Genomic DNA, 144,179 nt, shown 5'->3' on the forward strand with positions numbered 1-144,179 from the left:
TAAAAGAACTTGTAATGTAATCAATCAACCCAAAAGAATTTATTAAGCTGAGAAGAGCTATAGACAAAAAAAAATCCCTGCCTTCAAGGAGCTTGTATTCTATGGGAAAAATAATATATACATATATAGACACATGTGTATATTCGTATGTATATATTTCATATATACATGGTATATATATAGTAATTGGGAGAAGGAGATACTAGCATCTGGAGGTAGTAGGGAAAGAGTTAGAAAAGATTTCACATTAGAAAGACACATAAACAGAATTCAGAACATAAACAATAATCATAGAAAGAAATCAACAGCTAGGTATCCATTTCATCATAAGCCAAATGTTGAGAGAGAATTTCAAAGGTAGGAGATAAGAATGAGGGTATAATTTGAGTAGAGATTAGCTTGGATTGGGTAAACAGAAAGTCATTTCTGTAGTCAATATAACCATTTCACGGAAGCAGTAAATCTAGCCCGAAAGTATTATACTATTTTATACTATTGCAGTCAAATTTGGGGAACCAAAGGCCACTGTGAAGCCCTTTTCTCTTGAACCATTTGTTGCCAAATTCCAGCAATGACATCTCTTGCCAGGAGACAAGGTACATCTGTCTCCCCAATGTATGGAGGATTTGAACAGACTTTAGGGAGACATAATTCTGGAAAATATAGAGGTTAATTATTGAATCCAGGGAAAGTAGATTATAGGAACCAGACCGGCAGACAGGACAGCATTTAGGAGAATGCCTACTTATTTCCCCAGGTTCATTCAGATCCTTCCTCTCCTCATCTCCTTTCAGGACTACTATACACTATTATTGCCACAGGCCAGGATATCATTGCCCCTTGTTGACCCATGAGGTTGATGAGATCCCTGGCCAGCCAAGGAGAATGTGGGTTCCTCTTCCTGGCAGGGATCATGCTATCCAATGCAAGAAATCCCTTCTGCTTCTAGTTGACTCCAACAAGGGAGGTTGACTCAAACTAACAAGGTTGTCCTCAGCATTAAACATGTTCAAGTTCAAAACGCTCAGCTGTGCTCAGGGGGAGACACCAAGAAAAGCAAGAACATCAGCAACAAAAGGATACAAAGCCGAAGACTCCTCTAAGCCAGGATACATGCTCTCTCTGCCATATGTAAATAATCACTATTTCTGACTTGAGATCCATAGGTGACTGTCATCGAATCCCTACTGGAAATCTGAGAGAAACAGACAAAGTTAGAGTTCCTAGATCCACAGCAAGACAGGAAGCTGTTTCTCCCCCTAAACCCTTTAAACCTATGCAGTGCTACACCCTCCTAACTGAGGGCATTCATCTATATGCCCAGCTAATTGTTTTATTTAGCGGAATCCTTCAGACTATCCCAAAATAATAGTGAGAGAGAATGAAGGCCCTGGCCTATCAACTATAATTACCACTATCACTCCCCTAATTAAAAAAAAAAGGCATGCAAATTTAACAAATCTCAGTTTACTGCAGTTATCTTCAAAGTACAATTCTTTAAAACACAAAGAATATTAACCCGTATCTCTAGTTACTGTATGGCCACAGACAGTTTATATTCTAATCTCCAATAAGCAGCCATCCTTACTGGAGGCCTCACCAGAAGCATGCCCAGAAACATCAAAGGGGCTTTCCTTCCTCTGTACTGCCCATTTCTGATTTTGGCAAGATCGTGCTGACCCAATCCTGGATGACTATGCCAAGTAATGAAGGAAAGCCCTCCTCAGGCCAGTCCCCTCGCCTGAGTTTCCATATTGAAGTGAAATGGAACATTCATAGGAGTTGTGATGGTTAGCAAAAGATTTACTTAACCATGGCAGGGGAAGGATAATAAAGTTGCTTCTCAAAGACTGCACATTGATACAACTGAGCACACTGATACAACAAGCTATCTTGCCTCTGTGTTGTTGGTCATAGCAATGTCAGTCAGTTTCCGGCAGGAGCTGTAGATCTTTATGGATTGTGGTGCTCACATGAGCAAGAAACAACATCAATGGCCCAAACCTTTAGTCCTCTGAACAGATTGAGTCTTGAGGATCATTTCTATGCCTTTTAAGGAAAAGAACTACTAATTCAGCCCACTTAGGGGGAGATTCTGATACATAAGCTACTACACTAAGTACCTGGCCTCATCATAGGCTCAAGACTGGTTCATACCTGCCAAGTAACAGATAGAGGATTGGCTCTGCAGGAAAAGGGTACAGGGACAATGTTTTATCTGAACTTTCAGCTCACTCCAGATGCTTAAATCAATGCTCTACAGATATTATATGCTTAATAAATGCATATTGGAAAGGAACATGGTATTGTGGAAAGAGTTTGAGACTTGAATTCAAATCCTACCACAAAAGTTTACTAAGAGTGCGATTATGGGCCCATCACTTAAACTCAGAGCTTCATTAATAATACTTGCACAACACACCTCAATGTTCTTGTAAGGAAAATGATTTTCACACTTTGAAGTACCATGTAAATGCAAGTTGTTATATTTGTTGCTGTTGAATTGAAGGAGGCACTGTCTCCTGTGGAAAAGTTCCTAAGTTCTCTGATCCCTCTATCTAGGGTGCTGCCAGCTCAAGACCTCTGAGTACAAGAAATTAGAGGTCAGTGAGTTCCCCAAGAAAAATCCAATTGTCTACTTAGGGAAGAAAGCTGGCACCACAGTTTCATAAAGGGGAATTCCACTTTGGCTGTCCAAAGACCAGCTCTTCCGCTGTGGTTTGCAATGTCCTCTTGGACTGCTTAAGTCCACAGATGGACACACAGTCCAATTTTCCCAACCCTTGCTGTTTTGTCAAAAAGACCACTCTAGCTTAGCTTTATGATTCCTGAGAATGTGTTTCACTTTTAACCTGAGATATACCAAAGGAGGAAGGAAGACAGTCAAGAGCAAGCAATTAAGTGCCAGAGATTTCCTCACTCTCTCTACCCTCCTCCCCCACCCTTCCTTTCCAGGGTCTTGCCTTTCACTAAATCCTATTGCAGAACAATTACTGAGAAATTCTGAGCTTTATCAAGGTCAAGGAAGGTTGTATAAGTGAACAATGAGACATCAAGCAAAGATCACTGTCAAAGTGAATGTCCTAGACAAGGAGAAATGAAACTCTATCATCAGCCAAAAAGCATCAACCTAAGAAACAAGTTGACTCTAACACAGAAAGCATCAAAGCTAAAGGAATGTCCTTCAATCCAGGACAGAAACTATCCTGAAGACTTGAGTTTCAAGAAATCTGCTAGTCCGGGGTAAGAACACTACTGGATAGCTCCAAGGGAATGAGACTTATTCGTCTTCCAACACCTTGCTGAGAAATAATTCCATTAGCTCCCTATTTAGAGCACAAATGAATGAGATCAATTCCTTATGAAAAACAACAGAACATTTTGAAAGGGTATCCAAGGGAGAAGGGGGATTCCCTCTCCTTTCAGCTTCCTCCTCTTTCCTTAATGAGTCACTTCAAGGTCTGCGTCTTAGAAATGGTATTTACGTTTCCTTAAAAGAGTACCTAGATAGACGGTGTTCTGTGACTCACACTTGACTTTAGCCCTTTTACTCCTGGCCTGAGTCCTACTGTTCCAGCAATTGTAACCCAACCTCAAAGTTCCTGAAAAGTGGATGATCTGCATCATTCACTCTCATACAAACTGAGAACAGGGGACTTTCAGGACTAAATAACTATTTTTAAAGGAACAGAAGGATTATTTTTGCTGATGGTATTTTTTCACAATCTGAATAAATAGAAATTATTGTTTGTTGTCATCATTAACGTCATCATCATTATTACCAATATTCTTACTATACCTTCCTATGTGACATTCAATCTGCCATTATAGAAGCATCAAGATGGCACAGTAGATAAAGAGCTGGACCTGGAGTCAGGAAGACCTGTGTTCAAATCTGGTCTCAAACATTTAGTAGCTATGTGACTCTGGGCAAGTCACAACCTGCCTCAGTTTCATCATATGTAAAACAGAGCTAATAATAGCATCTTCCTCCCAAAGTTGTTGTGAGGACCCAATGAGATAATGTTTGTAAAGTTCTTTGTAAACTTTAAATCATTTTATAAATGCAAGCTATTAATTATTGTTGTAACCTCTATCTTTGTACTGACTATCCATGTGCTCCCTCTTCACCACCATTTCTTGGAATTCCTATTTTCCCTCAAACCTATATCTAAGCAGCACTTTTTATATAAAACCTTTCTTGTTCCTGCCAGACCTTAGTGACTTCCCTGACAAAATGTGTATGTATGTGTCTGTGCGTGAGTGTGTATATGTGTGTGTGTGTGTGTGTGTGTGTGTACTTGCTTGGTTTCTCCTGGTAGAATGTGAACTCCTTGAAATCAGGGATTGTTCAATTTTTATATCTCTATCCCCAGCACTTAGCTCAGTGCCTGGTATTCAATAGGTACTTAATAAATGCTTGTTGATTGATTAAATATTAAGAATAACTTACATTTTGCATGCCACTCCTACCTTCCTGAAATCCTTTCTAGCCAGTCTCTCCTTTCATCCTTATGCCAACCCTGGGAAGGAGAGAAATAGAATTTCTTGAGCTCCATTTGACAGGGGACCAACCTGGGACCCACAGGGATTAGTTCTTTTACTGAAAAGTTCCCCATTTATCTTGGGTTATCTAATTGCACAGTTCATTCGGAACAAGAAGGTGATCATGTTAAATGCCTTGGACTCACTGTGGGCATCTATTTCCATCTCTGAAAACTTTTGAGCATTTCTTGGAACTTTTTGTTTGGCTTGGATCTGGGATTTCAAAGAAACTCTTCACTTTCTATATCAGCACTCTTCTGTAATTTAGAATCTTATAAAGGGTTGCCTAGGGCATGAAAGGAATATCAGAGCTAGGTGATATCATAGTGAAGGAACTCACAAACCATCGAATCCACTTCCTTCATTTTATAGGTGAAGAAACATGATTCAGCCATGATCATACAGTTAGTATCTGTCAGAAACGGGGTTGACCTCAGGTCTTTCTGATAAGACTGACCTCTTATCTTGAGCTACACTTCTCCCACCTGGGTCTAATCCCCTGTAACAGAACAATGATGACAATTTGGCACAAAGCTGGCCGGATTGTCTCCATCTCCACCAAGATCAGAGCAAGATGAATGAGTCAGTTTAATCAACAAAAGAGAGGTGAAATCTGGAACGTGCCCAAGGAAGAATTGAGGGAGTGGAGAGGTAATTCAGATTTAGGATGAATCAAAAAGGGCCAAAATGAGTAACTTTCTCCAGAAATCCATAACAATAAAGGGAGAGAGTCATTGGTTGGGAATGATTAGGTATGGTTTTGCTGAGAGACAAGGGTGTGTGAGACAGTATCCCACCTACCTCTTTAGTCAGACATCTTTCTATGATAGTCATATTTCTAGGATATTCATTCTCTTACTACTGCGGAATATGGAGCAAGTTCCCTTTCTTCTTTGACTAGAGTTAATTACTAATCTTATTAACTCTCAGATGGGACAGTTCTCACTAAGGCACCCACACCCTCTAACTATTAGGCAATCCCAGCCTTACTCAGGGTATCCTAGGTTGTAGGGGAGGGGACTGGAGAAAAGTGTGGGTTATGTAACTTGTTGATTCTCAGAAAAATTATACCATATTCTGAGTTCTACCCTAGTTAAAATTTCAGAGAGCATTCTTTTATCCATTGTAAAGTAAGAAGCAAATGCCAATCCCCCAACTTCATGCTGCCCTTTCTGTTCAAAATCTGGGAGGATACACAAATAACATAGGTCTAGAGCAATAAAGGACCTCAAAGATTTTGTAGTCCAAACCCCTCATTTTACAAATGAGGGAAGTGAGACCCAGGGATGTGAGGTGATGTCTATGATTGTGCAGGTTCTGAATGTCAGAGGTGGGATTTGAATTCAGGTCCTCTGACACTATGGTTAGTACCCTTTCCAATATATCAGAGTGCTCTCTTAACAGACTGGCTTTGTGAGCAGGCATCCTGCTTAGCCTTCCAAATAGGTAATATGTGTGATGTAAGTACCTCTTTGTCCCCTAAAATAACTCCCTCAATTACTTGGTTCTTTACATGCCACTATAATGGGATTGAGAACTAGAAGAACTTTAGAGACCTTCTAGCACAACCCACTGAATTTTAAAGATAAGGCAAATGGCTTGGAGGAGGAAGGCAACTTCCCTAGGGTCACACAACTAGTTAGTGGCAGCTGGGGCTTAATCTAGGTTTTCTGTCTTCACTCCTAGTTCAGCGCCAAGATTGTCCACTGCATCCCAAGCCATCGCCAGTCATCCTACTTTTGTCTTGCCACTGGACTTCCATGACTTGGAGGAGAGAGAGGATGACAATTTGTGCAACTCTGCCTCACCTGAAGCCTACACATTACACACTCATGATGTCATCAATCTTTTTCCTAAATGAAGGATGAACAAGTGTTTTTTCCATGAATGTCTTGATCAAGATTATATAGGGAATAAATGATTAAATGTAGCTCTTCTAACTCTAATTTTTGGGCTCTATATCCAGCACTCCTCTAAAGTCTTTTGAGTTCAACCTGGCACTTTCTCTGTGGACCTCTTTTAAACTGCAAGTATCCCTAGGAGAGCTAGGGACAACACTTTAGTGACTAAGCTCATCCAATTTATTCCCTTAGGAGAATGTGATTGGACAGCAGAGGAACAATGCATGGCCTCCTAGAAGGAATGATAGTGCTGGAAACGAAAGGAGAGGAGTCTACCACATGTCACAATGTGGCTAAGGTCTGATCTTAGTGGGCATAACTTCTTTAGAAACTCCATTTGTCCCACAGAGGGGCATCTGTCCCATGATATAAACCGTAGATTCCCAAGAGCTGTACAAACAGTGGACCCAAGTTGAAAAGAGAAGAGTAACTAGCGGAGGAAGTCCAGGTTTCTTACCCCTCCCTGCTGGCATAACTAAGTCCTCTTTCACATTCCACATCAGCATCCAAAATCTGGCTCAGGGAGAGGCCTCTAGATCCGTCCCACCCCACTTCTTAGAGGCATTTGGGTGTCTGACTCTTTCTAGGTTCCCAGAACTCTGAGGGTAATGATGGAAGTCCGCTGGTCCCAAGTCTGGTTTTGTAGCATTTTAACTAAGTTCATAGAGTTGAGAGGTAGAAGTGCCCTATGTCTCTCGTTCTTCCCTGATGCCCATGCCTCAACTCAGCTGCTATTTTGCTTTAGCAAAACGATACGTCCTTAATCATCCTTAGAACTCTGTTCCCTCCACATAGGTCCAACAAGTGTACATTGTATTAAGAACAAACGTAATGGCTTAGAGTTAAATATAGAGATCTGGGAGGAAACTTAGAGGACATTTAGTCCAATCTTCTCATTTTCCAGATAAGGAAACAGACCGGGGGAAGTGATGTGACTTGTCAAGGTCATTCAGCTGGTGTGAGAGAATGGCATAGTGAAAAAACTTTGAACTTGAAATGAGGAGGAACCACATTTGCCACACTACCGCAGTCTGGGTATGGTCTGGGTATGCTAGGGTCTTTCTTTGCTGACTATCTTCAATTTTATCCTACTTATGTCTTGTTGTACAACATATCCCTAATCCTAACCCTGTACATAGATTTTTGCATGTTGCTCCATGAATCAGTCAACATCTCACCATTCTGAAACTTACTAATTGTGTGATCTTGGGCAAGAGGCACTAAGCCAGAGTTTCAGTTTCCTCATTTGTAAAATGGATATAGTAATGCATGTGCCACATGTATCACAGGTTTGTGGTGAAGAAAGTACTTGGTAAATCTTAAAACCCTAAGAAAATGAAGTTATAATCTTTTCCCTTCATATATTTGTAGAATACTTCCATATGCATTATTCTAACTGATCTTTAACATGACACTATGAAATAGCTGTTTGTTGTTCAGTTGTTTCTATCATGTCCGACTCCTTGTGACCCCATTTGGAGTTTTCTTGGAAGAGATACTGGAGCAGATTGCCATTTCCTTCTTCAGCTCATTTTAAAGATGAGGAAACTGAGACAAACAGGGTTAAGTGATCTGCCCAGGGTCACACTGCTAGTGTCTAAGGCCAGATTCAAACACAAGTCTTCCTGACTCCATGCCTGCCACTCTATCCACTGTACCAATTAGCTTCCTTAAGAAATTGTTTAGAGCAGGCTTTATAATCCCAATTTGGTAGTTGGGGAATTTGAAGCATATGAGCAAGGTGACTTCCCAAGGGTACAGAGCTATTTGTCACAGAGCCAGGAACTGAAACCAATTCATTATTTCTCCCAGTATATCACACTTCTTTCTACAAGAGACCCTGACTGAGAGCCAGAGAAGGATCACTGGAATAAAGAGAAGATACCCCTCCAGGAAAGAAGAGGGAAGGGAAATTATTGAGATCCAAATGTTCTTATTGACTTCAAATCCTAATAATCCTAGGGAGGTCCAAGACATTTTCTGTCCTCCCTGATTTGAAATGTCCATTTTACCTGCCTCTAGTCAACAAGCATTTATGAAGCATTTACTGTATGCCTGGACTTGTGCTAAATGCTGGGGATGTAAAAGCAAGACACAAAACAAATGAAAGTCTCTATTCTCAAGGTGCTCACAGTCTCCTGATATTTTCTCTGACTATCCCCCATTCCTGGAATGCTCTCACTCCCCTTTCAATCCCAACTAAAATTTCATCTTCTACAGGAAACTTTTCAATCTCTCTTAATTCTAGTCCCTTCCCTCTCTTATTTCCTTTTTAATCTGTATATGGCTTGTTGGTAAATATTTGTTTGCTTATTGTCTCCCCCATTAGATGAGGAGCTCCCTGAGGGCAGAGGCAATCTTTTGTCTTTTTGTATCCTGAGTGCTCAGCACTCTGAGAAGGGTAAGCTGGTTGTCAAAGAGGACGTGGGTTCCTTAAGAGAGAAACTGAAGGCATTGAGATTGAGGCTTAACCCTTGTGTGAGTAGGAGAGGATAGATGGTACAGCCTACTTGGCACCACACACACACACACACACACACACACACACACACACATAGAAATACATATACACATGCAGTATTCACACATAGTACTCATAGAGGAGTTGACATGCAAACAGTTATGTACAAACAAGATATGGGCTGGATAAATTGAAGATAATCAAAGAGAAAAGGCGTTAGCTCACCCAGACTAAGGCTAGGACTGGGGTGCAGTGACAAGGGGAGGGGTAAGGATGCCATATGACCACGAGTCATAGACTTCTCCATTTGCATCATCCATGTCACTATTATCCTCTTTCCTTTTTCTCTCCCCAAATCTTCCTATTACGACTCTGCTTCTCTGTCCTAAAATAGTTCTCCTATGTAACTCCTATCCAGCATGGAATTCCCTCTGAAGTCGAGGGAAATTTAGGTGCAAAGGTGAAGGTTGAGTCAGGGAGACAAAACTCCCCAGAATAAATGGAAAAGATAATTTCTGTTCCTAGAATCAGAGGGGCACTTCTACCTAAGTAATTCCCATTCAACTCCTTTCTATAATCATCTCTAGTTAGTATTTATTCTAATAATAATAACAGTTAGCAATTAAATAGTGCTTTAAGATGTGCAAAACAATTTGTTTATGTTATGTTATTTGATGATCACAAGCCTATAGGTAGGTGATATTCTTCCCTTTTTCATCATCCTAGATGAGAAAAGTGAGGCACAGGGAAATTAAGTGACTTGCCTGGGGTTATATAGCTAATGTCTAAGGCAGGATTTGAACTCAGGTCTAGCCCTTTACCTACTGTGCCAAATCACCTAATTTCTATAGTCATACAACCTTTTTTGAGTTAAACCTTCCAAAGAGAAAGCCAAGTCCAATGTCCATGTCCCAGCAAACTTTAGTAGATGTGAATCTCTCAACTGAAAATCCAGGGGGGCTCTTTATTTTTCAATGCTTAATTAGTGTGGTGCCTCACATATATCAGGTGTTCAGTAAATGTTTTGTTGATTGTTGGCCTGATTTCACTGAGACTTAAAAAAGAGAAGAGGAGTCCATGTCACTCAAGCTAAGTTGCGTGTGGTCTTGCAGAAGGTGGGAGGACAACTAGCCTAGGTCTGTACAATTCTGTAAGTGATATATACTACCCAAAACTCCTCCAAGCTGGAGACACTCAGTGAAGCAGACATAGAATGGGCAGAGAATCCACTGAGATTCCAGCTTTGTGTCAGAGCAGATCTCAGCACAGAGTTCACAGACCCTGGAGGCATCTCTAGATAGATTTCAGAGGATCCAAAAACTTGGATGGGAAAAAATGACTTCTTTACTTTATATATTTAGAAGTATTCTTCTGAAAAGAGATCCATAAGTTTCAAAAGATAATGAACCTTTTGTCTGAGGCATGACTAATACACATGTTTGGATGCCTATACTTGCCCTACTGGGAAACTTGCCTTCTCTTGATAGAGATAAGGAGTAGAGATTTCTGCTCTTTAAACTAAGCAGATTTAAAGCTTTGACTATCCAAATGATATGCAACAAAGAATTTCTCAATAGGCAGCATCCTGAAATGGGTTCACATTCACGTCACAGTAGGCAAGGAACATTCTCTCTATGACAGTCTCAGGCCTACAATGTTCAAGTAAAAAATGCATATTATGTAAGCAAGTGTCAAAAAAAAAAAAAAGAGAGAGAGCTTATCTCCCCCCTCCCCAACCCAAACCCTAAAAATAACCCTGATGGAGAAGTGTACAGATCGACCACATGCTTGCAATGCAGAAATTAAAAAAAAAAAATACATACTCACATAAACTCAAAGCATCAGAACTTTTACTCCAATTCAGTGGAGGGGGTGGGGGGTGGTTGGGGGGTGGGGCTGTACTTAGAAAATCTCCACCCGGAAATGAGCTCTGTGGCTTTTATGAATGAGGGGTAGTCCCCATTGAGTATAAAGGAAGACCAGTAAAGTGAAGGACCACACCAGTAGCGCTTGCTCTTGCCGAACAGAGCTAGCAGTCAGCCCTAGAAGACAAAGCCAAGCCCTACCATGCCTACCTTGATGCTGCTGCTCTGCTTGCTCTCCCTGACTGGCTCCAGCTTCAGTTCTGCCTCAGAGGACAACTGCAAGACCTTCTCCATCACATTGCCCAACATGCTCCGAGAACTTCGGACAGCCTTCAGCAGTGTGAAGATATACTTTGTAAGTACACCCACCTGCCTGTCCTTTCCCTTTTTTGAGTCCTTACCCTGAATGAGATCCCTGTTGGAGCTAACCCTTCTGCCTATGCTTCCTCATCAGTTCAGTGAGTTGGACAAAGCCCTGCAAATAGACAGATACATGCGTACACACTAATACATACATAGATGAATGGATAGACAGATAATTTCTAAGACATTTCCAAGCTTTGCAGCATACCCACTGCTTTATCTATTGAGATCTACCCAAAAGACAACCTTACAAATTTATAGAATCGTAAAATATTAAACCTGAGAAGAGATGTTATGGCTCACTAGTACACTCCCTGTATTTTACAGAGAAGAAAACTGAGTCCTAGAGAGGTCAAGGACACAGCTGGAGTGATGGCTAAGCTGGGATTCCAAGCCAGTTCTAGATTTCTAGTGCAATGTTTTTTGTTGTTGTTACTGCTTTTGGTGGAGTTTTCCCCCCTGGTTTCCCCATGTCTGATCTGAAGTACCTGGGTTTCTCTCAACACAATCTGCTGCAAAGTTCTCCTTTAAGAGCTCCCATTATCCTAAAGATTGATGGATGGGTTCTGAGGGATATCTAACAATAGATAACTTTCAAGCACAGGTTGGACTAGATGACCTCCGTCTTCCAACTCTCAAATTCTGTGATAGGGCACTTGCTCAGAAAACCTATGCCAACTGATATCTTCCCTTCCTCATAATCTTTAAGAACTTGGGTCTTTAGTAGAGGAAGAAAGAAAGCACTGAAGATTGAAGGCAAAAGAACAAAACCACTGAGACCAGTATGGCCCTTTTAACCAGAGTGGCTTATGGTTTTGTTGAAGTCAGGAAAGAGCCATTGGACAGAGTCAAACCTGGGAAGCCCTTTCCTGGTGCTGAGTCAGGACTTTGTCTTGACTTGGAAATCGATAGGATGTGGTGTGGGGAAAGGGCCAGCAAGAGAAGGGGGCTTAGCTTAATTTGTGGATCCAGTCATGCTGGGTCAATCAATCAATTTCATAAGTGCCTACTGTGTGTATGCCAGGCTCTGGGAATAAATGCACAAAGAATGAACTGATTCCTACTGCCAAGTAGCTAACATTCTAAGGGAATATACCACTAAGCCCAGTTGTTTAGAGTTCCTATTTAGTGTAGCCAGGGCCCTCCAAGGCAGCAACCTCTGAAGTGCATCTTCACCCTCTAGACATAAAAAGGGGCACCCAAGAGACAGCAGCATCAAGGGGGCATGGTTCCTTCAGGTACATTCTAACTCTCCTCTTCTTACAGCAAATGAGAGACAAGCTGGAAACCAAACTGATAGACAAATCTTTGCTGAAAGAATTAAAGGTGAGAACTTTTCCATGTTCTGGGTAAAACATCTCAGGGCTCAGAAATTTGAATTTACATCTTGGCTGTAGGGATGTCTATCTGCTTCCTTGGTACCAAAAAGGGGAAGCTTCAAAGGAGACCTTCACCCCCACAGCCTAGCCACCAAGGGAGGCCACAGTCCCTTCTAAAGGCTACAAGAGTGGCTGGGAGTAGGGCTTTCAGCATCTCCACAAGAGACTTTAGAGGGACCAGAGTCCATCTAGCATCCCCTTTCCCTTTTTTCTTCCCTCCCAATCACTCCAATTTTGCGTCTTCACAGAGTTACCTTGGCTGCCAGGCCTTGTCAGAAATGATTCAGTTTTACCTGGAGGAAGTGATGCCTTGGGCGGAGAAGAATGAGCTGGATGTCAAAAAGGACGTGGGCTCCTTGGGAGAAAAACTGAAGTCATTGAGACTGGGGCTCAAGCGTTGTGTGAGTAGGAGAGGATAGATGGTGCAGCCCACCTGGCACCACACACACACACACACACACACACACACACACACACACATGCAAAAACATATACAACCACATGCATGTAGAAAGACACACACATAATCACACAAAAAGACAAATACAGAGATACACAGAGAAACTCACAAGTACATACACACAAAGACCTATGCATGGAGATGTATATCCAACCATATACATAGACATACAACCATATAACCACAACTACACATATAGAGACACACATAGAGAAATACACACGTACACAGAGATACAATGTCACAGAGAGACATGCAAGCACACACAGAGAGACAGACACAAAGAGACTGACAACCACGTAGCCACCAAAAAACACAGAAAAACATTCAGTCCCACAGAGACTTACCCACACAACCACACATAGAGAGAGACAGGCACAAAGAGACTCACAACAGTATACGCATGTAGATGTCATCACACAAACACATCAATCCAGAGAGACAGATCAGCTATTTGTTTCTCACTGCAGGTGGTAGAAGGGAAGGGAGGCAGTTAAGTATTTACAGAGCATTAGCAATTTGCAAAAAGCTTTCCTGTCATTTGTGAGTCATTAGTGAGTTTATTAACAGCTCCCCCTCCCCCTTCTCCTTCCACCTCCCCTAGTCTCTTCCCCTGGGATTCCCCCACTGCCATACACAATTAGGAATCACTGAGCTCCACTGGGAGACTGTCTTCTTAACATTCTGGATAAAAGGCCCTGGGCAAGAAGGAGGAGGAGGCTGAGGGGAGACTGAGGGGAGTTCCTAGGAAAGCAACCCAGACAAGGACCAATAGAATCCTAATTGTTCCTTTTAACTGTGGGGATATTAGTCACTTCTCATTTCTAAGTTATTCTGGAGCAGAACTCCAAGTGTAAGTGTATGGGGTGAGAAGTCAATCCACTTCACTTCATGAAAGCCCAAGGCGGGGCCTTTTGATGAGTTTCTGTGCCCATAGATAAATATTGAACTTCCTTATTTCTCTGGCTGAAATTATAAAGGCATCCCCTCCCCCACTCCCCTCCAACCACATACACACTTCCTTTGCTTGTTATTTCCATGTATTCATCCAGAGAAATCACAACACGGAGCTAGGCAGATTGTGTTCAGTATGGCTACCAGCTAAATTTGAAGGTCTGGTTCTACTATCTCACAAGGTGTTTAGTGGTGGTTAGAGGATCCCACCCTCAGCTCTGTTGCAAGGATAAAACCCAGGGTGGAGAGCCGATAGATCTGAGGTGTAATCCCAGTTTTGCCAAGGATTCCCTGTATGTGACTTGAGACTCTCCATGTAACCACTTCACCTTTCTGGGCCTAAATTATCTCCCTCTACTAAATAAAAAGTGAATATCCCTTACCCCCTTCTAAACAAGGATGAGGTGATGGGTGTGTAGGGCTCAGAGATCCACAGGACATGAAGAAATCAGAGTGATGCTGCCTGAGTGCCCCACTCTGAAGCAGGAAGAGAGGGGCCCCCTTCCTTTATCTAGCTTGCCTGACCCCCCAGCCTTTGAGATGACAAAACACCCTAGAAGGCCTCACTCACCCGACTTTGCTTCTCCCTTTACAGCACAGATTCCTCCCTTGTGAAGAAAAGAGCAGAGTGGTCAAGCAAGTCAAGAGCACCTATAAGGAGGTGAGTCCTGCTGAGTGGAAGGTGCTACAGGTGAAGGGGAAGTTGTATGGGGCATTTGTTTCTGCTTTTCCCAAGCTGTTTCCATTTTCCCGCTTGGCCCAACAGTTCTCTCTGTCCCCTTGCCACCCTAGGCAAGTGTGGGAACTCAGCAAATAGTGTTAGATAGGAGCTGCTGTCTTGGTTACATTTTGTTTTCTGTGAAGTGTCTTTGAGGGTTTCTAAATGACTCCTCAAGGCATTTACAAGCCTGTATGGTTGGTTGATAGGCCAGCTGGTGAACACTTCATGCTGAGCAGTGGGGGCAGTGCAAGATAACGCCTCTCCTCCAGAAGCATTCGCAGCCTAGCTGTGAACAGAGAGTCATCACGTGTGTAGGGAATAGACGTGAAAAGCAGCACAGGCTCCCTGTGCTTAGTCAGGCACACACGCATCATTCATTGCCTCAGCCCTGAGTTCATTCTGTCGGCCACCTACACTTACCTTAGCCATTACTGGAACAGTTTGAGAGGTGAGAGGAGCCTGATACCTCCTTCCCTCTGACAAAGAAAGCCCCAGCTCATAATTAATTCATCTGACTGCCAGAAATTCTGTGATTTAAAATTGATAGAAGGAGATACAGCCTAATGCACTGGAAAGGACAGATAGAGATTCAGAAGACTCAGATGTCCTCTCTGATACACTGCTTGTGTGACCCTGGAAAAGTCTGTGGTCCTCCAATTTCTTCTCTGTAAAATAAAGGTTTTAGATTGGATGAGCCATGATGTCCCTTTCAGCTCTGTATCTACGAACTAAGATGATTCTTTCATCTTACAGAGGAGGAAACTGAACCCTAGAGAGATGAATCTTTTCCTCACAAACTAGTTTCATGAGGGATGAGATGAAGGGGGCACCAAAACTTCCCTCAGAGAAAGCCAGACAAGTGCCCACGATTTGCAAGAACTAGGACTGCATCTATGCTCTCCCCTCTTAGGGAAATTATAAAAGAGCACCAAATAGCCATGCCACCATGCTTTGAGAACCCCTCTTATTGCTCTCAATGAGGTTTTGGTTGTGCTTTTGGGAGATTATAATAGTAATAATAGTATTTATATGGTGCTTTAAGGCTTACAAAGTGCTCATGTTACATCTTATTTGATCCTCACCACAACCCTGGGAAGTAGGTGTTCTTATAATCCCCATTTTACAAATGAGGAAACTGAAGCAGACAGCTGTTAAGCGACCTACCCAGGGAAGTGTCTGAGTTCTAGATCTGAACTCAGGTCTTGATGACTTAGGTTCACTGCTTCAAGCCCTGCGTGACTTCTCTAGCCCAGCTACAAGGTGAGAGGTCTAGATTCTGACCAAATGTTTTTTTCCTTCTTGGACAGCTCCGAGAACAAGGAGTCTACAAAGCAATGGGGGATTTTGACATATTCATCAACTACATGGAGGAATATTTGACAATGCATATCAATAACTGAGAGACCTCTCAGACCAGGAAAACCAAGATGGTGCCTCTGTTAGAACCTGTGGAACAGAATGAGGCACCTCCTCTTTTACATGCCAGGGTTCCATGGGACCTGAGCCAGAATTCAAAAACCTCTTCCCCTCACCCCCTGGGCTATTTATTACCTTCATTCAATACCTCATCTAGTATCTCTATTTATTTATCAAACATCTCTATGAACTATTTAGAAAGAAGACATCTTTTATTTTTAAGCTATTTATTGCTTGTATCTGCTAAATTGTATATCCATGGGATGGCATCCTGTGTATTTTTAAAAACAGATTATAGGTTGTATGGATGTATGTATATGTATATGTGTGTATATATAGATACATACATACATGTATTTAACTTCTTTTTTCAAGACTAATAGATTCCACTTCCTCACCAGTCAAATTTTTGTCCTTTTTCTGGGTCCCCTCACCTAGGATTTCAGGATCCTAGAAGCAGAGCTAGAATGGAGTTTAGGGGTTATGTATTCTACCTCCTTCATTTTATGGAGGAGGAAACTGTGATCCAAGAGACTTTAGTGATTTACCCAAGATCACAGACTTAGTAAATGGCAGAGGAAGAATTTCAACCCTGAGCTTCTGACACCAAGCCCAGCATGAGCTCCATAACACCATTTATCAACCTCGTGGACCTGTGGTCATCATGACTCCTTTTTCCTCCTTCAGAAAGGGGAACTGACAAATGCCTTGGGCAACCATACCAATGATCTGATTCATGCTCAAGAGGGACTTCAGGTTTTTTTTTCCCTCATTGTCTTGAAATCCCATCACACCACAGCTCCCCTTTATCATACCCCATTCACGTCTGCTATATGCTTCATTGTTGGAGGCCACAGACTGTATTTTATTTTAAATTACCTGATTTTGGTTCTAATAGAACTCAATTTTATTTCTAAGAGTTATAAAATTCCTCTGGGAATTGCAGGATATAATTTTGTATCAGAATTTTATTTCGTAATAAAAAAGAAAGAACACTCGTGAAATGTACGTTGTTGATACAAACTGGGGGAAACGTGGGTAAATATCAGCTGGTCTGAAAAGGATCTTAACATAGAGCAATTAAAAAGCCTATTATGATGTTAGACCATTTGAATAAAGAAGAAACAGTCCAGTCACACTCTTTTCTGGTCAAACCACATCTAGAGTTAATTATATTCAGTTCTGAATGTTACAGTTTAAGTAAAATTGATAAGGTTGTTATAGGAAAAAAACCAGATTGATGAAGGACCTTCAGAGTTCATGCCATCTAAGAACTATTTGAAAGATCTGGGAATGTGAAGCCTGAAGAAGTCAAAACACAAGACAAGCATGGTGGTTGTGCTCAAAAATCTGGAAGGCCACCATATAGAAGAAGGACTTGTCTTGTTTGAACACATAGGACAGTACCAGCAACTATGTATGGGAGTTTTAAAGAGGAAAAACTCATAAATAGAATTCTTCAAACGTAGAAAGGGTTGTCTTGGGTGGTACTGAGTTGTCAGTCATTGGAGGTCTTCAAGAAGAAGCTGAATGACTACTTTTCTGGATAAACTGGATCAGCTTTTTTTTTAGGTATGGGCTGGATTGAATGGCTATTGAGGGCCCTTCCAATTCCAAAATTATGATTCTGTAACTTTTGCCTTATTGATATTGCCATGGTAGCAGTCCCTGCTGTGGGAGAGATGTATTTGCCCTGTTCTGGTCTGTCTCACATCTCTCCATTATGGATTTACTACATCACTCCCATTTCTGGAAGAAGTTCTGGACCAGGAGATCATGTGGGCAGAGTTAAAGCTTCTGAATTTCAATCCATATTAAAACTGCTTTACTAAGTCTCTCATGATATACTTGTTGGCCAAATGAAGAGATATGGGCTAGATAACAAAATATTATAAGAATTTATAGCTAGTTAAATGATTGTTGTTCAGTTATGTCTGACTCTTTGTGACCCCAAAGATACTAGAATGGCTTGTCATTTCCTTCTCCAGTTCATTTTATAGATGAGGAAACTGAGGCAAATGGAGTTAAGTGACTTGCCTAGGGTCACACAGCTAGTAAGTGGCTAAGATCATATATGAACTCAGGAAGAGGAGTCTTTCTGACTTTAGGCCCAGCACTCTATCCACTGAGCCACCTAGCTGCGCAGTTGATTGATTAGACCCAAAGTATTCATTGATGGATAAATGTCACCTAGGAGGAAGATCTCTGCTGGAGTGACCCAAAGTTATTCTTGGCTCTAATCTGGTTAGCATTTTTACCAGTGACCTAAATGATGACACGGATGGCATACATATTTATCAAATTATCAGATGACACATTGGCCATCCCTTGGAGGGAGTCAAGATTAAAAATCAACTCAACTGGCCAGAAGGATGGGCTAAAGCCAATAAGATTAAATTTAATATGTTTATATTTTATATGTTAATATGCTTACATATAAAATCCTTAGCTTAAAAAAGAAAATTGCACAATTACAGAATGAGAGAGACATAGCTAGGGAGTAACTTGCTATTACTTGAAAAAAACAAAAAGCAAGAAATTTTAATTTTTTGCTAGTTCAACCTGAGATAGATCTGGCTGATCAAAATGTTAATTACAGACTAAAGTTAGAAGAAACTTCAGAGGCTTCTACCCCTTACCCAAGCTATTGTTCCCATGGCAGATTTATTCCTTTTCTAGATGGTGTTATTTGCTGGAGATTTTTTTCTTAATATCAAATCGAAATATAGAGATTTAATTCACATCCATTACTCCCAGTTCCACCCTCTGAGGCTAAGAAGAAAAAAGCTAATCTTTATCTTATGCAACTTTTAAAATAATTGAAAACAGCTGTCGTGTCCCATTTTTATTCTCCAAGCTAGACATTCTCAGTTCCTCATGTCATAGTGTGCAGTCTTCTCACAATCCTAGTCACTGTCTTCAGGATATGTTCTCTTATTAATGTCTCTTCTTAAAGGTGACACCCAGAGCTAAACATGAATTTCCATATGTTGTCAGATCAGGCTAGAATTCAGTGGGATGGCCCCCTCCCTCATTGTGTGTGATCCCCTCTTATGAATGTGCAATGCAGGTGACTCTCCAAAGTTCCAGGGCTTAATGAAATCAGCACGATGCCATCTGCAAACATCCGGAGGACGTCTGGATGTTGGAGAACATCTGGAGGAACTCATTCTTTGAAGGGAATCCTTTTTTTTGTTACAGACCCTGCACAGAATCTCCTCCATTAAAGCAGCGAACACATTCTATGGGCATACATTTCCCCGGTTTATTGCTTGCTTGATACTAATGATCAGAAGGTGGATGAACAAAGTAAACACGTTGTTAGATCTTTTAGTGAGTCTTTCAACGTTTCCCCCATCACAGGTTCGCATATGGTAGAATGTGGACAAAATTCACACAACGTAGGCAGGTATGAACAGATGGTGACCTATAGCATTGAAAGGAATAGCTATATGTAGCAATGTTATCATAGAAACATTAAGTTTTAAACTGTTACATCAGCATTAACTTGGAGTTTTCAGTCCAAAAGAACCCACCGTAGTATTTTTCAAGTAAACTGCTTTCTAACTAACCCCCCACCCCTCCTGTACTCATGTAGCTGTAGTTATTGTTGGAGTTTTTGTTGCCTCTGTCACTCACTACCTGTGTGACCTTAGGCAAATTGTGACCTTGGGCAAATAACCGTATCCTCTCTGGGCTTAATTTTCCTCTGTGAAATCAAAAGGTGAGGATAGATGACCTTCAAGGTGGCTTCCACTCTTAAAATCTATGATCTTATGAATCTAAGTGAAGGAATTTTATTTATTCCAATTCAATTTCATCTTGTTTAGTTTAGCCAACCACTAGAGTGGGGGTTTATGAAGTAAGTAAAGGGTCAGATTACAGGTCTTTGAGCTTTCAGGTTCTAAGAGGGACAGATAAAAATTTCAAGTGAATATTCAATAACTTATGATCCCTCTTTTAAGCATCAGCCATAAATGTGCTGGCAAAGAGTGCCAGACCAGGAAGATTCATCTCCCTAAGTTCATATCTGATTTCAGACACCTACTTACTAGCTGTGTGACCCTAGGCAAGTCACTTAAACCCATTTGCCTCAGTTTCCTCATCTATAAAATGAACTGGAGAAGAAAATGGAAAACCAGTCCAGTATCTTTGTCAAGACAACTCCAAATGGGATCATGGAGAGTTGGACACAACAGCAAAAACAACAAAATAAATATGTAGGAAGGGCTTCCCCTTGGGTGGCTTCATTAGAGTTAGATTCTTAGACATATATTCCCATGAAATGCAAAGACTCTTGTAATAAACACATAGTCAACATAAGTCTAGAGGAAAAAACTTAGTTTCTCCTAATGCTGTGGGTCCAGGGCAGGAATATGGTGGTAAATGTTTAATAACTGGCTCTCTAGGGGATAAAATGTACTCTCAACACACTCGCAAATTTAATCTGCACTATCAACATTTTCCTGATCACTTTCTTAACAATCAACAAAGCAACAAATCAAGCCTTGACCTTTTCTGAGGTATACTGTAAATGCCTTGGAACGAGTAGTGTAAATGTTCATACTAAAAATGGAACAATAGGCTCTCATGAACCTGACTCCCCAGCACACCCCTGGTCCAGATATATATGAAATGAGGAGGAAATAAGGGATTGTTGGGATGGAGGTGGCCAGCAGTCAATAAGTATTTATTAAGCATTTACATTGTACCAGGAACTGTGCTGAGTTCTGCGAATACAAAGAAAAGTGAAAGCGCTATTATTGCCTTCAAGAAGCTCACATTCTAATGGGGAAGCAAACATGCAAAAAAAAAAATTGCATATACAAGACAGTGACAGGGTAAACAGGAAAAGAGAAAAATCACTAGCAGTAGGGAAAACCAGGAAATGTCTCCTGCAGAAAATGGGCTTTAGGCTGAATCTTGAAGGAAGTCAGGGAAGCCAGCAGGCAGAAATGAGTATAGAGAACATGGGGCATGCTAGTGACAAGGAACAGAGGTCAAAGATGGAGAAGAGTTTATGAGAATCAAGAAGTGTGACTAGACCATCAAGTAGCAAGGGAGGGAGTCAAGTAGAAGAAGACTAGAAAAGTAGGGAGGAGGCAGGTTGTGAGGGGTTTTAAATACCAAATGACAGTGACCTGGTGGTGTCAGTTAGAAACACCTAATCCCCAGGGCAGGACAAACAGGCTCATGACTGAGGAACAATGGACTCCCAAGCCTAGCAGAAGGTATGTGGTGGTGCCATGAACAGTGTTGTGGGACCTAGAGCCAAAACAGGCATAAATCAGGTTTGTGAATACCTAAACCAGGGGTGGACAACCTGCTGCCTCAAGGCCACAGTTGACCCTCTTGGTCCTCAAGTGCAGCCCTTTGACTGATTTGGATTTGGTGAAAGGGCCTCACTTGAGGACCCAGAGGGCCACATGTGGACTTGAGGCCACAGGTTCCCCACTCCTGGAAACCAAGACTCTAAGGGAAGTGGGTGTTGCCACAAGATAGCGCATAAACATTGCCATCAGCAGAGTTTCTAATCCATGCATGCTACTTCCCCCTTAGTGTTGTGAAGCTTGTTTCTATAGAGATGAAGTCTTGGCCCTCCACAGAAAGAAGGAGAAGAGTCCTATTCCATGGCTGTTAGATTCAAAAGCAAGTCTTACATCTGCTGGAAATAAATATGCCAAGGGATCAATCAACCAACCTTTAGTAAGCATTTATGACACACCAGGTACCACACTGGGTTCTGGGGATACAAATGCAAAGAATGAAACAATTCCTGCTCTCAAGGAAGTTACATGTATATGTATATATATATATATGTATATGTATATATATATATATATATACACATATATATGTATATATATACATACACATGTATGTATGTATGTATATGTATGTATGTGTATTTGCATGTCTATATACATATAAGTATAATGGGAGACAATATGTACATGGGTAAATATAAAGTGTATACAAAGTAAAATTGGACAGAGGACATTAGAAGTTGGTGGATGAATCAGGCAAGGTTTCATACAGAAGGTAGAGTATGGGTTGCTTCTTAAAGAAAGAGATCTTATGAAGCAAAGATGAAGATGTGCGTTCCAAGTTTGGCCAGTGTAAAAACATGGTGACAAAAGATAGGGTGCTAAGAAAGAAGTCCAGCTCATCTGAAAATCATAGAACAGAGGAAGAGGAATAATGTCTAATGACTCTAGAAAGAGAAGTTAGGTCCAGGTTATAAGGGACTTTAAAAACCAGAAGCATTTTTATTTTGTCCTATAGGTGATGGGTAGCCACTGACCATTACCAAGTCAATGAGCAACATGGCAAGAATTATGCATGAAGAAAACCACATTGGCAGTGGTGTGGAGGACAGATTGGAGTGGGGAGAGACTGGGCAACAAAGAGATCATTTGTAACTTTAGAAAAAAGTTTCAGGTGAGTGATGAGATCAGAAGCCATATTTCAAAGGTCTGATCAGTGAATAAGAGGGGAGTAAGTGAAGATAGAGTAGAAATAGTTTTCTTCAAGGAGTTGAACTGAGAAAGGGAAGATAAAGAACTCCAGCTTGATGATATACATGGCTCTCATGAAGATTTTTCAAAGATGAGGAGGCTTGGGTATGCTTGAAGTCAGTGCAGAGGGAACTAGGAGAGAGGGAAAGGTCGGAGGTTGGAGAGAAGAGGGGTATTTGAGGGATCAGTCTACTGGAGGGGTTAAGAAAGAGCACGTGTTGAGGAACTGACCTCAGCAAAGAGAGGGGGCCACCTCATCATCAGAAACTGGGAGAATTGACAAAAAAGTTGGAGAGTGGGAGGTGATATCAAGAGGTTTTGAGATAAAGTAAAGAGAGCTAAAGCTCAAGGTCTCAATTGCCTTAATAAAAGAGGCAAAGTCTTTAGCAGAAAAAGTGAGAGAAAGGAGGAGATGTAGGAGGCTTGAGAAGAGAAGAAAAAATTTTGAACTGCTTAAGAACTTTGTGCTTTCAGGGAAACTACTGAACAATCTCAAGGGATAGTTAGAAACAAGCCAAATCAAGATATTTCCAGAGAGGCTTCTGGATAAAGGCAAACATGAACCATGCTATTTATTCAAGTGAAATTAAAATAAATTATTAAATTTTAATGTTTTTTTAATTTATCAAGCTTAAACTTTAAATGATTAAAGAGAAATCCCCCAAGATTAAACTCAATTTGTTTATCCTTAATTGGTACATGGAAGACAAATAGATTTGACAAAATGTCTGGCCCAGAGGCATGTGGGTAGGCATTAATTTGCATAAATACTCCTCTTTTGACACTGTGAGACTTCATCTATCCTCTCAAAATCTCCCAACACCAACCTCTACGCAACAGTGATGACATTATTATTGTTCCTGGCCAGAATTCCCATCAAAGCCATTCTAAGCCTGGAGCAAGAGGCAGGAGTTACCAACCTTTCAAAGCAGGTTGAGCATATAGCCATAATGTCAAGCCAGTGGCTAGAATATCCTGAGGACTCAAGCCATTCCTTGGCTTCTGAAGGAGCCAGAGGACTGACCAGAAGGAGAGGAAATAAGGACAAACTGAGCCTTTTAGAGTAAACCCAGCCTAGTAGTGACTGTGGGGTCAGTTTTTTCAATAAGACCTGACTCATTTTGCTTAAAGTAACCCTCAGAAGGAAGTGGAAATCATCAAAGGGATCATTCTGACATCAAAGTTCAGAGTTTGACTAGGGCCTTGGGTAGGAACTGGGGGTTAATGGAGGAATTGTAAAGAGAATAAGGAACTGACTCTTCTGGTTCTCGGTTAGTCCAGGGAAAGGCAGAATACACCAGTGGTCTAAGGCCATTGACTTCCTTGGTCTTGTATTGCTCATGCCAGTCATCCTGAAGTCACCTCCCCTTCCTCACTGCAAGTAATGTATGTCCTGATTGATAAACTAGACAGACATATGATATACACAATGCTTAGCACATTGCTTTTGTTGCCATTTTACTCATTACAATCAAATATTACCAGTGGAGAAATCCCACACAAGAATACCCTCCATTCCCCACCCTTACTATCGCCACTAACCTGAATTGATCTAGCCTATCACTATGAATTCACTAAGCTACTTGACTAGTCTGGTCCTAATAAGGACATGGCAGCATGAAGAGGTGAAAAGAACATTGGCTTTGTAGCCAGAGGACATGAGTTCAAATCCCCGCTTTTCCATTTATTACCTGACTGGTAATTAAATGACTAGAAAGTCATTTAACCCACTGGGCTCAGTTTCCTCATCTATAAAGTGAAAGGGATGCCCTAGATATCTTCCAGGGTCCCTTCTAGCTCTGAATCGATGATCTCATGGACTGTGTCAACAAACGCGTGAATGGCAATATCTGAAAGGACTAATTGAGCACTATCAGTGGCCTCCAGGAAAACTGTATTGTCCCAGGGACCACAATAGCTCTGGGAAGCAATTCAGCTAATGATCCCTGGCCTCTGCGACAATTCAAATGATCCAAAATCTACTTTGGTTTCAGAAACAAGTTAGCTGACCAGAATCTAAGGACAGCTGTTCAAGAATCCCAGCTAAGGCCCATCAAGAAATGATCCACCTTACAATGACACATCATAAGCAGAATCCTTTTAACAGGATGGCTTCAGGTACTTTCTCTGGTTGACTCCCATGCCTGGAATTCTCTCCCTCTTCATCACCTCTAGACTTCCCTGGTTTCCTTCAAGTCCCAGATTAAAATCCCACCTACTATAGGAAACCTTTCCCAAACCCCCTTAATTCTAGGGTCTTCCCTCTGTTGATTATTTCCTATTTATCCTGTGCCAGTTGTCATGATCTATACCTGGCCACTGGACCCAGATGGCTACAGAGGACAGATTGAGGCTGGTGACTTTGCATAACCTTCTCTCACTTAAATCCAATTCACTTGCATGTCATGGCATCACCTCCTTAATGTCATGGTCCTCTTTGAAAACAAGGGACAAACAGCAGCATTTATCCTATACACACATATATATACATATATACACATACATGTACATATGCATGTCCCTATGTGTGTGTATGTAGCTTCTTTGTACATCTCTGTTTGCTTCTTGTCTCCCCCATTATATTGTAAGTTCCTGAAGGGCAGGGACTTTCTTTTGCCATTTTTTGTATATCCTCTGCTCTTAGCATGGTTCCTGGCACATAATATGTGCTTATTGCCCGATTAGCTGACAATCAGCGCTGCATAAAAGGTCTAAGGCTTTTCAGCAATAGCTGGGTGGCATTCTTGTTACATCTCTGTGCTCTGTTCTTATTGTATAAATAACTTTTAAAAACCCTATGGGCAGCACCAACTGAGAACAATGTGTGTGTATGCACATATACATATGCGTATGTATGTGTGTCTGTATGTATGTATAATTGCATGCTTGTACGTGCACTCTTTTCAAGTCACACTTTTAATATCTGTGTTAATTAATAATAAGAGTTAACTAGCCAAGGCAATGAACACCCATCGACAATTGGGGTTGGCACTGGGTAAAGAGGTTAGCCTAAGACACAAAAATTCACCACAAATAACCCACAAAGTTTGTACAGTAAGTCACATGTACGTAAGAGAGTTGACTTTATAGGTATACCCCATATAAGGCTGCCCTGTGACAATGTGGTAAACTGGAAAGAATGCTGATCTTTTTTATCCTGATTCAAATCTGTTCTGATATTTATTAGTTGAATAATTATGGGCAAGCGATTCTGATTATCTGAACCTCAGTTTCCTCATTAGTAAAATAGGCATGATAATACTTACACTCCCTATCTCTCAGGGTTGTTCACAGAAAAATGATCTGAAAACCTTAAAATGTTATAGAAATATGAGTGATCATTATCATCATTTTGTGGAAATGCTTCGAATACAATTCTCAGTAATTTTGCCTGGCCCACCATCCAGTCATAATTTTATTGATAGGGAAACAACATACTCCTGTTGTAATAGTGTTTCACCTGTGGGTGGATATGCTGTATTCAACCTGAAGGGGAACAAGTGGGAACAAGCTTTTATTAATCACCCACTATGTGCAAGGCACTTTACAAATATTATCTCATTTTGTCCTCACATGAAACCTGGGAGGTAAGTGTTAAACCAATGACTATTTCCATAGGTTGTCTAAGAAGTACCCAGAAAAGGCCCAACCACCTCCCAAAAGTGGAGAAGGGTGATTAGATTGATTAATAATGAAAATAGTAGTCACACCTTCAATTAGCTGGTCTTAATAATAATCAATGATTGATTAGTAATGAAAATAAAGTAGTGTTTTCCAGCACATTCTCCATTCACAGCCCAGTCTCTTTCAGGCTCAACCTGGCCCTAGGCACCACAGACTATTCTTTGTTGCAAAATACAAAAGATTATAGTGGTCCCAATCACCTGGGCAGCTAGATCATGCAACATATAGAGCACTGAGCCTGAAATCAGGAAGACCTGAGTTCAAACCCAGCCTCAGACACTTAACTGTATAACCCTGGGCAAATCACTTTATCTCTCTCTCATTTTGCTTGTCTATAAAATGGAAATAATAATTGATCAAATGAGACACTCTTCATACAGTGTCAATAATTACTCTTAAGAAGGTCTCAGAAGGAAGGACGCTCAAGTGAGAACCAAGGAGACCAGTTGGTTGTCTCAAGGAGAATGGGGCCCTGGTAAGAAGAAATTCTCCTGAGATCACTGATCACTCCCTGGTGGGGTTCCTTCTCTTCCATTCCCATTTTACCATTCAGGTATGAAAAAACGGAAGGGCTGGAGAAATACAGGTTCTATAGTCCCCTGAGAGTTGGGGCGGGGACGCTGGAACCCACCAGCGGAAGCTGCTGTGGTTACCCCCGTCTGACAACTGGTAGAAGAGGAAAAAGTAAAAGACTTCCTCAAAGGTAGATGCTTCCTCCAGAGCCTCCCCTAAAACAGAAGCCAGGAAGAGGTTTTACTCATGACTCCTTCTGACTCACCTTTCATCCAGTCAGTCTTTTCCCACCTCAGTCTCCTTGAAGCATGTGCTTCCTACCTCATCCTGATCACCATGGAGAGTTCCCCTGAGTAAGATCCAGGGGTAGCTACAACCAGTAAAATACCACCCCTCCCACCCATCCATAACACATACACTTCTGTTTACTGTGTACAGCTGATCTCCAAGTTTCTAGGTATTTCATTCTAGTGTTAGCTTACTGTAAAGAGGACAGTTCCTGGCACATAGTAGGCATTTAATCAATGCTTGCCTCTCCCACTCCATAGTTACCTCCCCTATATTCTACCACCTCACCATTCCAGGCAGAGTGAGGTAAGGGGATAGAAAGATGGGGGGGTATGGAGAGTCATAGACCCTGTCAAGGGTGACATGATAGTTGCATTAGGCCCTGGGGTAGAATGGGAAAGAGGGAAAGAAAGAATGAGGAGAAACATATCTAAGATCAGAGACTGATTTCAAAGTAGGCAAAGTTTGCCTCTGGGATCCTGCTAGGCCTCTTTTTGGGTCCCTGACCTTCTCCTCCTTTCCAGAAATCCAATGCCTTCATGCTACCCAAAGTCCTCCAAACAACTGCTGACACGGAAAGTTTTTCCATTTCATATGATGCTCAAAACAATCTTCTGGGGGAGAGAGTATATTCTTCATTTTACAGATGAAGAAACTGAGGCCTAAAGAGGTCAAGCACCTTATTTAAGGCCCCATACCTAGTGAGTGGCAAAGCCAGGATTGGACCTGGTTATCCTTCATGCACCTTTCTCCCTAGCCCAGGTTTGAGGTGCTCTGGGTTCTATCTGCCTACCTCCTCTTCTCCTCTGCTCCATTGGTTCACCCCAGCCAGGAAGGCAGTCTGATTAAACTAATCCTTAAACAATCCCACTCAGCTCATTCAATTCAACAGAGCATTGTTCAAAATCAACTCTATTTCAATGGTATTTTGAAGTTTTACTTGTTAATATGAGGCACCACACCTCCAAATAATATTAAATTTAGTAGTTCTTTTTTATTTTTAAAGCATTTTTATTCAAAGTTTTGAGTTTGATATTCTATTCCTCCCTCTCTTCCCTTCCTTTTTCCCTCTTTAAGATGGTAAGCAATTAGATATAGTCATACATGTGCAATTATGTAAAGCATTTCCATCTTAGTCATTTTGTCCAAGAAGACTTGATTTAAAAAAAGAAAATGAAAAATAACATGCTTCAGTCAGTATTCAAACAATATTAGTTCTTTCTCTGGAGAAAGATAGTATGCTTCATCATTAGTCCTTTGGTATTGTTTTAGATCATTATATTTATGGGAATGGCTAAGTCATTCACAGCTCTTTATAGAACACTATTGCTGTTACTGTGTACAATGTTCTCCTGGGTCTGTTCACTTCACTATGCTCCAGTTCATGTAAGTCTTTCCAGGTTTTTCTGAAGTCCACCTGCTTGTCATTTCTTACAGCACAGTAATATTCCATTACAATCATATACCACAGCTTGTTTAGCCATTCCCCACTGATGAACATGCCTTTGATTTTCAATTCTTAGCCACCACAAAAAGAGCTGCTATAAATATTTTAGTACGGGGGGGGGGGGGAATATAGACAAAGCAGTGGTATTACTAGATCAAAGGGTATGCACAGTTTTACTGCCCTTTGGGCATAGTTTCAAATTGCTCTCCAAAATGGTTGGATGAGTTCACAACTCCAGTAAAAGTGCGTTAGCGTTCCAGCTTTTCTACATTCCTTCCAACATTCAACATTTTCCATTTTTTTATGTTAGCCATCCTGATAGGTGTGAGGTAGCACCTCAGAGATGTTTTAATTTGCATTTCTCTAGTCTATAGTGATGCAGAGCACTTTTTCATATGACTACAGATAGTTTTTGATTTATTTATCTGAAAAGTGCCTGTTCATATTCTTTGACCATTTATCAATTGGGTAATGACTTATATTTTTATAAATTTGAATCAGTTCTCTATATATCTGAGAAATGAGGTCTTTGATCAGTTACTTGTTGCAAAGAAGTTTTCCCCCCAGTTTTCTGCTTTCCTTGTAATTTTGGTTACAAAATTGTTTTGTGCAAATTGTTTGTGCAAAAACTTGAAATTTTGTAAAATCAAAATTACCTATTTTACATTTTGTAATGCTCTATATAACATCTTTGAAGCTAAATTCTTCCTTTATCCATAAATATGACAAATAAACTATTCCATGTTCTCTTAATTTACTTATGGTATCACCCTTTATGTGTAAATCTTATGTCCTTTTTGTCCTTATCTTAATATATGGTGTCAAATGTTGATCTATACCTACTTTCTGCCATACTGTTTTCCAGTTTTCTCAGCAATTTTTGTCAAATAATGTGTTTTTGTTTCAAAAGCTTGGATCTTTGGGTTTAACGTATACTAGAGGACTATGGTCATTTACTATAACGTAATTTGTATCTAATCCATTCCACTGATCTACGACTCTATTTCTTATCTAAAGCAGATTATTGTGATAATTATCACTTTAAAATATATTTTGAAATTTGGTACAGGTAGATCACCTTCTTCCACATTTTTTTCATCGATTCCCTTGATATCCTTGAGCTTTTGTTTTTCCAGGTGAATTTTGTTATTTTTTTTCTCACTCTGTGAAATAACTCTTTGACAGTTTGATTGGTATGGCACTGAATAGATTAATTTAGGTAGAATTGTCATTTTTATTATATTGTCCTGGCCTACCCATGAGCAATTAACATTTTCCCAATTGTTTAAATCTGATTGTATTTATGTGAAAAGTGTTTTATACTTGTCTTTATATCATTCCTGTGTTTGTCTTGGCAGGTAGACTCCCAAGTACCTTATATTGTGTACAGTTATTTTAAATGGAATTTCTATATCTCTTGCTGCTGGACTTTGTTGGTAATATGTAAAAATGCTGATGACTTATGTGGGTTTATTTTGTAGCCTCCAACATTTCTTAAATTGTTATTATTTCAAGTAGTTTTTTAGTTGATTTTCTAGGATTTTCTAAGTATAACATCATATAATCTGCAAAGAGTGATAGTTTTGTTTCCTCATTGTCTAATTCCTTTAATTTTTTTTTTCTTACTGCTACAGCTAACATTTCTAGCACTATATTAAACAATTAAGCCGATAATGGCCATCCTTGTTTCATCCATGATTCTACTGGGAAGGCTTCTAACTTATCCCCCATTTACAAACAATGTTTGCTGATGGTTGTAGATAAATAGTACTTATTTTAAGATAAGCTCCAGTTATTCCTATGCTCTCTATTGTTTTTAATAGGAAGGGGTGCCGTATTTCATCAAAAACTTTTTCTCCATTAATGATTTCTTGGTTTTGTTGGTTTTGTTACTGATATGATCAATTATGCTGATAGTTTTCCTAATATTGAACCAGTCCTACATTCCTGGTATAAATCCCATCTGGTCATAGTGTATGATCCTTGTGATATCTTACTGCAGTCTTTTAACTGGTTGGTATTTTATTTAAAATATTTGCATCAATAATCACTAGGGAAATTCATCTATAATTTTATTTCTCTGTTTTGCCTCTTACTGATTTAGATATTAGCACCATATTTGTGTAATAAAAGGAATTTGGTAGAACTCCACCTATTTTCCCAAATAGTTTAATAGTTTTGGGATTAATTGTTCTCTAAATGTTTGGTAGAATTTCCTTGTGAATCTATTTGGTCCTGAGGATATTTTCTTAGGAAGTTCATTGATGGCTTCAAATTTTTTTTAAGATTGTGTTAAGTATTTTATTTCTTCTTCTGTTAATATGTGTAATATATATTTTCATTTAGGTTGTCAAATTTATTGGCAAATAATTGGGCAAAATAGCTCTTAACAATTGTCTTGATTTCCTCTTCACTGGTGGCAAATTTATCCCTTTCATTTTTGACAGTTGTAATTTGGTTTTCTTCTTTTTTTTTGTAAAAATCAAATCAATCAATAGTTTTATGTATTTTATTGTTTTTTCATAAAACCAGGTTCTATTTTTATTTATTAGTGTAATAGTTTTCTTATTGTCAATATTATTAATCTCTCCTTGGATTTTTTTCTGGATTTTCAATTTGGTGTTTGATTGGGGATTTTAAAGTTGTTCTTTTTCTAGTTTTTTAAGTTGTATGCTCAATTCATTGATCTGCTTTTTCTCTATTTTATTGATGTAAACAATTAAAGATATGTTTTCCCCTAAGTGTCACTTTGACTGCATCTCCCATAAATTTTGATATCTTGTCTCATTGTTGTCATTTTCTTTAATGAAATTATCAATTGTTTCTATGATTTGTTCTTTGACCCAATTATTTTTTAGGATTAGGTCATTTAATCTCTCCATTGTCCATTATGCAATATAATTTTTATTGAATTATGATCTGAAAAGGATGCATTTACTATTTCTGCTTTTCTGTATTTGGTTGTGAGATTTTTATGTCCTAATACATGGTCAATTTTTTTGTGTGTAGGTGCCATGTACTGCTGAGAATAAGGTATGTTCTTTTCTATTCCCATTCAGTTTTCTCCAGAGATCTATCTTATCTCACTTTTCCAGAATTTTATTCACCTCCTTAAATTCTTTCTTGTTTATTTTTTGGTTAGATTTATCTAGTTCTGAGAGAAGTGAAGGTTCTCCACTAGTATAGTTTTGTTATCTATATCCTGTAACTAATTCAATCTCTTCAAAAATTTAGATACTATACCATTTGGTGCATGTATGTTTAGAATTGATATGATTTCATTGTCTACGGTTCCTTTCAGCAAGATATAGCTTCCTTCTTTATCTCTTTTAATTAGATCTATTTTTGTTTCTGCTTCATCTGTGATCTTGATTGCTACCCCTGCTTTTGTTGCTCCATCTGAAGCATAATAATTCCTTATCCTTATCCTGTGTGTATCTCTCTGCTTCAAGTGTGTGTTTTTTATAAACAACATATTGTAGGATTCTGGTTTTTAATTCATTTTGCTGTCCACTTCGATTTAATGGGTGAATTCATCCCATTCACATTTATAGTTGTGTTAACTGTGCATTTCCCTCCATGCTGGTTTTCACTTATCCCCCTCTCTCTCTTACCGCCCCCCACCTTTTCCCTCCTCACAAGTGTTTTACTTCTGATTACTGCCTTCCCCAATCTACCCTCCCTTTAATTAGTTCCTCCTCCCCCTTTTATTATCACCATCCTTTTTTATTTCCTTATAGGGTGAGATAGATTCCTATATCGAACTGAGTATGTATGTTATTACCTCGTTGAGCCAATTCTGATGTGAGTAAGGTTTAAGCTTTGCCCACCACCCCAGCCCTTCATCTTCCCCTCCATTATAATAGCTCTTTGATGCTTCTTTTTTGTGGGATAATTTACCCCATTCAACCTCGCCTCTTCTTCTTCAGATGCATTTTTCTTTCTCACTTTTTTATTTTTTTGGGGGGGGCAGTTATCCCATCAAAATCCCCTTATATCCACACTCTCTATCTATATACACTCCTTCTAATTGCTTTTATAGCAATAAAGTTTTTAAGAGTTATATCTTGCCATATAGAAATTAAACAGTTAAACCTTCTTGAATTTCTTAAATTTTCATTTTCTTTTTTCTTTTCTACCTTTTTATGTTTTCCATTGAGTCTTGTATTTGGAGGTCAGATTTTTTTATTCAGTTCTGGTCTTTTCATTAGGAATGTTTGAACATCCTCTATTTCATTAAATATCTATTTTTTTCCCTGAAACATTATATTCAATTTCACTGGGTAGATGATTCTTAGTTGTAACTCCTTTGCTTTCTGGTACATCATATTCCAATCCCTCCAGTTCTTTAATGTAGAAGTTACCAAATTCTGTGTAATCCTGACCGTAGCTATAAGATATTTAAATTGTTTCTTTTTAGTGGCTTGCAGTACTTTCTCATTGATCAGTGAGCTCTGGAATTTGGCTATGAAGCTCCTGGGAGTTTTCATTTTGGGATATCTTTCAGGTAGTGATTGGTGGATTTTTTTCAATTTCTATTTTGCCCTCTGGTTCTAATATATCAGGACAGTTTTCTTTGATAATATCTTGAAAGATGTTGTCCAGGGTTTTTTTTAATCATGGCTTTCAAGTAGTTCAATAATTTTTATATTATCTCTCACAGATCTATTTTCTAGATCAGTTGTTTTTCCAATAAGAAATCTCACATTTTCCTTTTTTCTTTTCTGATTTTGTTTTATCATATCTTGATGTCTCTTGGAGTCATTAGCTTCCACTTGTTCAATCCTAATTGTTAAGAAATTATTTTCTTCAGTGAACTTTTGTACTTCCTTTTCCATTTGGCCAGCTTTATTTTTTAGGTAATTATTTTCCTCAGTAAATTTTTGCATATCTTTTCCCACACTATTGACTCTTTTTTCATGATTCTTTTGTATTACTATCATTTCTTTTCCCAATATTTCTTCTACTTCTCTAACTTGTTTTTTAAAATCCTTTTAAAACTCTTTCAGGAATTCTTTTTGAAGATGAGACCAAATTACATTTTTCTTTGAGGCTTCATGTATAGCCATTTTGGCACTACTGTCTTCTTCTAACTTTAGCCTCAATTCTGCTTGTCACCATTGTAATTTTCTATACTTGAGCTCTTTTTTGGTTTTGTGTTCATTTTTTTCTGCCATATTTGTGACTTAGTGTTTTTATGTAAGAGTTGGGTTCTGGTACTGCACTGCCCCAAGCTTTTTATGCTGGACCTCAGGCTCTTACTGCTGGTTTTCACTAGAGGGTAGGCTTCCCTTCTGGCTTGTACCAGGGGTTGAAGCCTCCCTATTCTCCTCCCCTGGGTGTGGGGTTTAGCTACTGGCCTACCCCAGGGCTGAGGTCTTTCTACTGGGCTGCTAATGTAACAGTCTTTCCCGTGGCTGACCCTGGAGGAGGGATCTTGTTGCTGATCTGCCCCAGAGGTCAGACCCTGCTACTAGATTGCTATAGAAACAGGGTCTCTCTGCTGGCGGGCTCCAGCAACAGGCTTCCACTGTTGGCGGGCCCTGGTGTAGGGCTTCACTACTGGTCAGCAATGGGGTCAAGGCCTAGCTACTACCTTGTGCTGGGGGCCTTGCTGTGCTACACAGATTGCACATTTCCCCAGGGGGCTGCTGGTTTGCAGGAGGACAGGGCCTCCTTGATGGATCATCCTAGGCTTGGAGCCTTGCTGCAGGCCTCCTGCTGTGAGGCTGGCTGCTGATGCTCTTGGACCTCTCTCGCCTTCCTTCCCCAGTGAAACAGACCTTTCTTGCTCCTAGATCAATTCTGAGGTAGTTTTCTATTTGTGTGAAGGAGAATTTGGTAGGTTCTTCAAAGGGGTCCTTCCTCACTCTATCATCTTGGCCCCAGAAGTGTGTTCAGTGGTTCTTAAAAGTTATTTCTTAGGAACCAAAGTGGTAAAGAATTACACATGTGTGGTCAAGATCTCTTCTAAGACTGAAATATCTGCATTCACTAGCTCTGTGGCTGCTAGTTTCCTTTCATCATAAAGACAGAAAAAAATCCAAATTTTCAAACCTATTATTTTGTAAATAGCATGCGTATAAAGTTTTCCGTATGTTGTCTCCCCCATTAGAATATGAACTCCTTGAGGGCAGGGATTGTATTTTTTACTTTACTTTACTATCTCCAGAGATTAGCAAAATGCCTGGTACATAGTAAGCTCTTAGTAAATGCTTTTTAACTGACTGATACCATAGGGCAGTGGCATCAAACTCAGATAGAAGTGAGGCCATTAATCTCTGCATGGAGTAGGCTAGGTGGCACAGTGAATAAAGTGACAGACCTGGAGTCAGGATGTCCTGAATTCAAATCTAACCTCAGACATTACTAGGTGTGTGACCCTGGGCAAGTCACTTAAACTTGTTTGCCTCAAGTTTCCTCATTGTAAAATGAGCTGGAGAAGGAAATGGGAAGCCACTCCAGTATCTTTGCCGAGAAAACCCCAAACAGGGTCACAAAAAATCAGACACAACTGAAATGACTGAAGAACAATCTTTCAACTAGCTATGAATCCCTATAATGTTTTATTATCTAAGAAGACTAGAAAGATGGAGGAGGGGAGGAGGCAGCTTATAAGTGGTTTTGAGCATTAAACAATTGTTGTTTTTTCATTTTTTATCCTGGAGGTAATAGAAGCCACTGGTGTTTATTGAGTTGGGGGAAAGGTGGGAAGGGGAAGTTACCTGACATGGTCAGACATGCACTTTAGGAAGAACATTTTGATGGCTGAGTGGAGGATGGCCCGCAGTAGGGAGATATTTGTGGCAGGCAGACCTACCAATAGACTATTACACTAGTCCAGGCGTGGAGTGACGTGGTGGTAGAAACGTCAGAGAAGAGAAGGGTGTGTATTGAAGAAATGTTACAAAAGTAAATGATAAGCCTTGACAATAGATTGTACTTGTGCTATGAGAGAAGGGTGTTGAAGATAGCACTTTCATTTCAAACCTGGGTGACTAGAAAGATGGTGGTACCCCAACAGTAATAGAGAAATTTGGAAGGTAAGAAAGAGTACCTTGGATGCCTGATTGATATTAATTTCTATGATTCACTTTGTCCTCCCCACCAGCGCTTCTCTTGGGACCATCAGAATTAGCCTTGTCTATCAAAGGGTTTTTTTTATCTTTCCAATTAGCACTCAAATGAGACATTGGAGAGTTATGAAGGGAAAAAAATAGGAACGTGAATGCACTCTTGATGGAACTGTGAACTAGTAATCTTTCCAGACATAAATTTGGAATTCTGCCCAAAAAGCTATTAAATTGTGCATACACAGGATGGTGAGGGGTCTTGAGGTCGTTTGGGACCTGGATGTGGTTAAGAAATGGACAAGAAATGCCCCAAAGAGATAAAAAAGGACCCATTTGTACAAAAATATTTATAACAGCTTGGGAGGGGAGGCAAGGGGCAAAGAACTGGAAATTGAAAGGATGCCTATCAATCAAGGAATGTCTAAACAAATTATGGTTTATGAATATGATGAAATACTAATATGGTATAAAAAATAATGAAGGGGATGGTTTCAGAGAAAGTTGAGAAAACACATCAACTGATGCAAAGTTAAGTTAGCAGAACCAGAAGAGCTATTTATACAATAACAATAATGTTGTAAAGATGATGAACTTAGACTTAGTAACTCTGAACTACAAATGATCAATGTTAATTCCAAAAGACTCCTGATCAATATGCCGTCTATCTCCCTATAGAAAGTTGATGGACTCAGAGTACAAATTGAAGCACATTCTTTCCTTTTCTTTTTTTTTTTTCTGTTTTTGGAGGGGAGGGCATATGGTTAATGCAGGAATTTGTTTCTCGTGATTAAATGTATCTATAATGGTTTTTGTTTCTCTAGCCTTCTCAATCAGTAGTTGGAGGAAGGGAAAAAGGAGGGAGAGAAATTGGAACTGAAAATAAAACTGAATTTTAAAAAAAGATAATGAGGTGTTAAGTATAGAATTTTACTTCATCCCCTGAATAATCAGGAAATTCTTCATTTTCACCAAATTTTTTAGTTGGAAAGAACCTCAACGAGCAACTAGTTCAGTTCAAAAAAGAATCACCCCTCCAATAGGCCTGATGTGATCATTGCTTGAGGACCTCCAAAGAGAGTGCAATCAGCTACTTTCCAAGACAGTCCATTCTACTTTCTGACAGCTCTTGCTATTAGGAAATGTTTCCCAACATCAACACTAAATTGTCCTCTTTACAACTTAATAAGGATAAATATCAATTCTTATATTCGAGTTAAAAATATCAACTTCATACGTACAGAATAGGGGAGGCAGAATTGGATAACAATTTGTTTGAAAAAGAGATGGGGGTTGAGTAACTGTAAATTCAGTATGAGTAAGCAGTTTGATGTGGCCACCAAAAAAACTAATTCAAGCTTGGGTTGCTTTGAGAGGTTTAGTTTCCAGGAATAAGAAATTGATAGTTCTTCTGTACTCTGCTCTAGTCAGACAGCATCAAGAGAATTGAGTTTAATTCTAGGCATTTAAGAATAGCATCTATGAATCAAGATAAACTGGATGTGGTCAAGCAGAAGATAGATTCAACACTGATATCTTGCATGTTAGTGAACTTCAATAGGGTGACTTTAATTCAGATGATCACCACATACACTACTGTGGGCAAGAATCCCTTACAAGAAATGGAGTAGCCCACATAGTCAATAAAAGAGTGAGAAAAGCAGCACTGGGGTATAATCTCAAAAATGACAAAGTGATATCTGTTTGGATCTAAGACAAAGCATTCAACATCACAGTCTAAGGCAAGTCTATGCCTTAACCACTGATGCCAAAAAGGCCAAAGTTGATCAGTTCTATGAAGACTTCTCTAGAAATAACACCAAAAAAAAAGAGGGGTCACATTCACCACAGGAAACTGGAATACTAAAGTAAAACATCAAAAGATAATTGGAATAACAGGCAAGTTTGGTCTTGAAATGCAAAATAAAGAAAGGAAGAAGCTAATAGAGTTTTGGCAAGATAACTCATTGGTCATAGCAAACACTCTTTTTCAACAACCCTAAAGGTAACTCTACAGATGAATATCACCAGACGGTCAATATCAAAATCAGAGTGATCATATACTTTGCAGCCAAAGGTAGAAAAGCTTGATACAGTCATATAAAACAAGATCTGGAGGTGACTGTGGCTCAGATCATGAGATTTTATTACAAAAATCAGACTTAAATTGAAGAAAGTAGGGAAAACCATCAGACCATATAGGTATAGCCTAAATAAAATCCCTTATGAACATGAAATGGAAATGATGAATAGATTTAAGAGATTAGTTCTGCTAGATAGAGTACCTGGAGAACTATGGACAGAGATTTACAGTCTTATACAAGAGGCAGCAACAAAGAAAAAGAAAAATGAGAAAGCAAAATGGCTGTGTGATGAGGTTTTGCAAATAGCTGAGGAAAGGAGGAAAGGGGAAAGGGAAAGATAGTCCCAACTGAATGTAGAATTCCAGAGAATAGCAAGGAGAAATAAGGTTTTCTTAAGTATGCAATGCAAAGAAAAAGAAAAAAAATACAATAGAATGGGAAAAACAAGAGATTTCTTCAAGAAAATTAGAGATATAAAGGGAACATTTCATGCAAAAATAAGTATGATAAAAGACAAAAACTGGTGGGAACTTAACAGTCATAGAAGAGATTAAGAAGGGATGGCAAGAAGACCCAAAAGAACTATACAAGAAAGATCTTAACATCATCCAAAACCGTAATGGTGTGGTTACTGATCTAGAGCCAGACATTCTGGAGAATGAAGTCAAATGGGTCTTACGAAGCATTGCTAACAGTAAGGCTAGTAGAGGTAAGAGAATTCCAGTTTAGCTATTTAAAATCCTAAAAAATGATGCTGTTAAAGTGCTGCACTCTATATGCCAGCAAATTGGAAAACTCACCAGAGGCCTCCAAAGTAACAGGTCAGGATCATAGATTTACAACTAGAAGAGAACTTATAGCTCTTCTAGTCTAGCACCCTCATTTTACATAAAAGGGAACCAAGGCCTAGAGTGGAAGAAAATGAGCTAGAAAAACAAAACTGAAAAACCACAGAACCATCTCTTCACTGATGCATGCAGGGCCACAAAGTCCCTCATTCCTATCATCTATTGGGCATTCCCTTTTGAATGCATGTTTTCTGGAAGGCTCTAATTCATTTAACATTAAAAGTTCATTCCAATTTAACTTAAAAGAATTCAGAATAGCAGCACCAAAATTAAAAGATACTGCTCAATTTAAATAAAAATTTTGTGTCTTCTTTTTATGTTCATTTTACCATCATGTCATGGAATTTAAATATGTTATTAAAAATATACCCCGGAAATGTCTGCTGAAACCATTTGAAGCATAAGAAAAACAAGTTTGCAAAATAAATGCAGAATTTCACATTAGTGATTATCAGATCATAGAATTCATTCTCAGTAGCAAAGTGGTGCCAGAGAAGGCTTAGTGCTCATTTCCCTGTTTCACATTTTCTTCACACTGCTTAGAATCTGGCTGCTGAATTGAGGGAAAATGTGCAACACTCTAGCAACAAACAGTTTAGATGGCTCAACTATTTAAGTGCTGTACTGTCATCCCATTCTCACCTAATCAAAAGCTAACAAACTGTCACTTAGACATCTGGCTATAACTACATCCACCCAGTAGAGCTGCCAAAAATTTAGGACTCTGTAAGTGAGAGACAGCTCATAACAGCCTAACACAGTGACAAACTAAATATCAGTACTAGAAACTTCAAGTGACCAACAACACCAAGTGCTTAAACCAATTTTTAGGAGGCATTTGAGTGGCTCAGTGGACAGAGAACTGAGACTGAAGACACCATATTCAAATCCAGCCTCATACACTTACTAGTTGTGTGACCCTGGAGAAGTCATTTGTCTGCCTCAGCTTCCCCAACTGTAAAATGAAGGTAATAATAGCACCTATGTCACAGAACTGTTGTTAGGATGAAATGAGATGTTCAGGGTTAAAATGAATGCTTGATCCCTTCCCTTCCCCTTTTAGGATCTGACTGTGCAACCCTGAGCACTTAAATGACTTAACTATTCAGTGTACCACCAAGAAATTATAAGTTGCAAATGCCTTAATGATTTAAGGCTTTTCTGTTTTCCCCAGCCACTGGTGTCTTCCTCTCCAAGATGACACTGGATCTGCTTTATATGTGTTTTGTATGTAACCTGTACACGTGATTTATACACAGCAGTATAATGGATGTAATTAATGGAGTAACCTGGTCTGAACTCATTCCACTTGAGTTCAGAGCTGGAACTCCTTGGTGGGAAGAGGGCACTTTCTATCCCTAATTCCATCTCTAACTTTAATTCTATTTCTAACTCTCACCCTACCTAACATCAGAATTAGGTTTAGATGTCTGATGGGTTAAAAATGGAATTAGGGTTGAATTAGAAATAGAATTAGGGTTAGAGTCATGGGATTTACATTCTGGAGCCTTCATATGGGATATATTTGGTGAACTCTATTCATTTGTAGGGGTTCACCAGAAAAAAATGAGTATGATTGTTTTTAAACTGATTGGATATTTCAATTTCTGATATGTTTCCTTTACAAATCAGATGTGATGATTGTAGTGATGGATGGATGTAGCTGAAGTACTGATGTCTGTTGTATAACTGTAGTCCTTGAGTATAGGAACTGTTGTGTGTGTTCGTCTTTCGTTGCCAAAGAAGACCGTGCCATCAGAGAAATGACATGACTTGCACTTGACTTTGTTTTGAGTGAGGGAGAGCTGTGCAGGTCACCAACTTCACTTCTCCTCCACAGCCATCTGAATCCAGTGACAAGATATTCATCAGGATGACTGGAGATGACCCAGGATGAGGCAGTTGGGGTTAAGTGACTTGCCCAAGGTCACACAGCTAGTGAGTGTCAAGTGCCTGAGGTAAAATTTGAACTCAGGTCCTCCTGACTCCTGCCCTGGTGCTCTATCAACTGCACCACCTAGCTGCCCCCTTAGGAACTGTTATGAGCAATTTGAATGTTGTATATCCCAGGACAAATACTGATGTCTAGCAATGGGTCGGAACACACTACAGGTGCTTATCTATGTTCATTTCTTTGAAAGAGCATACCTAGTCTGCTTGCCTTAGTGTGACAAAAGTCAGGACAATTTGTCAGGTATTTATGAATTACAGATTGATAGGATAAGATTTACCTGATTGCCCAGAAGCACTGAATATTCTATTCCAAAAGCTTTAAGCTCTTCTGGGGAGCCCTATGCCTTTTTAAAGCCTTTCTGAGTTTGTTTGACTTTTTTTTTAAAGCTGGCATGCTTATCCTAGCAAAGTATAAGTTTGGGCCTCCCAGGGATCCACTGGAGAAATTTCAGTCATCCTATGTATAACAGTGACGTTGTTGTTTAGTCAATTAGTCCTGCCTGATTCTGTGATCCCCTTTGGAACTTTCTTGGTGATACTTGAGTAGTTTGCCATTTCCTTTTCCAGTTCATTTTTATAGATGAGTAACTGAGGCAAACAGGGTTAAGTGACTTGCCCAGGATCACACAACTAGTGTCTGAGGCAGGATTTGAAATCAAATTCTCCTAACTCCAGGTCCAGAGCTCTATCTACTGTGCCACCTCGCTGCCATTACAGTGATACATTGGATGAATTTGTATCTAGTCCTTCAATGGGAATGTTCCATATATGTAATAGCAGGAATCAGAAATTTGGGGCACCCAATGTGTTGCAGGAACCCAGAGAAATTCTTTGGTTTCTCATCTGAAAGTGAGGAGGTAATTCAGTCCCTAGTCTTCTTTCCCTTTTGGGAATCAGACTTTCTGTGGTGGAAGAGTTAGTTGTGTGTGTGCGTGCACGCGTCTGTGTGTGTGCGTGCATGCGTGTGTGTGTGTGTGTGTGTTTAACTTTTCTTTTTGAATTTACTTCAGATTGGGGCATACCTTTGCAAGGGATATTCTATGAGAATTCTTATAAAATGTTTTGTGTTTAAATTTGTGCAACTACATATTTGGAAGTATGTATAATCTTCAGGACCACCAGTTATGGTACCTATGGTAGGTCTGAGTGCTAGCTGTCTTCTGGTATTTGTAAAGCTATCCTGTGGAAGCCACACTAACTTTGTTCTGTTTATCCCCAGGGAGCCAAACTAGGATCCATGAGGGAAGTTAGAAAGAGGTAGATTTAGGTTGAACTGTAAAGTGGGAAAAAATCAATGATCAATTAGAGTTGAGCAAGAGTGGAATAGACTGCCTGTGGAGGTACAGAAGCAGGTTCTTCACTGAAAGGGGAAACTAGATGGCTATTTGTAGGGAATGTTACAGACAGAATTCCTCTTCAGACTTGAAGTAGATTAGATAACTTCTGAGGTTCCTGAAAACTACTCTGAAATTCTAAAATCTATTGGAAGCATAGTCATTTTCCAAGCCTAGTCTTCTTCCAATACCGCCCAAGAAGGCTTACCTCATCCCTCCTCTCTCAGTAACTCTCCTTCCCACCTCAAATCTGGATTAGCATTTATGTGAGTGGGCACAGCCTATCCCATTTGATAATTGAGTGTATCTGTGTTAGATTACAGGATCCATGAGGTCAGGGAGTTGTACCTTAGTTAATCTTTGTTACCCTCCAGCCACAGTGCTCAGTATGTGCTTAATGGGTTTTTAGTTCAAGCTTATGGAAGGGCTTTGGATTCCACTCTCTTGGTACTCAGCAGGTTATCTCCTCATTCAGAAGAGGCCTATGCAGCAATCTAACAGCTAGAATTGTTTCTTAAGTATTAATTTAAGGAGAAGCTTTGTTATGGGTGGATTTGGAATCACTGGTTTGCAGAATGGCAAGATGGCAGGCTAGAGAGTGGTTTTTTGGGAAGCCCAGACCCTCAAAGCCCCCTGTAGTCTGGCCTGCCAAGGGACTCATTCCCACATGTGATACAATGTGGAGCACACTCAACAGGGGCCCAGAAGCTATGAATATTCATTTACATATGATTTGCATATCATTTAGTATCAGAAGCACTGGGGAATCCTCTCTTCTAGAGCACCAGAAAAGTTAAGATGAATATGCGGGATGACACAGGTCATATTCTTTAAGGTCCCTTTCAGCTCTAACGTCTTAAAAATCTAAAATCATATGAGAACAGGGGGAAAAGATCACCCTAAAGAGTTGTGTGAGGTGGAGAATGGGAAAGCAAAGAGGGGAAGTCAGTCCCAGTATTTTACTTGCAAATCCTGTCTGGGTGGAGGAGAGTGCCAGAATAAAGACAGTCAAGATTTTCCTTGCCCCTCAAAGCAGGAAGGTTATGCAAATGAGGAGATTTGCATTACTGCCCTTGCCCTTCAAAATAACTTGCCCCAAGCAGGTTCAGACCTCCCTCCCCACCCCATTCATTTCTACTAGTCTCAAGCTGGTCCATAGGCTAGATATAGAAAGAAGAAACTTTCTGGGCTGAGGAAACGAGTGGAAAAAGCAATTTGTTTGGGAAAGAGCTGGGGTTTTAGTGGCTTGCAAGCTCAGTGAGTTAAAGGCATTAAAGGGTAGCTGATCAAGACAAAGCAATCTTAGGCTACATTAAGACAGGCCTAGGATCCAATACCAGGAAGCTGAGAATCCTGCCATTCTCTGCCCTGCATCACACCTGGAGTATTGTGTTCCATTGTAGGTACCACATTTTAGAAAAGACATTGCGGAGGCTGAAGAGCATCCAAGGGACAGTGAAGGACCTCAAAACCATGCTACTTAAGGGAAGAGTAAAAGTTTTGCCTGGGGAAGAGAAAATTTAGGGGATGTCAGTGCCTTTGGCCCTCAGTTTCCTCATCTGGCAAATCATCTCTCTCATTTCTTTCAGCTCTCAATCTTATGATTCTACTTTTGTGGCAAAAATAACCTCCTCTCCAAAAGCATTGATGTATCAATCCTAAGCAGGAGGTAGGAAGCTTGTGTGGTGTTAAGTATGAGAGACATCATGATGCAAATGAGAGGGCACTGTATTTGGAGTCAAGGGACCTGACTTCAAATCTCATCTCTACTATTTCATTCATTGTATGGTTCTGAGTAATTCATTTAACCTCTTTGGCCCTCAATTTTCTCAGCTCTAAAATGAGTAGGCTTGACTAAATGACCTCTGTGAGCCATTCCAATTCTAAATCTACAATTTCAATCTCATCCTTAGAATTTTGACCAAGTGATGAGTTTTAAATTTTATGTTTTCCATTAACAAAAATTCACCTTCTTTCCCTTCTACCACCACTCCCAATGAAAAAGAAAGTAAAACAAAATTCTTGCAACAAATATGCAGAGTCAAGTAAAACAACTTCCAGCCTTGACTACTTTGAAAACTTATCTCTCAATCTGCACCCAGAATCCACTGCCTGACTATGCATATTTGTTACAAGGGTTTCATTTTTTTTTCCAATGGAGTTGAGCATAGTGAAAGGAATGAAAAATAGTTTTAAGTGAAAAAAATTTACACTTAAAAAATTTAGTAAGGATTCAAAGCAAAGCTTAAATCATGGCTTAAAGGAAGAGATATGGAGAAGAGACTGAGGGTGCATAAAAATTAAATTAAAAAAAGAATAAAGGCAGAAAAGTTAGTCAGATATTTCCTAAACTGTAGTCCAGGCAGATGACAGCTAGGTGATTTTCTAAACAAAGGTCTTGACCAGGTATCAAAAGGGATTGGACCAAACAAATACATGGCCTTGCTACTTCTGGGCTCAAAAAACAAAATTAAAAAAACTTCACCTTGGACTCCAGGGAAGAAACACAGAGGCAGAAGCTGAAAGAACAGTTAACTCTTAAGTTCTGATCTCAAGACTGGAAAAGGAGAATGAAAACCTGGAAGATGCTGGTTAAATGCTTTAACTATCTACCTTGCTAAGGAATGAGAAACTTGAATGTGAAGTATGCTGGATTTGGAGTTGAGGCACCTATGTTAGTTTCTTAGTTTTGCAACTCAACTTCTCTTTCCACATCAGCAAAATGAGGGGGCTATAATAGATGATTGATCTCCTAGGCTCTGTTTAGCTCTAGCAGTCCATGACCTACCTCAGCTGCATATAATGTGTAGCCAGCAACTTCCTCACGCTAAAGTGAATTTGAAACTGTATGTACTAGGTTACAATGGGTAGGGCAAGAGAAGGGGGCACCCACAAAAAGAGGGAGTAGGCAGAGACTTCAACCCTGGGGCAGACTCTAATAGAGAAATCTCTCTCTACATGGGGGTGGTGCCAGAAAAATTAATAAATCCTAGCAAAGCCTCACTTTCCCCGGGGAGCCCTGACTTTCTTATTCTTTCCCTCTTAGTTTCCAACCTTCACAACCTTGGATAATATTCAGAACTGTATTATTTTTTGTTTTATAGATGGAGAAACCCTGGGAGGATGAGTATAGTAATGGCCAAATCAAATGTAGAGCTCAGTTCTCCTGGTTCCCAATCTCCATGCAGGCCATACCTTACCCAACACTGCCTGGTATGAGACCTGTGCTTTCTATATCTGACTTGTCGTATGCTTTTCTTGAGAGCTGGGAGCTTTTCTTATATTTTCTAAAGCACATTGTCTAGCACTGGGCACACAGAAGATCTGATGCTTGTGGATCTAACAAGTAGCCTCATTATAGGGGTGGCAGTGGCCCCTATGTCAGTGGCTAGCAAGCTCCAACAAATCCTACCAACTTGGAAAAGTTCCCAGCATGGGTCTTCCTGGGACCAGGCCTGTTCAGAGAGGTTCATCATCAATGTTGGCCATAAGGGAATTTTTTTGACCATTGCAATTCCAAAAGACCCAAAACAATATGCTTCAATGAAAGGCTATTGAAATATAAGGTCTGTCTTCTCCTTTCTAAGAGAAAATGTTGGTCTTGTATGGTCTACACCTGAAGACAGTCATAGATGTGTTCAACCTTTTGGACCACCACAGGAACCAGATCTAAGTCCCAAATAACTAGTATCTCCCTAGACTTTATTTGGACACAATTTGATAATCTTTAGGATCTGGCCTGGGGCAGAGGAATACTGTGTTCAATTCATACCTCTGAGACTGGCTTACTATGTCACTTTAGGCAAGTCCCAATCTTCCTGGGCTTCACTTTCTGAAAGGCAGCCATGGACTAGGGATAACACATTGGATATGAAGTCAGAAAGACCCCAATTCAAATCCCACCTCAGATACTTCACAGTTGTATGACCTTAGGCAAGTAGATTAACCTCTGCCTCAGTTTCCTCATCTATAAATTGAAAGGGCTAGATCCAGTGGCCCTTGATCTCAGTGGCCTCTAAGTCTATAATCCTGTAAAAGGGCCCTCATTCAGAAATTTGTTGACATTCACCAACAACTTTCCCCTAGCCTCACCACTCCACCCCCACTCAGTCCCCAAAATGTATTTCCTCCATAAGCCTAGAGTATTCTTTTTCTCGTACACCCCCGGTACTTCCTGCTGCCTACCAATTCAAAGGAAACCCCAAACAATTTACTGTTATTGTTTACCACCTCAACCACCAAATCACCCACAGGGTATGAGAGCAGTAGTACAAGCTGGCTCCCAGTGGTAGCAGTGGTTTAGGAGGGAAGAGGGCTGGATCAGCCACGCCTCCTTGGGGCTTCTGTGCATTGAGGCAGGCTCTTGATCAAAATAAATAAATAAATAAAGATCTCAGATCTCTAGTTGGCAGGGACTTCAAGGGTCATGCAATGCAGCCCCTAATTTTACAGATGGTTAGTGAGAGGCAGAGTTCAAGAGGAGCTCCATTAAGAAGGTCCTCACACTGCAGAAGAAAACAGAACTCCTCTGTGTCTGATTGAGGCAGTGATAGTGAAGAGGGCTTGTTATACCACCTTGACCTTCGAGGAACAGAGAATTTAGAGGTGAATGGGACTCTAGAAGATTCTAACACAGGGCCTCTGACCCCAAATCCAGTATTCTGACCCACCCCCCAACACACGCACACCTTGTCTTGCCTGTTTGTACAGCCCTTAATACAATGCCTGGTACAATAACAGGAGTTTTAGAAATGTTTATTCCCTTCCCATACTAATAAGCTCCTACTATACAGATAGTAGGAGCTTAATAACTGCTAATTCCCTTCCCCTCATTCCCCGTCTTCCCTGGAATCATACACTCTGCAGTGCACAGAAAGAGTAAGAAGGCCTGGGTGAGTCATTCCATCACTTAGCTATATGACCATGGCCTCAAGTGGTCCCCCAAAGACCTGGGATACAGTTTTTGTCCCTAGCATTTCCTGGCTATGTCACCTTGAGCAAGTGGCTTCACCTATCTGAACCTTAGCCTCCTCCTCTGTAAAATGAGGATAATCTGTGCACTGTACCTACTTTTCAGGGTTGTTGTGAGGGAAGTATTTTGCAAACTGCAAATCAGTATGTGACTATGTGCTAGCAAAAAAACCCAAAACAAAAAAATCCTCTCTTGGCCCGAGAAGCTTCAGCTCTCTGGAGGGCCTGGAACAGCAAGAGTGCTGAGCCTCACAGGGGATAAGCCCCAAGCCAGCATCTTCTCCTTCAGGGTGTATTCCTGGAGGACTAGAGATGGGCAGACCTCAAAGGAAGAGAAAAGGGAGCCTGGGAGTCCACAAGAGAAAAGCTCATTAGAACCCCTATTGCTTCCTCCCTGCAAAGCCCAAACCTCACACTACCCTCATTGGCCATGTCCCCTGCCCAGCTGGGCTCGCCAAAGTAGAAGAGGAGGGTGGCAGATGGTTGGGTGGAATGAAATCTGGCAGTGGAGAGAGCAGGCCAAAGTGCTGGGGTTCCCAGGCTTCAGTCACCCCTCCTGCCACACTCCCATCCCCCTACCATTTCTCATTTCTATTAAGTGCTTATCACTTCTGACATTTCCCCAAGGCCCAAACAAGTGCACTGGATTTCTTTGAACACAAAACCTCAAGTTGGCTTATTTGGAACCTACAGTTCCCAAAAGCAATGAGTAAGGGTTCTGACTAGGAACTCAACCTCTGCAACTCACCAATTACTTGTGAGACCAGAGTCCCTCATTCACCTCCCTTAACAGGCTCCCTCATGTCTACAGTGCTTTCAAGTTTCTCACAGCATATAAAAGGCAAGTAGCACATATTGGTTATGCCCATTTGAAACCTGGTCTCAGACAAGTTCCATGACTTGTCTAAGGTCACACAGCTGGGAAAAGAGAGAACTTAAACCCCAAGTCAGGGCTGGGGAACTTGCAGCATTGAGGCTACATGTGGCCCTCTAGGTCCTCAAGTGCAGCTCCAGGTCCTTTGTAGGAGGTAGGAGACTGCTTCAATTGCTATACAAAGGGAAGGAAATCCATTATGGCTTAGGAAGACAAAGGGAGGCTGACCCATCTTTGGTTCTAGTTCCAGTTTGCGGGGAGCTGGTTTTGTGACATGAGACCAGTCAAATCCCCTCTTCTCTCTTTTGTTCAGGTCCATTATGGGCTAGCTGAGGTCTGAGATCCCTTCCAGCTCAGAGACTCTGTGATAGGCAGAAGGAGAGACGAAGAGCCCTAGGGTGGGAGTAAGGGAGCTCACGGAACAATCAACCTGGCCTTCCTCAGCTAGCCCACGATGGACCTGAACAAAAATGTCCTCTACATCTATTACATCCAGTCTCTCTGGAGAGCTTCACGGAGGCTGAACCCACTATCTGCTGAGAGTCCATTCTATATTTTTGGACAGTTACAAGGGCTAGTAAGCTTTTCTGCATATTAAGCCTAAATACCCCACCTATATCATATCTATAATCGTTGTTTGTACCTTGTCTCCCCCATCAGACTGTGAGCTCTTCAGAAAGCAGGACTGTTTTTTGCTTTTCTTTGTATCTTCAGCCCTATACACACAGTAGACACTAAAAAGATGTTTGTCGAGTAAATGGCATCGTGATGAAAATTCATTCTACCTGCTGGTCTAAGTCTCTCCATGTGCTTGAGAAACTCCCCTCCAGGGATGGGTTCCATCCATTTCCAGCTTATGAGACCTGTCCCCACCCCAAGCCTCACCTAAGCTGAATGCTGGAGAACCCTGTCAAGTTCGTTAGGTCTTAGAAGAAGAAATTGTTTGAGGCTCTGTCATGAAGAGGGTCTGTCTGGAAGGGCCTTTAGAAGAGGATGCTTACGACACAGAATATAGAACATTAAATGTCAGAGCTGAATGGAACTTCTGAAACCATTTAAGGCAGCTTGGTGGCGCCATGGAGAGAGCACTGGCCCTGGAGCAGGGAAATCCAGCTAGGTATGACCCCCTGGGGGGAGTCACTTAACCCCTAATTGCCTCAGCTCTTCACCTCTAAAATGGGGGACACATTGGAGAAGGAAGCGACAAACTGCTCCAAGATCTTTGCCAAGAAAACTCCAAATGGGATCATGAAAAGCTGGACATGGCTGAAAATGACTGAACAACATGATCAGCTCAAAAGGTACCACCTCCATTTCCCTCCCTCCCCCTCCAAGGAAATGTCAGCTTTCTGCATCCCCATGGTACTCTAGACCTCTTTTAGGCACTTACCCTTTTCTATACTACAGTGCTATAATGCTTCAGTTTATGCAGCTACAAGCTGAAGCTTAAAGGCAAGGATCACATCTTTGTGTACCTTGCAACAAGAAATCAATATGCATTTATTAAGTGCAAATTAGGTGCCAACCAATTCCCTACACTAGGAGCCAAGGTTGCAAAGACAAAAGGAAAACCCTTGACTCTGCAAAGATTACATTGTATTGAAGAGTTAGGACATACAGAAACTAAGCATGCACGAGGGATAGGCACTGAGTTTCTGTCTTCATTGGTACAGGGAACTCCCTGGATGGGGGAACTTCCCCAATGCTCCCACTGCAGGGTGGCACTTTTTCAGTGACTTTTTGTCTTCAAGAGTTACACAAACACTGAAAGGATAAGTGAGCTTCTCAGGGTCATACACAGCCAGTATGTGTCAGGAGAAAGACCTGAACTCCCTGAGACCTAAGTTAATGCTATGCCAGACAAAATGTAGACAAAATAAATTATCTCATAAATTGTTGGGGGAGAAGGGTATATAAAGCAACTGAAGGGTAGAGATCAGCAAATGCTTCACATAGAAGAAGGAGCTAGAACTATGACTTGAGGAAAACAAGGGATTCTAAGAGGCAGAGATGAGGAGGGAGAGTATTTCAGGTAGAGAGAACTACCAGTGGGAGCCTGGGTAATAGTGTGTTATACTGAAGAACAACAAAATCAGTTCGACTGAGCCAGAGAGTGAAAGAAGTAGAGTAATAATCCATAACCAAGTTGGAGAAGCAAGTTAATGCCAGGCTGTGAAGGGCTGCACAAGCCTAACAGAGGAGCCCAGGCTGGATCCTGGAAGCAATAGCAAGCCAGGGCATTTTATTAAGTGGGGGAATGACCCTTTACTTTATGAAAATCACTTTGTTACCTACATGAAGGAAAGATTGAAGTGAGGATGGAGTGGATCAGGGAGACCAATCAGAAGGCAATGGCAATAATGCAGGTGAAAGGTGATGAGAACCTAAAGTAAGGCAACAACTGTGTGAGAAGAAAGAAGGGGTGGACATGTTGAGTAACAAATACAAGATTTGGCAATTGATTGGTTATGTGGGGTGAGGAAGTGTGAGGTGTTGAGGATAACACTCATGTTGAAATCCTCAGTAACTGAAGGATGGTGGTGTCCTCAACAGAAATTGTGATTATTGGTTGAGAGGGGGTGAAACAGAGGTCAGTTTTAGACATATTGAATTTGAGATGCCTAGAGACATGTCAGTCTGAAATATTCAAAAGGCATTTGGAGATATACAATGAGCTCAGGAAACATCCTCTCTTGATAAGGCCACGGAGTGAGTAACGAGAGAAGACAAAAGCCAGGACCACACTACATCTGTCTAAATGGAGCCTAAGATATCATTAGCTTTTTCGGTTGCCACATCACATTGCCAAGTCAATCAGAGCCACAATCCACTAAAACCCTAAGATCTTTTTCACACAAATTGTTTTTCTCAATTAGAAAGCATGATATGGCCGATGAACCAGCAAAGGAGACTGAGGAGCTGTCACCCAGATAAGAAGACCAAGAGAACGCAGTGTCATGAAAACCTAGGAAGAGTACACAGGACTGCTCAATGCTACAGAGAGACAGTGAGAAGAGTAAGAACAAAGACGAGCTCATCCAACTTGACAGAAAAGAGAACACAGGTACCTTGGGAGAGAGTAGTTTCAGTTGAGGGATGAGATTGGAAGCCAAAAGATGACAATGACAAAGGGTTGAGGAATGAGTGAGACAGGAAATGAAGACAACAGCTTGTAGACAGGGCTTTGGGGTTTTGTTTGTTTTAGGACTTTGGCTATAAAAGAGAGGAGAACTACATGGATGGTAGTAGGTAGAGGATGATAGCTTAAGGGGACAGTAAGAGCTCCTGAGTTTTCTTTCCAGTAGAGGGGAGGCAAGCACATTTGTAGAGAACAGGAATCAATAGATGGGGGAAATCAACAGATAGGAAAAAGGTGGCGGGGAGAAGAGGCTCACAAAGTGCATGGTCTAATTTCTCAATCAAGTATGATTCAGCTTAAAGGATGAGGGGAGAAGATAGTGTGGGGAAGTTGAGAAGTTTGAACAGTTCCTTTAGGGAGTGGGGAGAAGAATGAATTAGAGGGAGCACAAACAGAGGTTAAGTGACTTGCCTAAGCAGGGTCTGAGGTTGGATTTGAACTCAGGTCTTGCTGATTTCAGGCCCAGGGCTCTGTGTGCTGTGGCGCCACCTGGTAGACCACATAGTAGGACACAGTCGTTATTAAGTATATATTTGTTTTGCTTGGTATTTAAGGCTCCACAGTCTGTTGCTAACTTACCTTTTCAGCCTAAACTTACCTCCACTGCCTCTGTGCCCCTCTGAGACACTGTCTCTGAACACATCACCCCACCTCCATGCCTCATGGTTCTCCAGGCTTCAGTATGCATCAAAGGCAGTAGGGTGTGGTAACAGAAGAGCTGCATTTGTGGTCAGGAGATGGGTTCAAATCTTGATTCAAAAGCTGTTTATTGGTATGACCATGACTATATCACCTAATTCCTCTGAGCCTCAGTTTCCCCACTTGAAAAATTGGGAGGATGGAGAGGCTGGAGTGGACTAGATGATCTACACATTATCCTTTGAAGGCCATCTCACTTGCTACCCCCTCAGGAAGGCTCCCCAAATCTCTGAATTTGTAATGACCTTCCCTAGAAGCCATCTCCAGATGCACCTCCCCAACCTCACAAGACACTTCCTTTGTGCTTCTCATGCACTTTCTAATCATTAGTACAGTTATTCTTACATATTCCTGCCCACCCCCCTTCCCTTTATACCTATCTCACTGGGCCACTGGAAATAAAGTACTTTGTAAAACATGATAGAAATATGAGTGGCTATGATTTTTTTGTGGACTGGTACTATCCTCATGAGGACAGGTGTCATATCTTACCTAAACTTTCTGTTTCCTCTAGCTCTACACACATCACATATATACAATCAATTTGTTTAATTGCTGAACTCCCACCTCCCTCTGCTGGACTGTCTTATTACTACAGTCTCAGTCCACATTATTTTCCAACCAGAGTGGCAGCTTTCCATCTCCATCTACTCTTTCAAGTAAAGGACACTTGCATTAACATGGCATCTTGTTTCCCACCTAACTGGCTTCAAAGGTTACCTTGTGTGAATATGGAAGTCATTTAAGAGAATCCTAGGATCCAATGGCAAAGATGGTAAGAGGGGTCCTGCCCCTGCTTCGTCCCCACAAAAGGAAACTGCTTGGTGAAGCAGCATCTTCATCATATGGAGGGTGGCATGGATTCCCAAACACAACTCTACCAGCCACAGACCCTCCCCTCACTAAATCCAGAGAAGAATCACATCTCGGTAAACACACACTATGAGCCACCAGCTTGGAGTCCACCTGGGGTCTCCACAGCTTCTCTGATCAAATTAAGTAAGAGTTCATCACAGAGGATTTCCATTGCCCTGATGGCTACTTCCTTTTCCCTTCCACCTTGCCCCCCAAGACCCTTGAAAATAGACTTCCCTGGACTATGGATTCAGCTCACCCTCTCCTACAATCCCCTAAATGCCAGATTTGGAAGGCAGGGGGAAAGATGTTGTGCCAGTCAGAGATGTATGAGGAACTGGGAGAAAACCCAAGCAGGAAGAGAAAGAAGAAAATCTTTCAACTATTAAATCTGTTTAGTAAAGACAGTTTTGATCGTACAAAACAACAAGTTAACAATAATCTGAGGGCCAGACATACCATGGTGTGGGAAGAGGGGAGGTGAAGAGGCATGGCAGGCACTCAATCCAATCCCTCAATGCCCCCTCCCCCATATGCCCCTGAGGGAGATGAAGAACTGAAAAGCTACTCCCAACTTCTTCTTCCCCCTGCCCCCTCCACTGCAGTGCTGGGGGAAGGAGGCCTAAGACACCAGTACAGGAGGTTCCCCCAATTCCACTCCTACTTAATACTGGGAAGAAGGGTGACAAGGTGTCTCTCCACCCCATTGGCCAATTGGAAAAGTCCTGGAGGGGCAAAGAGAGCCATTAGGGAAGAAGCAGGTAGAGGTCGAGCATCTTTGGTGAGAAGGCTTCCTCTCTGTCCTCCAGGTCACTCAAAGGAAGAACAGGAAGGAGAACCCAGAGAAAGCAAGCCTAGGGAAGGGGGAAAAGCAGGGGGTTCCACAGCTGGAGAGAGGCCAAGCAAAACATAAAATCTTTATGGTCGCAACGCATAGCCCAGGCTCATCCCCAGACGGGGTAGGAGGCTAAAAGGTGGCGCAAGAAGAAGAACAACAACAAAAAAGGCTAAAATCCAGGAAATATAAAACCAGGATAGTTTTAAAATGAGGGAGAGAGGCAAATAAGATGAGGTGGATGGCCCTTATCTTCCAGGGCGAGGCTCTCTGTCTGCTCCCAGCCTAAGGCAGCAGATATTGTGGGCTCAGGCTGGCTCCAGATCTGGGCAGGGGGCGGGAGAGAGAATGGAGGAAGGGTGCAAAAAAACCCCAAAAAACCCAGAACTCAAGGCCCTGGACACTATACTCCCCACTCTCTGGCCCTGGATACCTCTCTGGTTAGGAAAGGGAAGGGAAGGTTTTTGGTTTTTTCCCCAAACACATAGTGTTCAGGGAAAGTGGGAAAAGAGGGATCATTCTGAATCCTAGGCGTTCCCTCCTCCACAGGACAGTACTGCCAGAATTCCAGTCACTGAGGAGGGAGGGAGGATTCTGAAACTCTGCACTAAATGCTAAGATTGGAAGGAAGAGGAGAAGAGGAAGGCTCCTGTCCCTTTGATCTCAGTGCCAATGTCAGGGAAGCCCTTCCCCCTCCCCCTCACAGCCCTGCCTGCTAGTGAGAAAGACCATGAGCCAGTTTCCCATGTGGATAGCTATGTGGACCTTTCCCTGGGCTATGTCAGATCCAAACAGGAAAGCTCCCTGAGCCTTCCTGAGAGGGCCCCCTATCCACCAGGAACACACTCTGTCTGCACACTGATTCATACCCTCTGTTCACACACTTACACATCCAGCCCTGTATGCCTACCCCTCGGCCACAGCTCCAGCTAGCTATCCAAGGCCTCTGAATTAAGGCAGGGGACACTTCGGGGCTCCCACCCCTGAGGCCAAGCTCCCTGGATCCCATACCACAAAGGCTCTGTCCTCCACAGAGCTCAGCTTCTCAGCTGCTTGGACCCCAAGTCTACCAAAGCCTCAGACTGGGGTGAGGGGAGGGCAGAGAGAACAAGATAACAAACACTGAGTCACCTCCCTGAAGCAGCTCCCCAAAATACCTTTAAAAAATCATCCTGTGACTTGGGAGGGAAAAGGGGGGGAAGAAGGAGAAAAAAAATAGAAATTTTATAAAAATTCAAGACCAAATTGGCCAAGAAAAACTGCACAATGAGGAAGATCTTGAGAGCAACCTGCCCCCTTGTCCCCACCCTCCCAATCTCCCAGGAGTCAGGTCCAGGAGCTCCAGGGAAGGTGGCAGTTAAAGGATCAGAATTCACCTGCTGACAAGTTTCTGGGCTCCATGCAAGTGGGAGCTGAGGGAGGACAGTTCAGTGTCTCTGCTTTTAAAAAATATACTTAGAGAGTTATTGCTTTCCCTCCATCAGGGCAGGAGGAGGGCTGAGGGTGGCTCAGTGAGCAAGGGCAGCTGCCTCCAAAGCCCGGGCTTTCTTCCGCCTCTTTAGGAGCAGAGGGTTGGTGGCATCCTCAATCTTCTTAATCTTGATTTGCTCGTAGTCAACACGCATGGTGGCCAAGGCACTGGTCATCTCTTCCTGAGGAGGAGAACAGCAAGGGTGAGTAAAAGGAGAAGAAGACGAAATGAGGCCACATGGGGAAAGAATGAGAAGGGAAGACCTAAGTGAAGCACAAAGATGATAAAAAGAGGGAACAGAACATTGAAAAAGAAATAAAAAAAAAAAGGTAAGAGGTCGTAGAACAGTCAGTACATTGGGTTTGGGTAATAGCACCTCCACATTAGGTAAGGACCAGCAGCTTCGACTGGACACCATCACCATTTCAGGCAACTCTCCCAAGACGCCAGAGGAAAGGGCAACAAGAATGGAAGAAAGACCACTGGAGGAAATTTCATAACCCAATTCAACACATATTCATTAAGTGACCAGGAAGCCTTTCCCAATCACTCTTAATTCTGCCTTCTCTCTGTTGGTCATTTCCTGTTTATGTATACAGTTTGTTTGGAGATGATTGTTTCCATGTTGTCTCCCCCATTAGGTTGAGCTCCTCAAAGGCAGGGGCTGTATTTTGGCTTTCTTTGTATCTCCAGCTCTTAATTAGGTACCTGGCATACAGTAGTTGTTTAATAAATCCTTATTGACACTGTTCAGATATAAGGCACAGTCAGATCTGGATTCAAGTCTAGGCTCTGACACTTATGTGTGATTTTTGCCTCAGTTTGCTTATCGATTCTTAGATGATCTATAAGTTCTCTTCCAACTCCAACATCTTAGAACACTAAATAAAGTGAGGGAGGATTCATCATGGTGGGGGATAGCATAAAACCTATGAAAAAACTGAATTCTTTTCCCATAGTATGGACTGGGGTTTGTCTAGGGATGACCAGGAATTTTCTTTGACATGAATGCCCTGAGACAACAAAAGTCTGAAGATACCAGGTTTTATAGCATCTTCCCTCTCTCTCTCTTATTATCAAATGAAATAATACTTGTAAAGCACTTAGTACATTGCCTGGCATGCAGTAGGTACCATGTAAATGCTTATTCCCATCTCCCCTTCCAGGAGCTAGCACCTACCCTTTCATCTCCACCCTAACTCCAAAAGCAATGTCTTTCCCTCACCTTCACGTCCTCCCACCTCTCCTTGTCTTCCTTCAGGACTCTGCTTGTGTGCAGTGGAGTCTGAGGGACCTGCATTGATTGCTTGAAGGAGAGAAAAGAGGATTTAGGATCAGATCAAAGACAGGAGGATCTCCCTGGCCAGGAGCTGACTCTTGGCCTTCCAATCCCTAGAGGGGGTTACAAGCAGATGTCTCACCATAATCCAAGGGTGATTCATAAACTCAGTGATGGTCATTCTTTGAGTTGGTTCTGTCTTCAGTAGATTTCGGATAAGCATTTTGACTGCACAAGAGGAAAAAAGGAGCTGATTTTAGAATTCAAGCCCCATACTGTCCCACCACTACCACCACCAACTACCTATAGCTCTAAAAGAGACTTCAGCTTCCCACTTGGGATAAAATTCCCTGATGGAGAGAGCACTAAGGCTTGACCACAGCTAAGCTTTTTGAAGTTCCCACAAGCCCTGATGTCCTAATCAGCAAATCCTTCACACAATTATGCACACACAATGAAGCTATTACACACACACACACACACACACACACACACACACGCACATGTACAAAATACATGACTTTATACATCCACAGATAAATACTCACATGGATGTACTTTATGTGCCCCAGAAGGCTGGTATCTTACCTTCCTCTGACACCTCTGACCACTCTGGATTGGGAAACTCATACTGGCCCATTCGGATTCGTGTCTTCATGCCAGGAGAGATGGCAAGGCCATGGTTGGAATAGAATGGAGGGTAACCACACAGTCTAGACCAGAGAAAAGAAGAGGAGAAGGAGAAAAGGATATGAGAGGTTTACTTGAGAGACACATACCAGGAAAAAGGAGGAAAGACTGTGATTTAAGTAATTTGGTCCCACTGTAAAAAGTAATGCCAGAAGAGAAATCAGGAAACCTGTGCATCAAGTACCTGCCCATGTGGACAGTTCCCAGCTCCTTTTCCACTTCAAGGACGGGGGCAGGGGAGAGAGGACAGATTTTTTACAAAACTCTCCCACAGAAATCCACATCTAACCAGAAAAATAATGGCAGTATCCTCCTACCCCACCCCACACTGTTCATCCTAGCTCTTGCCTATGAGAGAACAGTGCCTGCCCACTCCCTTCCCATAGCACTCACAGGATATACATGATGACACCCAAAGACCACATGTCACAGGATTTATCATATTTCTCGGGGCCCAGGACTTCTGGAGCTGTGAAGGAAAAGAGGTTACTGGGATTGGCATATACTCCCAGAAGCATGGGAGAGGTCCTCATTAGTGCCTCAGCAGAACCAACAGACAAATTCTCCTGGGTATACTGCTATATCCATCCCAAGCCCCACAGAAAAGACCCATACTAGAAAAACCCAAATGAAGAATGCTGTAGCCCCTCCTTTCTCCTACAAGGAGAGGAAACAGCTACCATTCTCCACAGATACCCCAAGGTTACAGTCATCAATCATTTGATTCTAGAATTTAGAGGTGGAAAGGAACCTTACATATCATCTAGCGCAACCTCATCATTTTAGGGCTGTGGAAGACTGAGGCTCTTAGGGATGAAATGATCTGTCCAAGATCCCAAGACTATAAAATATGCAAACTGTAAACCTTACTAAGCTATTTTGACCACATCCTTGCTTCTGGTTATAACTATTTATCAACACCCACTGCAGAGGGAGGCTCAAAATGCATGACTTTCTTTGGGTTGTTGGTGACCTGAGCTCAGTGAAGAAGGGGAGAGGCAGCGGAAGTGCTTCTACATCTACTCTTGGAACTTACCCACATAGTATGGTGTGTAGCAAGGGGTAGTGAGGGAATTATGGCTGGTAGTTTCCTTGGCAAAGCCAAAGTCAGTGAGCTTCAGGATAGCATTGGGCCGTTTGGAGGAATATAAGAGATTCTCAGGCTGCACAGAAACAAAAAAGAGAGAAGTGAAGGCCTCACTGAGCCTGTGGGACCAAAACTAAGAGTCATGAGGAAAGCCAATGCACCCATTCAACAGACATTTATTAAGGGTCTGCTATACCTTAGGCACTGTGTATATTATGTACTGAGCACATAATAGGAAGGGGACACAGAGTGGTGACCAGGAAATCAAGAAAGACCTCTAGAAGAGGTCTCACCTGAGCTGATCTAGGAAGGAAGCTAGAGAGCAAGTCAAAGGTCCTTGAGGGGAGTGGAAGGAGTGCATTTGGCATGGGGAGCAGCCTGTGGGTCAGTAAACAGGCATTGGAATGTTCTGTACAGAAAAGAGTATTTATCATTTGGCCTCTTTAGGTCAAGTTAGCTGGACTGGAGAGCAAGCGAAAGGAAGTAATATGCAAGAAATCTGTAGAGGCAGGCTAGAGCCAATAAACAAAGGAGTTTTCCCTGTATTCCAAAGCTATTGGGGATGCACTGGATTCATTCAATCAATCAATCAATCAACAAGTACTGAATGCATCTTAAAAGCTTAGAACTCTTCTAGATGTTGCGGGAGAATACAGATGCAATGCAGTCTTCAAGTAGAAGGAGCTTGTCATCAAGTTAGGGAGAGAAGATATATGAAACGGCTGTGAGAAAACAATACAAGACAAGATTTACAACATTCACAGCCGCAGAAGTACAAAAAAAGACATTCCTGTGGGCTGGAGAAAGAAGAGAAGACCTCATGGGGGAGGCAGGACATGATTTGGGTTGGTCTGGATAGGCAAAGAGAAGAAGGGAGGGGAGGTATGGGAAAATGTTTTTCCAAAATACAGCAAGCAAAAGGTCATAACCCAAATCTGATGAAGTCAACGTGGATCTGGCTCTGCTCAGAGTTGGCAGCAGCCAGTGTCAGGGAGAGGCTGTCTACACCTACACCTACCAGAGTACTCGTCATCATTGCTGATATTCATCCAGCATAAATGAGCTGGCAGTTAACAGCTTACAAAGCACTTGGCATATATTTGCTTATTTGAGCCTCCTAACAACCTTGTGATTTTACAAATATCATTACCCCCATTTTGTAGATGGGGTAACTGAGGAACAAAGAATGATAACCAATGTTACATATAAGACTTTAAGGTCTGCAAAGCACTTGGCATAAATTACCTCACTTTAGCCCCACAATAGCCTGGGAGGCTGATGTTAACTGGTGCCATCTCTATTTCATGGAGGCTCACCAGTAGTTAGGTGACTTGGACAAGGACACACGGGGAGTGGCAGAGCTAAGATTTAATACCAGTCCTCTCACTCCAGATCCAATGATCTTTCCACTGCATCAGTACCAACCCTTTCTAGCATACTTTCATACACCCCAGATAGTGGGGGAGGGGGGAGAGGGAGAGAAGAGTAGAGGAAAAGAGGGAGGAGAGACAGAGAGAGAGCAAAGGGGGAGGGGAGAGAGAGAAGGAGAGAGACAGAGAAAGAGGGAGAGACAAACTGACAGAGACAGACAGATGCACGCGCGCGCACACACACACACACACACACACACACACACACACACACAGAGGAAAAGGGGATGGGAGGGGTGGCAACAATTACCTTGACATCCCTGTGAGCAATGTTGATTGAGTGTAAGTACTGAATGGCTTCCCCAATGCTCTTCATGATGTCCGAAGCCTCTGGGGGAAGAATTAGAAAGATGGGTCTTCAAGTTGAGTTTTGAAGCTTGAAGCAATGCTAACGTAACTCCATCTCCTTACGAGGGACCCTAACCTCAATAGGGAACTGCAGTAGAGCAGAATGGTGGGCAAAGTTGGAAGCCTTGAGCCTCACAGGTATGAGCCCTTAGACAGCATCAATCAACCAAGTCAGATCCCCAGCACGAGGGTAAGAAGAAACAAGCAGTCTTTGATTTGAAGGAAATTATAATCTAATGATGCCATCCCTACAACAGGGGTTCTTAATTTGGGACCCAAAAACACCCCTCCTCCAAGGCATCCATGTCAAAATCTCAAGGGGTCAATGAACTTGGATAGGAAAAACACTCCTTTTTTATTTTCATTAACTTTTGAATTTCTTTGTAATCTTAGGCATGTTACTTTACGCATTTAAAAACATTGTTCTGAGGAGGGACCCAGAAGTCGCAGGAGCCTGCCAAAAACATCCACGATATAAACTAGTTTAAGAACATTAATACCACCCAAGAATGACATCAGCAAAGTCAGTCCTGACCCCAGCCTGGCAAGGTTCCAGAATTGGGCAAGGTGGGGAGGGGGGAGCAGAAGCTCCTTCACCCTACCATAGAAAGTCTCCTTCGGGAATGGAAGTTTCTAGAGAACTTACTCAGACCTTTCTGCCTCTCCCAAGAGGCCTTGCTCACCTCTCTCCGTGAAGGCCTGGTCTCCCCGGTCTTGGATGCGGCTGAAGAGCTCTCCACCATCCATGCTGAAACAAAAGCCAAAAGACAAGTGATGGGTTTTTAAGATGAAGCCTCCAGCTATCTCCCACCTATCGAATCATGCACCATCCTTAAAAACAAAATTAAGCATTTACATGTGAAGATTTCTCTGTTACTGCTACGACTGCTATGAGAATGAACTGAACACTCAATAACTGTATTGGATAGAGCTGAAGGAAATGATGGTGAGGAGCAGGGAGAGGAGCTGGGAGGAGGAGGCTGGGCCAAAGGGTGAAGCAGAAATGAGGGTTTGGTGGGGAGGGGGAGAGGCGTGCAGGAAGAGTTGCCCACCATTCCATGATAATCAGGAGACATTTCCTTCCAGCATACAGGTTCTCATAGACATCCACTATCTTGACAATGTGTGGGCACTGAGAGGCTCTCCAATGCAAGTCCACCTCCCTTCGGGCCTTGGGGCAATCCTGAAGCATCTACAGAGAGAAACAGAACCCATGAATAAATGGCCAGACCAGGTGAACCAACAAAGCACCCTGGAGGAGAGAGCGAAGCAAGTTACTTGGTGAGTCGAACACCACCAAACAACCACCTTCCAGGGAATGCAGCTAGAGACAGCACAGGACCCTGAACTTTAGAACCTAGGAATAGGACACCTCATTCCCTCCTGACACCTCATTCTGCCTCTTGACCAGACCCTGCATTTTACTGGGGGGAGCAATTCACCCCTGACCACTTAGCAGCATCAGGCAGATGAGCTCAAGACCTCTGGGGAGTAGCATCATCCTTCCTCTCTACCCCCACAGCTGCTGGTCCTGCTTCCAGCCCAGCCATCCCAGCCACCATCCTGAGAGAGAGATGGCCTAGCAATGACTTCTGTGGGTGTTGCAGTCACAGTTACTGAGGATCCAGAAAAGAAACTTCTTGCCACAAGAAAATTATAGGACTTGATCAGCAGTAATGTCATTCATTAAAGAGGCATTATCAACTGTTTTGTGAGCGCAGCTTGTGGCTAAAAGCTTCTGGGTGTTTAGTCTTTCCCTGTCTAAATGAAAACTCCATGACAGCAGGGACTAACTTACTGTTCTATCTGTATTCTCAGCAGGCAGCTGGGTGGCACAGTGGATAGAGTGCAAGGCCTGGAGTCAGGAAGACTCATCTCCCGGAGTTTAAATCTGGCCTCAGACACTCACGAGTTGTGTCCCTGGGCAAGTCACTTTGCCCTGTTTGCTTTAGTTCCTCCTCTGTAAAGTGAGCTGGAGAAAACCCCGAATGGGGTCATGAAGGGTTGGATACGGCTGAGCAACAAAATGAGGTTAGTGTTTTCTCATCCGTTCATTTATTTATGCATATCACGTGGGAACACTCATCACCCCACAACTGGTTTGGTGATGAGCCTCTCCAAAGATCAGTCAGAGGGTCCCCAGACAACCCTGATCCCCTGGGCCTGTGCTTGAAACCTTTCCTGTATGATGGGGCCTGCCAATGTTTGACAGCATAGCCTTTGAAAATCAGGGTCAGGAATGTGTCTGGAGCACAATGAGGCACTGAACTATTAATAGCTCACAGTCACCCAGAGCTCTGCAGAATCCTTCCCTCACAACGGTTCTATGACAGAGATAGTATAGCAAGTGTTTTTGGACAAGATTTGTGGTTTCACTCCTATGGCGTACTGGAACTGCCACTACCAATGCTCTGTAACTTATGTCTAAACTACTAAGCTAGAGTAAATAGAGGGCTGGGTCTAAAGTCAGGAGGACCCAAGTTCAAATTCTGCCTCAGACACTTACTAGCCATGTGACCTTGGGCAAGTCACTTAACCTCTGTCTGCCTCAGTTTCCTGAACTGTAAAATGGGGGTGATAACAGTTTCTAAGGGTCTCATGTGGACCAAATGAGATAATATTTGTAGAGCCCTTAACAATGCCAGACACACAGCAGGTACTTGGTAAATGTTTGTTCCCTTTGTTCCTTCAACAGCTGTGTGCAGCACTGAGTGGACAGGGGATTGGCTCTGAGTGACCAAAAGGCAGCATTCGAGCAGATTTAAACTCAGCTTTTCCTTTTCTAAGACCAGCTCTCCAGTCACTGATATCACCTTCTTGGTACAAGTATTATCAAGCCTGTTTTTCAGATGGAGTGACGGACTTGGAGAGACGAAGTAGCTTATTCAAAGTCACACACTTGTTAACCGTAAAAACCTGAATCAGACTCCAGATCTAAAGTTCCTACCCCTTCACCGCCCTGTCTCTCATACTGATTGTGAGATCAGAAAGAAACCCAACCTGATCTCTCTGGGATATTTTGGAAATGGCAACCACCATGGAGAGCTTGTTAACAGTTCCTTAGGTTACATAGTCCAGCTGAGCCCATTGGCCTAAGGAGTTGGGATAAAGAGGCTCAGGGGATGGAATTGTTCAATAGAATGGTTAAACCAAGACATAGAGGGAGGTGGAAGGAGCTTAAATAGAGGAGAAACTGGAGGTACCTCCAAAGGTCATCTAGCTGCATCCCCAGAAGGTACTCTAAGACCGATAGGTCCAAATTCACTCCACTTTAGAGGGGATACAAAAGACTGAAAACAAGGTCTTCATCATCAAAAATCTTACAATCTCATAGGAAAAAAAAAAGATTCCCAAGAAGACTAGACAGCATGCAAATGAGCAGTCACTTGTGTTCATAGGATCCTACACTTAGGGAGTGAATGGTGAACGGCATAGTCGGGGAAGGCTACTTGAAAGAGACAGGATTTGAACTGGTCTTTGAAGGATAGACAGGAGATGACCAGATAGAGGAGAGAAGGGAGGGCATTCTGGGGTGGGGAGAAACAAGAGGAAGAATAATCGAGATATATGGGAGACTGAGGGAATGGCTGGATTAGAAAAAAGGATAAGTAACTGGGAGATGGAAGGAGGAAAGAGAAGGAATTAAAATTTGATACACAGGGTTGGGAGACAGATTGTGGAGGGCTTTGAAAGCCAGGAAGATGTATTTTCAGTTTGAAAGAGAGAGAGGGTCCAAGAGAATGAAGCTTTATGTAGGGGCAAAAATATTGGGTTTGAAGTTAAAGGGTCTGAGTTTGAATCCAGGCTCTGTCACACACATTCTGTGTGACCCTGGACAAATTATTACCCATCTAGACCTGAGTTTCTTCATCTGTAAAATGAGAAGATTGGACCAGATAATCTCTAAGGTCTCTTTTAACTGTAAATCTCATGATCTTTTGAGTAAATGCTGGGGATGGTCTTCCAGAAGACATTTTAGCTAGATGATCCTGTGTGTTCCTTGGAAGTCATAAGAATATGCCCAACCTGGCTCTTATCACTTACTACCTGCCTGACCTTGGGCATGTCCTCATCTGTAAAAGAAGGAGGTTAGAGTAAGTCCACAATTCTATTGAAAACAAATGAAATTTTACTATAGAGTAACACTGCCATCTAACGGCTATGTTGAAATACTGCACAGATTGTCAGTCACCCACCACCAACTTGATTACTAACCCAAGCTAGAAATAAAGTTGAATTTTCCTTTCTAATTCTAGGGGATGAATATGTACAACGGACTGACACTAATCTGTTTGCCTATGACAAACTCCTCCAGTAGCACCAAGCAGGAAAAAGCAATCTTCACTATTTAATTCAACAAACATTTTAAAACACATCCTGTGTGCTAGGAGTTAGAATACAAAGATAAAAACCAGTCAGTCCCTGTCCTCCAGGAATTTTCATGGAGGGGGTGGGGGTGGGGGCAAAGAGGGGGAAAAGATTGGGGGAGGGACACAATATATAGCATCTGATCATAGGTTTAGAGCCAGAAGTAATTTTAAAAGACTATTTGGGCCAATTCCTTCCTTTCACCAATATACATACAAGTAAGTAAATATAAAGTGCACATATTAAATAACAGAAGGAAACAAGCATTTATTACTCAGCACCTACTATGTGCCATCACTGTGCTAAGCAGTGTTTTAGAAATATTATTCCATTTGAATCTCATAACCACCCTGGGGCATATTATTATCATCCCCATTTTACAGATGAGGAGCCTTGAGGCAGGCAGAGGTTAAGTGACTGGCCCAGGGTCACAAGTCTGGTTAAGTATCTAAGGCTGAATTTGAACTCAGTTCTTGACTCTAGGCCCAACTGCTCTATCTGTTGTAGTACCTGGCCCAAAGGAATTTAACAACTTGAAAGGTTAGGAAAGGCTCTGTGTATTGTGTAGCATCTTAACTGCAGTTTGACCAAAAATAAGGACTCCAAGAAGGTACCTAGGTAGGACAGAAGATACAGTGCTGGACCTACTGTCAGGAAGACTCATCTTCCTGAGTTCAAATTCAGCCTCAGACACTTACTACCTGTATGATTCTGGGCAAGTCACTTAACCCTGTTTGCCTCAGTTTCCTCATCTGCAAAATGAGCTGGAGAAGGAAATGGTAAACCACTTCAGTATCTTTGCCAAGAAACCCCAGAAATGGTCATGGAGAGTCAGAGAAGATGGAAAACTACAAAACAAAAAGATTCTAAGAACTGAGGAGGGTGTCTATTTAAGACATGAGGGATTTGGGTTAGGTTTTTAGGATTTAGCTTTTGCCTGTGGAAAGGAAGGAAGATGGAAAGGTAGAATGCTCTACATGAGGAAGACCAAGCTGACCAATTTGACTGGAACAGAGAGTACCAGAAGTGGGGTAGTAAGACATCATTTTGGAAAGGTCAGTGGGAGGCCATACTGGGGAATACTTTAAATTCCAGCACTATCTACTGATGACAGAGAAGGAGAAAAAACAACAACAACCTGATATCCAGGAAGGAAGGAACAATGCAGGCTTCAAATTCACTCAGTTCTTATGTTGACACTTTTCCCGTACTAAGAGGAGCCTCTTCCATCAGGCTTTTATGTTGATTTGTCCAGAAGCTAATGGCCAGTGCTGCTGCTGACTGATAGTATGCAATTGAAAGATGGCTACCTGAGGTTAAGAGGCAGTTTGAGACACAGAAACAAAGCAAAATATGTAAGCCTGTTTGCAGACCCTCCAGTTCTTAGCACTCTCTCCAGTCACTAGTATTCTAAGGTAGGTGGTATGGCATAACCCCAGACCAATAAATCCTAATCTACGGTCCTAGCCCAGGAGTGTTGGTCAATGGGGGGGTGGAGAGGAGAGGGGGAGGATTATAAATCAATACACTTTTCATCTTAATCTGCATCATCATCATTTTCTACATCACTTTCTAATATCTAGACAATCGGCAAAGCAATAAATCAAACCCTGATTTTTAGTGTTTTCTGAGACATAAATGCTCACATTAAAAATTTAATAGTTGGCACACAAGAGCTGGTTCAAGCTGGCTCCAACACCCTCCTGGTCCTGGATGATGTTACAGAGTTAACGCAATCCATACACAGGGGCACCAACAAGGTCTCAAAGATTCCACATTTACTATGGGTGTGAATTTCAGTAAATCCCTACCTATCCCCATGATCCTATTATCCTTAAGTTACTCTTTTTTTCAATGTATGCAAATATTGTTATGATTGACAAAAGATAAAATAAGAATTACTGAATTCATAGTAGCTTCCCATCATATTTTTCTAAAAAAATTGTTAACAGTCTAACTGTACATACTATGATTCACACAATCTTAGATGTTATAAAGAGATCTTCATGCTCTAAAAATCTAGGAACTGTTACCCAAGACCACCACAGAGGAAGTGTCCAGCCCACAGCAATCTCTCCTTTCTCCAAATTCAGTCTATATTGTTTATATAGCAATGAATCATGTTCTGCCCTATTACATCTTTCATTGTGTCATCACTCATATTTTCTCTCTCTCTCTGTTTCTGTCTCTCTCTCTCATTTTCACAGATGTATAATTCTTTTTTCCAATCAGATTATAAGCTTAAGGGCAAAGACTGTCTTATAATTCTCATTATTTCCTTGCATAAAGTGTATAATTTTAGTAAATTTGTCCATTTGATCCATATGATCCAGGGACAATCTCTGCAGTGCTGACCCAAATGACACCTTTTTCTGGGGATCCAATAAACCCTTGTATCAAAGTGCTCCTTTCTTTAAACACTGACTGTGATGCTAAAAAATGTAACTGGGGGGAAGGTCAAGTTTTTTGAAGCATTAAGGATGGTCAAAGAGGACTTCCAAAGAAAAACTGTTATTTCTATTAACACAGAAACACACAGGAAGAAACCCTTTGTAAAGAGAGAGGTCAGACAGCACAACAACAAGCAACCTTCACTTGGCAAAGTGGGCAACTGAACCTGTGGGATGGAGCTGTGAAGAACTTCAGGCATCTTTTCAGAAAGCTGCACAGCGAGAAGAAAGAAGGGACTTCTCTGCACATTCGAATGGAGCTGAAGTACAAGGACTGAGGGCTTTAAAGGGGTGAGAAGGGACAGGGTACAGGTAGAGCTCCCTCATCCCACATGACAGGGAGGGCTAAGTAGGCAGCAGTTTGGACCAAAACTCAAAAAAAGCATGCAATTAAGAAAGAATTTTATTTTTTTCTGGTAACCAAAAAAAGATTTATACCAATAGTATAGCCTGAGATCAGAGGGTAAGAGTCAAGTGAATTGCCTGGAAGAACCATTAAGAACGAAAGGAAATGACTAGACCTTTGGTGGGTGAGGTGTGAGGGAGCATTGACTATGTTGGGTACTAGTTGGTATAGTGGACCTGGGGTCAAGAAGATGACTTCAAATCTAGCCTCAGACCCTAAGTAGGGTAAGCAGGTCTCTTAATCTTCTGTCTAGCTCAGGTTCTTCCTCTGTAAAATGGAAATAATAGTAGTACCTGACTCCCAGGATTGCTGTATGGATAATACATTTGTAAAACACTTTGCAGACCTTAAAGAGCTAGATAAATGCTAGCTATATAATTGCCAGATCTAGGAAAGGGGCACTAAACATTCGGAACCTTGGTTAAGCTGAAAAATACAACACCATGATGAATGATTTAGTTTAAATCTAGATCTGGCTTATTTCCTCACAACGTATGCAGTAAGTGAACTAATTATGTGTGGTATACTGTAGAGGGCAGGATGGCTTGCCTGAGAAGTCAGTAAAAGCCTAGGAAAAGTATAGGTCCAGAAGAACCATCACACTCCTCACCCTTGACGTGTGGTATAAGTCATTGGCCTATGATGTAGCCTAACACCCCATTTCATCACATCCCTTTGTCTGTAGGTAAAACTTGGATGGAACACAGTAGGATTCAAAAAAATCAAAATAGGGGTTCTCAACCTTTCTTATGTCATAGAACCATTTGCAGTCTGATGAAGTCTTTGGATCATTTCTCAGAATAATTTTTTTAAACACTTTAAAGAGAGGATTACAAAGGAAACAAATTATATTAAAATATAGTTATCAAAATATTTTTTAAAAAATATAATTTCATAGACCATAGGTTAAGAATTTCATCATTAAACCATTAGGGGCATCCCCTGAGATCAGTGTGGTACAGTACAAAGCAAACTGGCTATGGAGTCAGGAGACCAGAGTCTGAATCCTAGCTTTAATGTTTATTAAACGTGACTGTGAGCAAGTCATGCCATGTTACATCTGATTCTCAGTTGCCCCATCTATAAAATGGAGAAATAATTTGCACTACCTTCTTACTATGGGAGAAGTGATTTGAAAAATCTTAAAGTGCTATACAAATTCAAATTATTATTAGGTTGACATTCAGATCCAAATAAAACTGGAAGGTGGAGATGAATGGGGATAGATTCAGGGTTCCCCAGCTCTCCATCCAACTAGACAAGCCCTTCAGCTGCCAGTGTTGTTGTTAACCATGAGTCACACAGGGTAGAAGTAGGCGGTCACTGAATCTGCTCCCTAAGACTGACTCAATCTGGGATAGTTCAAAGGATAAGCTGGATCTAAGGTCCTGACCACTGTCCAGACTATTGTGAGAGTCAGAGCAGAGAGGTAACCAAGGACAGATCCCATGTTATCCTCCACTACCCCAGCACCCCCAATGGTGTTAGAAATCCTCTGATAGGGCAAGGAGCACTGGGAAACATGCCTGCTCCAACTTATTTCCTTTAGAAGGATGAACAGCTCTGCAAAGAAGGTGTTATTAATAGCTTGGGGGGGGGGGGGGGCTGGAGGAGATATGGGATACTCTGAGGACTGCTACCAAAGGAAGCTCAGCTCTGGCATCCCAATGCTAGGTTTCTCCTCTGTTTCTCACACCAACCAATTAACTTTGACAGCTGGTGGAGAGGGGTTGAAAAGAGGCAAAATGCTACCAAGTTTTCCCTCCCTCCCTCTCCAGGCCTCTGATTCAACAAGTCTGATTCAGACATGAGAACATCACCCACAGTGAGTGCAAGCATTACTGTTCTGTGTTTGTTAAACAAGCACTCCTCTGCCTCGGCACAACACCCAGGCTGTTACTCCAGTGCTTCTCAGCATACACTGACATTATGAAGAACTTACTTCTCCCTCTAGGCTTTAGGCACTTTGAGAGCAGGGAGTTTTTTTAAATGACTGTTCCTAGTACCCCTCCCCTACAAGTGCCTAGAACAGTACGTGGTACAGAGTAGGTGTTCCAGTAAATATTGAGTTCAAGTTCTTATTACAACAGTCAGAAACAGGAACTCAGTACATCACTCCTTCCTTGTAGCAAACAAGGACCTCCCCCCCCAAAATCTAGACCAGGTGCTGACCAAAAGCTGCATTTTCACCTCTAGGAGCCTTGGCTCCCTTCCTATTTCCCCAGTGTTCAAGGTTAAGAAGGAAGAAAGGCCCCTGTTTCTTACAAAGTCATCACTAATAAGCAAGCTTCAACATTTCGAGACCCCAGAGCTCCAGTTGCTACTCCCCCACACCTAAAGGCCAAAGCACACATCCAAGAAGGCATTTGATGCCCAGCTGGCCCTGGCTGCCTCTGATGTGACAGCAGGTGGAAAGAATTCCGCCTGTGGTGGTACCATGGGGTCTGGGGAGCTGGGTAGGGGAGGGGGAGAGATGAGGGATAAGAAACATGACTCCCTACAGATAGACTTCTTTTCCTCCTCCTTCCCAAATACACATTCCAAGAGACTAAGCTAAAGGGAAGAGAATCCTAGGCTTCCCCGCAAGGAAGAAGAAAGGAGCAAGTAAAGGATTATTCCTCCATGCTCCTCTGTTCCTTCTTCCAGTTTCCTTGGCCTTAACCTTACGACTCTGATTTAGCTTTTTTTTTTAAGTTTTATTAACATGACTTGGTTTTACATTACAAACATTTCCAGATCATCCCCACCCCTGAGAATTCTCTTGGAATCAGGCAAAATAATTCAGTAAAACTAACAATATAGTAATCTCACCTGAAAGGGCATGCAACATTCCACACTGGTAACTCTTAAACCTCTATTTTTAAAGTTTTTTTTAATTAACTGAAATCTATTTTCTCCCTCTCTCATCTTCCATCCCATTAAAAAGGAGAGAAAAGAAAAGAAACTATTTTGTAACAAATGCAGTACACAGAATCAAGCGAAACAAATTTTCTCACTAGGCGTATACAAAAATATACTCATTCTCCTCCCTAAATGTGTCACTTTTCTCTAGAGGTGGAGAGTCTGTCTTATTATCAGTCCTCTGGAATCACAGGTGGTCATTTCATTGTTCGTAGTTCTCACAGTTTTCAAAGTGGTTCATCTTCACAGTGCTGTTCTTGTATAAATTTTTTTCCTGGTTCTATACATTTCATCCATCAGTTTATAAAAGTCTTCAAAATTGTTCATTTTTACAATATTGATATTATAGCATGATTTGTTCTTCCCCACTCTCTTCATTCTGCAGCATTTCATACAAGTCTTTCCACATCTCCTTGAACCATCGCTTTCTTCATTTCTTACAGCACAATAGTATTCCATCACATTCATGGACCAACATTTATTTAAGCCACTCCTCAAATAATGGATCTTTAGTTTCCAGGGGGTTTTTTTGCAACCACAAAAAAATGTGCTGCTATAAATGTTTTTGTACCTATAGATAGAACCTTTACCTATTTTTCTGAATTCTTTTGGGAATAGGCCTAGCAAGGGTGTAGCTGTGTCAAAGGACATGCACTCAACTGTTCAGTAACTCTTTGTGTATACTTCCAGACTGCTTCCCAGAATAGTTGTACCCATTCACAGGACCACCAACAGTGCCTCAATGTGCCTGTTTTCCCACAGACCCTCCAACATCTGTCATTTTCCTTTTTTATCACCTTTGCCAATCTAACGGGTGGGAGATGGAACCTCAAAATTATTTTAATTTTTATTTCTCTGTTAGTGATTTGGAGTATTTTCTTCTTATGACTAGAGATAGCCTTGGAGGCTTTTGTACATTATATCTAAGTTATATCCTTAGAGTATTTATGAGGTACAGAATGACTCATTCTTATAAATCTGAATCAATTCCATATCTGTTTTAGAAATGAAACTACTCAAAGAAACTTGCTACACAAAAATTTTTCCCCAGTTGCTTCCCCTTTAATCTCAGTTTTATTGGATCTGTTGAGGCAAAAACTTTTAAATTTTATGTAATCATAATGATCCATCTTATCTTCTGTGATCCTCGAGCTCATGTCTGGTCATTAATTTTTCATCAGTCCATAGATCTAATAGGTAATTTTTTCCATGTTCCTCTAATTTGCTTATGATGTAACCTTTTATATTTAGAACATCCATTTAGAGCTGATCTTAGTATAGTAAAGGCTAAATCTCATTTCTTCCATATGGCTGTCCTGTTTTCCCAGCAGATTTTTAAATTAAACAGTGAGTTCTTATTCCAATAGCTGGGGGTCTTTGAGTTTATTGAACACTAAGTAACTAGATTCATTTGCTGTCTATGCTATTTGCCTCCTTTGTTCCCATGAGCCAGTTGTTTTTAACCAATAATCAAACTGTTTTAAAAATGACTGTTTTGCAGTATAGTTTGCGATCTGGCACTGCTAGACCCCTTTATTCTCATTTTTTCATTATTTCTCTTTTTTGTCTCTATGTGACTTCATTACTGTGGTTCTGGTTCTTTTTTTATTTCGCTCTTTCTGAAGTCTAGAGCGAAGGCGAAAGAGATCATAAGGATCGCAGATTCAGAACTGGAGGAGATCTCAAACTCAAAGCCCACCTAGTCCAACCCCTTTATCTTACACATCAGGAAACCGAGGCCCAGGGAGGTTAGGTCACATAAACAGCCAAGGTTAGAGGTAGGAGTCGAACCTAGCCGCTCGCACTCTACAATGATAGTGATAGGGACCCAAGTTCTCTGGGTTATCCCTCCTGCAGACCTGGCCCCTTCCTTAACTTTGGCAAGGTTCTCCCTTCCTTGACCCTCTTCACAAAGGAGATTCCCAGCAGTAGAGCTTAGCTACTTAATTGTTTAGCATCTGTGACCACTGCCAGGCTCCCAAACAATGATGGGAGCTGAGCAGTGAGACAAAGAAAAGGAAAATGACAAGAAAGGAGCAAAGGACAGGGGATGCCTTGTAATGCTTATCGCCTGAACCACATAATTAACACATGATTTTACTGCATAATTCTTAGTCTCTTCTAAGTCACTGCCCCTAAAAAGTTATAAGCTTGATGTCAGTGACTCCATTTCATCATTCCCTTGTATTCCTCAGCACATCACAGTTACTGAAAAATATTTCCTGGTTAATTAATATAACCTTCATTTTGGTCACTAATTTTTTTCTTTTTTTTTAAAGGAAGAACTTTTCCTCTTTTACTCTGATCATGGAAATATGTTTAATATGACTGTACGTATATAGCTTATATCAGATTCCTTGCTGTCTTGGGAAGGGAAAAAAAATCTGAAACTCAAAATCTTATGAAAAAATAAATGTTGAAAACTATCTTTACATGTAATTGGAAAAAATAAAATATTATGTGGAAAAAATAAAAATAAAAAAATTATAGCAAAAAAAAAATTTACCACAAAGAAAAAGTAAGAACACTCTTTTCCTTCCTACACATCTGGGAAATTCATCACCAATGTGAATGAGAGCTAAGGGGTCTACAAATCATATCACATCATTGAAGGAAAACTTCAGGACTGCAGGGTCACAGATTTAGGGCCTGAGGAAACCTGAGTTATCCTGTAGACAAGAAAACAAGACTAGAAAAGTTCAGTGATTTGCGCAAGGTCATATAGGCAGAAATCAGCAGTGCCAGAATTTGACTCCAAGGCCAGAACCCTTCCTATCATATCACGTCACCTTCTCATTATCTTAGCTTTCAAATATCTGAAATACTGTTCCACAGAAGAGGAATTACATTGAACCTACTTGGTTCATGGAAGGCAGCGTTAGGAGAAAGAGAAAGACAAGATTCTACCTCAATAGAAAGAAGAACTAACACCTAAAGCTGCCTAGTGATGGTGCATAATGGCTTTTAAGAGTTAGAGATAGGAGATCATAGAGGTCCCCAGGCCAACCTCCTTATTTTACAAATGAAGAAGTTAAGGCCCAGAAAGGTCATGTGATTTGTGCCAGGTCATACAAGTAGTAAATGGCAGAGCTACAATTTGGATGTTGGTCTTTTGACTCCCGATCTAGCACTCTTTCCACTATGCCAGCCTTTTTCAAAATGGCAAGGGTTCACAGAAGGAACCATGAGTTTCCCACCAGTAGAAGGGCAAGTCATCTGAAAAATAAGTAGGCCCCTTGTAGAGGGTGCTGGAGAGGAATTTCATATTGTAGAGGCTTTAGGATCTAGGAGCTAGGCTAGATAGTATCAGAGGCTCCTACTCAAACCTTTGCTGATTTTCCCCTTTCCACCTGAACCAACCACAAAATAAAACAGGTCTTCAAAAATCAATGAGACTTTCACAGAAGAGGCACATGGAAGTAGCATAAAGGTACAAGCCTAATATAGGAAATGAACCCTTCTGAAGAACTGGCTCAGTGGTGAACAAACTACTTCTATTTTTAGCACTGACTTCTATTTTTAAAAATCATAAACTCATGTTTACAGGGAGAAAAAAATCCCCCAATAAACAGAACTGAAATTTGTGGAAAGAAAAGGGCAAAAATGATGCTCTGCCTTTAGGGCCCCTGGTTGTACCACACACAGTACAACAACAACTGGGAAGTGACAAACTCCCTTAACAATTCACTTTTCTCTAAAGTAGCTTGTGCCTAAGGTCCCCCTCCTGCCAGGAGAAGTCGGCCTTTGCACCTCACCCTGGAGACTAGAGAGATTTCTCCCACATCTGGAGAACCCCTGACTTTGCACCCACAGCTCCTGGACCTGGAGTGATGAATAAAAATCAATGACTGATTCATTTTTTCCTGGTCATTTCAAGGTTGCCTGATAGGGTTAGGACTTGGGCTCTAACACAGTATTTATTGTATTCCTCCAAATTCAGGTCACACCCTTCTTTCAAGCCTGGCTTGTATAAAACCAGAGTGTGGACTGCACGTTTTGGGGGTGAGATGGTGTTTATGGTAAAGAGGATTGAGTAAGGAGTAAATGATAAAAATGTAATAAAATACTTCTTGAAGTGAATTGAAAGGAATAATACTTTCATGATCATTTTTTCCACATAATTGTATATATGTATGTATGTATGTATGAATACACACACACTCATATATATCTCATTGCAGAGTATTTTGGCTCTGACCAACATGGTATGTATGACAATCTAACACATTAGACATTATAACCCCAAATTCATTTAAGTTCAACAACATTTGTTAAGTATTTTGAACTTGAAGGCACTGTTCTTAGCTTCAAAGGATTAAGTCTGGTAATTGTGTAGGTCAAATTTCTTTGGAATGAGGTACCATTATGAAGAGAACAATGACCCAGGTACCCATTACCCAGAAATTACAACAGAGTGTAAAAGTTCTCCTTTCCCTACTAGGTAGGGTGCCAAATTTTGCCACATGGAGTATCCTAAGCCAGGAAAAAAGATGCAGTTGCCTAGGGGCCAAAGGTCTTTACATTAACTGAAGGGTGTTGGCCTCAGAACAGATATTTGCAGTAATTGTCCCAGATGTATCACCTAAAAGAGATTAACATCTTTGAGGAGAGGAAAGGGAAGAGATGAGGAGTAGTCAGCTGCCATAAAGGTACTGTTCCCAATAGTCTGAAAGACCAGGAGCCAACTAGCAAATAGGCAATTTGCTGGGGAACTTTACATGAAGAACCATAAAGAACTCAACATGATACCCAGGAAATACAGACAAAGAGTAAATCATTCTATTAACCTGCCAGAATTATTCTGTCTCCTTACTTAAGGCCGCCATCAAGTAATTATTTGCATACAAATGTAAGCTGATCTCTACCACCACCCCGAAGAAAGTGAAAGGAGTAAAAAGATATTTCTAGAATGAAGAGCTCCTGTCTATCTAGAGATTCCTATAGAATAGAAGAAATAATCTATATATCCAGGAAAGAGACCACGGAGGCAGTCAGTAAGTCAATTCTGAGGATCTAGTAATATATATGTAAAGGGAAGAGAAGGAGGTAAGAATTCTAATTAGGGGGCTGAACACGGCCCCCTGGTTAAAGCCAGGATGGTGGTGCTCACAACCCCAATTTTGCACATATAGCTTTGCCTAAGCTGTAAGTCCTCCAAAAGAAGGAACCACAGTGACTTTCATAGTAGGAACCCTTAGTCCAAAAAGGGAACCATAGTGAATTTCAGACATAGATGAAGATGGGAAACGACAAAGGTTGGCTGATTATTTGTAAACATGCCCCCTTCCTACCAAAGTGAGGGAGGAGGGAGGAAATCAGAGATCTTGAATTCATAGATGTAAAATTAGGTTAACAAAGGAAGTGGACTGTAAGAGTCAGTTGTTATAGCAATTATTCACCATACACTACCAGTCCAAAAATATGCAGAAAATAAGTGCTATCCCCTCCTCCCTACTTCCCCAATCCAATAGTTTTTTTCCCTACACAATTTTTCTTCCACTAGATGAGAATTAGGATTGAAAGGGGCAATCACTCCATTAGACAATATGCCAAAGATACTTTTCTCAGCATGAGTCTTTCCTTCCTAAATAATCTAATAACTACACTACCAAAGAGACTGGACTTATGTTGCTTAGCTGTGGGGGTTAGAACTATGGGGGAGGGAGGGTTTAATGTGGAATGGGCTACCTCAGGAGACAGTGGGCTCATTCTCACCAACAGTCTTCAGGTGGTGAGGTAAGGTGACTATTTTATGGAGAAGTGGTAGTAAAGATTCCTGTGGGTCCAAATGTCCTCTGAGATCCCTTTCTGCCAATCCTGTGATTATGGAAACCAAACCAATGTCAAGAGGGTGATGAGCATGAGAATGCAATTTGGAGGAGAAAGATAGGAGGAACTCTGTATCCCTGCAGATAGGATCTTGAACTTTTGAAGAAAATGGCATTCATTGGTCCACAGCAGAGTAAAAAAGACTCACAATTACCAAGAATCCTCCTACTAATCCAGAAGAAAGCCATAGTGGTGGTGGGTTATGACCTGCTATGGGACAGAGAAGGTATTCCATCTGAAATGCAATACATAACTTGCCCAAACTAAAACCCACTGCCTAATGTATTACCAGGAATAATAAAAAGAATGTGTTTGGCAGAAGATTGCCCAACTTGACCAAGAGGGCTTTAAACTAGAATCTGAAGGAGGAGGAAGAAAATGGTCAAAATAAACTATAAAAGTCAAACACAAAAGACAAGAAGAAGTTTGATATAATATGATAATAGGGGTGGTGCCCAATGATTCTCACATGACAAGTAGAGGAAAGAATCTGGAATAATAATTGTAACTTCATTGGCTACATATCACCACAGAGTATGAGCCATAAATAAATATAAACTTGAAATTTTAACACAACGAGGTAAATATGATTGGGTTACTTGGAAACAAGAGTCACAACTGAAATATGTCTTGTGCAAAAGAAAAAACAAAACAAAACAGAAGGTGAACAACAGAAGCAGGGTGGATAGTATGTAAGTGATAATAAAAGAAACTGAATTAACCATTGTTGTCAAAGAATATAATGTAGTTCTCAGTTAGGCAAAGGATATGGATTATGCCTAGGACTGATTTTTAAGAATACTGCAGTGGTATTAGACAGAGGTGACAGAGGACTTCAACTCAACTATTTAGACATTTGCTGGAGATCTCATTTGACTAATAACAAAGTAATCTGAAAATTTTCTGACTTATACAAGTTAACCATCTCATCTTTCTGAAACTAAAAGGAATCAATAAAGTGAACTTAATTCACATAACCTAGAGGGGTTTGTTTTGCAAAGCACTTTGCATACATTATCTCATTTGATCTTCACAACAATATTAGAAGCTATTATTAACCTTATTTTTACAGATTAAGAAACTGAGGGTGAAAGAAGTTAAGTGACTTTCCTAGTTTCATACTTCTAGAAGTGTGGAGGCAGAATTTGAACTCATATCTTCCTGACTCCAAATCCAGCACTCTACTGTCCCAATTAACTATCTAGAATGAATTGAGGCTTGTCAAAAAAAAAAAAAAATACTAAAGAACAAGGCTTTTTAAAAAAATAAGAAGGTGTGGGGGGAGCCAAGACAAGCTAGATCCACTGTTAAGAGCTGACAGAAAACACATAACTACTGTGTCCCTGGGGAATTCTTGACCTCTCAATGTTCCAGACAATTCTGTAAGGTCTTAAGTTGCAGAGAAGGTACCTCTAACCACACTGGTACAAGGAGTTTCCCTATCCAGGTGTTTCTTATGCCAATGAAATCAAAGGTTTTGTCCCTATTCCTAAGTGAGAAAAAAGAAGGTCTTGAACTAAGCTGGCTACAGTGTGAAAAGAAGAGATAGAAGCAAGAAACTGTGTTGAGATAAAACAACAGGACTTGGGAACCAACTGGATAGATATATGGGGAGAGAGAGAGAGAGAGAGAGAGAGAGGAGTCATGAATGACTGCATAACAGGAAGAGTGTCAGTATTAATAAGAGAAATAAAAAATGGAGAAAATGGCCTGTTTGATGTACTGTTTGGTGAATTGTGAATTGGCACAATCAATTGTAAAAGCAATTTGGAATGCTGACCAGAAAGTTACTAACCTGTACATATCCTTTGACCCCCATGATACATCTCTGTAGGCCTATACCCTAAAGAGACCAAAGAAGGAGGAAAGGGATTCATATAGACACAAATACTTATGCCAGCTCTTTTTTGTGGTGGAAAAGAACTGGAAACTAAGGGAATTCCCATCAACTGAGGAATGGTTGAACAAATTACAGTACAAAAATGTAATGAAATACTATTGTGTTATAAGAAATGATGAGGCTTTTTCAGTCCAAGAAGACTGATATAAACTGATGCAGAGGGAAGTGAGTAGAGCCAGAAGAACAAATAACAACACAAAGGACAAGCAACTTTGAAAGACTTAAGAACTCTGACTGACACAATAACCATCCATGATACCAGAAAAGTCACAGGGAAACATGCCACCCACCTCCTGACGCAGAGGTGATGGACTCAGGGTGCAGACTCAGACACTTTTTTGGAAGTGGACAATGCAGGAATTTGTTTTGTTTGACTGCAATTTTTTTTTTTTACAAAAGCTTTGTTTTTCTTTTCCGTCAAAGGAGGAAAGGGTTGTGGGAGGGAAAGGAAATAAGAATTAGAATTTTTAAAAATTAAATTTAAAAATAGAAATAAGGCAAAGGAGGAGAAGGTTTTGGAGTAGAAAATGAGTTGGGCTTTTAAAATGTTAAATTTGAATTGCCCCGATATGTCCTGGAGGATCTCTGGTATCAAACAAAAACACTAGACTAGAGCTCTGGGTGTGGGGATATAGATTTAGTAATCATTTGTATGGAGGCAATTTCGGAAGTCATGGGAGTGCATGTGACCAAAAACAAGTGAGTACAATGGAAAGAGAAGGAAGATACTTTGGGGTGTAACCAAGTTCAAGGAACAGAGTGTAGGGCCAGCAAAAAAAATGGGGGGATGGCAAAAGAGGTAGAAGAATCATGAAAGTACTGTATTACTGTGCTCTCTTATTGTAGAAGCCTAAGGAGAAGGTATCCAGAAGAAACAAATGATCTACAGTATCAAATGCCAGATTCAGATCAAAGAGGATGAGGACAGAAAAAATGCAACAAAAAGTATTTAGTAACCTTAGAGAAATCTTTTCCAGTAGAATGGTGAAGACAGAAGCCAAACTGCAAAGAGTTAAAGATGAGTAGGTGGTGACAAACTAAAGACCATAAGTGTGGATTACTTTCTATAAGTCTGGCACTAAAGGATGCTATTGTGATGTTGTTAGGCTGAGGAAGAAAGAGAAAAAGACAAGGGAGGGAGAGAAGAAAGAGAGCAAGGGGGACAGAGAGAAAGGTGGGAGAGGAAGGGACTGAGAAAGAGAAAGAGAGTGAGAGACAGAAAGACAGAGAGAGAGACAGAGACAGAGGGAGACAGAGACAGAGGGAGACAGAGACAGAGGGAGACAGAGACAGAGGGAGAGCCTACCTACTATGGAGCAAAGTCATAGAAGGTAAAGGAAGGGATGAGAGAAAGGGCTTAAACATTGGCAAGGAAGAGACCACCTTTCTTCCAAGATCAGAAAATAAGGAAGAGATTGGTTGAAGACACTGTAAGATTCAAAGAAGTCTAAGAGAAATTGAGGTCTCAATCTTCTCAATAAATAGTCAAGCCACCTGCTGTGGGCAAGTGGGGAAAGGAAGTGGAAGGAGAGTTTGAGGCTTGAGAAGAAAATACTCTAGAAGGTTTCAAGGCCCTTCCAACTTTCAGACTCTTCGATTTCAGAGGCAGCTGGAGCAAGGATAGTGAGAGAAACTACCAGAGATGTCCAATAACAGACTTGGCCTCCTTAAAGTCCCTAACCTTGGAAGCATTAAGGGAGAGCTAGATGGCTGCTAGTTCAGGGATGCTGCCTCATTAAGAGGGCTGAGCTAGAGGACCTTGAAGGTGCTGTCCCACTCTCAAATTCTTCCATTTGAGATACAGCACCATGCTGTTTAACAGAAAAAATACTGGTCTGGAGTTTGGAGATCTAGCTCTGACATTGGGTAACAATGAGCAGGTCACCTCCCCTCCTTCAGAACTCTGACTCCTCATGACTATATTTGCCTTGCCTGCTTCACAGAGTTGTTGTGTTGTCACTTTTCAAAACCTTAAAGCACTACAGAAACATGATCTATTGGGAAAAGGAAGAGTTGGAGAAGATCAACAAGCACCAATCAGGTCAGAAAGCAGCAGGAGGGAGATCAGTCCAAGGCCAACATGAGGTGGGGGTGGTGGGTAATATGGAAACAAAAGATAGGGGGAAGGAGATGAAGAGTATTTCAGTCAAGCCCAGAACTTCCTTCTTCCCTGGAAGAGGGTATAGCAGTTACAGTTACAAGACCAAGGAGACCTTAGTCAACTGGGCTGGGTCCTGATGGATATTCTGCTCCCAAATCCTTTGTTTTCTGTTCCCGGGAAACCTGGATTCTAGGCAAGATTGTCACTAACATGCTATGTGACCTTAGGTAACTCATTAGGCAAACCAATTGCCTTCTCCAGAACTTATTTTCCTCACCTGTACCATTATGGGGTAGAATGTAATCATTTCTTACTTTAAAACTGAATTTATTATTATGAATTTATTCATTAATAGTCATGAACATTTAAGGAAAGATAAAAATAAGCTTAGATAGGACATTAAATTTCTTACATACAGATTGTTTAACAATGTAGTAACAAAATTGCTTTATCTGCATCTCCTTCTGAAATTTAGTTTTCTACTGTGTATTTTTTCAATATTTTGTTGATGCTCTTTTTTTAGAAATCTCTGTTGCTAACCCCACTATCTCCTCCCCTCAACCCTCCCTTGGAACAAATACAGTCAAGCACAATTCAATACATTGTCCATGCCTACAAAAGTATGTTTCATTTCACTCCTGAGATCTTTTCTCTAGCTCCAGGTTTCACGATCTGTCTCAACATTGTTATTTTTCTCTTTCCAGATACATAATAACACTGTTTTACATTTACCTAGCACATCATACTTTTCAAAATATTTCCCTATCCCATTACCTCATTTTAGTCTCCTAACAACTTCTGAGATAGACAAAGCAAGTATTTTACAGATGAGGAAGCTGGGCCAAAGTCATGTGACTCGAGCAAGGTCATACAATAAATGCAGACTCTTTCTTGGTTCAACACTTTCCACAAGACCACATTGCTATTCTAGTCACCAAAGGAGCACCCTTCTAAATGCTAAGACCTTACAACTAGCCCTGCTCTTTCCTTATTTCTCTTTTGAATATTCTTTTTTTAATGGTATATTGTGATTATAGTGTCTTGGGTCCCAAACCTTAGGGAGTTACAGGGAGTAGGGGGAAAAAAGATACACATCTGTTCCCAAAACCACAAAGTAACTGCCTCTCCCTCCCACAAACCAAGAGCAACCACCTCGAAGCACTTCCTCCCTTCCCTGTCCCAGCTGGGGAGAGGCAGAATGCTTAGAGGTCAAGACTCGGAAATAATATGAGCAGAGAAGTAGCAGGAAGTCCATGGAAATGCTCAGGGGCAGGGGAAATCCCCTTCCTCCTCCTCCCCCTCCCGCTCCTCCTCCCCCTCCTCCCCCTCCCGCTCCTCCTCCCCCTCCTCCCCCTCCCGCTCCCCCTCCCCCTCCTCCCCCTCCCGCTCCCCCTCCCCCTCCTCCCCCTCCCCCTCCCCCTCCTCCCCCTCCCGCTCCCCCTCCCCCTCAGCTTTGGCCAGAGGCCTGTTCAAGTTGGGCTCCACCCCCTGAAGAAGCAGCCGGTGGACGTACCTCCAAGAGCCTGTCTCGGTCCAGATGTATAACAGCTGCAGCGTGAGCTGATTGTGCCTTAGGGGGCGGGAAGTAGAGCCCCAACCTGGCCACAGAAGAGCTCAGGGCAGAAATTCAAGCTATGCCGTTACTTAAGAAGCTTTCCCCGGCCCACAGAGCAGCCTCCCAGCATCTTTATCACCAATTCATTTAGAAATCATCCCTCACACCTTCCATCCTGGAGTGATAGGTTTTCACTCTCCCTACTACGGCAGTAGTATGTGATAGACCTCCTTTGGCAGTCTGCTGAAGCCTATGGATACTTTCTCAAAATAATGTTTCAGCACATGAAAGATGAAATACACAAGATTGTTTTTAAAAAGCCAACTATGTTGAAATAGTTATCCAAAAAAAATGTTTTTTAAGTACATGGACCTCAAGCTAGGGACCCCTGCTGTCTAGGGACATTTAAGACAGCCACACCTGCTGACCAATGAGTATAAAGTCGTAAATCTAGCAAATTACCCAAGGCTGCTCTCAAGTAGTTACATTTGGAGAAGAGGCAATGAGGAGAAGTTGGAGCAGGGCAAAAAGCCCACTTAACACTTGGTCGGTAATTGTTTAATTTAATAGTGTAGTAAGCTAGTACTAAAAAGAATGGAAGGTCTCACACAGTCAATGCATAAATTCTCCACTTTGACACCAAAGCAAATTAACACTTACCAGTCCATTCGAATATATCTCCCACCCAGCCCTCAAATTACATCCTTTGGTAGCTTTTTCCTTTCCCTCTTCAGGACTGCCTGATAACACTCAGAAAAATGTGAATTTTTTAAAAATGCAATTTGTCCTGGTCCCTTACTCCCTAGCTCTGGATGGTCAGGCAACCCCCAAAAGCAATGTGGCCCTTCTGGCCTCCATAAGCAACCCAAATTACATGGAAACAAAAACAAAGGAAGTGGTTCTTGTTCCCTTTCTAATATTCTATTCTTCTGCCACCTTAACCTGTCACTGAATTGGCAGTGGAAATGCCAGTACAGAAACTGGTCCATATTTAGCTTTTGTCAATCAGTGGCAAGGAAGAGATGGTCTACCCATCTCTTATTTGGCCTACTGCCCCCTTTTAAAAAAAAATTACTCAGCACCCCATCCTGTAAATCTACCTTCTTCAACCCTCTAGCTTTTTAAAAATTGGTGTCATTTCAAAAAATATATATTTTAAATTTAATAATTTATTGTAAATTTGTGGGGGTTTTCCTTCATTGAAATTTTGATGATACTGCATCATGGAACCACATAGTATCATATTGTAAACAAGTCATTACACGCACTGCATGCATGTTCCCAACACTTGCTTATTAAGACCTGTTGGTGGACCTGACCACTATCAGCTATAACCTGCATTTTGTGCATTTATTTGGAAAATAACATAACCAGTATGACTTTAACTCTGATATACAACAATGAAATGTACAGACGGGTTTTCAAAATTATCTTCTCTGGTTTCCTTACGTTTCCACCCACCCCCTTATTTTTAGTCAGTGCCCCACCATTGTCCCAGAGGCTACTAATACCCCCCAGTTGTTCTAGCCTACCAGTCTGGGAACCTGTGACTAACTACAAATCTGGACCATTTAACAACATGCTAGATTTCAAAAAGGTCTGTGAAAGATACTGTTAAAAAGCACATAAGATCATAGAGCTAGAGCTCAATGGGATTTCAGTCCAACTCCTTCATTCTACAGCCCAGGAAAGTAAAATAACTTGCCCCAGATTACATAGATAGTATGAGCATCAAAGGCAGGATGTGAAGCCACATATTACGACTAGTTTTCTTTCTATTGTAACACACTACTTCCCTTACAATCCTAATCTTCCCCAGAACAGCCACAAACACTTAACTCTTAAAGTTCCCATGATATTCCACAAGTTTGGTCATCCCCTTCCCACCCTAGAACAACACCTGGGAAGAAAATGGAAAAGCAAATGCATTTTGACGACTAGATGAAGGGAAAGACAACGGCCATGAGAGAGGGGATCATTAGGGAGAAGTCATATAGTTCCCTAGCTTAGGGCAGATAGGTGGTGAGAGCAGCTAGGTGGTGCAGGGGATAGAGCACCAATTGCAGGAGTCAAGAGGACCTGAATTCAAATCTCACCTCAGACACTTGACACTCACTAGCTGTATGACCTTGGGCAAGTCACTTAACCCCAATTGCCTCATCTTGGGTCATCTCCAGTCATCCTGATGAATATCTGGTCAATGGATTCAGATGGCTCTGGAGGAGAAGTGAGGCTGGTGACCTGCACAGCCCTCCCTCAAAACAAAGTCAAGTGCAAGTCATGTCATTATTTCTCTGATGGCATGATCTTTGGCAATGAAGAACAAACACACAACACTATGACAAGACAAGTCCTGATGGAGAAATGTGGAAACAGTCAGACCCTCCATGGTGTAAGTCCCAAAAGGTCACTTCTGCAGATTTATCTGGATGGATCCAGCCCAAGAACAGAGAAAACAACAATTTCCATGCTGACAAATTCTGTCCAGAAATGGCTTCAGTGTGATGCCATCGGGGTGATACATTCCTGTCTGGAAACAAGGTGAAGTGTATATGATGGGAAAAGGAAGGGCTAATCCAAGCTAAGTGGTCTAGTATTCTTACCAACACACCAGTCAGCTGAGCTCAAAGGCTTCCTTCCCTATTTCCACCTAGGAAGGGCTAGCACAAGCCCAGACATCAAACAGAGCCCAAAGCTTAGTGGTTCCAGTGGGTACAGGGGAGGAGATTGGGGCAAAGGAGTCTGGCACACAGGTAGATGAACAGCACACTCAGGAGACTGTGATCTAGATCTCACTGGTTCTAACAAAGTCAACAGTTTCCTAGTCTCTCAGAAGAGGCAGAAGCTAGCTGAGAGAAAGTAAAGCAAAGGCGAGAATGGTAGCATACGTATAAGATTTAGTACTCTCCTCATCCTGGCAGCAGATACTCTGCTAAGGATAAACAATTCCCAGGAACTCTAAACAATGACTCCTTTCCCCATCCTTCATCCTCATCCTTCATCACTGACTCCTGGATTTCCTGGGAAACACTCCAGTATTTGCTGAACTTCCCAGTGATGAGGTCTACAAACAGATCTTGGGATTTCCCCAGGCCTGGGTTCCTTCCAAGTAAAGAATCCATTGAGGCCTCATCCTGTTGCAGTTTCCGACACAGGAGTCACATACCTCTGGTAAAAATGACTTGACAACCACTTCCTAAACTACTGCGCCCAGCCAAAGAAAATTTACTTCAGGCATCCTCAAAGGCAAGAAAGTATCTCAGATCCTTTGATTAAGGGAACAGGGATGGATTACAAAAATGAAAATGGAAACAACTCCAAATTATCCAAACTAAATGCTATGAAGTTATAATGACCATACTTGGTCCCCCCAAAAAAGACAGAAGGCTGAAGGATTATACTGGGAAACATAAATGACATGAAAACAATTAATAAAATGGTTTATTTTAATAAGTGAGGAACCCTCATCTGTTGCCTCAATCTCTTGACCCCTAAGTCAATCCTTTCTGATTATAAAGGATACTCCAGTAATCCTTGGAGTAGAAGGAGGTTTCAGGTCAGTTCGACTGTTCCCCTTCCACTGAGACTGCAATCAAACCATCCCAAGAAGATCACATGTGGTTTGTTTTGTTTTTTTAGCATCTTATAATTCTGAGTTCTTCATAAGGTCTGGTAATAATTATCTAATATTTATACAGCATTTTAAGGAGCTTTACATACATTTTTTCATTTGATCCTCACAACAGTGGGACATAAGTACTATTATTATCCTCCTCATTTTATCATGAAGAAATGGAGGCAGAGAGGTTTAGTGATCTGCCTGTGTCACATAGCTAGTAAGTGACTGAGACAAGATTCCAACTCAGGTCTTTGGGACTGAATACAGTGTTTTATCCACCACATCATGAAAGTACCTCAACCTAATGGCTAAGCCAGAATTTCTCCTCTTATAATATGTCTTCTGCCTTTTGGTCTCTTTTCAGTGAAACATGGCAGCTCCTTCCAATTCAGGGGGGGTGGGGGAAAACACTTCTAGCATTTCTCCCTTCGTGTTGCTCAGTGCCACAGACCAATTCACAAGGACTAGGGACAGTGTGGAAGAAACATTTAACAATACCGTGGTATCCAGGACCTTTATCTTAATATTCAGAACTGCCTGCCTCTTTGTGAAGAAAACATAACAGGAGAGAGATAAGGAAGGAGTCAAAAAGCTAAATCTCTCTCTTCTCCATTTCCAGGATTAGCAGGCAGCTGCCTCCTGGTCACTTTGGCCTTCACTAAGAAGTCTCCCATGACCTGGGCCCCAAGGCAGGGTGTCTGCTGAGTATTTGTTCACCCCCCACACTGCAAACTGCTGCTTCCTGGCCATGACAGATGTAACCACTATTCAGCCTTTTCAGGTCAGGACAAAAGCGCTCTCCAGAAACACAAAGCCTACAGGGAACAAGACAGAACCAGCTTCAATAGAAGCCACCTGCCAGGGGCCCTTTCCTGCCACACCTCCTGCTCGCCTACATCCCTTTTCAAACCCCTCTGGGCTGAGGGACAGGTTGGTTGCCTGAGCCTTTGGAAAGTCTCAGGCAAAGAGTTTATGCTGGGAATTTGAGGAAGAGGGAGTTGGAATATTTTACCTACTCAATGTAAACAATTCAGGATTGGGCCACTGTCCTGGATGGATGGGAGTCCCTAAAGAAAGAGAAATAGGCAAGGGCACACAGACTTTTCCAGTCTTTGGATGGTTAGCACACAGTGCTATTTAGACTAAGAAGGGGGTTTGATCCTCACAGGGGGTAGTTTTCTTTGCTCCTACACAGTCAGATTTTTCCTGGACCAAACTAGCTGTTTTGCAAATATATGTCATTGCAAGGACCAGGGAAGAATGTATGGATGACTTCGTGTAACTCACCTTTACTGATGGAAAAGCAATTCTAAGTGCACATGCACAGGTCAGAACCATTATCTTCCTACATAATCATTCACTCCTGTAATCATTCACTCAGGCACAGATAATTAAGATAGGGAGGACAGGAAAACTCAGCTAGTGAGGAAGACCCTAATAAGGAGGAATCAACAAACACTTTTGACTCAATTTCCTGGTCTCACCCCCCATTCTGAGTTCATGCCTGATCATGGGTAGCAAATGTTCCTGAGGTTATTCAAGGATCAAAGTGATGAAGGAACTTGTCAAGTCCTAACACTGAGTTCACATCAACCTGCACCACCAGTTCAAATACCCCTAAGTTACTGGTAGCCGTTTCTCCTTCTGTGTACAGCCCAGGTGAGTTTTATGTTACAATCATAAGCCCAGTCTATCCCATTCACCTGGGCAACAAGAGTCCCAGCTGCCAGGGGGCAGAGACCTATATCCCCCTTGCTACTTCCTCACCCAGGAAGCTTCCTGAACAGACTCCCCTCCCTCAACCTATCCAGGGAGTTCCTTGCTTATATTTTTTTTCCCCTAGAATACTCTTTGGCTGAAGTAATTGCAGAGATGAAAACTACTGTGAACAGCTGGGCCACCTGTCACTCCCAGAGGCAGCCTGGGGATTTCTTTATTCTTTAGTTCTAAACAAGCAAAGGAAAGGACCCTAGAAATCTGCCATATCACTCTACTACTGTGTCACAAGAAGCAAAAGTCACAGCTTCGTTTTGGTTTCAGGGCTTAAGATACAGAGAGAAGAGACCTAAGACATCATCTACTCTGATGGTGTCAAACTCAGATAAAGACTTAGAAAACTTCAGATTAACATTATCTGTGTTGCATTTTTATTGATTTTTGTTAAACATTTCCCAAGGACATTTTAATCTAGTTTGGGTAGCACTCTAGGGAGTTTTGTGGGGAGCTGGGGCCTGAAGGCACCAAGTTTGACACCTCAGATCCAGTGCAATCCCCTAATTTCATGAAGATGATGATGTAATTTCTGTAGCTCTTTAAAGTCTGCAAAGTGCTTTACAAGCATTACCTCACTTAATCCTCACAATATCCCTGGGAGACAGGGGCTATTATTATCTCTACTTTGCAGATAAGGAAACTGAGGCAGATAGAGAGTGACTTGCCCAGAGTCACCCAGCTAGTAAATGTCAGAGACCAGATTTGAACTCAAGTCTTCTCAACTCCAGGTCTAGCACTCTCTACTATGCCACCGATTTGGATGAAACAGAGCTGGAATTCAAAAATAGGTTTTCTGACTCCAAATTGAGTTCTTTCCCCATTATATCACATTGCATTTTGCATTCAGGAATGAACACTGGCAAAATCACAGAATGTTAGAAGTAGGAAGTCAGAAAGCCTATGTTAATAGAAAGGTAGCATTGCATAGTGGTTAGAGCAAAGAACTTGGGAATCAAGAGAACCTGTGTTCAGGATATTCTGCTTCAGACGCTTAGTAGTTGTGCTATCCTGGGCAAATCAATTAAACTTCCCAGGCTTCAGTTTCCTCACCTATAAAATAACAACAATCTCACAAAGAGATTCACGTGAGTTACTGTATGTAAAGTGCTTTATAAATCTTAATGATGTATATGAATACCAACAACAGAATTATCCTCTGTGAAAAAAAAAGTGCTTTCCCAATTCTGTATATAATGTTATAAGAGGACTCAGTAGCAATGTTATAAATTTGTTATAAATTTGCATTGTGGACCCAGAATTCTGATTTTTAACTTGTCAATAGCAAGTGACAGTTTCTATTTCATATTCCATAAATACATCAGGATGCATTTGAGTTTCAGTTACAAAATGTACACTTGTGCAAGGTCTACAAACTGAGAGTTACTTCGAGCTCTATGACATTCTAATTTCCAGTAACTCTGGATTTCATCCTACTGACCATTTCATGCTTGTATCAAATGTGACTTCCATAAGCTCTTCCCCAAAGAGCTGTGTAGATCCCCCACCCCCTTCCAAATGCTGTTTCTAAGTCTTAGAACCCAAACCTCTTAGGCCCCATGTCTATTCTTTTTCTGTTATAGCCCATTCCAGATCAGCACCTTGGCTTAAATAACTCTTCCTATTGTCCTTAAAATTTACACTAACAAAAGTGTTTGCTTTAGAAACAGGGCTTCTTAATCTGGCGTAAGTAAACGTAAAAAAATTAATAACTATATTTCACTTTGCTTTCCACTGTAATTCTATGTGTTTTATTTTATGCATTTAAAAGCATTATTCTGAGAAGGGGTCCATAATCTTCAGCTGCAAAGGAATGCATGACACACATCCACACAAAAATTAGGAACCTCTCATTTAGAAGTATTTATTAATAATAAGCCACTAGCACAATTATGAAACGAGTTGATTTATTTTAGTTGCATACATTTAGTAGGCAGTATGTCAAGCACTAGAGGAGACAGACAGTTTAGATCAGACTTGGTCCCTCCACTCCTAGGGTATGTGGTCAAGCAGGGGGATAGAATGTATACACAAATAACTATACCACAAAAAATGCAGCAGAAAAAAAGTGCATGAGAGAGGTACAGAGGTACTGGGAATCCAAGGAAAGAAAGATCATTTCTGATAGGTACAGTCAATCGAGAGTTCACATACATGGTGGCACAAGAAGGGTACCAGGCAAACTTCATAGAGGTATTATCCTAGGGTGGACCCACCCATGTTTCCCAAATCTTCTTCCTGCCCTCCTCAACATATACATTTTTAACTTACAAAAAAGTGGGAAGACAAAAGAACAAGCAGAGAGACTAGTCCTTAGTAAAACCATTATAAGGCCTACAAAATTAAGCTTCTCCAGGCAACTCTTAGAGACAAAAGGGTCTCCTTGCCAGTGCCCAGCCCCTCCTCCCAAAAGATTCAACTACAGGCTGAAGAATTCCTTGGCTACATTTACTGCTTCATTTTTATCTTCTCCACCAGGATTTCTTAGCTGTAGCTGGTTCTGGAACTGACACTTTAATTCCTGATTAAAACAATTTTATTGTTTAAATACCAGTGTTGTCTCCCAAGCAGGAGCTGCCTGCTCATTACAGCTCAATAATCAGCTGTTCTGTAAATGTTTCCCACTGGGTACTGCCTCCTCCAAGGCAGGATGCCAGGGCTGGTGACTCCCAAATGCCAAAAAAAAAAAATTGTGGGGATGAGGGGCCGGGGTAGGAGTGTCTGCCACTAAAGCAGAAGCAAAAGAAAGAAAGGAGAGAAACCCCAGAAGAAGCATGGACCAAGAAGTATCTTCTCCCATAGTATATGGAAATGGACTGGCCAAGCAGTGACTCAATGCATATTAAACCAAAGCTAACTGAAAACTGGTGCCAGTGTTAACTAGAGAACTAGCAGAAGTTGGAAACACTTGTTTCCTTAATCAAACACAGAGGACAGAAAAGTAACCTGGCATGACTTGAAGTTAGAAGCTTCAGAGAAACCAACATGACAAAGATCCTTCCTCCAGAGGTTAAAGTGCCAGTCTGGTCCATCCTTAAGATGGACTACTAGCAATTCCTTCAAATAAAAGATTTCACCTCCCCTCTCCTGGCTTTTTCACAAGTGATTCCCCATGGCTGGAATGCTCTCTCACATCTCATAGAATCAATCCCTGGCTTCCTTCAAAGTTCAGTTCAAATGCCATCTTCCATAGCAATTCTAGTCTTATCCTCCTCTCAGTTGCTATTGTCCTCATTCAAGAAGTTACAAAATACATACTATTGTATATTTAGTGTACATGTTGTTTCCCCCAAGAGAATATAAGTTCTTCAAGGACAGGAACTACTTGCCTTTTTTATTTCCCAGGGTAGCACGTAGTAGGTGCTTAATAAATGCTTGTTGAATGAAAATGCAGAATAAGGTACTGTGTTCTCTGTCCTACTCCAGAGCTCAAACACTTGTTCGAGCAAGAGAACATCTGGGGAATCTAGGAGAGAGAAGATATGTATTTTCAAAAATGCAGGGCTGCCATATGAAAAAGGAATTATATTTATTCTGCAATACTTTAGAAAGCAAAGCCAGGACAAAGGAATATAAGTTGCAGGGAGAGAAATCTACATTCAATCCAGTTAAAAAATAATCTAATAATTTTAACTACCCCAAAATCACAGGGATTGCCTCAAAGAAGTAAAGTCCCCATTAATGGAAGTATTCAGAGGATGAATATTTAAGTGTGGTAGGCGAAAGATGAAATGACTGAAGAAACAAAGGTTTAATCTTCTGGGAAAACTTGTCTAAGAGCAGATTCCTGGACTGAATGGAAGATTGGATTAGAATGTTTCCCAAACCAAATTAGACTTTAGGCTGGTAAAATATTGAAATTTCCTATCACTGACCACTCCAAAGTTTCACTATGAGTCACTTTCAAAGGCACAGATAGGTCTGGTGACTATAGAAACCAGCAGCCATGGGAAAAGAAAGAAACTGAGAGCAGAATCGAGAAGAACAAGATGCAGGAAAAAGAAAGCAGAGGAGTTCATTCTAAATTCCTAAATTTTAAGAAAGGCTTTTGTAAAAAGTTTCACAAACAATTTGTAAAGAATTGTTAAATCACTGGTTGAGGGCTACTGAAGTAGATGACTTTTAAGGTCCTTAATACAACAAGCAATTATTAAAAGTCTACTGTGTGCAAAGTACTAGGAATACAAATACAGAATGCTAAACTGTCCTGTCTGTAAGGAGTTTACATTCTCCTCTGGGTAGAAGAGGGGGTAAGGGGAGGAGGGGATAAAATACTTAAATTAATAAGTACCTGAGATAATATGAGAAGGGAGAAAACATGAACAGCTGGGTCGATCAGGAAAGGAACCTGAGGTCTTGGAGGAAATTAATGATTCTAAAAGGCAAATGTTAAGAGAAATGCATTGTAAACCGGGACAACCATTGCAAAGGCACAGAGATGGAAAACAGAATATGGAGCTTGAGAAAAATCCATAGGTTGTTTATGCTAGTAAATAAAATAAGCCTAGAAAGGTAGTCTAGCTTCAGATTGTGAGAAGTTTGTATTTTATCCTGGAGGTAATAAGCAACCACTGATGCTTCTGAAGCAGGAAGAGACATGGTCAGGTATTCTTTAGGAAGGTTATGTTGTTGGCAGTTATGCAGAGGCTAGAATGGAAAAGACTGAACTCTTGGCTTCCAGTCTTCTCATCTGAGGTGCTAGAGAAGGAAATGGAAGAGAGGTGCTTTGTTAAATGGACAAGACTTGGCAAGTGATTGGCTCTGGACATCGAGGGAGAGCAATGAGGTGAGGATGACTCAGAATTCACAAAACTCGATGACTAGAATGATGATGGTGCCTTTTACATAAGTAGGAAAATTTGAAAGGGGCTTTGGAGGAAGAGGGAAGAACATGTTCTGCTTTGGACTTAATGAGTTTGAGATGCCTACAAAACATCCAATTAGAAATGTACAACAAACAGGTCAGGAGAATAATTAATGCCAGATATAAAGATCTGGGAGTCACCTTAATAGAAATAACTGAACCCCAGGAGCTTATGAAATCCCCTCCAGGGTGCATAAGGGATAAAAAGAGTGCCCAGGACAGAATTTTTAGGATTCCCACTTTAAAAGAATGGGGACATTTATGGTGATCCGTAACAAACAAGACTGAGAAGGAAGAGATAAATAGAACCAGGAGAAAACAGCGTCATCCATACCCAAAGAGGAGAAAGTACTCAGGAGGAAGGGGCAACTAACATCAAATGATACCGATTAGTCACAAAGATGGAGGGCTGAGAAAAAAGCATTGGATATCACAATTAAGACATCATGAGTAACCTTGGAGAGGGCAGTTTCAATTGTGGGGCATGGTGGAAAGTCAAAGTGCAAAGGCTTGAGAAGCGAGTGTCCAGTAAGGAAGTATAAGCTTTTTGGGGGAATTTGGCTGTTAAAAGGACAAGTGATAGATGAGGTGGAAAGGTCATGGAAAGGTCAAGGAAAGGGTTGTTTTTTTGTTTTGTTTTGTTTTTACCTGAGGATGGAAAAGAACCTAAGTGTGTTTGATTCTTTGTACCCTTGAGTAAGGGAGTCATCTCTAGTCATCCTGATCCTCACTTAAATTTAATTCCCTGGCAAGTCATGGCATCATCTTCCTGATGTCATGGTCCTCTTTGAGAACAAGGGACAAACAATGACAAACAACAACAACCTTTGCATCAAAAAGCCTCAAACCACCTTTGCAGCAAGTTTCTCTAAAAAAGATCTTATATTCTAGATATGTAAAAATAGGATTCAAATATATAAGAATCATAGCTATTCAACAGATAGCAGTTCTCAAAGAATGAAATCCAAGTTAACAATAGCCATATGGGGAAAATACTGGAATCACCTTAATATACAAAACAAAGCAATAAAAATCACAAGGCTTATAGGGAAAATGGGACCAGGGAACAAATCTCAAAAACTCTGCCAATAACACACTTGAAAAAAAGATAAGAATCTAATTTTAGAACAGTAACAGAAAAAATCTATAAATACTATTAAAATATAAACAGTGGCTGGATCAGAGACCTCAGGCTGCTGTTCCACCTGTACCTTGGGCTGAAGAGCCAAGTTGGGACTGGAGGTTAAGACACAATGGGGTAAGGAGTGCAGAGGGGAGGGGGAGGACTGGCTTCCTCCAATCACAGCCTCTCCTGCACCAGAAGATACACAATAAAGATGGCACTTTACCTTGACAAAGACCTGAATTTTGCTTGTGGAAATGAGAATGGAAAGGGCTGCAGCTTGTGAATTATCATGAAGTGGTGCAATTTTCTGAGTTCTTTCGTTGTTTTTTGCAAAAGAAATCTCTCAGAAGCAAACCGAGAATTCAAGTTCCCTAATCTTTCAGTCAAGTTGGAACAAATTCATGTTTCTGAAGCTTTTATTGTAGCAAAACTGACTTGCTTTATTTGGTTACTGCTCAAATAAACAGGAATATGAGGCAATCCAGTTAACAGCATTTGCATTATATTTTCCAACTAGACTGAGATGTTACCTTAACTAAATTTTGCATTGTCTTAAAAGCCTAATTCAGTGCTTTGTACACGGTAGGCATTTATGTGCTGGCTGAATGAATCCCCAAGAAGACGGAACGCTCTATTCAAGTAGTCTCAACGGTGGATCCAAATAAACAAGTTTTAATATAGCTCCTCCTAAACGTGACAATCCCTTCTCCGGCGCAAGAACTGCCTGGTACAATTGACCAGGCTCTTCAAGCTTCAAGCTAGATATGGCTCAGAAGGGGAAATCTCATTATCAGCTGCACCACAGGCAACATAATTAACTACCCGTTATGGAAAACAGAACAGTCTAAATAGAGCCTATATCCCAATGGACTTTGCCCTTCTCCGTACAATTAACATCCTGCAGGGTTGGCTACAGACCACCCCACCCTCAATCACTCTATACCAGGTTTGTGGACTGAGGTCACAGGACAGCATCAACCCTTTGTCTCCTTAGATGTTGTGCCCCTAAACAGGCAGGTACAGAATCATCCAATGCTTGACTGACTGCAATTTTTTTCTGATGTGTATCCCTAGTGCTTTTGTCAAAGGACATTCTATGTTCCCAAATATCACTGTCTCTACCCAATATAGGCCCCACATTTTCCAGAACCAATGCTAAAAATGTAACAACAACCAATGACTTGTCAAACTTCCCACTTTCACCCTCAAGCTGCAATCAAGAAAAGGTTCAGAAAGCTCTGCTCTCCCTGATGCCCTTGATTATTGTTCTATAAACTGATTCCCATTTTCACGGAAGTGGGGGGATTGTGTCTGGAGAATGAGATCATCCAGTTCAATGTTTTCCATTTACTGAGGAGGTAACTGAGGACCAGAGAGTCACCTAAGGTCAAATACGTAGTAAGTTTCAGAGCTGGAATTTGTACCCAGGTCCTCTGGAAGGAATTTAATTTGTTAACCAATATCCCATTAGAAACATGCCTAGAACTGAGCAGACAAATTAGTTGCATGATGCTAGATGCACCTCCACCATTACACAGTAGATCAACCAGGAAAAGGTTATAATTAAAATCCTGAGGGTCATAAGCTAGATATCAGGAATGATTTCCATGTCTAAATAGACTTCCCTATCAGAAACAGGTAATCAAGCAAGACTGAATGTGAGCTCCTTCTGAGGAGATCTTTTTAAAAAACATTTTTTCAAATACCCTTCCTTCTAGACTGGTTTGGTCATTGTCCTGCCTGAAAGAGAAGGTACCTTCAGTCCTATAGTTTCCACTTTGCAGAGACAGCTAACCTACTGAAGGGACACAGTTTCTCAAGAGGAAGAAAGGTTGTCTACTCAGCCTTGGCAGTGGTTTGTGAGGCCATGTGGAGAAGAAAAGAGAAGCAAAGGAAGATGAATGATTTTAAGAGAAAAGGGATAATAACTGTCTACTTTGAGACCAGTTATTTTTTTTTTCCAGGCCTTTACTGGAAGGGCTTTTCTCCTCCTTTCTACTATTAAAAAAAACAAACAAACACACAGAGGGGTGTTGCAACTTCCTTTGTCTCAAGAGAGCACTCAGGAAAAACAGGCATAACCCCACTGTTTCACTTTCCCATCTGCACCAACGGTTGGTTGGATGTATCTCCACGCCTTGTCTACTCAATCCTCCCAAAGATGCCAAAACCCAAGAATAAGAGTGGGAGAAAAGAGGGAAGCGTGGTGTCAATTTCTTCCCTGGAGATCTCCTCTTCAGAGCAGTTTGCATGTTCACTTTGGTCCTAAACAGAAGCTAGACTAACACTACCTACTCTTGCCTCAAAGAAACTATTCTCCGATGCAACAGAGAAGTGCTTTGTTGGGTCAGAACCAGGATTAAAATAACTACTCTAGCCCACAGCTTTAACCATATAGTTCCCCTTTGCCCAATTCCTCCCTGACTCTGATCAGACAGGACCACATATCAAATAGTCTCTCTATGTGCAAAATCCTAAACAAGAGGTGAGAGTTCCTGACCTCAGAAAGTCTATATTCTAATACAAAAAGATTATAACTCAAGTGATTAGAAGCCTAACAATCATTACTGCCCTACTCCAATTTTCTTACACTACTTTCCTCCACAAACCCTAGAATCCAAGGAGATTGGCCTACTTGCAGTGCCTGAAATAGGACACTCCCTCTTCCGTCTTCATGCCTTCCTACTAGCTAAGCCTCATGCCTGGAATGCTCTGCCCACTCACCTCTGACTTTTTGGTTTCCCAAGCTCCCTTCAAGACTTCAGCTCAAACCCCAACTTCTGGACTCTCCCTGTCCCTGGATGCCTTCCTTCCTTAGATTCCCTCCCATCTATTTTGTTTCTATTCTGCACACTTCTAGTTATTTATATGTTGTTTTCCCCTTTGGAACGAGAGCTCCTTGAAGGGAGCTTTTTGTTTGTTTGTATGTTTGTTTTGTTTTGCTTTTGCCTGGTTTTTGTTGGAGTTTTTTTATCCTTAGCACTTGGACCAGAGCTTGGCACCACAGTAAGCTCTTAAAAATACTTGCTGACTGATCTACTCTTAGCCAAACTGGACTATCTACCTGTACTCTACTCATCTTTGGAGGTCCCATTACCCTCCCCTACTAAAATCCTAATCATCCTTCAAAAGCCCAATTCAAATAGCAAACATCAGATTTTCCTGTCAATCTGAAAGGTAAATGATCTCTCCTACCTCTTCATGCTATTGAGCAGGCAATGGGAAGCCCCTAAGGACCCTAAGTAGAGACCTCATCCTGGCAGCTATACAGAAGACAGATTAGAAAAAGGAAAAAACAAAAGACAAGGCTACCGTAAGGGTCTCAAAATTTTTCTCTATCATAGATCCCTTTTTCGTGAAACCTATGGATCCCATCTCAGAATAATGTTTTAAAAGCATAAATACATAGGATAACAAAGAAAATTAATTATAATGAAATGCAGTTATCAATTTTTAAAAAAAGTTTACTCCAGGTTAAGAATCCCTGATCTAGGCTTAGACAGACATAGCTGGACAGAACAGGGGAGACCTAGGTTCAATCCTGAATTTGACACTCCTGGCTATATGATGCCTTGGTTAAGCCTTCCAATCATAGAGAACCCCAAGCAACTCTCAAAGACTAAGTTGCAGAGCAGGTACCATCTGCACTGACAGAAGGAATTCTCTTATCAGGATACCCTCCCACATATAGAACTTGTCAACTGATTAGATTTCTGGGTTAACTAGGAAAATGGTCAGGGAAACAGAGTAATTAGAAGGAATGGGGTTTGTTTGTTTTTTTAGTGAGGAGAAGAGATTAACTTACAGACATGTTGAATGTGAGGTACTGGTAGGTAGCTCATTTATGCTGTCAGAAATTCAGAACTGAAACTCAGAAGAGAGTCTAGGACTAGAAATGTTGATGTGGGAATCATATACACAAAGCCAGGGGAAGGGGTGGAATTTCCAAGAGAAATAAGAAAGAAGTGAAGAGAGCCTTGGGAAACACCCAATTTGGAGGGCAGGAAGAAGGAGATGGGTTATCAGTGGTAGGCGGAGAACCAGGACAGTGTAGTGTTTCAGTATTCAAGGGAGGAGGAAATACCAAGAAGGATGAATGAGAAAAGCCCAACAGTTTTGACAATTTGGAGATCCCTGGTTTCCATGGAAACAGCAATTTCACTAAGGTGTTAGAAATGAAAGCCAGATTCTGAAGGACTGAGGAGGTACCAAGTAGGAAGAATGTGGTCTGAAGTCCCACATCAAGTGAGGGCTAGTCCTTCTAGGAGTTTGGCCTGAGAGAAAAATAAAATGATCTCTTTGAGGCATAGCAGAATCAGGGGAAGGCACCAAGGGGAAATGAATTTGAGAGGCCAGAGACGATCAGTGGAACAGCGTCCCTAGGGTAGTCAGAAAAGGACAGTTGAATGAAGGACATTTCTCATAGCACCTCATACAGAGTAAACGTAACATAAACATTTGAAAATAAAATGAAAATAAGAACTGGGCAAAATAAGAACTGAGAGATGAAAAATAACAAAGATCAAATGAGCAAGAAACCTGGATGTGCCACCTCCATACAGCTCAGAGAAGGCAGAAAGAAACACAATATATTGTGTAGCCTCAACCTACATGTCCTTAGGGACAAAGCAGCTACCACGAACCCCCACTGAGTGCGCCCCCTCCCCCATTGCTAATTAATTTTTTTCAAAATTATTTAGCTAAGTGGCCTGCTCCAAAATCTGCACGGGGGCTGTGAGCTAAGTTTTTGGAAAAGGTTGAACCTCAGTTCTAAATTCTTTCCATGTCATACAGCAGCAGTATCACATGGGGTTTAAGGCCCAGAGGATGACCTTGGCTCTGGGCTCTTACTCCAGGACTACCAAATGCAGGTGGGGAGACTGGGGGTGGAAGGAGAGAAGTGTATAAAGTGGAGCTACTGATAGCAGCTAGAAAGAGGTAAACGGGGAACAGGGACAGAGAAAAGACCTGGAAATAACATAAAAGACAACTAAACTAAGGTTTAAAAACATAGTAAAGATGAAACTTAGGCCTGTCCATGAGTTATGAGTGCAGGTGTTCAGTAATCAAGGCCTGCCAGATTACTTAAGCCTCATTTTTCTTTCTGAAAAATGCAGAAGAGGAAGACTTTATCCTTCTGGAGACGAAAACAATTTATACAAGGCACTGAGCTTTTTCCTCTTAGTAGAAGACTACACTCCCAAACTGTCCCAATCAATCATTTAACCTAACTACTCCAACTCTGAGGTAGGGGGAACAAGTCAAATCAACTTCTTCCCACCTTTTCTCATTAATAATCATTTATATAGCGTTTCATATATGGACGTTAACTCATCCGATCCTCACGACAATTTTTGTGAAAGTGCAATGAATACTGTCTTCATTTTACAGTTGGGGAAATTAGAGCTAAAAAAGAGTAAATAATAATAATAAATTAAATTTAAAAATTTTAAAAGACTAAGTTAATTGCCCAGCATTGTCTTGGACCAAATAAGAAATCAGATCTCCCAGTTCATGGTATCTATTACTTTAAGATAAGGATTCTTAATCTTTTTTGTGTCATGAAACCCTTTGATAGTCTGGTAAAGATCATGGACCCCTTCTCAGAATGTTTGTAAACGCATGAAATAAAATACATAGGATAACAAAGGAAAACAATTACAGTAAAGTACTTTGTCAAAATACTTTTAAAAAAAGTTCACAGACCCCCCAAAGTTAAGAGCCCCTGCTCTAAGATGTGAGAAAGCTGATAAACTGACAACTCCCCTACCCATGAGCCCTATTTCACAGAGGGGAAAATATATTAAGCCCAGAGAGATTTGGAACACAAGTCAGAAGCAGTTAAGCCTTGAGCCCAAAGTGCCTAACCTTCCAGCTGACACAGAGGACAAGTATCATTTTATTCATTGTTACCCTACAGGTTTATGGTAGACTTGGATTAGGAATCAAAATTCTGTCTTAAAAGTTCAAGAGGTGAGGGAAGGGGCTGAGTAAAAGGCACAGAACCTAGGGAGAAGTCATTTAATTTGCTATGGTTTCTAATAATAATAATGACAGCTAGCATTTAAATAGCTCCTTGAGATTTGCCAAGTGTTTTCATATATATTATTTCATTTCACCTTCACAACTAACCAACACTATTATTATCTCCATTTTATAGATGAGGAAACTATGGCTAAGAGAGATTAAGGGATTTGCCCAGCATGGTATAGCTAAAGAAGCATCTGAGGTAGGATTTGAACTCAGGTCTTTCTGACTCCAGATCCAGCACTATATCTCCGGCAAAAATTATTGTTCTGTACTGACAGCCAGGTACCCAATCTCAGAGATGATGTCTGTGTCCAGGGGTGTCTTGTTCTCATCTGGTGCCTTATCAGTACCTTTCAAGTAGGTAAAACATACATTGTAAATGGTTTATCCCATCAGAGGGATGAAAGTATGCTGAACACAAGAGTATAAACTTAAGAGCTAAGAGAGAACTCCAAACTCAATCATTTTTCAGGTAAGGAAACTGAAGCCTCAAAGATACAGAGTGAGTTGCCCAAATTTACCCAGATCATTAATGGCAGAAGGCAGAACCCTAATCTGCAGACTCCCTTCTAATCTGGTAGTTCTTTCCACGACACCAGGCAGTGTAAGTGCACCTACACTCTCATCTAGTCTCCCTTGTGACCAATGCCTTTGTCAAAGTCAAAGGTACTGTTTTTAGCATGGAAATCACCTGCTCATTCAAGGATCAAGGGGTGTGGCCTCAATAGCTTGGTTTTCTGTCCACATGAACTAATCAGGAAGATCTTTTCCTCCATCATTTTGACACTCAAGAGTGAGGTCCAGCAGGTAACTCTGAAGCAACTAATGGGAGAAATGTGTGTTCGTCCTTCGTTGCCAAAGAAGACCATGCCATCAGAGAACTAATGACATGACTTGCACTTGACTTGGTTTTGAGTGAGGGAGGGCTGTGCAGGTCACCAGCCTCACTTCTCCTCCAGAGCCATCTGAATCCAGTGACCAGATATTCATCAAGATGACTGGAGATGACCCAGGATGAGGCAATTGGGGTTAAGTGACTTGGCCAAGGTCACACAGCTAATGAGTGTCAAGTGTCTGGGGTGAAATTTGAACTCAGATCCTCCTGACTCCTACACTGGTGCTCTATCCACTGCACCACCTAGCTGCCCCTGTGGGAGAAATAGTGTACAGTAGACTCATCAAAAGGGTGACATGGGAAGTACTGAGGCATGAAAGAAAGAGCTCTAGATAAGAAGTCCAAAGACTTGAGCTGTCTTAACCCTACCCCTTACTTGCTGTGTGACTACTCATTCACTTTGCTGGGCCTCAGTTTCCTCCTCTGTCAAACAACGTTGTTGGACTACATCATCTGTAAGCTCCCTTTCCAACTCTGATAGCTTGTGATTCTGATCCTCAGTCTGCTCCCTCCAAGACAAGATTTCCAAGGAGAGGAAGGATGATTCTTCTGCTGAAGCAGAAAAGGAGGAGCCCTGGAAGGAAGCAGAGAGGTGAGGGGAAACCTTGAGGGGGACTTGTGGTGAGGGACAGATTACAAGAACAAGAACCTACTTAGGAGAAACAGAAGATGCCAATCTGAGTCAGCAGATGGGGTGGGGGAGGAAGAGAGGCAACTCTGAAGCCTCTTTTCTGGGCAGTCTCTAGATCCACTCATAACAGAGAGGGAGTATTTGCACAGGGAGAAAGAGCAGCTTTCAGTAATGATGATGGATAATGATGATGATGATGATGAAGAAGAACATTTACGTAGTGTTTTAAGGTTTGCAAAGCACTTTGTACATTTTGTACATCCTTCGATCCTCTCAACAATCCCGGAAAATAGATGCTTTTTATTATCTCCATTTCCAGCCCACTAGAAGCACATGCCCATGCATGCCCACACACAGCACAGCTTCATACACCCTCAAAGAACTCCCGTCTCTGTCATGATGAGCTACTAGAGTAAGAGTCACGCGCCTGGGAAAGCCGCACCCTCTATGGGGAGAGCATCAACGTACTACCCTAGAGTACTCTCACCTCATGCAATCCTCCCCTGCCCAAGAGATTAATTCATTCAGCTGACATTTGCCAAGCTGATACTACTTCTCATCAGCACAGCACCTAAGTTTCCAAAGGATTTTTATATCCATTCTCTCACTGGATCCTTGCATCTACCAATGGACTACCAGACTGGGCGTCATCTACCCATTTTACAGAGAAAGGCTCAGAGGTTAGATGATTTGCCTAAGGTTACACACTGAGAGGATCAATCACAAGGCTTTTGAGCTAGAAAGACCCTCAGGATCCTCTAGGACAGAAGTTCTTAACCAGGGGTCCATGGATAGATTTCATACGGTGTATATAAGTTTGGGGGTGGGGGGAATTACATCTTTATTTCCACTAATCTGTAACTGAAATTTAGCATTTCCTTCAATTACGAATGTAAACTATGAAACATTATTTTTGAGAAAGAGATCCTAGACTTCACCAGACTGCCAAAGGAGCCCAAGATACACAAAAAGCTTAAGAACCTCTTTTATTTCACAAATGAGGAAACTGAGGCCCAGAGGGGAAATGGCTAGCCCAAGGTCAAAAAGGCAATAAACAGAGGAGCCCACATTCAAACTGGAATCCTCCAGATGTCGACAACTGAGGAAACATTGGAGCTAGGACCCAAATGCTAAATCCAATGTTATTTCAGCCTAGCAGATTCCACAATTTATTATTTACTGAAAAGGACTGGGGAAAAAAGAAAACATTCTAAGGACCCACACAGGTACAGTACATAAGTGTTCCTCAAATCTCCAGCAAAATGTATCATTTTCAATTCAAAGAATAGGGATGAAAGAAGACATGGGTCCTAACTTCAAGGAGCATGCAATCTAATATCAAAAACACTCTATAGATCTTAATGGACCAGGACAATGGACTGAATTAAAATTCAGGTGAACATCAAAATGGTGGTAAAAATAGAGTCTTACATTTGGATTCCAAAAAATCAATATCACAAGTATAAAATGAGGGAAACATGGTGAGAAAGTAGTTTATCTGGAAAAGGTCTGAGGAGTTGATTAGACAAATTCTACATGTAATAACAGCTTTGACATGGAGGCCAAAAAGGTTAATGCTATCTTGGGAAGAAATAGAGGAATGGATTCTAGAAATAAGGCATCAATAGTTCCATGGGGGTATTGCGGTCAGTTCTGGGCACCACATTTCAGGAAGAACATTGCTAAACTGAAGCAGGATGACCAGGACACTGAAAGGCTTTAAGTCTACGCCAAATGAAAACTGGCACAAGGAACAAGAAGGTGTTTAACCTAGAGAAGAGAAAACTCAGAGGAGACACAATATTTACCTTCATATTTTAAAGAGCTGTCTTGTGGAAGAAGAATCAGTCTTGCCCAGAAGAACAATGGGTGAAAACTGAAAGAGGCAAATATACGGTCTGAAAGGATGAAAAACTTGCTAATGATCAGTGCAACCCAAAAGTGGATGAAGATGCCTGGGGAGGGAGCAGGCACTCTGAAGGTCTTCTCATTGAAGGTCTTCAAAGCAAAAGCTAGGTGACATTTGTCGGGCATATCTTTTTCCAGGCACAGATGGAAATAAATGGGTCATTTGAGGTCCCTTCCAACTCTGAAATTTGTGAAGGATGGAATGAGCCAGTTTGCCAGAAAGAACAAACCACTACCCTCTGGCTCAGCGATACAAGAGATAAGGAAGAAGGCTTTTCATCCCAAACTTTGTTGATGTGAGAAATATAAATAAATAGTCTGTGACCTCAAAGAACTTATGATCTCAGGAGGAACTGGAGTGGAAGAGATGAGAGATAGGAGTTGGTATCAGGAATAAAATATACATAAACCATAAAGACAGAATACAAAAAGTACATTAAGAAGACAGAGAATACAAGGAGAATTCAGAGGAAGGGAAATTTTGTCATTTCTAATAAGAAGGAAATCAGGAAAGCCTTCAAAGGATCATAGATTTAGAGTGGAAAGAGACCTTAAAGGTCAGCTAGTTCAAGTTCCACATCATGAAAGGAAGAGATAAGAAGAGGGCAATGGTTAAGGTGGGAGAAGAGGAAGAAAATTGAGGAGGAAAAAGAGGAAGAGAAAGAACATGGAGATGGGAAATTGAGAATGGCCAATATGGCACTGTGGCTAGATTTTAGGGAAGGCATAACAAAAATCTAGCTGGAAAAAGTAGGCTGGGGCCAAGGTGTAGGCTGGGGCCAAGGTGTAACCTGGCATTCAACTAAGAAAGGTGGAATTTGCCCAGTGAGCCATAGGGAATCATTGAAAGTTAAGCAATGACAGAATCAGAGCTGAAGTTCAAGAAAATTCAGCTGGCAACATTCTTAAAAGGTGGAAGAATCAGAGGATCATAAATCTAAGGCTAGAAGCAAACTCAGAGGTACTTGGGTTTGATCCCATCATTTTACAGAGGTAGAAACTGAGCCCCAGAGAGGTCAAGTAACTTGCCCAAGGTCATGTAGACAAATCCAGCACACTTTGCACTACACCACCTTAAAAGGTTATAAAGGAGCCCTTCCACTGTAACAGAGACTTGAGAGGGGTGGAAATGAAGGAGTTCTCAGCTCCAGCCACAGTTAACAGTAAAGAGGTTATAAACATCAGGATGATGATAATGTCCGAAGCTCAACGGTAGGTTGTCAGCCTTCTGGCAAGGTGTTGTTGATGATGATGTTACTGTTTCTTCTCCAGGAAGAGAAGCCTGGGAACACTAACCAGAAGGGAGAAGGAAAGATGGGACTGATCCTGAGCAGGGTCATTCTTCATAAGATCTTCCCTTACTCCCCACCCCTAGAAGACCATCTTTTGCACTATTTTTGTCCCCTTAAATATACAAACCCCACTGTTTCACACCAAAAAAAAAGAATCCCAATTTCTTGGGAATAATATAGAACCATCAGACATCTGAATCTGGGTCCTTCAGCTGAATGTACCCCCTTAAGCTAGATCTGAAGACTGGGCCTAATATTCACTTGCCTCTACTCCCAATTCTACAGAACTGCTTTCTTTGTCTGTAAGGTTAATAGGGCAAGAAGATTTCACCTCAGATTAAACTTCATCTGTTGTAATTTCTTCCCAAAACAGGATTTAAGAAGCTGAGAAGTAAACTTAGTAGTGAAGTCCCGATTCTAGAGTTTTCCTTAGCTTGGCCTGAGCTTTCTCACCACCTAATGAAACAACATTTATAGACACATGGTTTGCCCTCCTCCCACCCCAATCAGTCCTACCTCCTCCAAAAGTGGAGAAAGTAAACCAAAGCTAACTCTGGCAGCATAAAGGTTTTCTGGGGGACAAGAAAACACAGCAGAAGTAGATACTAGACTCCCAACAACATGCAATGCCAGAGACACACTCTGCCAGATGAATATCCAGATCATAAACCTTAGGAAAGAAGGGAGAGGGAGGACAGTCCATTAGTCTTTCATTCCCTACTCAACAATCCTCAATGACTCCATACTTCCTACTATATCCAGTCCAAACTGTTCTCTATTACCCCCTCGCCCTTCTCATGCTCTGAATAATCTGTTCTGACCTAGTGAAACAAACTTATTTCCCATGACTCCCCTAAATGGACCATCTTTTCTGCTTGGGTCTATCTCCTCACTGGCCTCCAAACACCAATTCCTGTGGCCATGCCTTTGCTCTTATTTGCTCTCTGACTATCCTAACCTTCAAAGGATTCCCTCCTACATTTATAGATTTGTCCTGCCTGATTCAGTCCTCCTCTACATACTGTCTTACATGATCTCCTGTTTCACCAGAAGTTAAGCTTCTTTCCCTAACTAGAATATGAACTCCTTGAGGGCAGGGTCTTCTTTTGAATCCTTTACACTTCTAGACTCAATAAAGGCTCACTAATTAATTCAGATATTCATCCAGATGGCTTCACAAACCTTTGATGCCCAACTCCTCACTCTGCCTACTCCACCCCCTTCTCTAATCACATCCTAGCTGGAGAATGTCTTAAAAGCTGACCCAGAATAGTCACCAAAGTGACCACAAGCAGCTGGTTAAATAGGGGACCTCTCCATCTTGGCAGGGACAGAGGAGGGAAGGTGGCAAAGGGGAGAGGAGGCGCAAAGAGGTACTTATTCTATTCCTTCACCAACAGAGCATGGATGGTGAACATATAAAAGAAGTAGCAAGAAGAGAGCTTGTCTTGACCTCAAAACAAGATTTTTACTTAGATCCCCAGTAGAAAGGAATGAGTCTTTTCAGAAATCTAAACACGAGGAGCTTAAAATTAAAATTCCCTTTTCTCCTCACCCATCCCAAAATGACTGGGAGAGACTTTCAGGGGCTCTCTGTGCCTGATCAGAGACAGTAGGTAGAGAAAAAGAAGACCAAGAGGGGATGATCCCTTAATATTCTTCCTAGAAGTGTACCTCAGTCTGGGCATGTGCTTGGACTGGATGAACCTTTCAAACCAAACTGCATTCCTGGGATGCTCCAAGTTCCATGAATGTGACCTCCAATTCCAGGGAACCCTGAGACTTGGGGAGGTCGGGGGGAGGCCTAAGATTATAAGGAGCCAGACAATACTGCCCTTCCAAAGATAGGCAGGGACTCTCCCCAAAGAGGCTTTCTTTCCATGACTCTTAGGATGTCTTCTCCTGCTGGCTGAGTCCTGTGAGGTTTCTTCTAAGAACTACAAAAACAAGGCAAGGAGGCCCAGGTTGGGGGAAGAGAGGAGAGAGGGTAAAAGTATTCCAAGGGCAGGGGCCAGTGCACAGGCTCCTTCTGGCAGAGTTAAAAATAAACTCTTAGCACTCCCTGCCCTGCCCCTCCCCTCTGGAGACCAATGAGCCTTGGCAGATAAATCTCTCCCTTCAGAGGAAATGAGGCCCTGGAGGTGGTGGGGCAGCGCTGGAGACAGGGACAAATTACACAACTTTAACTGAAGGCAGGGTCCCTAAAATCTTACCTCCTACCTACCAACACCTTCCCATGACATGCCAACTCAAAACCTAATCAGAGACCAAGTCTATAGAACACCTCAATAGCTCTGCCACAATTATCAATGCCAACACCTGCTCCAGGGACCAAAGAGACAGGGAGAAGTGAATAAAGTCAAACGAAAGAAAACCTGGCACCATAAGGTCACTCTAAACACTTGTAACTGGCACTGGCCAGATTGCGTGGGCCTCCTGGAGCCCCAGTCAGGAGGAAGAAGGAGGTCACTACAGCAGCATTTGGCCCAGTGAGAGGGAGGTTTTCTGAAGCCACGAGAATGGGATGGTACTCAGAGAAAATTTCTGCAACAGGGACCTGACAGGCCCCTATGACGCATGAATCAGGCAGCACCATGCCTGGACCCAGTTATTCTTGGAAGTCACCAAGATGAGGTCACACTCTGAGGGCTGTAACCTGAAGCCCCATTCCATGGCAGTGGTGAAGAAAATTGGGAGCAGACTCAAGAAGAGCCAAAGCAGGAGCCTTCCTTTAAGCCAAAGAGGAGTTAGGGTGAGGGAAAGTACCGCAGGTTCTCATCTTCACCCTGCAAACCCTTCCGGGCAGAGGAAGCTTATTCAGAATGCAAGTTATGGAGCAGAGAGGTCGGCACAGCTGAAAGCTCTACCTACCTTCCAACCAATCACCTTCCTCTTCTTCTTCTCACCCTTCTCTTGGGGGCATTTGAGGGGGCAAGGCAGACCCAATCAGCCTTTTCAACAAAGCTTGTCAGGAGAGTACCAACCACATAGTTGTCTTCCCAGCAATCAGGGTTGTGACTTGGCCCAATTTTACACCATAGGGTGAGGTGGGGAGAATGGGGAGGAGGAAGGGAGAGGAGAGGGGAAGGGAACCGCACAATTCAGCAGCTTGGCAGGAGGTAGCCCAGGAGTGACATCTCAGGGGCCAGGCTGTCAGGGCAGACTGCAGTGGTGGCAGATTTATTTTTAGCTGGCTGGGACAGAAGGGGGCGAGTAAGACAGTCCCTGAGCCCTGGGCATGATGCCAGACTGCAGATGTCCGGTGGGCTGGCAGCCCCAAAACAATCTGGCTACCAGAGTAACCAAGAAATGGTCAATACACCACACACACACACACACACACACACACACACACACGAAACCAGATCTCATTAATTGATCTTTCCATAGTAGAAGACATGGCAGAATACTAACCCAGAGTGAAATCTGAAAGGGTTAAGTTGGCAAAGATTCCCTTTCTGCCTGAAGTCCAGTAGAATGATACCCCTATCTAGCCTCACTTCTTCCTTACCAGGACACCTGGCTGTCACATAGAAACTTCACAATGGGTGCAGGGAGCAAAGACACAGGTAGGAACAGCCAAAATTACAGTCTTCAGTACTACGGAATTAGTTCTGAGAGTTACAAGGGCCCTCACCTGTTACCTAGTTCAGTCTGTACCTAAATAAAAATTACCTCTGAAACATCCCCAACAAAAATGGTCGCACCATCCTCACCTGAAGACCTCCAATGTAAAGTGATCCAACAACCCTTCCCTAAAGACTTCCAATCTCAAAGAGTCCATGTCTATACAAGGCAGCCCATTCTAATTTGAGTCAGCTTTGATTGGTTGGTTTTTTAAGCCTTATTTTTATATCAAGCTTAAATTTGCCTGTCTTCAACATCCACCCATAGCTCCTAATTTTGACCTCTGGTTCCAAGCAGAACAAGCCTAATCTCTCTTGAAAAAACAAACCTTCAAATATATGAAGACATACATCATGTACCCCAAAAGTCTTTCCTGCTCCAGGCTACATATCCTAAGTTCCTTCGGCTGATCTTTTTAAGGCATGACATGGTCTTCCTTCCCTTCCTCTTCACCCCCAACTCCTTTAGAGAAAGTATAGGAATTGATTATGGGTACTTGGATGTAACTTTCCCCTTTGTTCCAACACCTTTTACTTGCCAAACTGTCTCTAATATGCTCCTGTCACACCTGAATCCTAGAAGTTTCCAGTAAGGATGACCAAGGCCTTTCATGGGAGTCCAAGTTCCAAGTGGTCTAAAAAAATAGTAATCTAAGAAAGAAGGAGAAGCATCACTGATAATGACTGAGTCTCAGGGACACTTCACAACCCCCAACACATGCCAGCTGACAGCCTATTCTGTGATCTAAGAAACACGGTGGCACACTATTCAGAGACGCCTTCATGGCCAACAACTGACCCTATGTTACTTTCTATTCCCCACTCCCTCATGTCTGAATCTGAAGGTTAGGATCAAGATTTAACTGACCAAGATGTACCACACTTAAAGAGATAGGTTTCACAAAGCCTTGGATCAGAAATTTATGGTGAAAGGGAAGTAGGCAAGTCATGCCATTTTTTTCTTCTTCCCCCTCTGTCCAGGGCCACCAGAGAGATCTTCCTGGCCCATGTGGAAAACCAAGAATTCCTCAAGACACAGGTTCCCATCTGCTTGTCTAGTCAGTCCAAATTTCCTTGTCAAGATCTTCCAAATTTATTTTACATGAGAATTTAGCAGTAGGGTAGGGATGGAGTGGCAGCAGGGGAGAAGAGAATAGAAATACGTTTTCTTACCACATAAGTCAAGTGTCAAACATGGAGCCTACCAGATCAAAATGTAATTAGAAACATTTAACAAAATAAATAAAAATACAACAGATCATGGTTAATGCTAATATCTATCTATTAATAACCTATTTATATATTAATGATTAAATAATTTTATTCCCTACTGGTATATACTCTATTAATATAAAGGGGCAACTAAGTGATACAGTGGATAGTGTTGGCTCTGGAGTCAGGAGGACCTGAGTCCAAATCCAGACTCACACGTTTACCAGCCTCCTGACCCTGGGCAAGTCCCTTCACCCTGTTTGCCTCAGTGTCATCATCTGTAAAATGAGTTGGAGAAGGAAATGGTAAACCACTGCAGTATCTTTGCCAAGAAAACCCCGAATGGGGTCACAAAGAGGAGGACACAACTGAAAAACTGACCAACAACAAATTAAAATCTATTAATAAAATGTGTTCTAAGTCAATATGCAGCCTGCAGGAATCTTATATATAGTTTAGAGTGCCCATACTTCTATTTAAGTTTGACACCACAGATGTAAGTGTTCGAGTGCTCACCACCTCAGAGGTTCCCATCCCCCCACCACTGTTGGAAGACCTCTATTAAAAAATGGTCTCACTCCCAAAGCACAGAAGCCTGTCATAAATCAACCAGAAAATCAAAGGCCAAGTTTCTCATTCCTTTACAATTGTGAGAGCCTCATCCTCTGAGAAAGGAAACATTTCATTTCTCCAGACACCCCATGGAGAGCTGTAGCCTTGATCCTTCAGTCTAGGGCCTGCTTTTAGGCTCCTCTCTTTCAGACCCATCCATCCAAGATGTTTGCTGAAGATCAGGTCTCAAGCACCACCATGCCCAGAATTCATAATACCCAAAGCACTGAAAGGTCTCAGTCTGGATCCTGTGTGATGGGAAGCCAGCAGTCCAACTGCATCAGAAAAAAGCTAGAGACAGGTCAGATCTACATACAATAGAATTTTGTTCTCAAGAAATTAAACAAATGGGTCTCCCTCAGACCTTAACACTATTGTCCTCACTATATGACCCCTGTCTTGGAGGACAGGAAAGGAATAAGCATTTACATAGCACATACCATGTGCTAGACACTATGCCAAACTCATTTTGCAAATGTTGTCTCTTTTGATCTTCATAACAACCCTTTGAGGTAGGTGTCATTATTATCCCTTTTTCACAGTTGAGGAAACTGAGGCAAGCAGAGGTTAAATGACTTGCCCAAGGTCACAAAGGTAGTAAGTTTCTTAGGCTGAATTTGAATTCAGGTCTTCCTGACTCCAGGTCCAGCTCTTCATCCGTTACACCACCAACTGCCAACTGCTTGCTATCTTAACACTACCACTCCCTCCCCCTATATCCTATATGCAGAAAATGTTTAAATGAAGAACTTGAAATGAATTTTACAATATAATCACCATTTGGCCCTATTCAGTCATCAGCACTCTCAGTATTAGTTAAACCACTGTCCTGAAAACATGTTCATTCCTTCTTTACCCAGGACAGCCCTCCTCATTCAGAATTCCTTCCCCTAAATTTAGCCAAGTCTTGTACTATTCCCCAAAGTTCAACTCAATCTTACTTCTCCAGATACACTAGCCCTAGATACTCTCCCTCTTCTCTGAACAATGCATGGTAACCCATATTACACTACTTAGTATTTTAACGCATATCTACTTTTGTATTCTCAACAATGATCATTTACTTGTGTGTATGTTTGTCTATTTGTATATATGGATGTACATGTGATATAGTGGAAGGAGTATTGGGCTGGAAGTTAAGAAACCAGGATTCTAGTTCTTGCTCAGCAAACTCATTGTATGACCTTGAGCATGTTTACCATCTCAGAGGGCCTCAGTTTCTTCAATTGCTAAATGGTTGAACTGAAAGACCTATCAAGTCCTTTCCAGTCCTAAATCTATGATGCCATGACTACCACTGAACATTTTACTATGCAGCGACTATAAATTAAGGTAGAGACTATGCCTTAAATTTCTATATAAATATCTAAAGAAAACAGGGAACAAATGAAGAGCTAGCTACAGAAAAAAAATGATGGAAAAAGAAGAGAAACCACAAGTTCTTGTTTTCTCCAGTCTATGCCATGAGAAGACAGAGATAAGTTATGACAACATTCTGGAAACCTATAGTATATGAAGCAATGACATACTTCAACTAATCACAGAACGGTGACAATAAGACTGGCTTTAATTAAGTGTGTCAAGCCAGTGTACAAGAGTAATTACTACGCAATTGGGGGGGAGGGGGAAGAGGGGAAGGGAGGAAAGGAGAGTACAGCTGAGGAACCAAAGAACCCCATATGGGAATATAACTGATTGAGGCACATGTGAGTTGGGACTAGAATTATCTCCAAACAGAAGAAAGGCATTCAGGAGAGTTAGATTTTAATCATTTTGCCACAAATTAGCAGTATGCCTTCAAATAAGTCACTTCACTTCCCAAGATAGCAATTCCTTTCATTTGTAAAACCAAGGGGAGAGAGATCCTGTGACAATGTGATCACTAAAGGTCCCTTTCAGTTTTAAATGACAGAATATGAAATATTTAATGAAATTTACATGAGCTCTCACCACTTGTGAGAAATTTTAGTTTTAAAAGTTAAAAACAATCCCTAGGATTGATTCTTAGGGAAAACTTTTCAAATAGTAGCAAGGAAGAAGCAGTGAAATTCAGAGTCCGAGGACCTCCCCAGGTCACTACCTGTATGATCTAGGGCAAGTCACAACTCCCTGAATCTTAGATTCTTCATCTGTAAAATCAAGAGGTTGGACATGAATGACCTCTACGGCTCCTTCCAGTTCTCAAGCGATAATCCCTCGAGTTCTGGTTTAAAAACCACCTCAAACTCTGGACAATTTCCCATGACCTAGTCAAGATTCTTGCCTTGTGGGTTCCTCACCTACATTTCAAAGTAACACCTATGGTGAGAACAGTGTATGTCAGGCTCAAGGGGAGCATGGTTTAACAGTGGAAAACACCCTTTAGCATCACAGCAATGACCAAGGGGCCAAGGAGGGTAAAGTCAATGACAGCTGGGGGGAGGAGTGGGAGTTTCTGTATGGGAAAAAGTCCTAATCTCATTTCAAATGCTTACTGTCTAGGTGACTGGTCTTTAAACCTCAGTTTTCTTGTCATCAAAATATAATACTTTCCCTACATGGTTCACAAGGGAGTTCCATGAAAAGCAACTATAAACCCTGAAAAACAGTATTTAAGTTTGAAAGATTTGCTTTGGGGACGGGGTGAGGTGTAAAGGATATATTTAAGGACTAAAGTCAAGACTTCCAAAGTACATAGCCATAACAAATCAAGGATTTAAAACCAGAAAGGACCTCAGAAGTCATCTTAGTCCAAACCCTTTTTTAACAGATGAAGAAAACAGAAGTGACTTGCCCAGGGTCACACAGCTGAGAAGTACCAAAGATAGAATTCAAACAGAGACCTTCCAGATTTCAAGGCCCTTTCTCTAGATTTATGAGAAGGGGAAAAAAATACTTAGCAAGAGCAAGGAGGATATGACAAGGTAAGACCACAATACCCACCAAAACACATTTAAAGGTTAGTTAGAAAGGAAGGAGCAAAGCTGGTCATTTTTTTAAAGCCATCACTTAACAGGAATGAGAGGTCATTAGACCTCAGACAAGGCTCAGAGCATCATAACAACTTCAACTTCCCTTCACCAAGCATAGCCACAAAGGGGTCCATCTATATCACCCATTTCTACCCACAAAACATATACTTCAATAAGCCAAGCAATGTTTGGGAAGCCTCCAGTCTGACCCTTCCTCTCATCCCAGGCTTTCTCCCAATTTACCAGTCAAGCTAGGACAATTACTTTGGTCTCCAAGCTCCTCAACTTCACACACAAGACTACTATTTTAACATATGATTTCCCTAATCGGCACAAGAGAGTAATCAAAAGTCAAGATCTTTCATGTGTATTTCCAGCACGATTCTTCGAACAAGATTCCCCCATTCCCCTCCTCCCCCTGTAATTATGTCTTAACCAATATTTGGATATGCTGTAGCTGTTGACATTGCTGATACTCTCCTGATGCCTCACCCAGGCTTTCTTCCTCTGTTATTAAGCTTTTACACAATGAAGTGTGGGAAATGTGCAATTTAACAGTTGAGTCAACTCATGAGATCTAGAAGCAGGCTGTCTGTCAAAACAGAGTGACTTCATTCTTCTCACCTACTTTTAACCTGCAGAGAAGGATAAATTGTGCTCATAAAAACCTATTGTGCTAAAAGTATCATTTAAAACATTAGGAGATTCTCCCTTTAAGACCACAAGGGAAAAAATGTTTAAAAGGCAAAATCACTTTCCTGATAATTAGAAGAGAAATTTCAATCATCTCTCTAACCACTCTCCTCCTTCAAAGCAAAAATAAAGAAATGTTTCAAAGGTTTTTGGTGAATTATATAAACTCTCCAGGCCTTTTATTTTTATGATAAGGCGACTGTTCTGATACCTCCATACGGTATTTTTACTCCTTGGGAAAAAGCGCAAGTAACTCATATCCCTGAACAACTGATGACCAAGCTCTCCTGTAAAGAAGAATTTGTGCCAGGCTTAACACTGTGAGTTAACTCTGGTCAAACTTTGAATTCTTCCACAAGGTCATAACTCTAGTTTCTCCTCCCCAATATAACGGACTGAGAAAGAAAAGGGGTTTAAAAGACAGTTTGAAAAAGAACAGGTCATTGCAAGCTTATGTTTCATCCCTTTAGAGTCAGAGAAACATGCAACTACAAATGAAAATTTGAAAGTTATCTGTTCAGTTTAAGAAAAAAAACACTCATGCTTTGGAGCCAGTACATCACATCTACAGTCAATATATCTGTTTTTATTCACCATCCCTCAGAGAAGGAATAAAGGCTATTCAAACAAGAATTCATACACCTTTTAAAAAATACTTTGGGAAGGAAGGAAATTAACACTAACAACTTACATCAAACACTTCACAGTTTACAAAGTGTTTTACATCCATTATCTCCTTTGTTACAACAATCCAATGAGAGAGGTACTGTAGATACTATCTTTATTTTACATCTGAGGAAACTGAGACCCAACCTCGCTAATTAAGGAAGTGACAAAGCCAGGATTCCAAACTCAAATCTGTTGACTCTTTCCCAGGACTGCACATCTGTCCCCTCATGCAAACAAGGACTTTCCCCTCTCCTCCAATCTCCAAGATACCTATCGAAAACAGACCAGAAGATGAAGTGTTTTACCTTCAGAGAGGTGCTTCCTTTTAAAACCACTAAGGGAAGAAAACTCTGTGATGATTCCCCTTGACCTGCCCCTGGCTCAGACTAGTCTGCTTTGTCCCAGTTCCCAATGTGGGATCTCCAAGGTCAAACTCCTTGCCTCACAGGGTTGCCTTCTTGTGCCCCCCCCCCCCCCATTTCTGCCCCTCTACCCTCTTCCCTAAAGCTGAAGCAGTACCTAGTGAAGGGACACATCTAATCTCTCATCTTTAGGGTTTCAGGAGGAGAAGCTTCTTTTCCAGCCCACACATCTCATCAAGGATTTACTGAAAACTTCAAAAGGCCAAGTCAAAGCGTACATAATAATTTGGATCAATGGAACTACGAAAATAGCAGATACAGTATCGAAGCCTCCCTCTTTGGAGTGATATGGGGGTTGGGGGTGGACATTGAGAAAAGGAAGAGGCATACTGGCCAAAACAAATCACCCTCCCCCACCCATGGGTCTAAGGCGGGGTTCCCCCTCCGGAATCTCCGGTCTGGCACTACTTTGGGCCAATGCATTTTAAGTAGAAGACAGAAGACTTTTACTCTAGAGAGCAAGGGAAGTGAAATCACACATTCCGGCTCCCAAATAAGGAAAGAGGCAAAATAAACCTCTACGATCCGACTTCTCCAAACCAACCAACCAACCAGCTCAATGAGTAATGGGCCTTTTGTGCCGGCAGAGAGAGAGAGAGCGAGAGAGGGAGGCAAGGGGAGGGGAGGGGGGAGGAAGAGGAAGGGAAGGAAAGAGATAGGGAGAGGCAGAGAGAGGAGAGATGGGGAACCACAACCCTTCAAAATCACTTCCTTGACACCGACTACGGGTGTTAAAGCAGAAGCGATCCAGGATCTGCCCAATGCAGATTCAAATGATGCCCGCTCAAACCCCAAAATGGTATAGTCCTCCCTACTCTCTTTGGAGTTCACTACGCTAACTCCCTAAGGTGACCGGAAACTGTCCCGCGATCCCAGGGACACCAAAAATCTGCTCTGACCTTCCCCTCCCCCAAAGTCACACACTCCACAAAAACAACCAGCAATAACTCAGACAGCAGCACCCTCTCTCCTCCTCCCCCTCCTTACGCTCGGGGTTCCCAGGAAGGAGCTGGGGGGACAAGGGAGGGTCAGGTAGATCTTTTTAAGCAGTTCCTGGTTTCCCCGGGTAAGGTGGCAGTCGCCCCCTGGAGTCCCCTTCTCCTCCTGCCGGGCCCCAAACTTACTTTGAGGGCGAATTTCTCCCCGGTCTTCTTGTTGAAGATCTGCAAAACTTTCCCGTTGATGCCCAGCCCCAGGACCTGGCTGGTGACCTTGTAGTCATCCGTGATAGCATTCTTCTTGATCTGCAGGCTCGACTTGACATAGAACTGGGGGAACTGCTGGGGGGGCTGAGGGGGCGGCGGCGGAGGAGGGGGCGGCGGCGGCAGAGGCAGCACGGGGGGCTGGGGCTGGGAGGGGGGCTGGGGCTGCTGGGGCGGGGGTGGCGGCGGAGGGTTGGGGAACAGCACGGGCGGGGTCTGGCCCGGCGAGTTAGACAGCATGGTGCCGGGAGACCGGGGAGCAGGAACGGGAGGAGGAGGACTCGGGGCCGTCTCCTCCTCCGGCCCTGGACGGGGCCCCCGCCAGCCCCCGCCCGGCTGGGAAGTTTGCTCCCCAGCGGCGGCAGAGCCGGCTTCCCCAGAGCAGTTCAGCCCCGGCTCCAGCCTCGGCCCGGCGGCGGCTTCGGTCGGTCCGTCGGTCCGTCGGTCCGTCCGGGCTCGCGGGCTCGCGCCTGCCCCCCGGGGGGCCTGGCGCTGCGGGAAGCCGCGCGGGGACGGCTGGGGGCCGGCCCGGGGGAAGCTCGGCGCGACAATGTATCCAGCCCCGGGGCCCGGCGGCCGCGTCAGAGCCTCAGCCTCGCCGGGGACGGCCCTTAAAGGGGAGGGCCAGAGGGGGCGGGGTTTGGAAGATGTAGGGGGGTGGGGGTGGGACGGGAGAAGGGAAGGTGTGGGGGAGGGGAGGGGGAACCCTTAAAGGGAAGGATCAGAGACTGGGCTTGGAGTGAAGCGGCCGGGAGAAGCTGAGGACAGAGAACGGGAGAAAATCAAAAGAGGCTTCTCTTGGAGGCCAGGTCTACACAAAGGGAAAGGGAACCTTCCGAGTAATTCAAGGCGAAAGGCCACTTTTTATTCAGTTGTGTGATTCCTATTCAGGATGGCTGCGTGAGCGTAGAGACCCTGGACAGCTCTGGCTGGTGGGAATAAAAGAGGGGGTTCCTTTCAGCCCTAATATTCTGCGGCTTTGTGACTCGGGGTCGTAAGTGCATCCGATAAAGGACACGAAGATACTGAGAACCGTAGGAACTGGAGCTAGAAGGGACCTTAGAAGTCATCTCATCCAATCCCTTTATTTTACAGAGGAGGAAACCCGGGCCCAGTGGAGAGGAGTAAATGACTTGACCAAGATCACACTAGTAGTAAATATCAGAGCCAGAATTCAAACCCATGTTTTCTACCCCCAAATCACTATAATAGCTGCCTTACTTCATCGGACTCTGCCAGCTTTTATGAAAGAAAGTGACTCCAAAAAAGTAAGGGAAAAGCTAGTCTCTGGCAGGGAAAGGAGTGCAAAAAATCGTGAATTCCTAGAGGGACAATAAAGACTGCTGGACAGTTATTCAAGAGACATCAAGTAGCTCAAGTGAAGAAAGTACTGTGCTAAGGTTAGAGGCAGAACATTGAACTTGATGTCCTGAGATCTGGGTTCGAGTCTTGCTTCCTGTCGTCTGCCTTCTTTCATTTCCTCTCTGTGAGTCAAAACCTCTTGGAGCATCAATCGCTTCTTTTGTAAAATGGGGATATCAAAAACAGACCAGAAGATGAAATGTTGGACCTTCAGAAAGGTGCTTCCTTTTAAAGTGAGCTTGGAAAGAAAACTCACAGTGATGATTCCCTTAGCCTCTTTCGCAAAGAGGAGGGGGTCAGGGGATTGACCTCTTTGACGACTGAGGTTATGAAAGCAAAGCCTTTGCAAACTTCAGATAAAAATGTAAATAATCAAATTTAAGCTGTGGTTCCTGCCCGAAAGGAGTTTATGATCCAGCCAGGGAGATGATGTTGCAATATAAGGCTGACTAAGATAAGGACAATAAGAAAGATAAAGCCAGTGGTATGAGAGTTAGAAGGGAGAGAGAGCTCGCTTTTGGCTGTACTGAACACAGAAGGATTCAAAGAAAAAGGAGGTAGCTAAATTGGTCTTTTAAAGATGGACAGAATGTCAATGATGACAACAATTACAGGCAATGCCTTTGAACGAAATGCTGGAAATTCCAGAATTCTCTGGCGTGGTATCTAGCACCTGGAAGAGTGCCTTTTATGTACTAAGCACTTAAATGTTTGATCTGAAATGAAAAACTAGATCCATGGCAGTGGGCCTGGAAGAAGGTATCTAGTACAATACCCCAGGGATCTGTACTTGGCCCTGTTAAATTCAACTTAACAAGCATGTATTAAGTGCACCAGGCTAGGCTGTAGATAAAATGACAAAATGAAAACCAGCCCCTGCCCTCAAAGAGCTTACATTCCAGGTATACCCTTTAATTGTCCTTTCCCCACCTCACCCCACCCCTCAGTAATTGATCTTAGCCTGAATATTCCTTTTTGTTTTGATGACTTATATTGACCAGAGAATCTGGAAAAAAGTTCCTTATTGACTCTGGGGCTGCCCTAGACACGCAAGGAATGTTCTTAGGACTCTCTCTCTCTCTCTCTCTCTCTTTCATTTATTTCATGTGAAGAAACTAAGGCAGCATTCAACACTTTGATAAGTTAGGTGAAAGCACAGATAGTATGCATGTCAAATTACCAAATGAACAAAAACTGGGGAGGATAGCTAGTTAGCAGCTGGTTAGCAGCACTGGCATCCTGAGCTAGTCATGTCAGAAATAGGGAACACATCTAGGATGAAAATGAATAGGGGTCCAAGTAAAGTCCTACCCTTAGATGAAGCTTCACACCAACAGTGTCTGGCCACATCATAGGTGCTTAATAAATGACTTTTGAACTGACAAAGGTATCAAGTGGACAAATACAAAATGCTGAGAAAATATGGCTAGGCAACAACAGTTCCTGTGAAAAAGATCTGGGGATTTCAATGGACTGCAAACTAAACGTGTCAAAAAAGTATGACATGGTGGCCAAAAAAGCTAATTCTGTCCTGGGCTTGAAAAGTTGCCCGGTGGGATGGAAAGAGTGTGACCTGCTTTAAATTCTTCCTCTGATCACTTACCATACCTGGCCCCCTCCTGTCTTTCAAGTCTTCTTTCACTTTATTCCTCCATATGTACTCTTTGATCTAGTGACATTGGCTTTCTGGATGCTCCATGAACTAGACATTTCATCTCTGGAAATTTTCTTTGGCTGTCCCCCATACCTGGAATGCCCTCCCTCCTCCACTGTGACTACTGACCTCTCTGGCTTCCTTTAAGTCTCAATTGAAATCTGATCTTTTATTAGAAACCTTCAACCCCTCTTAATTTCAACGTCTTCTCTCTGTTAACCATTTCCAATTTATTCTGCATATAGCTTGCATTGTATATATTTGTTTGTAAGTTGTCTCCCCCATTAGATTTAAGATTCTTGAGGGCAAAAACAGTCTTTTGTATCCTCAGTGCTTAGCCCAGTGTATGGAACAGAGTAGGCACTTAATAAATACTGATTGTGACTGTGGATAAGTCACCTCTTTGGACCTAGGTTTTCTCATCTGTAAGATGGGGATCTCCTACCTACGGGAGATGTTACAAGGAAAGTACAAATCTTAAAAGGCTTATATATATAAATATAAGTAATCACTAGGTAGGAAGTAGCAGACTACGTTAAAAGAAGCAAAATACCCAACAGCAAGAAAATAATAGTCCCATGACCCATAACTGAAATAGATCCCACATTTTAGAAATGACATTGACAAGCAGGAGTACATCCAAAGGAGGAAGACCAGGATAGTAAAGAGATTGAAATGCTATATAAGGATCTGCTGGGGGAACAGGGGATTTTTAGCCTGGCACAGCCAAAGAGGAAACTTGATCATATGATCTTCAAGTATTGGAAGAGCTATCACCTAGAGAAAAGTTTAGATTTATTCTTCTTGATCCCAGACGACAGAACCCAGAGTCATTAGTGAAGTTGTGCCTTTGTGGGCTAGGATAGTCTTAGCTAGACTCTTGAGATTTTCTCTTTGCTGTCCATAGCTGGATCTTTTACTGTCCTCCTCTACCTCTAAGGGTGGATAAAAGATACAACCTACATAGATACCCTTCTTTCAAGTGCTGAATGCCTCTCTGCTCTGTGCCCTGGGAACTACCCTCTGACCTCAGAAGCTATCTTCCCATCCAACTGAGACTCAGGGGAGGCCCAGGAGCAAGCTGGCCTTGGAATAAACAAGTTACCCAAAACCCAATCCTCAGATGCTAGAGTATACAGGGTTGATAGATTGTAAGGTTTGGTCAAGAGGCAATTAGGCAGCCTGATGGAAAAAGCTCTAAGCTTCAAGTCAGGAAGACCTTAACACATGGTCCAGCATATGGTAGGTCAGTTGATGGAGTTCAAATTCAGCCTCAGATACTTACAAGCTTTGTGGCCATGGGCAAATCACTTAACCTCTGTGTTCCTCAGTTTACTCATATATATATAAAATGGAGATAGTACTGGCACTTGCCTCTCAGGATTGTTGAGTATTGATAATATTTGTAAAATACTTAACATGGTGCCTTGCACATAGTAAGTACTTAATACAAAACTTTCTTGTTTGTTTCTTTCCTTCCTTAACCCTCACTGAAAGGTGGGGTATGGGAAGAGTAGTAGACAGGGAATCAAATGACTGTCAGGTTCTTGTACTAACTCTGGTACCTACTATTGGGCCTTATTATTATTGTTGGATCTTATTTTAAAGGCAAGGAAACTGAGGCTCAGAAGTCACTTAAGTTTTCTGAGCCTTAGTTTCCTTACCTGTAAAATGGTTATGAGTCTCCCTGTCTACCTCACAGGGTTCTTGTGAGGATCAAACCACATATGTAGGGCTAGTATTATTATGCCAGGTTTAAAAACAAGGAAACTAAGACTCAAACACTTTAAGTGTCACTGGGGTAGTCAGAATTAGAAGTCAGGTCTCCTAATCCTCAATCCACTGCAGAGCATAGGGCAAACTATAAATGAATGAAGATACCTAAGGCATCATTCCTACCCAAGTGCACCCATAACATACACACACACTCAAAGCTCATGAGGATCTGTGCATGTAAGCACACGAACAATATCATATATTGTTCATGTGTCAATATCATATATGATTCACATATGGAAGTGATTGTATGAGAAAAGCTTAGGCTTCCCATTTATCTTGCTAACTAGTTATATACCCCATCGTTTGACTCCAATAACTTCATCTGTAAAGTGAGGCTATCAATGCCTATTTTAATCAAATCAGAAGCTCCCTCTGACCCCAGATTGAGACCATATTTTGAGGAGCACCTAGCACAGAGTCCCTGGGTAGTTGTGTTTAAAGGATGTATGAAAGTGCTTTAGAAAACAAAAATATCTATCAAAAAAAAATCTAAGGTATTATCAATATTGTTACTATGAGGGGCAAGATGATCCAGGGGATAGAGAGCTAGCCTTGAAACCAATAAGATCTACCTTGAGGTATTGTTCTTGCCTGACATATTCTGGCTGAGGGCCCCTGGGCAAGTCAATATATTGCTTAGTGTTCAGCTCTCAGACTCTAAATTTCAGAGAAGGTGCCAACTTGCATTGGTAGAAGGAGTTCCCTAAACTAATGAAATCACAGGGCTAGTTCCTCTCCCTCCCTATAAGCCTCCTATGCAGATGCCATCTAGGCAATAGTAGGTACCCAAGTACATAGGTGAAGATCACTGTGTACACACCCATCTACAGATGCTTGCATCCACCCTGCATTGGGAAATAGTTGGCTTAAAAATCCACAGATTCAGTGAGAGAGAAAAAAGATAAAAATGAAGATTATCATGTTGGGGTTTCACTTGGATATAACCTGGAGAGAGACTTCTAAAACTCTTGCCACTTTCAAAATATTCCTCAGCCTTCCTTACCTGTACAGGCATGTATAATAAACATCCATATACTCACATACACATACACATACACGCAGGAGAAGCCATATGGAATCATGGCAATAGCACTAAATTTGGAGTCAAGGGAGACCAGAATTCAAATTCTACTCCCAGATATGTACAGTATTAACTGTGGGACCATGAGCAAGTCACTGGACCTTAATTTATTCATCTTAAAACGGGGATATAGCTATAGTACCTGCCTGGAGAGCGAGTGTGATGGAGTAGAGAGGGCAGCCCAGGAGTCAGAAAGATTTCAATCCTACCTGTAATATATACTAGCTCAGTGAGCCTGGAGATGACATATACATCACATAAAGGTTTGGCAAAGTATTTATGTATGTCACCCTCAGCTGATCCTCACAACCCCGTATGGTAGGTGTGATCATTATCCTCATTTTATTGATAAGGAAATTAGGACTGAGAGAGCTTAACCATAGCTAAGGAAGTGTCCGAGGCAAGATTTGAACCCGGGTCTTTCTGGTTTCAGTACTCTGTCCATTCTGCCTCCTGATGAGTGCTTAACCTCTCAGTGCTCTCTGAAAATGAAAAGTTACAGGCAAGTTGCCAGTTAACACTGGTGGAAGGAGTTTCCTTGCATTGATGAACCCTCAGGAAAGAAAAAGGAAGGAAGGAAGGAAGGAAGGAAGGAAGGAAGGAAGGAAGGAAGGAAGGAAGGAAGGAAGGAAGGAAGGAAGGAAGGAAGGAAGGAAGGAAGGGAGGGAGGGAGGGAGGGAGGGAGGGAGGGAGGGAGGGAGGGAAGGAAGGAAGGAAGGAAGGAAGGAAGGAAGGAAGGAAGGAAGGAAGGAAGGAAAGAGGCTTAGCACACAGAACTGTTGTGAGGATCAAATGAAATAATATATATAAAACCTTTAAATCACTATAACACATCCACTATCATTATTATATACATGTATTTACGTGTGTGTATGTGTGTGTGTATAAACATCCCTATGCTGTAACTGAAGCAACTGAAAGCTATGAGCACAAAGGAGCCTGAAGGCACAGTGTAGGTACTTAAGAATGGTCTGTTGACTTGATTTGATTTTTAGGCATATAGACTTCTCTTTTTGCCCAAACTCCACTTACTGCCTTCCACAAAAGTCCTTTCCTGTTGCTTCCTTGAGGTGCAGAGGAAACTGGGCTATCCAAGCCCTGTCAGAGCTCTAGCAGGCTTTGCTTAACAAAGATGGAGAGTCTCATTTATAGATCCAGTGACCCACTACTGTGTCTGCTATATGAAAACCAACCTAAGTTAAAGAGGCTTATCACCAGGTGGGCTACAGGGTTATCTTTTCAGCCACAGTAACTCCATAAGACTGTCTGCTAGGGTGAGAAGGCATTAATCTCTGAGCTGGTAGAGAGAGTACCCACACTGATGAAATGAAAGAGTTTCTGTAGCACTGGGCAGCTCAGTTGTGCAGGGAGTAGAGCATGGTACTTGGAGTCAGGAAGACCTGAGCTCATAATTCTGCCTCAGACACTTGATAGCTGTATGACCCTGGTCAACTCACTTAACAGCTCTGTGCCTCAGTTTCCTCATCTGTGAAATGGAGGTGATAATAGCACCTACTTCATGGGGTTGTTGTGAGGATCAAATGAGATAATATACAAAATGCTTTCTAAACCTTAAAGCGCTAAATAAATGTTCGCTGTTATCATATTGAAATAATAAATATCCCATAGTTCCCTTTCCTTTAGACTTGGCCTAATTAGTTTCAGACTGCAAGCCCATAGTCAGTTGTGTGACTGAGTTACACTCTAGATAAAGTTACCGATGCTTAAGCATCCCCCTTGTCTTTCCCAATAGTTAGGGAAAAAGCATGTCCCTTTCTTCTGATAAGACATTTCCCTTTAGGGATTATAGAATTTGGATAGGAGGACTTTATTCTAAGTAACAGATCCCAGTAAGAGCCCTCCGATATGAGAAGCAGGGGATGGAATGATTAAGCAGAGCTGAATAATATTTCTATCAGATGTTCTGATACAGCAATGTAGTATAATGCAGAATTTAAAATGACCGTTGAGGTAGGTCTGCCCATCATCAACTCACCAGAAATAAGAAGGATGAACTGAGCTCCAAATCATGGACCTGTATTTCTCTTACAAAGTAAGTACTTTCCCTTAAGGAGCAGTAATATATTTATAGAAGAATCACCACATTTAGAAAAAAAATCTTGAGAAACCTTAAAGGGCTTCAAAAATCCTCCATTCCTGTTTCTGTGGTTTGGACAAGAGATTCAATGCTGATAAGATGAGAAGACACTGAAAGAAAGGTAGTGAAGATGGTGTTCTATATAATTTTCACTTATTTTTCCTCCATCTCCTGTCTCTCCATCTCCTTTCCACTCCAAAGTCTAATAGAAATACAACAGGAGCCAACAGGAGCCAACAGGAGCCCACAGGAGCTAGGAAATTCAATTTAACATCTGCTCCTTAAGAGACTGCTACTATATGTGTAATGGGCATATTCAAGATAGGAAAAGACTATACTTACCAGGATACCTGGGCCCATATTACAAATTATGTTTTCCTGATCCTTGAGTCAACATGCCTATGACAAAGTAGTAGAATCTGTAAGGAGACATCCGGAAAAGAGGGAAAATGAAGCAATGACTTCTTTGGAACATATGCCTAGTAGTCAAATCTATGGGTTAAAACCTTTAGATATCTTAGTCACTTTATTTGTCTAATTCCAGATCACTTTCCAAAATAGTTTTATCTATTCACCAACAGTACAGCTCCACCAACATTGCACTAGTGGTGTCTATATTACCTACAACACCTTGATATAGACTAATGTCATCTTTAATATCTTTGTCAATTTCCTAAGTATAAGGTTAAACCACAGGATTGTTTTGATTTCCATGTCTCTTATTATTAGTGATTTGGAGCACTCTTTCATGTAGTTGTGTAGTAGCAAGCACCCTGCCACATCCAGGATGGCCTGCTGGTACAAGTTCTTAGATCTGCTTTTCTGAAAGGAAGGCAACTTTTGAGGGGTAACAATCTTCTTTAATCACATATACCAATGGAGAAAATACAAGCAGAGAAATAAAGACCAACAGACAGGGCTTCTGTCTTGACCATAAGCAATACATACTTCAGAGATTAACAAACAGATCCAACTGTCTGACCATTACATACATACATAGTTATCAGAAAGAGAAATACCAACATCTAGGTTTTCAAAGCTGGGGGGCTCCTTAACAGCTACCCAGAGTCTCATCTAGCAAACAGACCTTCTTCCAAAGAGTAAGCCCCAAAGCCTAACCTCACCTCAGAGTATATATACACTTTACAGAGGCAGAAGGCATCACAACCCTAGTGACCCAGTGGCTCATTAGAAATTAACAAAAGGTGTGGGTCTTCCTACAAAACAAGGCTCCCCTAATTAAGCTTTCCTTACTGGGCTCCACTTGAGGTCTATTAACGTGTGGGGGAAGATCGTTAACTCTCATTGCAAGTTGTTAATATTTTGCATTATTCTCCTTTTGAAAATGGTTTGTTCATATCTTTTGATCACTCATCTGTAGATCTCTGCTATCAAACGCCTATCTGAGAAAGTGACTTCAAAGACTTTTTCCCATTTGACCACATCCTCTCTTAATTTAGATGCATTCATTTTGTTTGTGAAACTTCTTCAATTTCATGTAATCAAAATTGTCTATTTTATCTTTTTCATTTCCCTATCCTTCTTTTGGTTAAGAATATATTTCATACCCATAACTGTGAAAATTATACAAACTGCTTCTCTTCTAATTTTTTTATTATTTTATTGATTTTGATGAAGTACCCCTTTGATAGTTTGGTTGGTATAGCATTAAAACAATAAAATAACTTTGATAGTACTAACATTTTTATTAAATTGGCACAGACCATCCATGAGCACTGAATATTTTCCCAGTTATTTAAACTTATAATTGAATCTCTACAAGTAATTTCATGTGCTTTGGTAAATTGACCCTCAAATATTTTATGTCTTTTGTAATCATTTTGAATGGAATTTTTCATTCTAGTATTACCTGGACAGACTCAATTTAACTTCTACAGTTCTCAGTTTTCTAACTGACCAAGGATATGTGAGCCAGATAAAAATGGTATTTTCAAATACCTTTGAAAATCCTTCCCCTTCTCGCTTTATCCTATGAATCCAACTCCAAATAGACCCAGAGCTGAATGCTACTGACTACATGTGCAAAAAAAGAGTGCAAGAATGAGGAAGGAATGCATATACGGGAACAGAAATAAAGGGGGAAAAGAGAAGTAGAAACCTGGCCCCTCCCTCTCCCCCACATACATAACAATCTTGAGCCATAAATAGGTACAATTAAAATTACATGAAGTAATTGAAAACTTCAGCTGAGCACAGGGAAAAGCAGGAGAGGAAATACCAGACCATATTCAATATAGTTCCAAGATTGTTATTCCTGTATTAGCAACCTCATCACCACTACCACCTTTCAAAACATATTGGAAATCCTGCCTAGATAAGCACAAGGTCTGAATAACGGATTGTAGAAGGAAATAATAATGGTAACAACAGACTTTAAAGTATACAAAACATTTTCCCTACAACAACTATTTGAAGCAGTCAGGGTAAACGTGATTACTCCTATTCTACAGACGAGGAACCTGAATCTAGAAATATTAAAAGATTTGGCCATGATTACACAGTATTGGTGCTACAATTTGAATTAGCTAACTTCAAATCTAACACTTTCCCCAGGACATCCTCATGCCTGTCTGGGGCTTTACACTTGAGACCTGGATGAAATTCCTCGTGAAAGTCACCAAGTTATTAGCCTGGGAATATAAAAGAAGTTGGATGTTTTCTTTTTTTTCTGGCTGGGGTTATAGCATAGGGAAATGAGTGTGTGTGAATGTGAACGTGTGTCTGTGTGTATAGGGAGTTCTGAGGATGGGAGGACAAGAGGAGAAGAAGCAAGCTGTAATGGATAGGGCACTGGACTCTTAGGAAGACTTGGATTTAAATTTGTCCTCTAAGGTCCCTTCCAGCTCTGACCCTACGACAGATCCTAAGAGGAGAAGCCACCACTCAATAGGTTGCATCCTCACAGCAATCCAAGGAGGTAGATGCTATTATCCTCTCCGTATATTATCATTATATTCATGTAGACTATTTCTGACTGACCTGTGGTAGAGCCTCATAATTCTTAATTAGAAGTAGGCTGGTAATCAGCTCTTGGAGGGGAGGTGGAAGGAGAGGAATGAATTTGGGACAAACTTCTAAGTTCAATTTCCATTGTTAACATTCTTAAGTCCAGCAAATCAACAAAACAATACAACAAGGCCTGGTGTATGATTTTTGCTGATTTCCCTTTAAATACTTTTGCTGAAAATGTGACTGTCCAAAACCCATTCAAGATGGCTCCAGCGTGCTCCAGCTCCTAGTGGTCTCAGCCTACCTGGGATTCTTCACTGTCTGTTGCCCCACTACTCCCCTTCCCATGCCCAATCAGCTGCCTATCATCTGTGGGAAATCTCTGTACCATCCACCTCTACTCTTCACCCACCAGGCCAGCACCCTAGTTCCGGCTCTCAGCACATCTTGCCAGATCACGGCACTAGGTGTCTGAGTGGTCTGCCAGCCTTCAGTGCCTCCCCTCTCCAGCCCATCTTCCACACAGGCACCAAACTAACTCTTCCTAAAGAGCTATTCTAACTATGTCACTTCCCTCCCCAAATACTTCCTTCCTATTGCTTTTCTTTGGTCACAAGGATAAAATACACTGTTAGGCAATAACAGCCAATGTATATCCAGCTTACCCTCATCAGAACTACTGTTACCTTCCTTCACATACTCCACATTCCAGCCAAATAAGCCTATTTGCTTTTTCTTGTACATTTCCCACTTCAGTGCCTTTATCTTCTTTGCCTCAAGTGTACTGCCTCTTTACCTCTGTCTCATGTGACTCTTCAAAGCCCAGGTCAAGTGTCACCTCCTGAATGAGGCTTTTCCTAATCCCCGCCCCCCATCCCTCCAGCTTCCATCTCTTTTTCAGGGGGCAGATAAGTGGTAGAGTGGATGGAGTTTTAAGAAGATCTTTAAGAAGATTTAAGTTTCAGACATTTACTGTGTGACCTTGGGCAAGTCACTTAACCTCAGTTTCCTCATCTGTAAAATGGGGGTAATAATTGGTTGTTGTCCTTTGTTCTCGAAGAGGACCAAGATGGCATCGCTGTGTTGGAATTGTTGCTGTTATGTTTGTCCTTCATTCTCGAAGAGGACCATGACATCAAGATGATGACATGACTTGCACTTGACTTTGATTTGAGTGAGGGAGGGCTATGCAAGGTCACCAACCTGACTTTCTTCTCCTGAGCCATCTGGGTCCAGTGGCCTGATATTCATCAGGATAACTGGAGATGGCCCAGGATGCAATGGGAGACCCTGGCCCTTCAAGTTAGAGTGTGTCCGACTGTGGCTGATCAGATCAGTATAACCTTGTAAGGCTCTACCACAAGTTGGGCACAAATAGTCTATATGAACATAATAACAATATACGGGGATAATAATAGTACCTACCTCCATGGGTTGCTGTGAGGATCCGATGTATTAATATTTGTAAAGCTCCTGGCACGTGGTAGGCACTATAAAAATGGAGGCTATTACTATTTACCTGTATATGATGTTGCTTTTCCCAGGTAGAATATTCACTTTGAGAGAAGGATTTATTTTCTTTTTCCTTTTATATCCCTAGGGTATAGCCCATGGTAGGTGAATGAGAGACCTCATGCCAGCCAGAGTACAAACTACAGGGAGAAGAAAATCATATGAAATGTAACACATACAAACGAAGTCCTATACCAGCATTTTATTGAAAGCATTAGGGAAGCTGCCCCTCCCAGAATGAGTGTCAAAGCCAATTAATAAGACTATTTAAGCATTAATGGATTTGAGCTCTTAGTAATTAGGCAATTGATTTAATTGTTTTTAAATTATTGAAGATTTGAATATGAGGGAGTCTAAATGTAAGGAGTTTTCTTTTTTGTTCTTTTTCTTTTGCCCCAAGCTAGCCTGAATCAGGATTTTTTTTCCTCTTTGTTGGTTTTAGGAAAACACATTGTCTCTAAATTTTAGGGATAGGAGGAAGTTTAGGAAATCATCTGGTCAGTTCTCTATCTGAGAAGACTAAGAACGCCTCCATCGTAGGCAGGCAGGTCTGCGATTTGAAGAATCTCAAGGGCCCCATGATCTCTCATTGCTAGCCCTTTCCACAGCTCACAACTGTCGGTCAGGAAGTCCTTCTGCCTAACCTAGGACCCACATGATTCAGACAAGTTTCCCTCATTACTGAAAATTTGTTGACTTGGTGTTAAGCTAGGCCATTTTTCTCAGTGTCCACAACTCAGTAAGATGAATAGACCTTATTGTGGGACATCTTTAGAATTCTGTTAAGAAAAATAGGTTCAAGAAAACAGTTGATCTCTATATTCAGGAAAATGGGCCAGCTAACTGTCTTGCTCAAAATCTGACCCATTTCCCTTGCCACCAATTTTGAAACAAAGATGGCAAAACTAAATTAAATCTTTCCTTATGCCTTTCTTTGTGAAGCCTTTAGTATGATGTCTGATATATAGTAAATGCTTAATATCATATAAATATTTTTTAAAGAAACACCTGCTCTATAATTAATGAGTCAGAGGAAAATGGCAAGCTTCAAAAAGGGAGAAATACCTTTTTGTCTCACCAGGAAACATCTTGAGGAAATGGGCTTCTAAATACTGCAATGTTGGCCCTAGAATGTCCCTAGAAGTCCCTAGAATGTTTATGATGAACTTCAAGTACTCTCTTTTTTTCAAGTTGAGACAGATGTTCAATCAACATGAAGGCTATTGCCTGTACAGTATTTTTCTAAGAATGTTAAACATTGCCTACAAAACCAGAGAACCACTGACTACTAGAGCTAACGGTGACCTCAAGAGGTCATAGGGTTCATCTGCTACCTTTAGAAACCTTTATGGTCTCCCAGAGAGATCTATCCTTTACCTTGAAAAAGAGACTCATCTCCCTCATGAATTTAAGCCCAGAGATATGACTAGGATTCCTGATCTCACACAAATTCATTTGGAGGAAGGAGAAAGTCTCCTGTGTGGTCATTCTGGGCCTATTTGTGGTTGAAGTTGTTCATCCTGTATTTTCCAAAGAGGACCATGGACATCACACCATGATGTCTTGACTCCAGAATGAATTAGATTGAAGTGAGGCAGAATTTCACAGAGTCAGCGGCCTCACTCATGCTTCCAGAGCCACTGAAGTCCAGCGGCAGGACAGAAGTCAAGATGACTGGAAATGACCAGGGATGCAGTGGATGAAATTGGTGTCTTCAATGTCTAACCAAGCTCTAAGCACCCCACAGTGCCTGCTTCAACCTCCCTTATAACCACTGGAACCAATCATTCTCAGCAGCCCATTCTGCAAGGGGAAGTCTTTGTGTGCTTGTAATAAACATCCTCCTAACTCACTGATGAGTTTGAAATCTGTGGGTTACCCTCAATCTGGTTTAGCTCAACGGTCTAGACAGTTTTACTGGGGTGTGGCCCCTCCACGTGCTATAGCTTCCTGGAACCACAGGTAAAGTAGACTAGAGGCAGAAGGCCTGGGACTTGAGGAGACAGAGGCCAGGGTATTCAAAAGGAGGAGGGGTTAGGGTAGAAAAGAAAACTGTGAACCAGGAATTGAACTTTTTAGGAAAGAGGAAGAATGATTTGGAGAGTCACGGATGACAACAAGGATCTGGAGAAAATCTAGGGAACGTTAAAGGAAGAGAGGTGGATTCTGAGTGACACTGGCCAAGGGAAAAGTTAATTGGTCAAGGCAAAGTCTAAAAGTATTAATGGGGGCCAAGAAGTAGAACAACTCCCCCTCCTGGCCCTATGTGTCATGGATTATGAGAGAAGCAGTGACCAGGCTTAGAAAGAACACCAAGAGAGGTATAGTTAGAAGAAAACTCATTTTCAGTGAGCTTTAAAAGTCTTTTAAAGCTCACTGAAAATGAGTTTTCAGAAGAAATCTAGTCTGAAAGGGAGTATAATAATTGAGGACAATCTTAAGGGCCACAGTGGAAAAGGAGGGTGGAAGAATCTAGAGACTGGGGTCCTTAGGCTAGGGTTCAAGCGAGCCATACTGGCAATTTCTGTACCCAGGAGAAAGTAGCAAGGTGGGTGGGAGGTTGCTGCTAGATAGTACAAGGTATAAACTATTAAAGGAGATGGCAGCACTCTTGGGTTAAGGCTGCCGCCATTGTTGTTTTCTTCATTACCACCAAGGCAGGGAAGAGTGGGCAGAAGAGAATGTATCCTTCCCCAGGATAGAATTCTAAATTTCCTATCCTGGAGCATAGCCCCCAGTCTCCCTGCTCTAATTAGCACTCTGAACCTGAGTTTATTAATAGGCATTTGGAGGGCTGGTTGGAGCAAGAATATACTACCTTCTTACTGATCCTGCCCTGATCCTAGCTGTCCTTTAAGCAGTGAGTCAGAACAGTCTGTGGGCAAAGGGTCATAACGGCCACAAGATCCTGTGAGGTGGAACCAGTCACTCCAACCGTGCTCTGGCCAGAAGTTAGGAATGTGGTAGTAGAGGGAGAAGGATGCCCTCACTCCCAGATATTGGCACCTGGGAAAAAAAATTCCTGGATGCCTAAGGCTGGACATAGTTCTGTATAAACCACTGAAAAGCAAAACTATTCACCACTTAGATGCAAGAAAATCGAATTTATCTGGTGATTGTCCCTCAAAGCTCTTCCTAAATTAGAAATTTGACCTAAATCTTCCTTGCTACAGCTATCTTGAAATTTCCTCCGAGGGAATGGAGCAGGTATTCCTATAGAATAAAAGACTCACATTTGGAGCTGGACTGGGACCTTAGAAAACTTGTAGATCTGTTTTACCTTCTACTGTATTTTGTGTCTTCCTGGTACACCTACTATGTACTGGTGAAGAGGAAAGGGCAGCCCTGTGGGAGTCAAGAGACCAGGATTCCCATCCTAGCCTTGCTAGTACTTAGCACAGGGTTCTACTCACAGTAGGTGCTTAATAAATGTCGTTGGGTTGATTTGCTGTTATTGAATCTCTTCACTTTGCAAAAGAAGAAACTGAGAACCACAGAAGATTAGCTCAATGTCACACAGCTAGTTAATGAAAGAACAGATAGGACACTAAATCTCCTGACTTCTTGTATAATATGCTCATGGCCTTTGTGCCCCTTTGACAAATAAGAGGAGGGAAGGACTACAGGACCACTGATATATAGCTAAAAGGGACCTTTTTGGAGGTCACCTAGTCCAACTCCTTCATTTGACAACTTTGGAAACTAAGGCCCAGAGAGGTGGATGACTTTGCCTAAATTTGTTGTAATTAGTAAGTAGCAGAGAAAAGATTCAGATCCAGTTATGAAATCTATCACTCTTTCCATTGTTTTATCTGCCCCCTATAGTAAGAGTAATTCTTAATCTGAGATGCCCGAACTTAAAAAAAATTGATAACTATTTTTCAATATTGCATTTCAATATTTTGAGTTGTATTTCAATATTGCAACCCAATTGGTTTCCTTTGTAATTCTATGTATTTTCTTTTATGTATTAAAAAACATCATTCTTGAAAAGGCAGTCACAGATTTCACTAGATTGTCCAAGAATTCCTACTTTTACAGGGACTTAGAAAGACAGCTCTAAGCAGAACCTTTGAGGTCATGAAGTCCGAATCCCTGAGCCTTACCATAAGAAAGATAATGCAAACATTTTGGTTCCCAAGACCAGAAACCATATTGTTCGCTTACAAGAGAAGATACTGGACAGGACAGGCCAAATGGCTTTGATGGTCTTCAATCCAGAGAAAAGTTCTAACAAAAGAGCTGAGGGCACCTCTTCTAGAAACCAGAATGTCCCCACAGGATATTAATAACATTTATTTAAAATGAAAATGGCAGAAATGTAAGTGGCTTCACGAGGAAGGCTTGGAAGATTGGACACAAGCAACGGATTGGCATGAGGATGGGGATGGGGACAGGGGGTAAGCTGGGCGAAGAGGAAGGAATGTAGGGGAGAGCACTGGTTTGGCTCTGTTTCTGAGCAGGGATGCTTAGGGAGTCTGTGGTTGATGGGTTGCCCATGTCTTTGGAAAGAATATCTGTTTAGCACCAAGATTTGCTTCTAACCTAGGGAGAGGGGCAGCTGGGAGGGGAAGAGGAAGAGAAAAACCAGCAGGGCCCAAGGCAACTCAACTTGCCTCCTCCTGATGGGTTACTACTCCATTCAGGTTAGGAGCAGCTTGCCTGGAGCAGGGTGTTTCTTCATACCCTTGGTATTTGGTATAATTACGGCAACCTCAGTCACTGAGCTGCCTCTCCGTCACTCCCTAGGAATCTGGCTCTTGTTTACCATGAATAAGCATGGTTATTACTGAGCTGAACAGCTCCCCTTCTCCCTGCTGGTGGATGGGCCCTGAGCCCCTTGTGGTTTAAAGAAGGGGCTGCTTCACCACGGCAGAATTGATGAATGAAAGGAGAAGCTTGGAACTCCTAGAGACCCCTGGTCCTCACTGTGCTCCAGAAGCCCTTTCACCCAGGCTCACCTCAGTGAACAACAGCACACATGAGTCAGAAAACCTCAGTTTACCTAGATATCTCTGTGGCACTCTAAAGATACCAGGAAATTGCAGAAAGAGGGGCAAGCAAGAAGAGAACCAGGCAGAGAGGACAGGAATTCATCAGTTTGATTCAGTAAGTGTTCATTAAATGCCTCCTGTATGTTCAGTAATTGTACCAAAACTCTGAGATGCCTACATAAAAGGTGAGTAACTTGGAAGAGGAGAAAAGGAGGGAAAGAGAAGTCTGGGCTCAGCCACTCATTTGCTGGGCAAGTCAACTGTGTCTTTGAGCCTTTGTTTCCTCCTCTGTAAAGTGAGAGTATTAAAGGAAATAATCTGTAAGGTCCCTTCTAGCTCATCAGCATCTATGACTTATATGAGAAGGTAGGGCAGGAGAGAAAACCCTGAATTTAACTTTTAGAACATGGTTATCTCCTCACCTCCACCTCTCAAAATCAAACTGAGCCTACGTTTACCCTTCTACAGGCTTTCCCAAGCCCCTTTCTGCCTCTAGTGTCTTCTCCAAAAACAATTACCTTATATTTATTTTACCTATACTTATCAGAGTACCTGAATCCTCTCCATGTAATTCATTCCAGTGATGAACCTGAAACCTCCAATTAGCCTTACTCAGGTCTGGCTAAGAACTCTCTGATAGCTTTCTCAAGGAAATGAACAGTGTTATTTTTGTATCTCTAGGACTCAATGCAGTGATTGGCACACAGTAGGAGCTTTTAAAAAAATGTTCCTCATTGAAATTTGGAACTATGTCCAAAGAGCTATAAAGCTGTGCTATCCTTTGATCCAGCAATACCACTGCTAGGTTTGTATCCCAAAAGAGATCCCATAAAAAGGAGGAGGGAGAATCTATTGGTGCAAAACTATTTATAGTAGCTCTTTTTGTGGTGGAAAACAATTGGAAGTTGAGGGGATGCCCATCAATTGAGGAATGGCTAAGTAAGTTGTGGTATATGGTTGTGATAGAATATCATTGTGTTATAAGAAATGATCAGCAGGATAATTTCAGAAAACCTGGAAAGATTTACATGAACTGATGCAGAGTGAAGTGAATAGAACCAGAACATTGTACACAGTAACAGCAATACTGTACGATGAAGAACTATGAATGACTTAACTATTCTCAGCAATACAATGATCCAAGACAGTCCCAAAGGACTCATGATGAAAAATGTTATCCACGTCCAGGGAAAGAGCTAATAGCTTCTGAATGCAGACCGAAGCACACCATTTTTCTCTTTCTTTCTTCCTTCCTTTTTCCCTTTTCCTTCCTTTTTTTGTTTGTGTTTTCTTCCACAAAATGACTAATATGGAAATGTGTTTTACATGATTGCACATATGTAACCTATATCAAATTACTTACTATCTCAGGGAGGGGGAAGGAAAGGGAGGGAAGGATAGAATTTGAGAACCAAAACTTTAAAAAATCCAACTGTTGAAAATTGTTTTTACATGTAATGTGGAAAAAATAAAATATCATTAAACTACTTTAAGAAATACTTCAAAAGAGAGAGATCAAGTTTTTTTTAAAAAATACTTATTGATTGATTGGAGAGATTGTTGTACAATGTTCTGTAGATTAATTTCTTTAAGTCAGTCTTTATGGGCTTCAGTTTCCTCATCTATAAAATCTTTATTTTATATGAAGATATAAGATGACCTCTAAGGTCCCTTCCAGTTCCAAACATATAATCCTATGACAGGAGATCTTGCTTCATGGAAGCTGGTCTGAACATATATTCCTTGCCTTAGTTTCCCTCAGTGGGTCCAAACCTAATTCTTCATTTCTTCCTAGGCAACTAAGAAACTCAAAACACACCTGAGCAACAGAAAATTAAGAAGATATAGAACCCTGAGATAACACAGTCATAAGGGGACATCTTTGACCTATCAATATTAACACAATACCAAAGTAATAAGATTTCATATATACTACATAGATACATATATGTATATATTGATATAGATCATACAGTTTAAAATTAAGAATGCTAAAATTGTTCTATTAAAGTGAATTTGAAACAGCAAAATGAAGCCATGGAGCCCCTCAGACCTTTTTAGCTTGGGAATAAATGCCCTTTAGAGCCTATTATGTTCATGTGACAAATTCTCTGGGGTTCCCAGAAGAGAAGGGTCTGGAACAGTTTTTTATAGGAGGTCTTGGGTGTCAGCCTGGAGCCTCACTCAAAGGAGCTTCTCATCCAAAATGGACTAACTCCTACCATCCCTTATCCCTCAAAAAAAGACATTCTCTGAATCCCTAGGTTAGGTTTATCTGGGGTCCAGAGAATATTGGAGGGGCAAAATAGTGTGATGAGGAAACGTGATTTACAGGAATAGTTGTTGAACTAAAAGACCTATAGTAGAATGGAAAGTGTGCTGTATTTGCAGTCAGGAGACTAGAATTCAAATAATTCTTCTGCATTTCCCACCTTAGGGCAAGTCATTTGACTTCTCTGCGTCTCAGTTCCCTCAATGGAAAAAGAGGGGGCTGGACTAGACTCACCTCTGAGATCCCCTCTAGCTCTGTATCTGAGATCCCATGGCTTAGAGCCAGAGGACCTGGGCTGAGTGTGAACACGGAAACATACCTAGGACGTGGGGCAAGTCAATAACCTCACTGAGTCTCCATCTTCTTGTATATAAAATTAGACTAATAATGTAAAAGCTTTCATAAAGTTTTCATAAATCTTAAAGCGATCCATCCACATTTCAACTACTATGACCATTATTTAGAGAGGAAACATGATGTAACAAAGAGATCTCTGACTTGGAGGCAGGAGAGCCAGAGATTCTAATCCTGCTTCTGACACTTGTTAGCTTTGGGATCATGGGCAAATCTCTTCATTTCTCTGACCCTCAGTTTTCTCATCTGTAAAAGAGGGATAATAATACTTATGGTAATCAGGGTCATTGTGAGGATCAAGTGAGATAATGTAAGTAAAACAGCCTATAAAATTTAAACCAATATTAAGCATCAGCTACCATTTCCTTTCTCATAGAGTTTTTGTGAGAAAAGCATTATAGAAATGCAAACTATTATTATCCTTCCACCCAGTCAGAATTACAATCATTGCCTTGGATTTCTCCAAAGACACCACCCTAGCAAAAACATCTACAGCTGAAATATCTTTATCATTATTATTATAAGTGGTAGTAGTAGAACTAGTAATAGTAGTAGTAGTAGTAGTAGTAGTAGTAGTAGTAGTAGTAGTAGTAGTAGTAGTAGTAGTAGTAGTAGTAGTAGTAGTAGCAGTAGTAGTAGTAGTTTTGTTATCCACTCCCTGGAGGTGATGTTCTTCTCTGGGGAGCTTTTGAGCTTCCTGAAAGCATGAACTCCATTTCTTTCCTTCCTTTGCCCCATCCTTTCCCTCTTTTCTGCCCAGGAAGTACAACTAACAAGCTAGTATGAAAATCTGGTCATTTGTCACCATTTTCCTGAATGTCAGAATGCTGCAAATGAAAATGTCAGCTGCTCCTCATTGTATTGACCAGCAGCTTTCTCTAGCCACAACCACTGCTTATCCAGAATTGATCCTTGAAGAATACAAAGGGCATGAATAATCCACCAGGCCCACCCAGTGGCAGGTTTTGGAGGGCTGAGGAGAAGGAGCTCCCTGGAATGAGAAAGAAGAAAGACACTAGGCCCAGCTAAGGTCTCCACGCCAGGGGCCGAAGGCAATTCAAAGAAGGTACTAGACAGGGAACTGAACTGAGTCCATAAGGTGCCTGAACCCTGAGCTAATTTATCACAAAACCAGAGTCTTCAGTTTCTTCTGAAAGTGATGAAAAGGAGAAATAAGTGCCAAAAGATGCTTTCCTTCTCTGGATGTCAGAAACCCTCTGAAAGCCCCCACCTCCACATTGGGGAGAGGTCAAGGATTAGGGACTTTAGGCATGAGGTGGGAGGATGAAAGGAGATTCTACAGAAAGAGGTCCTACAAATGATGGAAACCAATGACCTAACCTCCTGCCACCATGCCCTCTCCTCCCAGATGTCGACAGCTCAGGATTTAGTCTGCCACAGTTTCCCCCTCCCAGTTTCTACATCTTTGGGTACGGTTAGAGGAGATGGGAACAAGCCATTGTTTCTTCTTTGGAACTTTTAGTCAGTTTCATTTCCGGTTTCTTGTGTTTATAGTATAATCATCATGATAATTATAATAATATTTCTGTAGTCTTACCTTCTATTTATCTAAACCTGTCCAGTGGGGGTTGAGAAGATGGGATGGAACACTCCCTTCAATACTAACAGGGTGCCTGGTGGAATCTCCTAGCACTTAGAGCTGGAAGAACTCTTTAAGATTATTAAACTGAGACCCTTTATTTTACAGAAGGGAAACTGAGTCCAACTGAGGAGGTCATGGAGCTAGTAAGTGACCAAGTTAGGATTCAAGACTAGATCCTCTGATATTAAATCCAGTACTCAGAATGCCACAAAGGACCAGTAGGTGGGGATTTTGGGATTCATGGTTCAGAGGAAGATACTCAAGGGGTTAATGGTCTCTTCAGTTGGTCAAACTCACTGCCGTAGTATTTCAAAACACGTTCCTCCCTCTACATCCTAGAGCAGTTCTCTCTTCCTCACTCTTCCTCTCTTTAGAGGACTCCTATGTCTGGAGACTCAGAGGATTTTCCCAAGGTTGAACAGTGTGTAAGCTGGGAAGTCATCATAGAGTTAGTCTCTTCTACCTCCTAGCCAAGAGTTGCAACTGTGAAGGGAATTTCCAACCCTATGGGGGAACTCAAGAAGTTGTTAGGAAAAACCACAACTATTTGACTGAGGAAAAAATGTGCAGTCAGTCCCTGCAAATTCAAAACTCCGGGACAAACCAGAAAGATCTATATCTTTATTGCAGAGACAGTCTTCAGGATCGGAATGGGCCCTCCATGGTCAATGTCTTGTCCTAAACAGGATAGGATATAGATATGGGGCCACTCTTTTAATTTTTTAAAGCATAGTAATGGGTTTCCCTTGAGGACAAAGGTTGATTACTTTACTGGCTCTGGGGAATCTGTTGGGAGTGGAGGGAAGTGGGGGTGGGAGCTATTATCTTGATGACAGCTCCTAACAGTTCTCCACAGGTCCTGCCCTTTCCCCTTGGGGATTTGAGGACAAGAAGTGTGAGGAAAGAGATGCTCATAGTGCCATTACTCTATCAACAAAAAGCAAATAAATTTTCTCCCTCAAAAGAAAAAAAAGACCAGGGTAATCTTTCATTTAGATAAGAGAGAGGCTGTGTAGCAGCTTACATTTAGATGAATGCTATGACTACCATTTCCTACTGACTACTTAGCTTCCATGTTATTATTTTCTCCTGGTTCCTCTCCCTGCTAATTGGACCATTCCTGTGAAAGCTGACCAATAGGGAGGCAATGTGAGCCTGATCTAGGGTCAGATTGACTTCAATCCAACTTGGTCACCACTGTCAAGTTGTTTCACCTCTCTTTGAACCTCAGTTTTCTCACCTATAAATAGGAATGACCATACATATAACACCCACCTCATGGGGTTATTGGGAGGATCAAATGAGATCATGTACATAAAGTGATTCACAAATTTTAGAGCACTATAAAAAATGTCAGTTCCTATTATTATCATGATCCTCCCAACTCATTAAAGTGGGAATCTACCAAACAGAACCTTAAACACTTGTCTCTGATGTGCAATGCTGAAGGATGCAGGGGGAAAAATGTGAATTGTGTAACTATACCAATCTTACCATGCTATTATGGTGGGGTAGGGCGGCAATTTCATATTATGGACTCATACTCAAAACTCATTGTCTTCTGTCCCAAGGTCTCTTCTATTTTGTCCCTATAACTTCCCTCTTGGTGCTCTCATTCTTTCTCATGAGTTCAATAATTTATTTCTATGCAGATGACTTCCTCCCAAAGAAATATATATACATATATGTGTACATATTTATATATACACATGCATGTGTGCATATATACATGTATGTATATGCCTATACATGTGCATTGAATTGCATGAGTGTCATGTGTATATCTGCCATATGACTCTCACAGATATGGATATGGATGTGGATATAGATGTAGTTATAGATATTGATGTGGATATAGATATAGCTATGGAGATAAATGTGGATGTAGATATGGATATGAATATAGAGGATCTAAATAAAGCTATCTCTTTGGCTGGCAGAGCTGAGAAGCACTTTGACTGAGAACAACTGGAAGCCTTACAAAAATCACAGAATCTCAGAGCTAGAAGATGCCCTCTGAGCCAGTCTCTTACAACCTGTTCTGGAACAAGAATCCATTTTACAGTATACCAGACAAGTGATCATTAAGCTTGAAGACATCAAGTGAGGGGAAAACCATTATTGGCCAAGGCAGCTCATTTTACTCTGGGGTAGCTCTGACTACTCAGAAGTGTTCTGAATCTGCCGCCATCACTCCTGCTTCAGCTCTCTGGGGCCAAACAGAACGAATCCAGTCCTCTTGCCTAGGTTAGTCCTTCAAATACTCAAAGATAACTCTCATACTCCTGCCCTCAAGTCTTCTCTTCTCTTTAATAAACATTCCCAGTTTCTTCAGTCAGTCCTCATTTGGCATAATCTCAAGGCCTTTTAGCACTTAGGTCACTCTCCTCTAGATATTTTCTAATTTACCAGTGACTTTCTTAAAATGTGCCACTCAGAAATGAATGCAATACTCCATATCTGGTGTGACCAGGGCAGTGGATAGCTGGACAATCCCCTCCTTATTCCTAGAAGCTATGTTTCTCTTAGTGTAGCTTAACATCACACCAGAGTTGTTTTTTTTAATATTGCATTATCAACCAATCAATTAATATTTATTAAGCACCTGATATATGTCAAGCACTGTTGAGCACTAGAATACAAACAGGAAAAAAGAATAACAGACTCAGCCCTCAAGGAGCTTACAGTCTCGTCGTGTTGTTTCATATTGTGCTAAAGAATCTGAAAAGAAGATTTGAGGGTCTAAGTGAACTGCAAGCCCGACATGAGTCCATGCTGTGATGGGACAATCAAAAAAGCTAGTGTGATCTTAGGTTACACTGCGCGAGGCATGGATTCTAGGAATAAGGATGTAATTGTCTAGCTGTACCCTGCCCTGATCAAACCAAATATAGTTCCTTCAAAAGATCTGTATGGTATAAAATTCATCTGTAGTTGCTGTGATGATGAGGGGCAAGGGAGGGGAATCTCTGTGCAGATGGCATTGGCATTGATGATGCCAAACTGCTGCCTGTCCACAAGTCACTATAACCCAGGTCTCCTCCTCAGGCTCTGCTCCTCATTGCCAACATGATGGTCTCCATGCCACCAGCCCAGTTCCTCTCTCCCTCTTCATGGTCACAGACACTGTGTCCGTGTCACAGACAGATACTCCATTACTCTCACTATTTCTCCATCTTTGGGAAGGAAAAGAACATGTTTTTTCCTTTACCCCATCCTGTGCACATCCAATGAACCCCACTACCCTCTCTGAGATCTCACCTAGCTCTAAAGTCCCTTCAGATCATGTTTCAGATAATATTGGTATTGATCTATTGATATAAAATCACAGATCCTTGATTTTCTGGGACATTCTCAATTCCAAGTACATTTTAAAAAATACTCTAAATGAGGCTTTATAAGTATCCTTTGTCAGATCACATTCTCCATTCTGTATGTTCTGAAAATATAGTCACATCATACTTACATATAGAACAAACAATAACTACAATAGCTAACATTTTCATAAGGCTTACATGTTTGTATACATTGTCTCCTTTCGCAAAACTCTTCCCCTCTTTGGACCTTTGTTGTCCACTCTTCAAAATGAGGAGACTGGACAAGGTTGTCTCTTGGGCCCCTTGCAGATTTAACATCTTATCAATAAAAATTTGAAATAGTATTATTTTATTAATAATTAAATACCCTTTAAAAATAAAGTACAACCACAATCTGAAAAATAAAACATTTAAAGGTCATTTTGTGAATAATCCACTTGACAGATACAAACTTAGGTTGGCATACATGGTTGACTCTGAGAGGCAAATGAGTGACAATTGGTGGCATTCTTTTGTATTCTGGTCAATAGGACTGACTGAAAATTACTCTAGCTCAAGACAGAACTGGATTCCTTAGGCCCTGTCTCACCTCAGTCCTCTCAATCAATAGCCCCATCACCCTATTCACATCCCTTTCCCCTTCCCAAGGGACCTATTTATTCTGTGGTTGGATCTATATCCACAATGACATCCCCTGCATAGACCCAAGAGTCTTTTTTCACCTTTGTCCAAGAAGGAAATAACTAAGGAATTCTCTTTTCTTGATCTTCAGCATGTGAGAAGATCCTTAAATGGTGTTTTAAAATAATGATTATCTGTCAGTATGAAACGTTCAGAAACTAATGGGAAGGCCTAAATGAACTGATGCAGAGTAAAATCAGCAGAACACAATGACTCCAATACAATAAATATGAAGACCAATAAGATAAAACTGAATACTGCATAATTATAAGGACCAAGTTGGGCCCTGAAGAAGAGATGAGAAAACTCATCTGTCTCCCTTCTTTGTGTAACAATAGACCAAGACTGCCGAAAGGGACTTGAGTTTGCCATCTTCCACTAAGAGATCTACTTTGGTCTCATATACAGACCAGGTTCTTGTTTGGGGGAGCCTAAGCTATAAGGAAAGAGAGTTGTGTTCTTTTTCTCCTTGTCTCATTCTTTAAAATCCTACTCAAAGGAGATAACATTTGTCAAGCTCTTTGTACCATGCTTGGCCTTTAATAAGTTCTATATAAATGCTAATTCCCTTCTCCTCCTGGCTCCTTCCCTACACAGGAACCCTGAGGGAAAACCACTGAAAGAAAGCTTAGCTTTGACTTAAGTCTAGGGTCTCCACAGAAAAGGATCAAAAAATTACTTAAAGTAAAAAGTAGATCAAGAATGGGACAGTTATTTATTTCCTTTACACTAGAGAAATACTCAAAACATAAGAGAATAATAAACTCCCCTTGACAAAAACTTAAAACACAACAAGTAACCTATAGCTCTAACCTATAGCTCCTATAGTCCTATACTCTCTGGGAAAGTTGGTACTTATGAAACATTAAAATATGGAGCATTTTGTGAGATCATTGAATAGGTATTTTGCCTTCCCCTCAGCTTCATGTTGTCCAAACTCTCAGAGCCCTTATCTTCAGCAAGCTGGGTCATGACTTGGGCTCATCCTCCCATTAGTGGTCCTCCAAGAAAGATATGGCTACAAAAACTCTTCCTGTACCAGCCAACTCCAGTTAAGGCACTGGGGAGTCCTAACCTCTTGAATTGACTAGTTTGCCTAAAAGGGTAGAAATGTCCTTCTTAGGACAGATGTCTAATTACCTATGCTCAAAGAAAGAAAAGAAAGAAATACAAAGCAAAAGAGGCAGTCAGGGGCCCAAGTTCCAAAATCAGCCTTGCCTAGTGAGTAAATATGCTTGCTGTGATCCATGAAGAGCCATTATAACCTATCCAGGATAGGAGATGGAGACTCCTGAATAGGTGGTTCTTTCTGATTCAAACTGGCCAAAACTCTTTGACACAGGAGAGTCTTGGCACCATCACAGGGAACAAGGGACTGATAAGGGGATTGCTTCATCATCCAAAAACACTAGTCCTTCAGTGCTGAACCACATGTGTGCCTGAAAGTGGCCAAGAGAAGCCAGCTCAGCTCCATGCAAGTGCCAACAGAATGTTCTCCAGCCGGAGCAGATGGGGGAGGGGTAGATTGCCACCATTTTATTTGCAAAAGATGGGGACCATGGCATAAAACATTCCAAATACTCTCAATCTCTGTTAATGTATCAATTAGTTTTGCTGAATTGCTTTTCTTTTTCCTCTTTCTTTTTTACTCTTTATTATAGTGATGGCTCCATGAGTTGAGGGAAATGGATAAGAGGGAGACAAATATATTCCAAAATGAAGATAATATAAAAACAAAATATATCAGTAAAAATTTTTGTGTTTCAAGACTTGGCCCTCCTTATCTTGCCAAAGCTGGAAGTGCAGCAACCACTATTAGAATATATTCCACTACTAACTCAACTCAGAACCTTTGATCTGCTCTGTTTCTGACCTCTTTAAGCAGCCAAATGCTCCAACCCCAAGCCCTGCCTCCCGCCCCTCCGTTTTCCACCCTGCCAGGACCTCACCATATTGGTGCCAGACTTAGAGTTCACATGCCAGCATCTCAGAATTCCCAAAGGCAAGCCACCCACCAGCCTCAGTCTCCCCAATAGCAAGAGTTACAGGCACTCACTATCATGCCTGAGGATAAAGTTTTAAAATAGTATTTCCACTGCTTTCTTCAGGAGGTGCTCTTCTTTAAAATAACAAAAATAATGGACTGTAATGGAAAAAATGATGGAGGTTTAGAAGCTGAGGAATTGGGGGAGAATCCTAACCATCCATATTTTCAATGTGATCTTGACCAAGAAACTTCTCTCTTGGCCTCAGTTCCCTCATCTGTAAAATGAGATTAGACTCATTAGATTGGAGATTAGATTAGAGATTCCTAAAGTTCTCCCTGCTCTAGATCCCATTATTCTAAAATATTAAAGAGCCTCCTTGGCAGAATTTTCCTTGTGATCTTCAGTCTCATTTTCTCCACGAAAAGACACTCTTCAGGGGTGTGCTGGAGCCAACTCTAACCAGCTCTGGAGATTATTAAATTTTCAGTATGAGCATTTATACCTCAAAAATAAAAAAAATACTACAAATCAGGCCTTGATTGTTTTGTTGATCTCCTAGACATAAGAAAATGTTGATTATATGAATTAAATTCAAAGCATGTGTGTATACATTTTTTCCCCTCTCAGGAGCCTGGCTGTTAAATGTTTACCAATACACCCTTGTATTGCTCTATAAACACTGGTTAAGTTTAGCAGGAGTGGAGTAAGAGGCCCAGGGAATGAAGTCATCACCAGATTGGTGATTTTAGTGCTGAGGCACAGTAGGCTAACAACAATAATAAACAGTGGGCATTTATAGGATGCTCTATGGTTTGCAAATTGCTTATGTAAAGCACCATTATCTCTTTGAGCCTCACAAACTCCTGCTCTTCTCCTTTGAGGGAGAACATACTCAGTTCTACAAGAGAACAGTGACTTCCAGTGAGGTCAAATGGAGAACAGGCCCATCTCATATTCAGTGAAAAGTTGTTAGGATTATTTGGTTTCCTATTGGTCTTTGAGGGATCTGTGGAAAAGAAATTACCCCAGAGTGCTAGAGTCAATCTTTCTTATTTTGAATTGTGGATGGGTGACTTGGTTTTGACTAAGCTGAAAGGCAAGAGATCTTTACCTTGAAACATTTATTCACTCATTCAGTTACTCTTTCATTAAACCCTGAAGTATGGTATGAGGGAAGAGAATTCTGAAGTGAATTCTTAAAGACCTAAGTTCAAATTCTGATTCTGCCACTCACTCTCCATAGACCCTGGAGCAAGCAACTTTTTTGTTTTTGTCTTTGTCTCTGTCTACCTCAATTTCCTCACCTATAAAATAAAGATATTGGACTATTTGTTCTTAAAGGGACCATCAGACTTCAAAATCCTATCATTCATTGGGAGGCATGTGTGAAGTAGTAGAATCTCAGAATCTGGAAGACCTAATTTCAAGTCCTATCTCTGACAATAAATAATATATTAATATGATAATAAATATATTTATTACATGTTTCATTATAATAATTATATCTATTATACATAATAATATAATAAATAATAAAATTTTTGAAAGCAAGACATTTTCAATGCATGTACCTATACCTTCCACCCCACCCTACCCCAATCCAAGCAACTCTCTAAAACTCTAAGTACCAAAGAAAGCAAAATTCCATATTGGCAGAAAGATTTTGTTCATTGAGTATTCCTCATTCCATAAAATCACAGTCTGAGTCCAGTAAGAAATCTTCCTAGTGCCTCTTCCCTCTAGGGTAGAAAGACAACTTGTATCAGGGAAAGCCTCCTAGGTAGGAGCCAGAGGACCTTTGTTAAAGTCTTAGTTCTCCTACTTACAACTGGGTGAACCCAGGGAAGTCATTTTACCTCCTTAGACTTTGATATTCTCATCTGTAAAATGAAATATTCTCTAGTGTAAAGTTAGCAGAACCAGGAGAACAATTTATGCAACGACAACATGTAGGGAAAAGCAAATTTGAAAAACTTCTAAACTGCCTCTTTGAAAGACAT

At 41.5% G+C, this 144,179-nt stretch overlaps 2 protein-coding genes across 2 annotated transcripts; one reads left to right on the forward strand and one right to left on the reverse strand.

Moving 5' to 3' along the window:
* Positions 1-10,922: 10,922 nt before the first annotated feature.
* IL10 (interleukin 10) lies at positions 10,923-17,061 on the forward strand. Its single transcript, XM_072648012.1, has 5 exons — positions 10,923-11,127; positions 12,402-12,461; positions 12,763-12,915; positions 14,524-14,589; positions 15,957-17,061. Exons 1-5 carry the CDS (start codon positions 10,975-10,977, stop codon positions 16,047-16,049), a joined length of 525 nt encoding a protein of 174 aa, XP_072504113.1. The 5' UTR covers positions 10,923-10,974; the 3' UTR covers positions 16,050-17,061.
* Positions 17,062-52,718: 35,657 nt separating this feature from the next.
* Positions 52,719-115,101, reverse strand: MAPKAPK2 (MAPK activated protein kinase 2). The gene is made up of 10 exons (XM_072648013.1): positions 114,437-115,101; positions 60,535-60,674; positions 60,166-60,230; positions 59,385-59,464; positions 57,654-57,780; positions 57,011-57,086; positions 56,516-56,640; positions 56,070-56,155; positions 55,874-55,954; positions 52,719-54,829 (listed from the first exon to the last, which is right to left on the reverse strand). Exons 1-10 carry the CDS (start codon positions 114,752-114,754, stop codon positions 54,686-54,688), a joined length of 1,242 nt encoding a protein of 413 aa, XP_072504114.1. The 5' UTR covers positions 114,755-115,101; the 3' UTR covers positions 52,719-54,685.
* Positions 115,102-144,179: the final 29,078 nt, after the last annotated feature.

The sequence above is a fragment of the Notamacropus eugenii genome, chromosome 2, assembly GCF_028372415.1.
Source record: "Notamacropus eugenii isolate mMacEug1 chromosome 2, mMacEug1.pri_v2, whole genome shotgun sequence".
Classification (NCBI taxonomy): Eukaryota; Metazoa; Chordata; class Mammalia; order Diprotodontia; family Macropodidae; genus Notamacropus; species Notamacropus eugenii.

Bases quoted from the DNA above. Each gene is read 5' to 3' on its own strand.
- IL10 (XM_072648012.1), top strand. From the start codon at position 10,975: ATGCCTACCTTGATGCTGCTGCTCTGCTTGCTCTCCCTGACTGGCTCC. The intron at 11,128-12,401 runs GTAAGTACACCC...CTCTTCTTACAG, and splicing joins GCAGTGTGAAGATATACTTT to CAAATGAGAGACAAGCTGGA. The intron at 14,590-15,956 runs GTGAGTCCTGCT...CTTCTTGGACAG, and splicing joins TCAAGAGCACCTATAAGGAG to CTCCGAGAACAAGGAGTCTA.
- MAPKAPK2 (XM_072648013.1), bottom strand. From the start codon at position 114,754: ATGCTGTCTAACTCGCCGGGCCAGACCCCGCCCGTGCTGTTCCCCAAC. The intron at 60,675-114,436 runs GTAAGTTTGGGG...TTCTCTCTGTAG, and splicing joins GGGAGAAATTCGCCCTCAAA to ATGCTTCAGGATTGCCCCAA. The intron at 55,955-56,069 runs GTGAGACATCTG...CTCTCCTTCAAG, and splicing joins TGAATCACCCTTGGATTATG to CAATCAATGCAGGTCCCTCA.